A 113,285-nucleotide genomic window follows, 5' to 3' on the forward strand; every position below is an offset into this window, starting at 1 on the left:
ACACTAAGTTCTCTTTTAAACCAAATGGCTAAGGAGGACTGGCACTAAATGAACTTTTAACACATGAGTGGGGTGATTCACACAGGTGCTTTTAAACTTCTTACCCCACACACGGCTAATTCACGTCTCAACCATGGTATTTTTAAGCACTTATTACTCATTTTTGCTCACGCTGAAAGTTACTATCTTTTACCAGGATTATAACATTATTGTCCACCATTTTAGGAGCAAACACTCTCAATCACCGTCAAGTTCAACGTCTCTTAATATCTCAGGCACGAACTAGTTCTATAAAAATATACTGTGCATTGCAAGAGGATTAATTATCGTCAGCTTACCTGTAAGAAATATGATAAACGCAGGTTAGATCGGTAACACTATCTGTAGCGTGTACTTGACCTCACCCATCACTTACTGAACGCTAGCTATTTCCACTCTAGTAGCGTCAGTGACCAATCCTTGGGTGCCCTCTACTGGTGACGCTGAGTTTAACAAGAAAAATAGTCTTTTAAAAATACATCGCAACTCAGCAAATTTCACAAAAGTTTCCTTATTTTCATCACCCAGTTCATAATTTTTAAGGGGGGCACTATTTTTCTATGTCTACTAAGCTGGCAATTAACACTCAGGTCTAAAGCCTACATTAGTTTTTTATTATCACCTTCATTCATCAATAGATAAAGATCATTGTCCATATTCCCCCATATTGAACAAAGACAAAACTTTCCTTGGGGTGTACATGCTTTTTCACAGCACAGTGTTTTTTGTTTTTTTTTTGTTGTTGTTTTGTTTTTTTCAGGATAAATTGTAGCCTACCATCATAACATTTTGAGCGAAAAGATAAAATTGTAAAAATTGATTTAATATATTAAGCTGAACTGAAAAATAATGTCAATTATAATGTAATAATGTTTAATGTCTTCCTTTTGCTTTAATGGCAGCAGCATTTGAGATCCTGATCATGTTATGATTTGAGATCTATCTAAAGATTGCAATGGAAGCAGAAACACTTGACTGTCTATACATAGTCATATGATTATTGTCACAAATGTGCTTATTTAGTGACCTAGTTAAAATTATACCCCCCTCCCCCTCCCTCACACACACTAAATTTATCCAGAAACGTGCAGCTCTAATTTAACGTTTACTTGGCACATGTAAAGATAGACTCGTACACTGTTTCCAAAGTAGACTCAACCTATGCTATTTCCAAATGAATCTCCAAGTTTAAGCATTCTATGGAAGTAAAATAATGTCAAATGTTTTTGAAATAAAAAAGCCTGTTGAATTGCACTATTTGAAAAAAAAAATAGGCATTGCATTAACCATGCTTGCATTGTATTTTTAGGGCTTGCATTTTTATGGGCTGAAATTCAACATGGTTGAATATTTAGGCTGTGAATATTTCAATTAAAAACATTTCAAACACATTTTCATTATTAAAAATTCAATAATCCATATTCACCTTTCATATTTCACTTCCAAAATATTCAAACTGTTTAAAAATACAACCTGTAATATTCAAAAGGCAATTTTCGGTCCATTTTATTTCGCTTTGCAAATTCGTTTCCATAAATTCAGTGGTTCAAATTCGACAGTAAATTCAACATTGACATCCAAGAACTGCAGGAAAAGCAGTAGATTGCCGAGCATACTCTCCATCTGCTGTTAGTCAATCTCACCAGCAGGGGGTGCAAAAGCGCGTGTTGACGAAGACAGAGCAACAGTTAGAAGAGCAAGTAATTCATTCATAAAATTAAAATGATTATCTGTGTCAGTATATATGCGGAAAAGATGATAAACACACAAAAGCTGTGTTTATGTTTCATTCAATAACTTCATTGTTACTTTCCCTGTGTAGCCTACATGTTATCAGCTTTCTCTATGAACAGGATTATAATCGGTTTCCCTCAATACCTCATCATACTCACCCCGGTTTCACACCGCAAGCGTCAGCGGCGCGTATTTTTTTCGGCGTCCATGTTAATCAATGAGTGCATTCACACCGGGAGCAGGAGCAGCACGAGAGCGTCAAGCAGGAGCGTCGCGTGAATGGCAGTGCAGCGGGGGTTTCGGCATCTGGTCTATTTTTTGCTGGGCTGCTCACGCTCAATTAAAGTGAAAGCACACTTTTGATGGACGAAATATATGTGATTTAACACAAAATGTGCTCAGAATAAGCATGTCAAGAGTTTTAACAACAATGCCAATGTCTAGTGTTTTAACAATTATGCCAGAAAAGAAAATTAAGTATAACAAATATGTATTTATTTAAATTTTTTAATTATTCGTTTTGGGTGAAAGTATGGTGTATTATTATAAAAATAAAATAAAGTCAAACTAGCCACAAAATAAACTTTATTTGAGTTTATTATGTAATACACAGACACTATGCTATAGCTCTAGTAAACATGTGCATGTGGCAGATGACATAAACACAACCTGTATCAATGGATGACGAGGCTGATTGTGGAGGTCGAGAAGCACAAAGTGCTTTATGACCCAAAAAACAACACGTTCTAAAATGAATTAAAACAAACTGTTTAAATAGGCTACGTACGGCGGTAAAGTAGACTATGAACAACGATTTTAGATAAACCAAACTCTTCCAGGTATTACAAATATTCTGCAAGTTATAATGTATAAAAACAAAAATGTTGAAAGAACTTACCCATTGTTTGAAATGGTTATATTGTCTGCCGAACACGCTTTGCAGCCGCTGCTGTGACGCTGTTTGAATACGCTTCCAGTGTGAATACTCGCGGGAGTCTGCTGCTGCAGTGACGATGTAGTTGCGCGGACGCGCCGCTCGCGTGCCGCTCACGCTTGCGGTGTGAAAGAGGGGTCAAGGATTCCCCTTCCGTCGGGACAAAACGCTTAACGTAGCTTTATGGACTAATACAGTGATATAAAAGACCAAACTCGCACCTTATTGGGGAAGTAGGCTGTAGGCTACTATATAAGCGTTTTGTGATATACTGGCATAAAATCAACACTTGATCAATTAATACTAACACTTTCTCTCTTCTCTTCTATTCTATTCTCTCTCTCTCTCTCTCTATATATATACTGTAGTATGCCTACGTGTATTGCAGGGGCGGTTCTAGAGGCGGGGCCACAGGGGCCCTGGCCCCTGCTGAAATCTGATTGGCCCCTGATTGGCCCCCGTAGGGGTGGGGAAAAAATCGATTCTTAGATGCATCGCGATGCCGACGTGGACGATTCTGAATCGATTCACAAATGTCAAAAATCGATTTTCTAAAAAAATATATATTTTTTTCCTAATAACGTAATATTGACGGAACGCAAAAGGCGGAACTCTAAAGCGGACGTGCAGTGCGCGGACAGTCCGTGGCGCGCACATTACCTGCACATAACGCATGATGGCTGAGCGCCAAATCCGAACGGCACCCTCTTCATTAAAAGCTAACGTATGGAAAATTGGAAATTTCATTGTTACCCATTTAGTATTTTTTGTATGAGAGCTGCTTTCTGTATTGTTTAGTTTTCACATCAATATGCTGTAAACCGATCTGTTACGTACGTTATACTGCCCTGCAATATGTGCAATGTCAGTCACAAAAAGTTACATTTTGACTGTGCTCTCTGCAGATGTTCATTCACTTTTTTTGTAAGCTGTTTTTGATTGTGGTATACAGCAAACATTTCAAGTCATAACTCTTTATTATTTAGTTGTGAATAAGAGCAGCTGTGTAACTTTATGTTACTAATTATTCAGAATATGCATAAGTTCACAAGCATTATATGAGAGCTGCTGGTACATAATTCTATATTTTTGAACGAAAACTGTTTGTGAATTTTCTACAGAATGTTTTTTTGTCTGAAGGATTATATTGCTCATTGCACATAACAGGAGGATGTTGGTTAGAAGTCTATTATTAAATGCTAGAGATTCAGAATATGGTGAAGTTTGTATTAATTTACTACAAGTATGCTGCTAGTACAGGCACACATTTATTTTCCTGTTGGTTCATTGCAATGTTGGGATATGCTGGCAAATGTAACCTTACAGTTGACTTGCCAAATCACTTCCATTTGTTTTATTAATAAAATTAATATAAGAAGTATTGGAAGTTCGTTATGGGTCATCATAAATACTTTGCTTTAAAAGTACCAAGTAGTAAAAAAAAAAAAAAAACGTTAATAATCGATAATCGTTACCCTCTGAATCGTAATCGAATCGAATCGTGAGGTGCCTAGAGATTCCCACCCATCAATCGTCGACGAGAAGAGCAACCGGAGAATTCTTCACAACGATCACAGATGCAATTCCACCCCCAAACAATTAACAATAAATTCAGAAAGAAGTGCATTGTGTCCAGTATAAATAAATGAAAAAAATCATTAAGAACTTTACTGGCTCATAATTTTTTATTAGAGCGTTTGAAAAAGGAATGACTGCCGAAATGTATTTGCACCGTACTGAATAAATAATTTTGTGTGCTTGAATGTACCCTGTATTTGGCCCCTGAATGTAACATGTGGCCCCTTAATGGCCCCTGTTACAGATAAATCGCTTTGGATAAAAGCGTCTGCTAAATGACTAAATGTAAAATTGGCTTGAAATTGGACATTCGCACATTTAGGGACCGTCTCTAAAGTTGCATAAAACATTGGCATACACGTTTCTAACTTAAATAGCAAACTTACATTTATTTGAATAAATATCAAAAATCCAAAGGGTGCGCATTATGCCTGACACTATGCACACTTTACAGTTGGTTTTATGACTGTAAGTCGTTCTATTCAAATGCTATCGAAGTTAGAAACGTGTACCAAAGTCGTATACACTTTAGAGACGGTCCCTAAATGTGCGAATGTCCAACGTCAAGCCAACTTTATGCCAGTCTATCACTGTGAAACGCTCAGCATTACCCCTCATTTACACTGCACACGTGTGCGGTGCATTACGTCTGCGACAAGGTTTTATTCCGTCCTCCACGCGGTGCCAACTCACACCAGGAGCATTTCAGAAGCGGAGCGACTGGATGCGTGAGACCACGTGATTTGCCTGTCCGACGTGTTTTTTGTGATTTTGGGGTTTCTCCTACCAAGGATTGGCAATATAGGTGCAATACGTTTGGGAGTCTGCACAGGGTGTTTATTCTGAAATTGACAGGTTTTTTTTTTACTTTTATTTTGTATTTCCAGTGTGACTTGGATGCGCGTCTGTCCAAAATAGACTAGGCGCCTATATTTAGCGAAGCGGCGCGGAGAGCTTCTGAAACGCACCGCGTCGCGGCCGGTGTAAACACAAGCATTGACTAGAATGGGCGCGATCAGCTCCGGTAGCCGTGTCGCAGCCGTAATGCGCTGCAGACGTGTTCAGTGTAAGGGGTTAAGCTTTGCACGTTAAGTTCATATTCTGTCCATCTGCTTGCCTGCGAGTTCGGTCTTTTATATCACTGTAATTAGTCCATTAAGCTATGTTAAGCGTTTTATATGTCCAGCAGGAGAATCCTGAAGTATTGAGGGAAACCCTAATAGCCTGCATGCAGCACATCGCCGCGATATAAAGTTAAGGCAACTAAACAACCAAGAGAAATATTATGTCAACCTCAAAAATGTAACATTGGATCTGCATCGGGGAATAACATTAATCTCGTTCACGGTAGAGAAAGATGCTTGTAGGCTACACAGGAAAAGTAACCGTGAAGACACTGAATTTAACATAAAACCGCCATCATAATAATCAAATACACTTACATTGCTGTAAATGAGTTTTATGAATTAATTACTTGCTCTAACTGTTGCTGGTCTTCGTCAACAACACGCGCTTTTGCACCCCCTGCTGGTGAGCTTGACTAACAGCAGATGGAGAGTATGCTCGGGAATCTACTGCTTTTCCTGCAGTTCCTGGATGTCAATGTTGAATTTACTGTCGAATTTGAACCACTGAATTTGTGGAAGCAAATTTGCAAAGCGAAATAAAATGGACCGAAAATTGCCTGTTGAATATTACAGGTTGTATTTTTAAACAGTTTGAATATTTTGGAAGTGAAATATGAAAGGTGAATATGGATTATTGAATTTTTAATAATGAAAATGTGTTTGAAATGTTTTTAATTGAAATATTCACAGCTTAAATATGCAACCATGTTGAATTTCAGCACATAAAAATACAAGCCCTAAAAATACAATGCATTAAAATGCAAGCATGGTCAATGCAATGCCTATTTTTTTCAAGTAGTGCAATTCAACAGGCTTTTTTATTTCAAAAACATTTGACATTATTTTACTTCCATAGCATTCGCTGGATAATTATGCCCTTAAGTGTTTGTAGTGCAGTTTCTGAGATGTGTCCCTGAAGACCGGTCTAGTGTTATCCTGGTGCCAGCCAGCTTTTACAAGAATGAAGTGGGACTGATTTGGGTTTAGGTTATGTGTGAACCTATAATGTCTTCCAATTGATCCAAAATCTATTACAATACTTACTAATTCTGAAAATGTGAATTTTTTCTTCAGGGTTATGTGAAGTCAGCCAGCCATTATCACAAAATAATCCCTGACACAGCAGTTGAGACCATGATGCAAATCTTAAAGGTATTTAATTTGCTGTATGGTGTAATTTGAATTTATTTCTTTTCTGCGGTTCAGATAGGAATATATGTGAGTGTAATAAGACATATATATAACTCAGTTTAGTAAACTTGTTTAGTAAACATTTCTGCCATTTCTGACTTACCTGTGGCAAAGTTTTTGCAAAACGCAAAATACGTTGCGTTGTGCTTTGCGACATTTTCAAAGTGAAATGTCCAGTGGGTTTAGTTTTTTTTTCCGGAAAGGATTAACGTGAATATGGCTACGTTTTATTACGTTGGAGTTTGTAAGCAGGGCTTGACATTAACTTTTTTGCTAGCCAATGTGGCTAGTGGTTTTCCAAAGTTACTAGCCACACAGCATTTTTACTAGCCACATTTTTGTTGTTGTGAAATTACCTGATAAAAGTTGACTATGGCGTGCTAAAATTTACTTGAACTAGATTTACAACCCTTTTAAATGTAAAACGTACTCGGTTACCTAACGTAACCTCGGTTCTCTCTAGAAGAGGGAACGAGTATTGTGTAAGTTGCTTACGCTACAGGTAAAGTTGTCTTTTTTCGAGATCTGAAGCCAAAAATTATCCTTAATTTTGTATTTATTGTCAACGCAGTGCGACAGCCAGCAGACCATAGCAGGCTGTATAAGCGTGCTCATTGGCTGTCCTGCGGCAACTGCAGCAGCCTACCAGTGAGCCCTGCGTGACGTCACGACCAATGAGGGCGCTTTGCGCCCTCCACGCGCCTCAGCCCGCCAGAATGGGTGTGGCTAGCGTGTATAAAAGAGGGGCTCACAGGCCGAAATTCTGGTTTTCATAGACTGAAGCAAATAAGCTCGTGGCGCGACATGGCAGGTTACGCAATACTCGTTCCCTCTTCTAGAGAGAACCGAGGTTACGTTAGGTAACCGAGTACGTTCTCTTACGAGAGGTTCTCTCGTATTGCGTAAGTTGCTTACACTACGGGAACCCCTTATCAATGCCGTGCGCGCCGAGCATCCACTGCATGAGTCCCAGGGAGCCCGGGGAACATAACATGCGGGAACAGGCGGCCAGCAACGCGGGCCAACACATGTCATAAGCACTTCATAGGAATACAGAGCGGCTCTGCCGGTCTATGTATAAGCATGTGGAGAATGCGGCCAGCAGCGCGGGCCAGCACAGTACATAAGCACATCATAGGGAGAATATAGAGCAGCTTCGCCGGTCTATGTATAGAGAGTAAAAAAACCCTAGCGCAGCTGAGTGGAGAATAGGCGGCCAGCAACGCGGGCCAGCACCACTGCACAAACGCGTGATGGGGAAAATACAGAGCGGCTCCGCCGGTCTGTATAGAGAATCTCATCCCTTAGTGCAGCTCACCAGAAAAGCTAGTAGTACACGAAAGTAGTCTGCACATGAACGACTGTGCAGAACATACATATCACTTAAACAGCCTCACTAGCTCTGGGTACCAGATTTGGTTCTCCCGTCGCGGGGCTATGAGGAGCACTGAGTGGCGCGTTTCCCTGATCCTCTTGATTACCTGTGGTAACAGCGAGATCGGAGGGAAAGAATACAGCGGGCGGCTGGGCCAGGTTTGGGCCAGTGCGTCCTCGCTCTTTGAGAAAAAAAAATATCGGGCAATGAGCGTTGTCTTTTGACGCAAAAAGGTCGACTTCCGCCCTGCCGAACAGGCGCCACAGTAGCTGGACTGTCTGGGGGTGCAGGGACCATTCTCCCGGGGGAATGTTGTCTCTGGACAGTCTGTCTGGGCCGACATTCAAGTGGCCCGGCACGTGCGCGGCTCTCAGCGAGCGCAGCGAGTGATGAACCCACACGAGAAGGCGTTCTGTCAGTTTGCAGAGATTCCTGGATCTGACACCGCCCTGTTCACGTAGGACACCATGGACATGTTGTCCGAGCGGACTAGCACATGGTGGTCCCGTATATGTGGGAGGAAGCGCTTGAGCGCGTTCTCGACCGCTATCATCTTCAAACAGTTTATATGGAGGCATTTCTCCTGGTCTGACCACAGGCCAAAGACCGGTTTGCCCTTGAAAAGAGCGCCCCAACCTAAGTTGGATGCGTCCGTCGAGATAACTTTTCGGTGCGAGACGGCTCCCATTGTCACTCCCCGCTGGTACCAGCCGGCCGCTAACCAGGGTCGTTCGTTCCCGGTAAAAATAATAGTATGCATGACAACACAATAAAATAAAAAAATTTAAAAAATCGCCATCAGTTGGAAAGAAAATATTGCTTTACTTACCTCGGTAGACCTAACTGGTTTTGAAATAGCCTGTTCCTCTGCTCAGCTGGGTTGACAGCTGATCAGCTGGGTTGCTCGTGGCGAGGGGGGGAGGGACACCAGTTCGTTTTTATGACAGAGTGTTTGAAAGCATTTACTACCAGACACTAGGGGGAGCTACGTAGAGAAAAAACACTCAGACTTGCCTGGTGTCCCTTTAACGGAGATTATTAACGGAGATTATTAAGACGCATAAAAAGACGCATTATAGTGCCAGCTAGCTAGCGTGTCTTTGATTCAACTTTTTTTAATCCTTTTATTCCAGGTACCGCCATAGCCAGTGCGTTTGACGCCATGTTTACAGAATGGAGAATCCGGAAAGAAAATGTGCATGTTGTGCTTCGAGACAACGCACGAAATATGGTGAAGGCGATGGAGGAGTGTGGTGTTAAAAGCCTGGGCTGTATGGCTCATCTGGGGCAGTTAGCAGTGCACAATGCAGTACTAAGCCAGCGAAGCATTGTTGACTCTTTGGCTATAGCGAGAAAAATAGTTGGACATTTTAAAAGCTCCCCCCTTGGTACCTCTCGGCTGAGAGACATCCAGAGAGAGATGGGAATGAAGACCAAGATGCTACAACAGGACGTCCCGACGCGCTGGAACAGTACATTCCTGATGATGACAACTCTCCTGGAACAGAAGCGCGCACTGGTTATGTATGAGGCTTACCACGGACTGCCTGTATCTCTCAACGCAAACCAGTGAAGTCTCATTGAGAACATGACCACACTCCTGGCACCCTTTGAACAGTTAACGAGAGAGATTAGCTCGCATACAGCTACAGCTGCTGACGTGATCCCGTCTGTTGTGGCACTCAAGCGTTTTCTGAACAAGACAGCTGAAACCGACAGTGGGGTCAAAACGACCAAGTCTGCACTGCTTGAAGCCGTGAACAAGAGATTCGAAACCACTTTCTCCGAGCAACTCTACTACTTGGCAACAATCCTGGACCCCAGATACAAAGATCGCTACTTTGACGCAGACCTAAAGCAAGTGGCAAAAAACAAGCTAGAGAAAGAAGTGGACAAGATGACAGCGTCAGCGACGACCAGCGCCAGTGCCACAGATGGGCCTACACCAGACGCCGAAGACACTGAGCCAGAAGAAGGTGAACCACAAGAAAAGAGGATGTGTACGCCAAGTGAAGGGCATTCATTCCTGGACATGTTCAAGGAAATTCTGGAGGAAAAGGAGCAGGATGAACAGGCAACAGGTTCAACGAGGGTGCAGGTAGGCTAGGTTACTATACTATTTGAATCAGATAATCTTTTAATAGTAATTCATTCAGATTAAGTATTTCACATTTCTCTGTGTGATCAGATCATTTATTGACAGTCAAATCTCATGAAAAACTGCGGTCCATAGTTATTATTGAATTTAGGATTAGGATTCTGGGAGTAGGAGTAGGATTAGGAGTAGGTTTGCTGATGCATGCCACGGTTAACATGGGTGCATCTCAATAGTCTGTCTTTTCTCCGTCATGAGATTCTGTAATGGGTGCATCTCAATAGTCTGTCTTGTCTAAAATTTAGTAATAGGCTTGTAATGGGTCTACTGGGCTGACCAATGATGGGGTATTAGGTGCTCCCTCCAGTGGATAGATGGCGAAACAATCTTATCATTTAGCTACTACATTGAAATGACTAGGCATACTACATACTGGGACTCCAGAGTTTTGACTTCACAAGAAAAAAAGATAAGTATAGATGTATATTTATGATGTATATTTATACACTTGTCTATATTTCTTTTAGGTGCATGGTTACCTGAGTGAGCCCACCATCCCCAGAAATGTGAGCCCGCTGCAGTACTGGCAAAGCAACATGACCCGCTTCCCTGCCCTCACCCCAGTGGCACGCAAGTACCTGTCAGCTCCCTGTACAAGCGTGGAAAGTGAATGTCTCTTCTCCGCCGCTTCAAATGTTGTCAGTGAAAAGAGAAATAGGATCGTACAGAGAGAGCAGAAATGCTCCTGTTTGTTAAGCACAACATTCGTCTGCTTCAAAAGCCCGGGAAGGCCAAGGGTTAGGCCTAACCCTAAAGTACTTGGCAGTTACAGTACTTAGTTACTGTACTTACAGTTCAGAAGACTGCAAAAGCCAGTGTCTGTTCAGTCCAGTTTGTTCTGGCTCCATTTTCACATTTTACCTTTTTCAATACTTTTGGCTTTGGCCATTTAAGGCCTACTGTACTTTAAAGTTTTGAACTGTTGTACAATGTTCACAGAATACAGTGACTTGGTCTCAAGTGAGTTAGATGTTTATTGAGAATACTCAGGGTTGGCTTATTCATAGTGCGAATTCAGGACAAGCTACTTACGCAATAGGAGAGACCTCTTGAAAGGGAACGTCTCAGTTACTAACGTAACCTCGGTTCCCTGAGATGAGGGAACGAGTATTGCGTAACTTGCCGTGCTTGTGCTTTGGTCAAGGATAGCTTCAGTCGATTTAACCTAAAGAAACTTGACGTACGATGGGCATACCTGTCAACACTACCGTTTTTCCCGGGAGTCTCCCGTATTTCACACCCATCTCCCGCCCCCCTCTCGTTTTGTTATTTCTTCCGTGAATCTCCCGTTATTTGTATGGCCCAAACGTCGTTATATGAATAATCATGCTAAACCATTCAAGCCATATCTTACTTATTTGACATCGCAGCCTGACCTTGATGGAAATAAATATCCTACGCCAAAAGAAAAAGTCTCAGCTGTGCTCAGATTTGTAAACCGTAGCCTACAGTTGCTTTGGTTTTTCAATTCGTACCCGTTTCGCCCCGTGGCTCAAAAGGGACACAACAAAACTTCCGGTGGCGCAGCACTGCTTGCGACACGGGCACGGGAGAACAGGTGCATGTGGTTGTCTAAGTTTGTCTAAGTTGTCCAAGTTAAGTTCGTCAAATTCGTCAAGTCTATGTCAAGAGTGTTGAAGTGCTGCTGTGGTCTGCTGAATGAGGAAGAAGTGAACAAGAAAGAGAAGTTACGATGGGAAAGAGAGTCACCGGAGTATGGCTGCTGCTAATTACAGCCACCTTTTGCACCCGCTTACAATATGATGTCACCACACTCGCCGAAGGAAATGAGCAGACGCCGCGGGAGTACGGCAGAGACTGGCTGTTGTCCTTGAGGAGGAAAGTAACACCAGAACCGGGCTTGTTAGACCATGCTCCGGAGGAGCTGTTACGACAGCGCGGAGGTAACCGGCCGCGGAAACGAGGGAGAAGGGGCGGCATTAAACTACGCCTTCGCCAGAAGGCCATAAGGCCGCCGCTTCCGTCTATACTCTTTGGCAATGTTCGCTCCCTAAGGAATAAGATGGAGGAGTTGAGGCTTAATACAAAGGCCTGTAACGAATATCGCGAATCATGCCTAATGATTTACACAGAGACCTGGTTACAAGAGGATTTTCCAGACTCATTGGTGCAGGTACGAGGCTTCTCATGTGTGCGTATGGACAGAAACAATGACTCAGGGAAGATGAGGGGGGGGGTGGGATTTGTGTTTATATTAATGACTCTTGGTGCAATAATTATACGATAAAATACAGGGTGTGCACTCCTGATCTTGAACTTATCTGCATTAGTTTGAGACCTTTTTATTTACCTAGAGACTATGGGAACATCTTTTTATGCTCTGTATATATCCCGCCCAGTGGGAACGCATCTAAAGCAGCTTCACGTGTAGCAGACTGTGTCCATCAGCAGCTAAAGGATAAACCAGATTCCCCTATATTTGTTCTCGGAGACTTCAACCATTGTAAATTGGAGCTGTCTCTTCCTGGATTCCAGCAATATGTTAAAAACAGCACACGTAAGAATAGGACGCTAGATAAATGTTATGGCAACATTAAAGATGCATATGCTGCCAGAATTAAACCCCCCTCTCAAACTCGGATCATAACATCATCCATCTGATCCCCACCTTTAAGTGTGCCATTAAAAAAAGCAAACCCGTCTCAAAAACTGTCAGTGTGTGGCAGGATGAGAGCAAGGAGACGCTGAGTGGATGTTTTCTGGCCACAGACTGGGATGTCTTCTATCAGGACAACGATATTGACAATATTGCGGAAACAATAACGGGGTATATCCATTTTTGTGTTGATACCGTTGTGCCGAAAAAGACGATCACTATATATCCTAACAACAAAGACTATATAACACCTGAAATTAAACATCTGATTAGGAGGAAAAAGCAAGCATTCCGGAATAATGATTTGATGGAACTGAGATCAATACAAAAAGACCTGAGGGGGAAACTGAAGGCGGCGCGAGAGGAACACAGTACACGAGTTCGGGAAGCCTTTTTAACGAATAACCCAAAAAAACTGTGGGACACGGTGAAAGAAATGACTAATATGAACTCTAGTCAGAAGGAATTAAATGTGGAGAATGATTTGGATAAGGCTAATGATCTTAACATCTTTTATAAACGTTTTGATTTGAATTGTGAAACAAATGTGACCTGCTGCAAAGAGTTGTCTATGTCAATACCATGTGACCCAATAAAGGATAGAATAATAATTAACCCTAAAGATGTCACTGCAGTTTTTAAAAAGCTGAATAGGAATAAGGCTAGTGGACCTGATGGTATTTCATCTTTTATTTTGAAAACATTCTCGGATGAGCTAACTCTGGCTTGGTGCCCCTTATTTCAATTTTCTGTGGATACATGTACCATTCCCACTATCTGGAAGACATCAGTTGTCATTCCGTTGCCCAAAAAACCATGCCCACAGCAAAATGATGACTATAGACCAGTGGCGCTGACTTCTATAGTGATGAAGTCATTAGAACGTATAATGGTTGGTAAATTAAGGAGTGAGGTACAGCATCTCTTGGACCCGTACCAATTTGCCTATAATAATGGCAGGGGTACTGATGATGCTTTAATTACAACTGTACACTCCATCTTAAAGCATTTGGAAAAACCATCAGGTTATGTTCGCTTATTATTTATGGATTTTAGTTCTGCATTTAATTGTATTCTTCCGCAGACAATGTTAAGTAAACTACATCAGATGGAAGTGAACCCCTTCATTATTAAATGGTATGGTTCTTTCCTGACAGGAAGGAAGCAGCAGGTGAGAGTTAACTCCACTCTTTCTGATATGATTAACATAAGTACAGGTGCCCCTCAGGGCTGTGTAAGCTCGCCCTTACTTTTTATATTATATACAAATGAATGCAGAAATATCGATAGGAATAATTTTATTATTAAATTTTCAGATGATACGGCCATACTTAGTTTACTCTACAACAATTCAGACATTGGTATTTACACACAGGAGATAGAGGAGATGGTGAAGTGGTGCAATAAGCATAACTTGCTCCTTAATGTTAATAAAACCAAAGAAATGATTTTTGACCCTAGGTCTATAGGCGATCAAAGCCCTATTCTAATTGAAGGAGTACCAATTGAACAAGTAACAACTAACAACATCTAAATATTTAGGAATTCAATTAGATAAACATTTAAAGTGGTCACATCAAGTAGAGTATGTTTCCTCAAAAATATGTCAGCGTCTATATTTTTTAAGAAGACTAAGAGTTCATGGCGTTGACAAAGATATTATGCTATTGTTTTATAAGGCAGCTATTGAGTCTATTGTCCGATATGGTATTGTAGCTTGGTTTGGTAACCTGTCAGTTAAACTAAAAACACAGCTCCAAACAATGATTAAAAGGGCGGGAAAAATAATTGGACAAGTGCCACCGACTACTCTTAATGAGCTTTTTGAGGAGGCGGTGAGGAAACAGAGTTTAAAAATTACCAACGATCCGAATCATGTCCTTTACAGTGAGTATGAGATGATGCCCTCGGGCAGAAGGTACAGGTTACCAAACTGCAGAATGAATAGGTTTAAATTTTCATTTGTACCACTCTCTATAAAATATTGAACAACAACAAATAGGGTGTGTGGGTTAGCTGCAATGAGATAAAGAGGCTACTGACTACAGCATGTGTTAATAGAAAGTGCTAGGAATGTGGGATGTGGTGGGATGTGGTGGGATGTGGTGGGGGGGAATGTGGTGTGTAGGTAAATTATGGTAAATTATGTGTAGGTAAATCATGTTATGTGTTATGTATATTGTGTTGCATCTGTTATCTCGAATGCCCAAGAAGAATTTCTCCGTCAGGAGACAATAAAGGCTAATCAAATCAAATCAAAAATAGGGACACCCGAGAAAGCCAAAATAGAATGCAAAATTTATTAACAATATAGCTGCAAGCAGCAATACGGGGCCAAGCCCTGCAAAGCACAACAAGCAGACCAAGTATGGCGCACAGCAAGCACAGCCAGCACATCAAGTACAGCAGCGCAGCAAGCATTTAAGCACCAAGAGCAGTGCGGAGCCTGAAGAACAAAACATCAGAAATTAAATGTACATGTAAATGTACATCAAGCACATCAAGTACGGCAAGTACTGTAAGCACAGCAGCGCAGCAAGCATTTAAGCACCAACAGCAGTGCGGAGCCGGAAGAGCAAAGCATCAGAAATTAAATGTACATGTAAATGTACATCAAGCACAGCAAGTACTGTAAGCACAGCTAGTGTTGTCAAAAGACCCGGTACTTCGGTACCAAGTCGGTACTAAAAAAACGTAAACGTCACGGTACCAAGTTTTCTTAAGTACCGGTGGTACCGAGGACCCGTTCAAACCCGGTTCCTTGATGCGCATTGCACGTGGCAAGCGCGCTCATAATGTAAGAGACGCCGGCGCGACCACAACATTGCCCAACATCAAATGGCAAACGTAATGCAAGCGGAACGAAACTGCTCGTTATTGTGTGGTTGAAGGACCGTTTATCAGTTTGGACCAGTGCAGCGTGAGCCGATCGTGATCATGCGACACTGTTACTACACAGCGCTAAGAGATCCAGTAAAGAAAGCATTTGAATTCGCCACAGAAGTAATAACATCGCTGCGAGATCTAGTGAGAAACATTCACATTTCTCCGTTATTAACGGATCAAACAGCGCTGATGTGGAAACCAGGAAGAAACATTGTGCCATGAATGAACTATCCAGTGTCCACAGATCAGCAACATTCACCATGGATTTACTGTAGTAACACTAACTGCAACCATGGAAGTTTGGCAGGAATAGTAGGCATAATGCCTTCAAGTAACATTACGTCAGTTTTATTTTGACATTATGAATACAATTGATGTCCTCAAATGTTAATCTGAACTAAAATAAACCTTTGTTTATAACTACTAGTGATGTATGTCTCGAGACCGGTCTTGGTCTTGAGACCGGTCTCGAGACCACTTTTACGTGGTCTCGGTCTTGTCACGGCCTTGACGGTCTTTGGTCTTGGTCTTGTCTTGGTCTCGGACCTCTCGGTCTTGTCTAGGTCTCGCTGTCTCAGACCAACATAGTGGTCGGGGGATTTAGCAATACAATACTACAATATCCACGACGACACAACGTTCGATAATGCAACATTATTATCCGCAACGGAACGGATTGAAGCGCGCGTCCGAGTGCTGACAGTGCGGCGTGTGCTCAAGCCACACGAGAAAACACTGTATCCGCGGCCACTGATCGCAGCGGCAACGAGCACTTTGATCACTTGGTTTAAAAAACACATATCAGTAACATGATGGGTTTTAACTTCATTCAGGAGTCACTGCACACAATTGCACTGCAATTTTGGGTAACTGCACAACTACACAACTGACAGATGACTTTGAGCGCACCGCCAACGATGTGTGTGTAATTATAGCGACAAAACGACCAACTTTCGGATCCCGCACTTAAGCCTATAATTTCGTTTTTAAAAATGTAAAGTATTTAAAAGTTGCAGAATGGGTTCATTTGGAGTCTGAGACTCCGAAATCGGCAGAGATAGGCAGGCATTTGCATAGATGAATTTGTGTCTTTGATATGTGTGTGTGTGTATGTTGTGTTGTTGGTGTTAGACTAAATAAATGGTCTTTTAAATATCATCAGCATATCTCCGTTGTGTTGACTAAACATTAGGCCTAATCCAAGTTTATAATTGTGTATCTTTAATTTGATGTTATACGTTTTCATCTACACATTAATTATAATTTCAATTGGTTACATATTTCTCATTCTTTAGACAGTTGTTGGAGGAGCAAGATGGTGTTGGAGGTGTTTGATGTTTTGTCAGATGAACCAGTCAGTACCAGTCATGTCAGTCCTCAACAGTACACAAAAGTTAAGGGAGTCTCAATCCTCTAATAGTGCAGTAACAGCCGTCATGCAATTGCTACACATAGTTGATCTCACCCAATCTGCAAAAACATTTACAGTGAGCTCACAGTCACACACATGACATGGTCTGTCTCTGTATTGTTCTGCCTGTGTAGTTGAAGTAATACCATCTAATATGCATTGAATGTAAACTGCGGCTGAACCCTATGCTGCTGTTCTTGAATTCATACAAGTTATTGCTTAGCTTCAACACTAGTCTGTTTTTTTCCCCTCCAGTCTCGACTTGGTCTCGGTCTTGGTCTCGACTTGGTCTTGGTCTTGGTCTTGGTCTTGTCTTGGTCTCGATACCCTCTGGTCTTTGTAGTGTCTTGGTCTCGGTTTAGGCGGTCTTGACTACAAGTCTAATAACTACTACAATATTACATTTCATTTTTTCCAAGGAGCTGTTTTGTTTTATATGCTCCTAAGTAGTGCTGTAGCGGTGCGTCGATCACGTCGACGCGCGTCGACGTCATATTTTTTGCGTCGATGCTTCTTTATTTATTTTTTATTTATTTTTTTGTACCATTCCCGGAGGTACAGCTCGCTACACACACACCGCCCGCCGTGTTATTCTGTCATGTTTTCTCCCTTTCTTTCCAAACCGCGACAAACGCCAGTCTCCTTTCTCTGCAGAATGTGATAAATCCGCTCAACCAATCACAGCGCACCATTCCACGCATTGTAAACAGTAACGGTGGCGCTTTGAATACACCCGGCATCCTAGTTTTCCTTATCTACTTTGCACTTTTTGATCAACAAACAAACGAAAAAATTAATACATTTGACGGCATTGATGAACCTGTGGTGGATTCTGCCGTAGGGAAGAAACCTAAGCCATCGAAATCTAATCATTTACGTGAGGAGATTAACAAGATGAGGCACGCGGGAGGAAGAGAAATGCCAACTTGGACGACAGCGTCAAACTTATGTCGAATACTGACACGTTAACCCCTGGGGATCTTTTAAAAAAACTTTCAATTCTTGTACTCAAAGTCAACGAAAACCGAGCAGGACCAAGCCATTTTACAGCTGATCGCCGTCAAAAAAATTCAGAAGGTATTTCTTAGCGATGGCTGATTGAATGTAGCATATTTTAGTCCAGTACGTGCTAAATATAAGATTAGTAACTTCTTGACCGAGTTCAAAGGCTGTCATATGTGGATCAACTTACTTTGTTGTGTATTTTCAACAGTTTCAATATGAAAAATAACTTTTATATTGATTCAATGGATTAATTGTATTTTTTTTTAAAACGTGTCATGAATTTATTGCATTTTTGGGGAAAAATCTGTTTTTATAATAAATTTGGATTTGAATTATTTATGTTATTATAACCTAAAGATGCTATGTGAAAGTTTGAAACAGAAAATAGTGGTTTTCATCTTGCCACTTTCTTGGTAAAGAAAACACATTTTTTACTCAAATTAATCAAAATGGATTTATCACGTTTATACTATATTATTCAGAAGTAAACATTGTAGCTGACAGTGTGTTTATGTCAGAATGTTTATTTTTTAAACCACAACCTTCTAAGTGCTTCTTTTACTGATATATTTAACAATATCTTTTGCATTTCTCATCCAAACAACGTCAAACTTGGCACTGCACTTACTCGTGCCCAGACAGCTGTCGAGTTTGAAATCCATCGGAGTAACGGTTCGACAGAGATATGCCAATAACAGACAGGATAATTAATTCAAATTAGTCGTTAGATTAGTCGACTAATCGATAAAATAATCGCCCGACTAATCGTTTAATTAATAATCGTTTACCCCAGCCCTACTCCTAAGAAGAGTCAATTATACCTCTAGAATTGCTCAAAGTAAAAAAAAATCATACTTTATGATTTTAGTTTTAATAAAATTAAATCAAGGAAATTTCCCTGGCATTTCTTTCTTTTTGCTGTATCAAAAACGTACCGAACCGAACCGTGACACAAGTGTATCATATATATCGAACCAAACCGTGAATTTTGTGAACCATTACACCCCTAGTAATCATGTAAATTTCCTGCACCTGTCATAGACGTCCAAATGACGTCCAAAAAATTACCCAGTTCAAAGGTCCAATGTTGAACGTCAATTTGACGGATAGACGTGCAGATCATGTCTATATTGGGTCCATGACCAATTCTGGACATCTATTCGACGTCCAAACTAGGTCCACTATTTGGACGTCCAACCATGACCCAACTTGGACTTCCAAATAGTGGACCTAGTTTGGACGTCGAATAGATGTCCAGAATTGGTCATGGACCCAATATAGACATGATCTGCACGTCTATCCGACGTCCAATGTTTAGTGGGTAGTTCCATATAAGTTCATGGATAATTTGTTGTTTTGTCGTTAGTGAAAATCAATATTGACCTTGTATTTGAAAAAGGATCCTCATACTGTATAAAAACAATACTAATTCAGACTAAGTTCATTCGCATTCGGAGATTGACTATTTTTGAAACGGTGCGAACTGCGCTCTCCATGATGACGAGGAAGTATCAGCAAATAACTTATTGATTTCTAGCCCTTTGGTACCGAAATTGGTACCGAGAACCGTGGATTTTCACTGGTATTGGTACCGAATACTGACATTTTGGTACCGTGACAACACTAAGCACAGCAGTGCAGCAAGCATTTAAGCATCAACAGCAGTGCGGAGCCGGAAGAGCAAAACAGAGCTTAATTCTAATGTAGTTTATAGTTAGCCAATGTGGAGCCAGAAGAGCAAAAAGAGCAGAAATAGAATGTACATGAAGAAGAGATAGGTTCAGAAGTACTTATGGATGAAATCAAAACAAGCTGCTTTAGCGCAATGCAGAGCAAAAGATTAGAACAATGCATGAATCAACACAATTTTTATACTCATCCAACACAGGGTTCAAACCCACAACCGGAACGGCACGGGATTAGTAACACATGGTTTAGCAGACTGCGCCACTCAGAGGACGTACAATCACAAACTGCAGAGGAGAGGCTTCAGTGTAAGAATGAGCACACAAAAGCAAGTTAACCAGATTAGTTTGTAGTTTGTTAACCATAATGTAGCTTATGGCTTATGACGTGGTACATCCAATCCTGGCAAAATAGATATCCTCGTATTCGACATGACGCAAGGAATCGATAGACACCAATTTTATGATTTTGTGACAAACTGTTCACAAGTTACAGCCTCTGAACCAATTCTGGGTCGACCTTGTTAAATTTGCGACATCATAACTTTTTTTATTTCCAGTATAGCAAAAAAATCGGGGACAGTACTTCTATGCGGCTCAGTCCAAAGATCATTTGAGCAAATTTTTGACAATTTTGGACAAATTTTGAAGATATCCACATGATTCGTCATGACCCAAGGAATCGATAGACACCAAGTTTATAATTTTCTGACAAACCGTTCACAAGTTATTGGCCAAAATAGCCATTTTCCATATCTCACGACCAGTAGGTGGCACTGTTTACAACTTTTGCATGGACCCTCAGATCAAGCTTCCGATGAAGCGTACCAATTTTCGTTTCGATTCACCAAAGTTTGGCAGAGATACAGCCGCTGAACCAATTTTAGGTCGACCTTGTTAACTTTGCGACGTCATAACTTTTGATCAGAGATGAATAAAAAAAATCGGGGACAGTACTTTTATGCGGCTCGGCCCGAAGATCATTTGAGCAAATGTTGGACAATTTTGGACCAATTTTGAAGGAGGAGTAGCGAAAAAACGGAATACTGTACTTTTCAAAATGGCTACTACTGTAATGGGCGGAGTCTTAATGTATGATATTGTTTGTGATCAGCATGATGAGAGCAATCAGGTGTACTATGTCTCATTTCTGTGGATCAAAGGGTTCAAAAGTTACAGCCGTTTCAATGTTGAATTTTTGAACTGGTGGTGGTGCTATAGAGTTGGTCCTAGAGACTCCAAAATTGGTCCAATTACTTTTCATGACCATATGTACAAGTGTGCTAAATTTCATCATTTTCCTACTTACGGTTCATAGGGCTGCCATAGACTTCCATTGGCGGAAGAATAATAATAATAAGAAAACTAACAGATACAATAGGTGCCTTGCCCCTTCAGGGCTTGGCCCCTAAAAATAGAACAGAAAAAAAACTACTGTTCACGTAACTGTGAACAAATTCATAATCCGTGCACGCTTTCGCAATCGTTGTTTTGTAAATCGTTCTTTCGCAATAGTTGTTTGTAGTATTCAGTTCCTGTGAAAAATTGTGAAATAGCCTACTGTTCCAATAGGTGAAGTTACACAACAATATGCAGATTGATTAAATAACAATATTTGGATGTAATATTCAGTTCCAGTGAAAATCTGTTCCAGTTAATGGAGTATACACAGGTGATGTGTAATATTCAGTACCAGTAAACTCCACCCGCTGGAACAGTTTCTTACAGTAACTGAATATTACACAACATCACCTGTTCAGTTTTGAAAACTGTAGCCTACTCACAGATTTGTGGCCTATACCTTATTTTAGAAATCTGTTTTTCTGTATATTGATTTGTTGTGTATTGTTAAGATGAATACAACTGTCTTAACTGAATTTTTCTATGATTTGGCGATGGGGTGTGTAATGTATAGATGACATGAAACCGCATGTGGATGAACTGAAACCCCCCCAGGTCTCCCGTATTTTGGTACCCAAATGTTGACAGGTATGATGATGGGCTCAATTTATAGCCTCTGGCCACGCCCATCTTGGCGGGCTCTGACGTGTCAGGGCGCGAGTTGCCCTGATTGGACTACGCGTCTGAGCCGGCCCGTCATAGGTTCGTGCAGTTGCCGCAGCACAGCCAATGACCGTGCTCGCCGCTCAGATCTGTGTGTGCTGTGCAGCTACACTGCGTTTTTAAAAAATGGCTTCAATATTCTCGAGAAAAGGAGTTTTCCTTAATACTGAATTGTATTAAGACAATTACAATTATTCAACCCGCCAAAGTGGCTAGTTGGAGTGACTGTGTTACCCGCCACGAGCAAAATCCACCCGCATTTGGCGGGTTGGCGGGTGTTAATGTCAAGCCCTGTTTGTAAGTGTCACCACAGTTCTGAATTGAAATGTCCGGTGAGTGGCGGCAAAAGCTTAGAGTTCACCCAAAAATGAAAATGATTTACTCACCCTCAAGTCATCCTAGGTGTATATGACATTCTTCTTTCAGACGAACACAATCGGAGTTATATAAAAAAATGTCCTGGCTCTTCCAAGCTTTATAATGGCAGTGAATGGCCGTTTATTTTTTGAAGTCCATAAAAGTGCATCTATCCATCATAAAAGTGCATCCATCCATCATAAAAGTGCTCAACACGGCTCCGGGGAGTTAATAAAGGCCTTCTGAAGCGAAGCGATGCGTTTCTGTAAGAAAAATATTTATATTTACCACGTTATAAAGTAAAATTTTAGTTTCCGGCCAAACGGCCATACTACTTGCGTCTCCAATTGTATTCGTCTGAAAGAAGAATATCATATACTCCTAGGATGACTTCAGGGTGAGTAAATCATGGGCTAATTTTCATTTTTGGGTGAACTATCCCTTGAATGCTCCTTTTTAAAATACCGTACACCTACACTAAACCCTAAACCTACCTGATAATGTTTACAAAAGCAAATGTGACATAAAAACACAATCATAACAATGATATTTTAGCTTGTTTTTGAACTCTTGTCTTTGAGCTCTTTTATCGTGAATCGTCTTTCACGGGATTCATACCCGAGCTCTCCTTATCACAAATACAACTATGTACCAGTTAATCTACCGAACAAGCTGTACATCAGTAAAACCGAACATATGGAGCTGCTTAAACGTACAGTATGGCATTTTTCGCCACTAGGGGTCGCTAACCTATTTACAATAACAAAGGCGTAGATTGATGACGCAACATTTGCTAAGAATTATGGATCTTGTCATCAACGTCAAGCCCACCGATCTAATAATGTTTATGGATGACTGAATACATCAATGTTTTTATCATGACTGTGATATGAAGCAGTTCGGGACTGCTAAGAGACATCAGCTCCACACGCGAGTCCTGCGGATATAAAAGGAATATGGGCATTTCATTCTACCGAACTACACGCCGAATTACTACTCACAGGTCAGTTTATTAGACAAATTAAACTTGTGAGGTAACGCAGCGCTGTTTCACTTGGTCTAACATTACACTAGCACACTAAACTGCAATTGAATGTGTTGAAATGTATGTGTTAGTCTGTCTGTATGAGACTAGCAGTAAACTAGATCAACATTAGAATAACATACAGATCATATTCTGACATTTTATCATTGTTGAACTATAAAACATTGATTAGTTTTATGTAAATGTGCTCACCTGTTTAATAAAGTAACGTTACATGTAGGAGCGGTCGAAGTCTCGGACGTGGAGCTCTCGTTTAACGTTAGCTGTCTATGGGAGCTCTCGGCATCTCGAAAACACCGCGCTGATATTGATTCTCGTTTTAGTTCTCCTTTTTTATCCAAAGTCTGCTTGCCATGGTCCATAATGTTTGAACGAAACAACAACAGCGTGCAAATAGACATTGCAAACTACAAAGTTGTCCGCGTCAGTCGCTTTGGGTACTATCAGACGGCTCTGGTTCATAGCTCTGGTTGCCATGGCAGCATGAGCGGAAACCAGGGACAACGCGGATATGACGCCATTGGCGACGAAAAAACGGAAATAAAGAAACGGGACGTTTCTCGAATTAAAAATTTCTCCTGGTTTGAAAGTTGTTGGAAACAGTCGGGATAATGTAAGTACACAACTAAAAAAAATATATAACATAGATATAGTGATTTTTGCTATTTTTAAAGCAAAAAAGATACATATTGTGCCTTTAATGATGCAAACTCCAAAATGTATTCGTTTACAAATCTTGGTAAAAAGTGTTTTGAGGTCATAACATAACGTTAATTGTGCAAGGAGCCGCGTGAGAACATTAATATATAATATGCCCCTGTAATCATAATTGTGTGTGAAAACGATTGCTGTTTTACTACCTCTAGTGTTCATTTATGTTGGAAACTGCAGTGATATGTATGTATTGGTTGGTACGTATTTTACGTTTAGCAAAAATGTTGCCAGAGGTATTTTTCCAATGAGCCTGTGTTGATTTCTGCACATGACCTTGTTGCCAGTGTTCACAGGCAGCTGAAGCTGGTCTTTTTCTTTGTCTGTTTTTCTTTCTGGCTGTGGATTATTGCCATAGAGTGTCATTGTGAAAACACACATCCAAGTAAACAGATTCTGTTCTGTGACTTCAAGCACTAGCTTTCACTCTCTCACTGTCACACACACAAAGAAAAGAACAGCAAGTGAGAGTAATAAACTCCCTGAGTTTCTCAAGCTGTATCTGATGAACAACGATGGTGTGTGAACACCCAGCAGTCCAAATACCACCAACTGTCTTTCTCGATCCTAATACCGCATGCAGAGAACGTCCCATAGTCTTGACAGAGCATCAGAGGAAGCCCTTACCATACCTTGGTTTCAGACTAGTGTCATGTTGATTGATATCATTTAATAACATATTCAGTCCCACTGATTTTAATAAATGGCTGTTTAAACAGACATCTTTGGTAGAGATTCATCAAGGCTTTTGTAATGTGAGTATTCCATCAAAAAATGGCAAAAGAGAGAGGCAGAGACAGAGAAATTTTTGTGTATGAGGTAGATGGTAGTCATACCGATAATTCCTGTTATGAATTACTGTTTGAGCTATGTAACCTTTAAAAATTAATGTTTGTGTTATTTAAAGAAGATGAAGAAGGATAAACTGTAGCAGACCTTTTTGTTTTGTTTAGATTATTATTATTATTTTTTATTTTTTCGTTTCATTTTGTATTGTTTAGTTTTGTTCACAGTTGTACAAGGAAATTAACAGAATTCCTAACTGGATGAATGTAACAGGATGGGAATAAAACAATTAACATATAACAGGATGGAAAGAAGATCTAAAGTTAGCCATTGGTCAGTGATGGATTTAGCATAATCTTACATAAGGATGTCAAAGATAACTTAGTAAGTATTTTTAATATGTAACCCTGGATCACAAAACCAGTCACATGTTGCACTGGTATATTTGTGGCAATAGCCAACAATACATCGTATGGGTCAAAATGATCGTTTTTTCTTTTATGCCGAAAATCATTAGGATATTAAGTACAGATCATGTTCCATGAAGATATTTAGTAAATTTCATACCGTAAATATATAAAACATTTATTTTTGTGAGTGAATGCAGCACAATCGTGCACATAAATGGACAACTTTAAAGGCGATTTTCTCAATCTACTTGGTTACAAACATTCTTCCAAATATCCTAATTTGTGTTCAGCAGAACAAAGAAATGTATACAGGTTTGGAACAACTTGAGGGTGAGTAAATGATGACAGAATTTATTTTTGGGTGAACTATCCCTTTAATTGTGAAGTTCTGATAAAAGAAGTTTAACTGATATGAATCTTTAAAATGGATATGTTTAATATTTTACCCAGAATATTAATAAATGCATGGTAGGGGAACATGGGGATGATGTGTATGTTAGGAAGAAGGGTTTGGTTTTAGATTTCATCACTGCTGCTAAGTCAGCCTCGTTCACAATCAAATAAATAGTGTATAGCACCTATTTGTGAAAATGTTTCACAAGCAGTCCCTGTGTTTTGATAAAGTGTGCATGAAGGAACAACAGTGCCACCTGGTGGCCATAGAAAATAAAATGTTTGGTAGGCCTACATGACATTATAACCAAAATCAGGGATGTCGCCTTTGAAAAACATTTCAAGTTTAAAAGTTTCAGTTTTTTTCTGTAGTTAAAGCAATATGCTGTTGCTTTAAGGAACCCAGATATTAGCCAAATACACAGATCTGATGAACCTATAATTTAACCAAAAACATTTGAAATAAGAACCAATATGTCAGTTCCAAAAGCCCTATACAGTGAAAAATTATTTTATTCTTAAGGTGCTTAAGGTGCATTGAAAAACCGTAACAGTAGCCTATACATCTGACAGCAAAAACACACAGTAATCTGCCCATTCGCCTCAAGGTACAACATCAAAGAATATCATACATGTCAGGATCATTACAGTTAACTCAAACTAAAATAATAATAATTAAAAAAAAAACTCAATTACTTGAAATTAAAATAACTGAAATAAAATAAATACATTTATTTTATTTCAGCTAGTTGACAATGCAACATTTCTCATTTTTGTTTAGTTCAAATTGAAATACTAAAATAAATAAAACTAAAACTTAACTAAACTATATAGACATTTTTAATAACAAAAAATGACTACAAATTTAACACTAATTAAAATCTAATTCAAAACATTAACAAAACCTATCATATTATATCAGTGCTACTAAAATAACACATAGGCCTACATGTTACATGCCATGCTACTTTTTTGTCTGTTAGTTCACAATAGAAAACCCAATGTACTTCGTGTTCACTGTAATGTTCAATAAGATCTCAGCTGCAAATAAAGCATTTATGAAAGATTGCGCAATATATAGAACAAGATGTGAGCTTATAAATACTTTCTTTACACCTGAGACTCCAAAATCTTGTTAAACATTTGCATTTATCTAAAGCTTGCCTGCAGGCTGATCCAGACTGTAGAAACTATCAGAGAGATAATCTGATCTTCATCTGATGAGACCCCCGTACATCTCACGCCATTCTCTCTCGCTCGCTTCAATGCAGAGAAGCATCTCTCATAGTCTCAAAGCAATAAAGATTTCTGCTCACTTTTCTGTTTTAATAAGGCACATCGCCGTCGTGAAGACTCTTCAGACATTAGAGGTGGAAACAGCACATTAAATAAGGGTTTCATTGATTGCATCATTTTTATTATGAGCCACAAAAAAAGATCTTCTTTTGAGAATAAAATGCTAGTTAGTTGCCAACCCGCACCGCTTTATTCCCAGTGTCTGCGTAAATCATCTCAATGAAGCAGATATTTCTTTGGCATGAACAGCAGCCATTGGAGACGTTTTGAATGTTTGCACATGGCAGTAAAAAGAAAATGATGTGTCTCGCTGTGCTAAGGGTGGATAGAGAGGAACGTGATTAAATCAGATTTATAGACAAATCAAGCAAGTCCCACTGAGGAATTTAAAAGCGTCCTGCTGAGGGGACATTTACAGGACCGTTTCAACTACTTTCATGCCAATGACAAACTGAGGTGTAATGACTTCATTCAACTTAAAAGAACATAAAAGAACTTAGGTATCCTACTTTGTTAAATGTCTTAAAGCGTAACTCTCGCCAAAATGCAGCCTAGGGTCTTTTTGTTAATCTACCCGCGGCAAACTTTAATTTAAAAGCATAATTAGAATGGAAACGCCACTTTTAAGTGTGACCGTATTTTAGTTTTCGGTCAATTTGCCTTTTGAATGGGAGTGCTATAGGGGCACGACTATGATAGCATCAAAATCGCTATTTTTAAAACACTAAGAAGGCTCGACACAACATGAAACTTTGCTCGAAGTATCACCAGGGGCTCTACACATGAACTCGAACATTGTTTGTGTACAGAGTTTACTAAAAAGAAAGATTTCAAACTACTCGCATACACATTTTTTAGCTGAACTGTCACAGAATGAAACACACAGGATTGTGGGATATCACACATAGCCTACATCTATGCTGCCTTCAAAAATCGATTAGATAAAGGTATCTCAGGAGCAGAGGTCGCGTTAGACTCCCTCATTGTCCGTCATTTTGCTCAGGAGATGGGAAGTGAAGCTAACATTGGATTCGGACGTGTCTTGATGCCTTCCTTACCTTGGAATGCATCCTCAGAAGACAGCATATTTAAGATTTTGGACGCAGTCAGCGATTATGCTAAGGGCTGTGCCATTTCTGCAACACGCTCGAAGAGGTTGACCAATCAGAGCACATTGCACTTTTCGGAAGGAGGGGCTTCATAAAGACCAGAACTAAACAGAGCATTACTGACAGACTGGGAAGGGAAGTGCTGCAGTAATGTAAGGTATATGAAAATAAATTTGTTTTTTGAACATTCAATTCTGACAACCTATTCTAGTAGACTACAAAAACGAAATCAAGACTTTGTAATAGGGCGTAATAGGTCCTCTGTAATGTTTTTTGTCCAAACAATGGATCCAAAACTGTTTGGTCACCAATGCTCTTCAAAATATTTTCTATATTCCACAGAAGAAAGAAAGTTTTGATTGAATTGATTGATAGACTTCTTTTATTAAATGGGGTGACTTTTTTTTTTTTTTTTTACAGATCCCTATACTTTTACTTTCCCTCTCCTGCCACATTCTCGCTGGATGCTTTAGTGAATGTTAAAAGTACCCTTTTAAGCGCTTAATGAGATCCTGTGGGAATCTATAAGAGCAGAAAATTCTTCCTCACTAAAGATCTGTTTTGTTAAAATGATCATGTTTAATTCGTCCTTCCTAAAGCAGTATTTTCACAAACTGCCTTTAATTGATGGAAACTAATTAAATCTTATGGGGAAATTCTGTTGAAACAGAAAATAATCGTGGTGATTGTTATATGCAGACACAGAGATTCTCTGTGCTGGGTTTAAACAGTATTTATTCCAGTAATTGTGACACTATTTAACTGTGCATGCTCTTACAGATCCTTTCACAGCTGTTATATCACTCACAAAGAGAAGTTGCTTAACGTCTAAAATTCCTTAGCATTACAGAACTGAAAGCCTGAGGGGTGACTGTGAAAGAAAATAAACTTATTTGTAACAGTCAATATTTTAAAACAGCAAAACTGAAAAAAAAAAATCTTGATTTGTATATTTGTCTTTTTTTATATTCTTAAACAAGTTGATAAACAAAAATTGTATTATAAAACAAGACAAATGCTAATATATATATATATAGATATTATAGTATATCACTATTAGCATTTGTCTTGTTTTAAGAATATATTTATATTTATCTTTTTCTTTTTTTTCTTTTTTTGCAGAAATGAAAATATGAAGGGTTTTTTTGTGCTCTGTGCATTTATTTATTTATTTATTTATTTATTTATTTCAGTAATTGGTATGTGCTTCAGGGAGTACTGTACAGTTACTGTACTGTACTGTACAGTACAGTTTACTGTAGAAATTGAGTAATAAAAATCCCATGTAATCTAGTTCAATATTGTAAATCTAGTAAAAAAAAGACTATGCAAAAATACTCAAAATGATGTCACTCATTAACAGATGAGTTTTGTTCTGAATGTTTGTCAACAGACTGTACATTAGGGGATATGCAGGTGTGCGTGCGTGCGTGCGTGCGTGTGAGTGTGAGTGTGTACTGAGGTGAGTCAGACCTCTGGTGGTTGTGTGTATGGCTGCTGGTACTGGAAAATACACTCTGAGAGGTATAAGGCTCCTTTCATTTATATACATAATCCATGCTGCTCTAATATATGTTGTGACTGTGTTGGTATATGTGTGTGTGGAAGGTGTTTAAATATGTTTGCTGTAGATCTTGACATTCAAGCTGACATTTTGGGAATTTTTATTTTCAGTGACATTTTCTGAAAGACGTGCTGAGGGTATATATTGTGAATCTGTGCATATGGATGCTCAACATTTACATCACTAACAAAATTATTCCTGCAACATTCTGACAATGGTAAATCATCTCTAGCTACCCAAAGCCATCTCTCTTTTTTCCCCGTGCTAAAATGCTTAAACAGAGTTTTATTATTATTATTATTATTATTATTATTATTATTATTATTTTGCAAACTTTGGCAGTAGACCCAAGTTTGGTTTGGAGTTGAAAAACGTACCAAGCACAATGTTCTCTCACCATTCCTGATTTCTAACACGCACTGATATGAAAAAGCCCACACATTTACCCGCCCATAGACCCTTTCCTTGAAGAAATCAGGATAGAAGTGGTTGAAAGTGGACAAAGGAGACGGATTAAAACACCAGATGTAAACGGGTAGGCCTATGTGTCTCTCTTGTTTACTTGTGATCCGATGAACCCAAAACGCATCTTAAAGGTGCTATAAGCGATCTCGGTTGGCGTAACCTCTTGTTGATGTTTGAATTATTATCAAACAAAACGGAGGCTAGCTAGACCCTCCCTCCTCCTCATCCGCGCACTAACCCCCGAACCCCACCCCCACATCATTCTTGTCGGTTATTGGCTGGAACAGTTTGTTATGTTTCGTGCTTTTTCGTTATGTTTCGTGCTTTTAGGCCAAAAATGTTTTGGCCTAAAAAACGGGTGAGATCGCTTATAGCACCTTTAATATACCAGATGTAAACAGGGCCTTAGATTACATTTGCCATCTTTTAATGCTCACTTAAAGTTAATCATTAAAAACACTACTTATTTAATAACACTGACAAATGTAATCTCTAAATGAATATCCATTTTTCATGCTGTACATTGTAATGTTGTGAATGATACCTAAATTTACTTGTCACATTTAAAATTGATTTTAGTTTCTAGTGTTTTATTTCTCATTTATTAAGACAAAATAGTATATCATTTTAATATCTACCATTTATTAGTTATAAGCCACAACATTAAAATAATAATTGGCATTTCGGTACCAACATTTTTATATTGGTTCATCACTTGTGCAACTATAAGAAATGTCAGTGGTTTGCATCTTCTGAGAACATTGTTGCACAACAACAGTTTTGTAAGACTTGTAGGGAAGTTAATGCAGCATAAAATTGTTTTTTGCTGATGTTAAAAAATGTCAGATGACAAACAATTTCTCAACTCCATCATATGACCAGCTAACTCAACCAATCAATCACAGCTTAAAATCTGTATGACTTTTTTCCATGGGCTTCACATTGAAGTCTCATCATCTTCTCATTCGTACTTCATCATGGTCAAGCACTGCATAGTGGTTCTCCTCACGTTTCTGTCTTTGACCAAAGCAGGCGTCTGTGAGACCCTCCCTGGATCCTGCAGGATCGTGTGCGACCCTTCCTCAGATCGTTCACATGACCGGAGCAATGGGTTTGTCATCCCTCTCACCTCATCTGCAGCAGGACCTCCTGGTCCACCTGGACCTCCAGGTAAAGCAGGTCCTCCTGGACCCTCAGGTATAGGTTCCTCAAGTCAGGGAGGTGTAGCGTTCAGTGCTGCGCTGCAAGAAGCCTTCAGCAAGAACGATGTGCTAAAGTTTAACGATGTGATAACTAATCTGGGAGCCGGTTATGACTCATCGACCGGAGCTTTCACCTGTAAAACAGCAGGAGTATACTACTTCAGCTTTCACATTATGAAGTCTGGACAAAACCTACGAGTGGACTTGGTTCTTAATGACCAAACGGTGAGGTTATTTTATTAACATTATCCATTTTGCAGGGATTTTCTATCAAAGATTACCCAAGAATGATAAAATATAATAAAGGCTGCTTTATATTTTCATGCATAAAAGACTAAATAAATGAATGAATAAATAAAAAAATACATACATATGTAACATATTAAGCATTGTATAATTATAAAATACACTACTGTTGAAAAGTTTGGGGTCAGTATGATTTAAAATGTTTTTGAAATAAGTATTTTATGCTCAACCAGGCTGAATTTATTTGATAAAAATATACAGTAAAAAATAGTTACATTGTGAAATATTACTACAATTTCAAATAGCTGTTTTCTATTTTCATACATTTTAAAATGTAATTTATTCCTGTGATGGTAAAGCTGATTTTTCAGCATCATTACTCCAGTCTTCAGTGTCACATGATCCTTTAAAAATCGGATCATTTCCGGGGGGTTGTGTGTTCCAGATTGTGGCGAGTGCAGCGGCAGTGGACGTCCTGCATACAGATACTGCAAGCAACAGTGCAGTACTGCAGCTGAAAGCTGGAGACCGGGTGTATGTTCGGCTGAACAATAGTGAAGTAGGCAAGAGGGACTCACAAAGCCGCTTCAGTTCCTTCTCTGGTTACCTGCTGTATGAAATCTGAGACTAACATGATTCCTTTCTGCTTTAAACTCTTTCTGTCAGTTTAAAGGAGGCCTCTTTGCATTCAGACTCGGTGTGTTTCCTTGAATAAACTCTTTGGCAATTTGCCTGACTCAGACTTTTCATTGAATGTTGAATCAATTCTTCCATTTTCTAAGGCAGAGACCTTGGTGAGATACTTCAGGGCACTGGCACTGATATTAGGCTTGAACTTCAGGGACACTGAGGATGACACACTAAGTAACAACAGACATACGCACTCAGCAACACCACCTCAGTCACCGCGTGTTAACAGCCCTGTCTCGCACAAAGCAAAGGGCTTCAGATCAGAGAGCTGTGGGAGAAAATCCAATCCTGGACTTTTGATCTCACTTAACCTAGAGCAGAAGTGAAAGTAATACACTTAATATTTTTATATACTTTAACTGCCGAGTAAAAATTAGGTGCAATGCACTACTATGGAAGCTTGTTTCCGCCACAAAAGAAAAAAAAAGTAATTGCAATTTTTTTACTGTTTTAATATTTGCCTTTTTTTCCTCAGAATTGTGAGATATAAATTTGCAATTAAAAGGTAATTGCGACCTTTTTCCTTATATTTTACAATTCAGAGAAAAACGTCAGAATTGACAGATAGGCTATAAACTTGCAATTCAGAATTTTTTTCTCGCAATTCCATATTTGTAACTTGTAATTCTGAATTGTGAGGTATAAACATGCAATTGCGAGTTATAAGATTTAAACTCACAGTTGCAAGAATAAAAAGGCGCAATTACTTTTTTTAAAAAGTATTTTTTATTCCGTGGTGGAAACATGTTTCCATACACTACTACACCCAATCAGTGAATTGTGAACTTTCAGTTTATTCCTCAACACACAAAGCTAATAAATGGCTTCAGCATACTTGACAACACACAAGTATTTTCTTTCTTTTTTTAAAAAAAGTTGAACGCATTTGATAACATTTTAAGAACTTTATAGTATTTATATATTGAAACTGGTGGGAAGATTCATTGGGCACAGGTTTGTTATTTACAGTTCTTACGTAAAGTAACCTATCCTGTACAGGCAGTGAAACACAAATGTGGACATATATGTATGACAAAAATAAACAATAAATACAATGCACATGACACATCATAAACATTATTAAAATGATTAAAAGTCAGAATTAGTTACTTAATATTAATGCAATCATTCACATCCTCCGCACACTCATTTTACTTGATCCTCTTCTTGACTTATTTTGAATCAGTCATAAAACAATTCACTTAAGGCTCTGGAGGCTCTGACCGGATCATTGATTCTGTGAGTTGTTAACTCAGTAACAGCTTTAGCCCATTTTGCAAATAGTTAATTGCGGTTTGTTAACAGATTCAACAGTTTAATCATAAAAAATGATACGTTCAAGAACCAGACATTGCCATCACGTCTCAGAATGGGTTTCAATTTCTTCAGTTTGAAATAGTGAGGAACAGTATGTTTTTATTATACTTTATTATATTATTCTTAGTAATTTAGCAAAAGTTTCCCAAAATTAAGCAAATACAAATACTTAAGGTAGTTACATAAGTAGAAGCTACACAGTATGTTCATGTTTTTGTTTGTATAACATATTGTTTATATTTATATTCAAAATGTTATATTTAACACATTCATTTCATTGTATCATTTTTGCAATTGTAAGTCCTGTGTAACTACACTTTTGCCATCTTCGTATGTGCTGCAGTTGAAGTTTCTGTGCCGCCTTAGCAGTGTAAAGACAGCATTAGACAATAATAAAATGTAATGTAAATGTAATGTAATGAATTTTATTCAAATATTTACAAAGAACATCCCTTTAATAGATCTACAATCAGAACAACCCTCTAAATATATAGTGTTTACCACAAATAAAACAACAAAAAACCTTAAAATGTGCTGTCAGAACAAAACTGAAATATCAAAGAGCTAAAAAAAAAAAAAAAAGGTACTTCTAAGTGTAGTGTTTTTTTTGTTTTTTTTTGTTTTTTTTACCAATTCTTTAACCTACATCTTCATTCGAAGTATAAAGTGACTTACATACAACATATTTGGTTTCTTTTCTTTGAAATTCAAAATAATTGCCTAAGCAGGATGTAAAAAATAACACAAAAACTCCAGTAATACATTATGGCCTAAGGATGAGTTTAGCGTCCAGAGTTGATGTCAGGTGTCAGTGCTTTTGGAGCTGAAGAGCGCTTGAAATTCCACACGATTCCCAAAAAAAATTTATGAGCACACTTCATCATGGAATTGTCAATATAGACACAGATAATACTTCACACGACTGAGAACTGCAATTGATCGGGCAGACAATAATGTCTCTTCTGTATACTAATATTTAAACTATCCCTCCTCAGGTCTGTGAGGAAGAGGATTGCAAAGCAGAGAAAAATGTAGCCAAACAAAAGCTTATTTGCATCATTCACACACTCAAAAACTTAACAGATACACACACACACACATACTTGATAAATCCAGCAGAAATACATGTACTGCGATGGTAATTTTCTAAATCAGTATTTTTTTTCCAGTAAAAATAACTAAACATACTAAAACAAATTTACTTGAGTAGTAAAATTCTCTAAAATAGACTTAATTTAGAGAAAATATCTTATGGAGTCAAACACTCTTTTTTTTTTTTTACATAAATCTAATCATATTTTAAGGAGATTTAGACTTAATATTCAGAAAATGTTCTTAGAAAATGTTGTTTCTCACGTAAAATTCATCTTGTTTTGAGGATGTTTACATTACTGGGAAATGAGATAAAAATACAGATTAAGAACATGATTTTTTTGCAGTCTGTTTCGATGGCCCCTAGCAAACAGCAAACGGCGCTCTCTCGTCTCAGTCACCTCTTGTTTTAGATTCCGCTTTTATTTGTCGTGTAGCAGACGTCAGCCAGTGGTCTGAATTTGGGGCCGAGAGTGTTCAAAAATTCCAGTGATTCCGGTTCACCCAAGATGCTACAACATCCTACAGAGCCTGCAGGAGAGCCCGCCCCTTCATTACCATAAGTCTTCAGAAGATCGTCCGCGTACCTCCCCTCCTCCTCCCCTCCAAAGTAAGCCAGTTTCTGTCACAAAACAAGGGTCAAAATTAGGTCACATGAAAACATCTTCAGTGGGGCATGAAAGTGTAAAATATGACTTTCCTGTGTGAATGAATGTGTAAATAACATTACTTTGCTAGTCAGATTATATTACTAGGGCTGCCCCCATAATAGTCGATCAGTCGAATAGTCGACGAGGAGAGGCTTAGCTGACCAAATTTTTATTAGTTGGTTGGCCACAGAAAAAAAAAACTCCACAGGAATTGGCGAAGTCACGTAGTCCATGCAGACAGATTGTTAACATTGCTGGTCCATGTGGTAATTATGTTGAGAAGGAAATCCAAACATTTGCCTATCATGCATTGACTCCAAAGGTGGCTTATCATTTGAAACATGCAAGTAGTAGCGTGTAAGTGGCCGCTCGCTCTAACATTATATAACATATAAGGTGAATTATCCAAGTGTTTGTGTGGAGTGTAGAAGAAATTAGTACTGAGCTTACTGCATGATGCTTAAAGGGTTAGTTCACCCAAAAATAAAAATAATCCCATAATTTACTCACCCTCAAGCCATCCTAGGTGTATATGGCTTTCTTCTTTCAGCCAAACACAGTTATATTAAAAAATATTCTGGCTCTTCCAAGCTTTAAAATGGGAGTGAATGGTTGCTAGATTTTGAAGCTCAAAAAAGCGATCCATACGACTCCAGGGGGTTAGTAAAGGCCCTCTGAAGCGAAGTGATGCGAAAAATATCCATATTTATAACTTTATAAACTGTAATCATACCATTCACTCCCATTATATAGCTTGGAAGAGCCAGGATATTTTTTTATATAACTCAGATTGTGTATGGCTGAAAGAAGCAAGTCATATACACAAAGGATGGCATGAGGGTGAGTAAATTATGGGATAATTGTCATTTTTGGGTGAACTAACCCTTTAACTTAATGTCCACTTCTATCTAAAGGTGCATCCACTGCAGTCAGCATCGTCAACTTCATCTTTGCAGCCAACCCTGACTCAGAAAACGCTTGTTTATTGATACATTATTAAAATGTTTAGAGATTCTCCTTTCTGTTATTTTCTAACACATTCATAATCATCGCGGCAGGCTTTATGCATGCGCTAGATCTTAATTCATATTTTAAAGGCTCAGTAATATGGTTTAGTATTTCTCTGTAATGTAGAACAATGTTAGCAATACTACTTATAACATTCTTCCTGAAATATTTAGTCAGGGGTAGCCCTAATAATTACTAATTACTGAAAATTTCTTCATATATTATTGTTAACTTGATTAAAAATGTCATGTAAGTTAAGCTCACTCTCTCCAAGTAGCGGCCATTGGTATTCCATGTGTCGAGAGTATTCGTATTTGAGAATTTCTGGAACCCGGCGTTGCCATACAGGTTGTTATCATAGCGTCCAGATGTGTAGTACTTTTCTGTCCCAAAATCTTGAGTGGTGGTGTTGTACACGCCGCCTCCCTGGAAAAACTGCTGCCCGATATTTCCTACAGATGAAGTCACGTTTTTAATGGTGCCACTCTGGTGTGACCCGTCCATGGCATCTGTCCCAGGAATTAACATTAAAGCTCCCTCCTTCTAAAGAGAGAAAGGCATTCACACAAATATGGTTAAAGTGTCCTTGTGGTTTCTCTGATTAATTAAACCATTTAAAAGGAGGTGTTTTTCTTACCACTTCTTCGCCAGGAGCCTCAGTGTTGGATTTCAGCAGCATTCCTCCTGTTCCAGTATCATCATTGATGTACAGCTTGTCTCTCTTAGTACTGCATATGAAGATAACTAACAGACCTGAAATGGCAAAAAAACAGAGGGCAGTGAGATAAAGGGAGTCAGATCCAAAAGTCTAAGACTGCATTACAAATCTGATAATTGTTTTTTTTTTGCCTGAAGCCAAAAGTTCATCAATTTTGAAAGACAGAAAACCAAGAAATTCTGAAATCGATGATAAAATTCCAATTCAACTTTTCCAATTCAACAAAGTGTTTGTGTGTGTGTGTGAGTGTGTGAGTGTGTGTGTGTGTATGTGTGTGTGTGTGTGTGTGTGTGTGTGTGTGTGTGTGTGTGTGTGTGTGTGTGCGTGTGTGTGTGTGTGTGTGTGTTTGTGTGTACTCGTCTACCTATCTAAGTGGGAACCTTGGTGTCGTTACACACTCACCAACAGGGGAGCGCTGAGCCAAGTGGGGACCTACATGTGTGTGTGTGTTTAAGTCCTTACTCAGCAGCGCTCCTGTAGGCTGGAGCAGGAACTGCAATGGCCCATTAACACACGTCATTCACACTTCTCTATTGTTTGAATGGCTTGCTGTCCTAGAGAGGCTCTGAGACTGTAGAGCTGATGTTTAACTGGAGCTTTCAGTAACACTTTATAATAACTCCACGCTATTAATCATTAGTTAAGCATTAGTAAACAGTTAATTCATTTCTAAAGCATTAATAGACATTAATAAGCAGTTTATAAATACAGCTATAAATGCTTTATTCTTGTTTTAAAAGCATATCTATAATGTGTTTAATAATTGTATTTTCATACTTTATTAATGATCAATTTATCATTTCTAAATGAAATATAGCATTATTTACAAACCAGTTGTTTAAGAGTTGTCAGTGGTTCATAATATCACTTAGAAAGTGTAAGTAAATGATTAATAAACTATTTCAATGTACCTTCATACATCTTATTATTCAGACATATAGTAATAGTTACTTAGTGTGTTAATAAATGGTTTATTAACATGTATTTCTACTGTAATTCATGATTAATTCAGGTAGTTATAAAGCATTTAGTAGTGGTCAGTTAACTATTTTTGTGAGCTCATCTAAAGTGAGGACTAGTTATGCCTTGTAAAGCATTTATAAAGGAGATTTAAAGGCTCAGTTAAATATCTGTATGTTCTGTATCACTGTGTTGTGTTTGTTTCCTTTTTCTGTTTAGAAGATCAGTGAGCCTTTAAATCTCCTTTATAAACGTTTTTGTAATTAATAAGCTCTCATCCTGTAGCCTACCGGAAAATCACTTTTTTCCATTCCACTGTGCTACTTTATTTTTCAATGTATGACCGTTGCGCTAGAGTCTCGCGTCTTCTGCAGCATCACGTGCATGACACGACGCTCTAAAAACCCAGATAGCAGACGTACGTCTGCAAGATGTCTGTTAAAGATCACTTAATCTGGAAAGCATCTGCTGTTTACTAACATCTGATAGACATCTTTAAGATGTCAGTTTAACATACATTTTAAATCATTACATCTTAAAGACATTTTCTAAACGTCTATTTGACATCTGACAGGAAACGTCCTATAGACGTATTGCAGATGAGCAGACACTCTAAAAATACGTCTTCCAGATGTAAACACGCACATCAAATAGATGTACATGTGCTATCTGGGAACGCGGCACTCAAGTTAAAATAAGTTCAACTTTTAAAAGACGTGTGTCGAGACCTTGTGCTTTTTCCCCACTGTACCCATGTCTTTTTTCCGTTTTTCAAAGCAAAACCGCTCTCTGTGTGAACCAGCCCTAAGAAGCAGAAAGATAACGATCTCATGTGAAACTAGCCTAAACAAGATAAGCCTATACCACACATATTAGACAAGATACCACACTGAGCAGAAAACGGAAAAAACAAATAGCCCTGAATGTCTATGTCTATAGCCCAGAAATAGACGTATATTTGTCAGAGTAGAAGTATACATACTAAATGTCTGGTCTGAAGAGAACATTTGAATATGTGTATAACTATGAGTATATGATTTTAAACGATGCAATAGACAAAAAGCATAAATGGATCAATATAAGAATAATGTTTGAAAGGATTAATCATAGAAATAACCTTTAAGAATAATCAGAATAATCATATGCATATCTTTTTCTTATACACCACATTTAACAAGATTTCATTTTCATTTTATTATTACTTTTTAGTGGCATTTGTTTGGTTCTTTGTTCATCCTCAAACAATTATTTTATTTTTATTATTAAGAGGTTTTCACAAGAGTTAAATGTAAACTCCAAACATTAAACTGTGCTGAAATTAAATGTCTTTAACTGGAAGTGTTCTGTTAACTCTGCTAAACTATAATTACTAAAACTTAAACTGAAACTAAATATATAAAAACTAAATAGAAATGTGTTCACAAAATAAAAACTAAACTAAAACTAACAAAACCATTAATGAAACTAACTAAAACTAAACTGAAATTTATAGGAAATTTGAAAATGATATTAAAATAAAAATTAATTTAAAAATGCAAAACTATAATAACCTTGATTCAGACCATATATTTAGTATAGGCCTACTTCTACTCTGACAAATGTAGCCTACATCTATTTCTGGGCTAGACATGCTATTTGATTTTTCCGTTTTCTGCTCAGTGTGGTATCTAATCTAATATGTGTGGTTTAGTTTCACATGAGATGGTTATCTTACCTGGAATTAATGTACAGCTGTATTTGCATAAAGTCTAGTCATGATAGAAATATTTAATTGGCTATTTCTGCTTCTTAGGGCTGGTTCACACAGAAAGCGGTTTTGCTTGGAAAAACGGAAAAAAGACACGGGCAGTGGAATGGGAAAAAAGTGCAAGGTCTCGAGACATCTGTCATTAGTTTCGTTTAGTTTTAGTTTTTCATTTTTGTTGAAATTTCTATTTTATTTAAGTTTACGCAAATGTTTTTTGATCAATAGTTTTAGTCTTAGTTTCATTTTTCATTTGCGAAAAAAACCTTGACTCCCATAGCCTGCAATGGAACTGTGTGTGTGTGTGTATATTTAAGTTCAGTAATTTCACTTAAATGGCAATGAAAATTACCTAATAAAATTACCATTTAAGTGACATTACTGAACTTAAATATACGAGCTTGATAAAAATGACCATTCTAGAAGAAATTTTCAGATGGCACTGAGAGGCTTTCACATCTGAACTCTTCATATATATATATATAAGTTACAAAATGAAGACAGACTTCACTGCCAGTTCACTTCACTGTTCACACACACACAGTTCCATTGCAGGCTATGGGAGTCCCCTGTTCGATAGGTAGAGATCGGTTAGAGTTGCAGGTCCCCACTTGGCATGTTTTTTAAAAATAAAAAAAATGCATTTTTAAAGTTATATTAAAAAATACCTTAAAATAAAGTTTTGTATGTCATTTTTGTTTCTTCAAAATGACCAGAAACACTACTCCCCTCTTGGCCAGTGTAGAGCGATAGTCCCCTGTTAGTAATATAGACGTGTGTGTGTGTGTGTGTGTATGTATATGTATATGTGTGTATATATATATATGTGTGTGTGACACTGAAGACTGGAGTAATGATGCTGACATTCAGCATTACAATCACAGGAATAAATGACAATTTCAAATTATCAAATTATTGATAAATGCAGCCTTAAAATGAGCCCTTATTTAAAAAAAAAACATTACAAAACTCTTACCTAAAAATTGTGTCTATACATAAATATAAGTTTATGTAAATCTATGCACATATACTGCATGTATATTAAATATATCAAATAAATGTATGTAATAAATGGTGGTCATAACCAGAAGGGGGCACTCACATAACAGTAGCAACAGCAGGCTAGAGAGCACTAAGGCAAGAACGCCCAAACTGCCCAACGAGGTAGAGGCACTTCGAGCCCCACATATTCCCGCTCCATTTTCCTCCCTCTCACAGGAGCACACTCGCACATTCACGGTCTGCTCTTTCCCGAATCCCTGCAGATCCTTCACCAAGAGTGGGACAGAGTAAAGACCGTTTGGCAAGGGCACTGCCTGTTCCAGCACCACGGAGGAATCTAAATCAGAGGAGGACATGATGTCTGTGATCATTCTGCAGCATTAACGCTTTCAGTTTATCAGCCTTTGTTTGTCAAGTTATAGCAATATTGAGAAATAATAAAAAAGAAAATGCTGATAAATCAAATTCTAAATCTGTAACCCCCAGCCCCAAGAAACATCACTACCCTCTAATCCTTACCTGTTTTATCCTTCAGTTTCCACTTCCCATCATGCTCTGCTCCAAATTCGAAAATGAAGGGAGTGGAGAACGGTGGCTTGTCCTGGTCCACAGCTTCAACCAGAACTGAGCTCAGCGCATCACCCTTACTACAGATGACCAGGTCAGTACCCGGAATCACAGGCATGTTGTCATTCTCGTCTTCGATCATGATTATTACCATCCCCTTTCCTTCCTTCTTACCTGAGGAAAAAGAGATTCCAGTGAGTCCCATGTGAATTTAGGGACACATTGTCAGTATTTAACTATATGACCATGCTGTAAAGACACACACCATAGCAGACTTGATTATTTGTCTTTAAAGACATGAAACATTCTGAGAAAATGTAATCTTAATGAAAAATAAGGTAATTGCGACTTTAATTTCTCAGAATTGTGACTTTATATGTCATAATTGCGACTTACAATAATGGCTTCACACATCTCACAAATACAACTTACCATACCTATGACTTTATCTCTCACAACTGCAACCTTATTTCTCATAATAACGACAAATTTACCTCAATTGCGAATTTCTCTTAATTGTGACTTTATATCTCACAATTGTAGTCTTATTTCTTGTAACTGACAACTTTATATGCAAGGAAATGCAAGTTTATATTTCAAAATAGCAACTTTCTTACAATTATGGCTTCACATCTCACAATTATGACTAGCTGTAACTTTTTAAAGTGTCACAATGTGACAAAATCACCCTTTTTTAACAGGTATACGTACATACATGGATCATTTTTTGTGATCCGTTTCTAAAAAGCTGTGACCAGTTTCACAGCCCACCAATAAAATTAGGTCATCAAGCAGCAAGAACGCCATTAGCAACCTACAGAAAAGCAACCTGATGACGTCCAGAGATAAATGACGCATAAGAGTTCAAGAGAGACGAATGTACTCCAGCTCTTCCTGGAATCTCATTCAACATCATTCAGTGTTTAGAACATGTACTATCAGGTAGGACATGCTGATCATCAGAAAGAAAGAAATGTTACATCACACGCCAAAACCCTGACGAAAACTTCTCAGAAGCCTTGAGCTATTTCTGCCCAACCACACCCAACCAATTGGTCTTTCTCAGTCAGAGAAAACACACACCCTTATTCATAGAACAAAAGGGTACAGAGTGCACTCACAAATACACAAAGATTTCAGTTCTGCATAGGTGTGTGTTGTGCTGAATGTCCACAGATTATTAAGTTAATGGCTTAAGTCCAGACTCACTATCATCCACTGCTCTGATGGTTATGTTGTACTTGTCCTGGTGGACCAATGGTGATTCTCGGTCTATAGTGTTGGCTGTTCTCAGTTCTCCAGTGCTCTCCACCACAGTGATCCAGTTACCTGGGTCAGTCACCTTATAGTACCTTACACATAGAATAGAAAAGTGAGAAAGTACATTCAAAATGTGGCATAAAGTTTTCAAATTCATGTCTTTGGGAGCATTTACATTAGGCATGTTCTTGCTAGACAGAGCGCAACAGAATAGAAGATCAAAGACCACCTGAATGCGTATGGTGGTGCTTTAAAGATAATGATTTTGTTAGCTAAAAACAAAACCGACATCATCAGTGAACATACTTTATTCCATTGCTGTTCTTGGTCTCTGGGTCCAGAGCTTTATAGGTTCCAATGACAGTTCCATTGGGAACGTTCTCCTTGACTTTGAGATATAGAATGGTAGGGTTGAACTCTGGTCCTTCATCTTCATCTCCTACAGTGAGCTCTACTGGCACAGAGAGCCAGGCGGCATCAGTCCCAACCAGTGGAACCGCATTACGGGCAGTTATTTCCAGCTTCACCACTGGAGTTTTTTCAAAATCCAATCCCTGAAAGAGGAGCATAAGGGGAATGAGAACATTGAGAACCTACTCTACACAAAACTAACTTGTTCTCAATAGCATAAATACTGTGAAGAGCTGTCAAAAGCTCTGCCTTGAAGAGCAGAACTTGTGTTTGCCTGTCTGGTGGATGTACTTTGTATAACAAGGTGTGGTTGGACTGCACATGCATATCCAACAGACAAGCATTTTCACACACAGCCTTAAAATGGTGAGCTAACCGTGCAGAGCAGCTATAAATAAAACCAACACAACCCTGTCAGAGAGTGAACAAGAGTTCTCAAGATAATGACTATGACCCTCTGCGGAAGCTATCGCAAAACGAACTTAGCAAAGTGCAAATTCCGCAAAACTGACTCATCAAGGACATATGGGGCTTATTTCTTGCAAAAAAATGTTATTTTCAGATGCTGATAACTTTCTCTACAGACTAATATTTGAATTATTTCACCTTTACGACATACAGCAGCCCCTCGTTGGTTTTGGGGTCCGTCTCCATCCTGAATTGTCCACTCTCATTTCCTTTGGTGATCTCAAAGACGGCCGTCCAGTTGACGGTGTTCACCAAATCCTTGTCTTCCACTGGGATCCTAGTAACTAGCACATTTTCTTGGTTCTCCTTGACGTTGGCTTTGTACTATTTAAAAAAAAAAAAAATTGATTCTTTAAACAATAGATACCACACTTTACGATATACAGCCTTCCAGTCGTAGATGTTAATTATGAAAATACCTCAAAATGTTAGTTTTACAGTGCTATTCTTGTTCTGATTTGTTTAGTAGTTAACTTGTTTTCTTATATTGGTGTTTAGACAATAAAAGGGCCATACCAACTTCTCTTTAAAGGTAGGAGGGTTATCATTAACGTCTGTGAGAGTAATCACAACTGTTCCTCTGTTGAAGAGCCCATTAGGATTGCCGCCCATATCTCTGATCTCTATGTTAACAAAGACTTTGTCCTGAGCCTGAGTGGGAGGAACAAAAAACATTACCATTTACAGTACATTATTCCCAGACTGAATACATCTGAAAATACAACACAGAAAGACATTGTAGATGCAACACCAGCCCTATAACACACTAACACATGGATCTATTGAAGGATAGAAAAATACCTCTCTGTCTAAAGTGTTGGTTTTAGCAGTCAATTTTCCAGTAAAAGGTTCAATGGAGAACATGTCAGTAGCATTGAGCAGAGTAAACTTGATCAAGGTGTGTGTGGTGTTTGCCTGATCTTTATCTGTGGCATTCACTTGTCCAATAGGAGTACCTGAAAAACAGAACACAAATATACTTAAACATGCAAAAAAATCAATGTCAGTTTATTCAGGTTTGGTTCAGTATAATTTACTGCATTTCTCAGTTAGCACAAGAGTTATCTCACAAAAATCTAGCAAAGCCTGTCAAAAATGTCTGGGTCATATTTCACCCCAAAATATCATTAAAAAATGAATAAGAAATAAATTAGTAATTATAAAAAAATATATTACATATATATGAAAAAAAAATTATTCAGTATAAAGATAATGACGTTTATATTTTGGACCATTTATATATTTTGTGAAAGTTGTTTTCATTAGTTAAAATAAAATATACATTTTAGATGAAACAGTTAAACTTAAAAAACTTGGCAACTAACTGAAATAACACAGGTTTAAGTTGAACTAAAGTACTAAAATTACTTTTATCAAAATCATTTTAAAGTACTAATTTGTTTTAAAGTAGTAGTAAATTAGTGTTCGTTTCACCACCTTTAATATATACTTTACTTTTAAAGTAGTAAAGTATATATTAAAGGTGGCAAAACAAATACTACCATGATGTATAAGTACTATGGAGTGTTTATGAAAATATATTAATAAGAATATAAGAAAAATCATCTTTTTTATATTACGGTGATAAGAATTGTTATGAAAATAATGTAAAAATTTAAATGGCCCTAAAAACAGGCTTTATAAATTTCTAAAATATTAATTCTTATTTCGATCTTTTGATGTTGGTGTGATATACTGTATGGTCTGGACTTGATAGGTGAAAATGTCTCTTTACCTGCCCTGCACCGTTCTTCTACAGAGAATAAGCGACCTCCAAAAAACTCAGGGGCATTGTCATTCTTATCCTCCACATTCACAGTCATGGGCAGAAATGCATCAACTTCCCTGCCACTTAGGTCATACACACGAGCTATAAACTACAACAAGAGGGACGAGAGAAGCAGACATATTCAGTTGTACTGATGCTGTAATCATACTCCAAAACATTAGCTGCTGCACTGTTCTTTGTATAAGGCCTGGAATATAGAGCCTCACGTTGAATTGTGGGTACTGCTCACGGTCGACGGCCCTGGTCACCTTCACCATGCCGGTTGTCTTGTCCAGCAGGAATAGGCCCACAGGATCTGTCGTAACACCCTGTCCACTGATCTGATAATACACTGTGTAATTTACAGAGGAATCAGATGCAATCTGTGAAGAGACACACAGCAATGTCCAGTAAGCAAAAAAAACAAAACAAGAAGTATAACAAAAGGTCAAATTGAGATCAAGGAAGGGAGGATGAAACTGGAAGGGAGTAATAGAATGACTTAAGTAGAGATGTAGCTAATGTTACTCGGTCTCACCATCTCCAGGTCCTTTGGGAATGGAGGGCTGTCATTCTCAACAATAGAGAAAGGCAACGGTCTCCATCTTCTCTTAATGCGCTTGTGAGCCACACTGCTGGACTTCTGAGATGCCTGAAGCCAGGACATGTAGAGAAACATTACTTATGCTACTGATCCAGATCATATGGTTTATGGTTAAGAAATACAGACCGTAGTTTTACCTCATCTTTACAGGACAAGATAATGTCTACCCTCCAATCCAAGCCGCTCTCATCCTGCACCAGTACAGAAAACCGTTTTGTTGTAATCACCAAACCACGAACTGTGATAATGGTTCCATCTGTATTTACAGCGAAGTCAGGGTCGCTGGAAGTAAAGGCCACGGGCTTGGCCGCACAGCCTTTGAGGGTCACTGTGAAAAAATAAACAAAGTAACATCAGGTAATTATTCCACAGCTAAGCCTTATGTCTTTCCAAAACCATAAGTAGTTTGAATCTATTGTTGTGGGCATGTGTCTACCTATGAGTGGGCACTAAAGCTTCCAAGCTTCAAAAAGGTTGCGCCATAAAAGTATCACCATTAGTAATGGTGAAAAAATGTTTTTGTTAATTTAAATAAAGCTAAAATACAATACAATTAATATTAGTTGAAAGCAACTAACTGCAATAAAATAAGTTTAAAATAACTACTAAAAATACTTAAACTAAAACCGAAATAAAAATAAATTCAAGCGAAATAGAAACAAAAGACCTTTCATTTTCATGTGACTTTTGGGATACTTTAATGCTGCTTTGTGTCCATTTGAAGGTCACAAAGAAATTCCCACAGGTTTGGAATGACATGAGGGTGAGTAAATAATGACATAAATGTCATTTTTGGGAGCAAATTGAGAGCAATTCTTTTACCAATATCTAACCAATTAATTTAGCTACTGTTATATTATGTAGCTTAATTAACCCCATCAACTGAAGGAAAAGCTTAATCTGTAGAAAGTCAGACTAGGTCAATTCATGTCATTCGGACAAAAAGGATTAGTGAAACCAGAAAACGTACATTCTTCTTTGCCCTCAGAGATGACATAACCGGAGGGCAGTCTCTTAGGAACCTGAGCAAGCACAGGCCTCAACTCACAAGACTCAGCGCTCTGAAACAGCACCTGAGGGAAGAATTGAAAGTGAGTGAGCGGAAGAATAAAGGGGAGAATCACATTCCACAGTGCGATTGAGTCTCACGTGTACAAGGCAATTATGAAGCTTAAACCATGCCTTCCAATCCTAATACAACAGAATCATTTTAATTGTAAATGAAACTTAAGATCAAAAAAAGGAACTAGATTGCATTATACAAATATTTCAAACATTATATAGGCTACTCATTGTTGTAATAGTATACTACATACTATTCTGTATTGGAGTGATTGGTTTACACTGCAAAAAAGAAATTGTTCTTAATCAGTGTCTTATTTTCTTGTTTTACACTCTTTGTTACCACCTATGATTATTGGTTACTTGTTACATTCATGCCTAAACAGCTGCATAGTATGAAGGCATTACATGTGTGGCAAACAAGCACTGATAACCCGAAACAATCACTGGCATTAATCAAGAATGACAGGTGACTAATACAAATATAATAAGAACATAGCTAAACAATTGAGAACAAAACCAGCTTTAAGTAAACAACATCAAGTACTCTACATGCTGCTCAATTGTATTCTGTCTCATTTCATGGTGTAATGTGATGGGTTTCGGACAGATATAGGCTACATATCAGCTTTATCTTATCTTGAAATCAGCCTAACTGTCCAGTGGAACCTGTAGATCTACAGACTTGAAAATGTTGCTTTAGTAGAATGCTTAAGTGTTTACTGTGATAAGATTTACTGTGACTGTGTCTTCATGTGATTTTTTACTGATGTCAAACAAAGAGGCAATAAAAAATATGTCATTAAAACATGCAGGAAATAAAAATGTTGTTTACCACAATGTATATAACAATATCAAGAAATCACTCTTTGATTTAGTGGCATCATTAACAAAAACTAACCCACCATGGACATTGTTTCTGTTATATAAATGAGAAACATTAGATAATCGTATATCGCCTTTCTCGTTAATCAACATTAATGGTCAGTGAATTGAACAAATGAATGAATGAATGACAGCATTTACAATAGCACTGAGTCTTAAAAAGCTAATTAATTAAATGTAAATATTTTAATTGATGGATGGTACTAAGTAGACCAATTATCCCAACCATTTGGTGAAGGGGGAAAAATATGCAGATAACTAATTAGTGAGTACTTCATTATGCTACAAGAACGTTATTATTTATTTCTTTATAAATTTTCAAATAGATTTTCAGTGTTGAAAAAGACAAACATTGAATCAATGTTGATTTTTGGTCAGCTTCATTTTAGACAACTTAGACACAGGCTATGTCAATCCATCTGTTTCCTCATTCAACACTTTTTTCATATTCACATTCATGCTCCTCATTTTGGTTGATGCATTAACCTTGATTCAGTGGTGGTCTGCTCTCTGGGTAATGTTTCAACCAAATTACCATATACTACAGTTACTGACTACAATAAAACGTGATCACATGGTATTAACCACAACTGTCATGAATAAAAATGAAATTATAATGAAAGAAATATTCTAATATCAAAAGAAAGTAAAATAAAGTAAAAATGTGTAAACATGCTTAAAACTAAATATACATTTATTTGAGAATAACAATTATAATGATCAGAAAATGTATCCTTACAACAAGATATATTTTCTTCTTGTCAAAATGTTTTATATTGTTTTAAGGATACATTTTATGTTTATTTTACTTATAAAACTATTAAAATATTGACGTTTATGCAAACATTTGAAAACAAATATCAATTTTAAATAATTGTGTTTCTAAATTAATAATATTTTTTTAATAGCGTTTAGATTTGTTTAAGAAAATATGTATTTGCAGTGTAGCCTAGAAGAGCAGGGCATTGGGCAACTAACTAGCATTTTAACGGAAACTATGGTTACCAAGGTAAATCGACAAGGATACGGTAAGAATTCATGTAGGCCCACACAATACACTTATATGACCTAAAAAATAAAAGTACAAAGCAAAAAACAACTGACGACATTAACTTTCAACGCAACAAAATGCGACTTACCAAAGTAAGCAGGCAGACCGCGAACAGCACGCGCTCATACATCCTGCTGTGTGTATGTGATCTAGTGGTTGAATTTCTCTGGACTCCACCACACTGCGTGTATCTCAAAGACGAGCTCGGATAAAGTCCTCTGGGCGCGGTACGGCTCTCATGTCATTGAAGTCTTTATCATGGGTGTGGCATTGCCTCAACCTCTCACTTGATGTATCAATAGGGCTGAATGGGAGTCTTGAGTAAACTAAACTGGTCAAACTACGTTTTGTCCCTGACTTCCTTAGCTTGGGAAGCTCTGGGAGGCTTAAACTCCACCCCAAACTGCCCCTTAAAACTCCCTCTGACTTTGTGTGTGTAGGAGAGAGAGAAAGAGAGAGAGGGAGGTTATACTTTAACAGAGTAGACTTTCACCTGTTATACCATCTGACTTTCCAGACATGATTAATGCATGACACAATTAATCTCCATCATTTTGGGTGGAGTGCAGGGGGTGATTATACAGTCATCATTGCATTTACACATTCAGCAAATAAAAGAAACTTTTTTTTTTAGGTTTTGCATTTAATCACCCGTTAAGTCCTTAAAAAAAAAAAAGAGAGAGATAATAAAAAAGCAATCCCAGCTTGAAACCACTCACATGTGCACGCCTTTTTCACGTGGAGCGTGATTTATTCATTTTAAATTATTACCTTTCATGTTTTTGTGGCTCTGTGTGTCACTGCATGGCTTCAGATTTTCACTGTCTGACACTGGGAAGCATTTAGCCTTTTGTTGAGTATGGAAGTATGCAGAGTCTTTAAGGAAATAGGGGGACGAGGGGGATAAACAAGTAGAAAATTAGAACAACAAAATGACAGGATACATGCTTCCCTTCAAACAAACTCTTGAAACAATGATAAGAGAGTGACTCAGAATGAAAAAATGACTGAGAGAGACTCATGAGAGCTACAAAAACATCACAAAACACAGAAAATGTTCAAATAATGATACTATTATGTGCTTTCAATATGGTGCAATTTAACATGAGACTTAAATCCCATGTTTTTGTTGAACAAACTATAAGGTAAGTGAGATAATTATTAGGCCATACAATTAACTGGTAACACTTTACAATAAGGTTCCTTTATTAAACATTAGTAAATGTATTAACTAACATGAACTAACAATGAGCAATACATTTACTACTGTTTTTGTTAATTTTTGTTAATGTTAGTTAATAAAAATAAAGCTGTTCATTGTTTGTTCATGTTAGTTCACAGTGCATTAACTAATGTTAACAAGATTTTAATAAAGTATTAGTAAATGTTGAAATTAACATTAACAAAGATGAACAAATGCTGTATAAGTGCAGTTCATTATTAGTTAATGTTAACTAATGTAGTTAACTAATGAACCTTATTGTAAAGTGTTACCAATTAACTTAACCGAGTCGCACCTTCCAGACTTTTTCCAAAAATTTTAATCGCACAACCAGTCTGTTGAACTAAATGTCAATTAATAAAAAAATAAATAATAAATAATAATAATAATATTTTATTAAAATACCAAAAATAAAAAACAGCTGTCCCAAAATTTGCACAACCATGTTACCATATGACAAAATCACACAAATTTATATTAATATATGCATTTATTTATGTTTGTTTGTTTGTTTATTGTTTATTTATTCATCATTCATTCATTTATAATAAAGCTGCAAAATTGGCAGATCTAATATAAAGTGAATTGAAATTAATGAGCTCATATAATATTTAGTCTGGCCTTCTGAGGTTGATTATCATAATTTCTGAAGATTGAGCACCTCTTTCTCAGGTTAAGAAAAGAAAAGAAAAAAGAAAAGAAAAAAAAGAAAAGAAAAGAAAGAGTTTATGTGTAAAGCACCATTATTTGAACTTTGTTTTGAAGTGACTATTTACACAATTTTATTTTGTATAACATTTCAGGCTATATTGATAGTGTCATTTTCTAAAACTAGGCTAGACTTTCTTTGCTGAAAAACAGAAAGGGATTAGTGGTATGTGCTGAAACAAACAATGGACAAAGACAGGTAGTGTTTTTCACAGAAAGTTGTATTTCGCGTTCCTGGAGATCATTTATCGTGTTTTTAGACCCTTTTACTGGAGTGTGTGGAAGCATGACAGCCTGAAGATGAGCATGTTGCAATTGTGATGGTGTTTGTGTGAAGGGGAGGTGGAGGATGGGTCGGGTTCGGTGGAAAGGAATTTGGCAGAGTCCTGTCAATAGTGTTGAGTCTGTACTATTGTGCACGCATGCAGCCAAACAGCTCACTGAACTGTTATACTTCATTTTACTACAGGACACACAGATGTCTGACACTATCAAGAGAGAGTTTGCTGAGAGGGCGAAACCATTGACTTCTCCTATAGAGCTCATGGTGTTGACATCTTGTTAGGTGACTAAATTATGCACATGCACTGTAAGGGAATTAGAACTTATCAAAGGATAGTTAGTTCTGAATCACTAAAAAACTGTGAATGTTAAGTCATTAACTCTTAATGTCTTCAAAGGCATATTTGCCATTGTAAAGAACCGCTTTTTGTCAATAAGTAAGTGGAATTGATGTAGAAGAATTATCAATTGATACATTTTAATTATTTGTACAGTATAACCTGTCTACAAGACAATATAGCCTTCACAGCAAGCCTTCAAGGCCAAATGTGTCCTCTGAAACACATCAAGTCAAGTCACCTTAGTGCTTTATACGATACATATAACAGAATCAATGCAAACTTCAAATATGAGAACACTTACATTTCTGCTGTAAAGCAGTTCTAAAAAAAAAAAAAAAAAACTATAATGTCAGCTCAAGTCAGTCAACAGGAATTGCTTGGAGAAAATATTAAGGGAATGTTCTCAGAATGAAGACAGTATTTTTATGGGTACAACTTAAACAGCGAAGATGGATGGTTTCAGCTTTGGTTCACCAACACTGTTGACTGAATAATGTTATTGCGACACATGTCCTGAGGAGCACCCATGCCCCAGGTGAACTGCATGTTATCAGTCTCCACCCCATGATAAAATTTTATCCTTTTCCAAAATGTTGTCCTTCACTCATGCTCAAAACAGTACATGTTTTTCTCAGCGGAGATTTGTATGACAGCATGAAAATGAAATTATCATAGCAGTAGATTTTTTTTTTTTGTTTATTTGCAAACACTCAGCAAGGTGTTGCAGCAAGGATGAAATAAAGGCTGGATCTAGATGCAACAGTAGATTTGAATGAAAACTAACTCAAAATAACACACTCCAAATACAAAAACAGAGCAACCACTTAAAATAGCCGCAAATAACTATTGGACAAAGAACACTACAAACAGAGGGCTATATTTACAAATGTAGACCAATGAAGGGAAATGAGAAACAGGTGCAGTGCATTAATCAAACAGTGAATAATCTTGGTAACAAATACTAACACCGGCAATAAAGAAAAACAATAAAAAACCAACAAACAAAAACAAGTCTAAGAGAGGAGGGCGGGAGGGGGCTGAAGAGGAGGACGTGGAGCTGGCAGAAGGGACCAGGGTGGACATGACAGTGGAAGGAGCCAGGGAGTGACCCCAAACAGAGCCATCAGGATGCAGGCACATGGCAGAACTGAAGGAGGGAGAAGCCAGGGCCAATAGCCCAACCAACTGAGGTGGAGACAAGGGTGGTAGAGACCCAGGCGGAGCTGAGGAGACGAAGACCCGGGAGCGGAATGGGAGGCTCACGGGGCCGAGGAGGAGATGGGGACTTGGCAGACTGAGGCGGAGCCGGAGTGAGTGAGGACAACGGGGGTGGAGGGACCATAGGCTTAGCCAGAGGACCGGATGTCCATGGCGATGACTGACTAAGATGGAGCTGGAAGGGGTGAGGGAGCCCGGCGAAGCTTGAGAGATGACTTGCTATGATGGAGCCGAGGGAGCGTGGAGTCAAAGTGGAGCCGACGGGTCGACAGCATGAGGTGGAGTCCAGGGCTCGGAGGCCTGAGGTGGAGCTAGGGATCGAAACACCAGGGTGGAGCTGGTGAACTGGAAACCCAAGGTGGAACCACACTGCTTGGTGGAACCAACGAAGGAGCAGCCGAAGGGCCACCATAGATGGGGCCAAAGAACTGGATGGCATAGGCATGGTGAGTGGGAGTGGGAGGCATATAATGCCCTCTTTATTTCCACATGAAAGTACATTTAGTAATGTTCGATTCTATTCTACACTGTAAAACATACTTTTTTCAAAGATGTAAATAAAGCAAGGATTATTGGAGTATGTTTTTCATGAAAATACTTTTTTAGTCTTTCTGCGAACTCTGTATTTGGTGGGGTGACTGTGTAATGAAAACACCCATTTTGATAAGAAATAATAATCCTGATATTCTTGATGTGAACACGAACATTGACATGAACATTGTGTGATGGGTGATGTTGAAGCCCTGAAGCTTCTCTTGACTCTGGGTGTGCACCTGCCACACCTGCTGATGTGCAACATCTGACTGACAGATGAAAATCATATAAAGTTTTGTCATTATAGCTGAATCATGAGAAAATTTGTGTACGAATCAAGGTGGGGCAAAAATTTGAATTTAAGAAATTCCTCACTATCAGCGTAGGAGTTGTAAATTGAGATGAATGGAATTGGAATTGGAAACTCAAGAAATTCAAAGCGGAGCTTAATTGAAATTGAGGAACTTAAATTGATGCAATTCTGAATGGTGCACAAAACCAGTGTGAAAGAGAAAGACAAAAGAGAGAGAGAGAGAGAGAGAGAGAGAGAGAGAGAGAGAGAGAACCAGAGAAAGCAAGAGAAAGAGATACCAGTCACTAAACCAAGTGTGAGATGAGATGTGATAACTGTTGACTGTGAACGTACAGCTGCTATTGATACACACTGACAGAACATGTCCCAGATGCCTCCAAACCCCAAGCATGAACCACAAACCACTTTCACTCCCAGTTATTTTCAGATTCCTCCCAAATGTTGCTTTATAAAACCTTCAGTATTGTGTAGCACTCCTTTGTTTGAGGTAATGTGCTCTGCCTGCATGAGTACCGATGCATGCATGTAATTCAACACCTGTGTGGTGAGAGAGATCACTCTGTGCTCGGTTTGTTCAGTTGCTGAGCTCAGGTATGTGACGGTCTCTCTTATTTCCTTTCCCCCACTCTGCAGTCTCTCAATGTATTACAATATTTTCTGACTGAAACATGACATTTTTGGGGCGCTAAAATTTAGTTTGGGGGCATTGGAAGTCATCATCAAACGTCACTTGTACTGTACTTTGGGTGTGACATACAGTATGTCGCATATGCATGTGAGATATGCAGATGAGTAACAGGTAGATTTGTTTGATGACAGTCAGACAGTGAGTCAATGGTTTCACCCTAATCGGCCTCTCATAGTCATTTTCTGATTCTTTCTCTGTGCCTCTATACACACAAATTTAGTTTTTATAACAATTTGAATTTTTTTTTTTTTTATGTACTATTTCAATTTTATAGAACTGCAACTCATCAGAGAATCCTGAAAAAAATGTGTCACGGTTTCCACAAAAATATTAAGCGGCACAACTGTTTTCAACATTTATTATAATAAGAAATGTTTTTTGAGCAGCAAATCAGGATTAGAATGATTTCTGAAGGATCATGTGACTGAAGACTGGAGTAAATGGTTGCAATACTCCATTACAAAACAGTTATTTTAAATTGTAATAATACTTTACAATATTACAGTTTTACTGCATTTCTGATCAAATAAATGCAGCCTTGAAAAACATAAAAAAAATCCTACAGCCCCAAAACTTTTAATTGGTAGTGTCCCTTATAATGTACTGATAATATGATACTAAAATAATGCATAGGCTAAACATTAACTAAATACTAGTTGTTATTGTTATTTATGTTATAAACTTAATGACCTAATATACATAACATGAACTAACAATGAGCAATACATTTGTTACAGTATTTATTAATCTTTATTAATGTTAGTTAATATCCAGCTGTATTGTTTCTTCATGTTAGTTCACAGTGCATTACCTAATGTTAACAAATACAACCTTTGATTAATAATGTATTAGTAAATGTTGAAATAAATATTAATTAAGATTAATAAATGCTGCAGAAGTAATGTTCATTCTTAACTATCACAGTCTGTAGTAGCCTACATATAAAAATGTACACAAAATTGAATGTAGATGATTTTAAGATGGAAAATGTTTATTTTTTATGGGTTTCATCTCTTCTTCTTACAAAATGTCCTTTACAATAACATTAATTTGATAAACTTTAATTTTTTTAATTTCTATAAACATGTAAGACATTTACATAGTTACTTTCGAGATGTGTCCATTTTTTTTTTTTTTTTTTTTAAATACTGATATTAAAAACCAATAAAAAGTTAGGGGATTTTATAATTTTCTTTATGCCATGGAAAATTTTGAATTGTTTTCATACACACAAAAGATCAAATATTTTGCTTTTTATGACAAATATTGTAATAATTATAAATAATTGTTGCAAACAAAAATATGTTTTATCGGAGTTATATTAAAAAATGTCCTGGCTCTTCCAAACTTTACAATGGCAGTGATCAGCTGTATATTTATTGAAGTCCATCAAAGTGAATCCATCCATGATAAAAGTAATCCACACAGCTCTGGGGGGTTAATAAAGGCCTTCTGAAGTGAAGCGATGCGTTCGTGTAAGAAAAATATCCATATTTAAAACTTTATCGACTAAAATAACTAGCTTCCGGCAGACGGCCTACGCAAGTCGACTTACGCCGCAATAGTAACACTTGACGATGTATGATGTAGGATGTAGGAGTAGCGTAAGCTTTGACGCCTCTCGCGGTTCAAACAAACAGGGCTGGGAAACAACCTCAAGCTCCTCGGACATTTCTCTTTAAAAGTTTTCGTTTTAGACTTCTAATTCGTGACTGGTGTTTTGTTTTGCTCTATCCTCTGCACTTCCACCTTCGTCATTACGTTGTGCATCAAGGTCAAGTGTTACTCTTTCACCGTTAATCGATGCGTACGGCCGTCTGCCGGAAGCTAGTTATTTTAGTCTATTAAGTTTTAAATATGGATATTTTTCTTACACTAACGCATCGCTTCACTTCAGAAGGCCTTTATTAACCCCCAGAGACACGTGGAGCACTTTAATCATGGATGGATTCACTTTGATGGAATTCAAAACAGAAATGGCCATTCAAGGCTTGGAAGAGCCAGGACATTTTTTAATAAAATTCCGATATATTCGTCTGAAAGAAGAATGTCATTTACACCTAGGATGACTTGAGGGTGAGTAAATCATGGGGTAATTTTCATTTTTGGGTGAACTATCCTTTTAAATGCCTTTTAATCCTTTTAAATCTAATTATAAGCTTACAATAAATGTTGAGTATTATTTAAAATGTAAATTAAATGGTTATTCATAATTTCCTTCTTCTAAAAACCATGAATTGTGATGTTAAACAATTTATAATGTGCAAGCACAGAATAGTTCAAATAAATAAGTAAAATAAAAAATAAAATAAAACAGTGTGCTAATATGAACAGAACAGAAACCATGCTCTGAAAGAGCATAAAATAAATAAATAAATATTTACTGGTTATAGTCTTTCGTGAACAGAAATAGCAAGGTCTGGCTAAATCTCTGACTACGGATGGCTGAGTGCTAGGAAACGGTTGTTTATTTGAGACTAGACACGCCTACCACCTCTCTGGCCTTATCACTGAGCTCAGGTTTCAGTCCCAGCCGTTGCCATGGAGCTGTTTTCTTTTGACAGTGCTCTTAAAGCAACACAAAGAGAAAGAAGGTAAAAGAGTGCACTCATACAAGAGAGGAAAGAGGGAGGAAGAGAAAGGGAAATGGGGATTGTGGGAGACTGGGAACTGTGACATTCTAAACTTTTGGAAATATGAATTAACAGAATGCTGTTATGAGACTAACCACGAGAACATTGGCGGACGTGACAGAGCGAGACAAAGAGAATGAAAGTAATGATGTGTTGAAAAGAGAGAAGGGGAAAAAAAGAGTCGTAGGAATGTACGAGAAATGCAAGGGTGTGTCAAAGGCCAAATGATCATACATAAACACCCAGACAAACTTTCACAGCCTGCATGGAGATATCAGGGGCTCCCTTAATTGATAAACTTTTAATGTATTTTTTTTTTCTTTCTGTTTTTAAGTCACAACACCGTTATGACGTAAAACAAAAGTTAACAAAAATCTTGCACAAAAAAACAAGTCTACAACTTTACTGCATGCAAATCTTTGATAAAGAGGCAGTATAGACTATCTATTTAAAATTGGACAGATAAATAATTATATAAATATAACAATATATATATATAAAAAAAAAAAAAAGAATTACCAAGAAAGAACATCTTTATTGGATTTGTTGTGCATTGAATATGAGTGTTTATTAGCACCAACAGGTGGCACTAATCTATGTGTGGAACAGGATTGTACAACACAATCTCGTTCACATTTGCCAAATTGATGGCTAAATCATTTGAATTTCAGATCTCAGTCGTAAATTTTCGTAACTTCATACTTACTTTTTTTTAATTATTATTTTTGTACATTTTCATTCAAAATCATACAAATGAAAATGAACTAAATAAATAGCTGTTATTTTTATCATTGAAAAGCAACTTTGTTGATGTTGAAATTTTTGAAAATGTTTAAAACAATTGAATTATTTTTAAGAAAATTACTTTTGTGGTCCAGAACACTTCATTTACCACAGTGGTCACCTATGTTGAATTTCTTTGAATTACAATTCAAGAAATTCCTCTCCCATTCTTAAATTTTTAAGTACATTCAACTTGGATGTTTAAGTCATTTAAACTTAAATTACATTAAAGGGATAGTTCACCCAAAAAGGAAAATTCTGTCATCATTTACTCACCCTCAAGTTGTTCCAAACCTGTATTAGTTTCTTTGTCCTTTGTGTTCAGCAGAACAAAGAAACTCTTACAGGTTTGGAACAACTTGAGGGTGAGTAAATGATGACAGAATTTTCATTTTTGGGTGAACTATCCCTTTAAACTGACTTAAAAAATTAGTTGAATCTTGTATAACTTAAGTTGAAATTTTGAGTTTACTTAAGTCTAAAAAAAGTAACTTTTTTTTTAGAACTTTTTATTTATATTTTTCACAGAACAAAACGAAAGGAACATTATCTGAGACAAGTGATAAAATAACAAGAATAATACAGAGAAAAATAATAATAATAATAAATAAAAATATTCTGTATATATTGCTGCACCTAATATGAATGTTCACATCTCAACAAACATAATAAAAATAATAAAATATATAATGTATATAAAAAAAAAAAAAAAAATGTTTTAATTTATAGATTTAAATATTCTTTAACCATGTGCCATCTCTGATTAAAAATAAAAAGGTCAGTTTTCAATTGTAATGATGCAGTAATCTTTTCCAAACGTAACTTTTTTTTAAGAGTTAAAGCAATTTAAAAACATTAATATTTTTTTTTGCAGTGTAAATGAAAATGGATCTAATTCTTCAATTCTGAGTTTTGCTCGACCCTGTGGAAGTCATCACTGTTCTAACAGTTACATTAAACAAAATTAAACTGTTTTGCAACAAATTAAGCCAAAACTAACAAACCTCTCCTTGTTGAAGAAGAAAGACTAAAATAGTTAATGCTTCACCCTCTTCTATGAATAAGTAGACTGGTAGAGATTTTGGGAACTTGAAACCCACCCCTTAACCTAACCTAACCCTTACAAATGTATATGCGTAATACCTGGTCTCAGTGTTCACACACCCCTAAGCTTTTCCTTACCTTAGTATCACACTTAATCATAATCTTAACATGAACTCTAATTTTAACCAGATCCCTATCCTGGACTACACCAAAACTAACCCTTGAACAGTCCTCTTCTAGTGCTGGGACCATATTTAGGCCACATCCATATGTGGGGTGTGAAATATATGTTCCTCCACAACCGAAAATTAAAATAACATCTCAGCACTGCACATGAGTACATGACGAGTATGAGAGCATCGGTTAGGCGGTTGGAGCGCTGAAAACTAGGGCGTTGTCTCCTGAGCGATCACACACCTTCCCTCAAACACACCCTGTATAAGCCAGCCTGGCACTCCTAATGGCTCTCACTGATTTCATCATGAGTCATGCAATCATTGTGCACAGGCGACAAGCGTGTGCATGCAGACCTGTTACTGTTTATCATCCAAACTCAAGGGAGTTTCCTGCAGGACTGGTTTTCTGTACTCTATGTTTTTTACATTCTCCAAGAACAACATTAGACAAGAAACAAAAGACTACTTCCTGAGAATGTATCTTGAATTCTCTACAGTGGCAAAGTGCTGTTTTAAGTTTAAACTTCAGGTAAATTATGTTAGATTTGAGCTTAAAACAAGGGCAGTGTGAAAAAAAATAAATGATTCTGGATATATTCTCTAAAAAAAAGTCTTACTTTTTCTTCTCAAGTAAATGTCTTGTTTTGAGGATATTTTTTTATTATTATTATTAATATATATATATATATATATATATTTTTTTTTTTTTTTTTTTGACTGGAAAACATTGATATTATTTTTTTGTTTTTATTATTTGGCTGATAATTATTTTGCTACACAAGCTAACCCATAGATCAATGTACATTTTCACAAAGTTGATGGAGCTATTACTATTTCTGTTTTTCCAATTAACGTTAATTTCTGATATGCCTAAAGTGTTTGACCTGCAGTAAATGTCATGGAATCCCTCTTATTCTTTCCTTCTCTCTCTTTGAGTGTCTTTGTAAAGCAGATTTATGACGGCTCAGACAGCGCAGGCTTCATCTGAATGGAAGTCACATTCAGGATATTCTCTAAATGTGTGCAAATGGCAAAGAGTTGCTATTCAGACCCTCTCTGCAGGGCCCCTGTAACCACCCTCGGAAATCTTTAACCTTCATATATCCCTCTCTGTGAGACCCCAAGGCCCTTTTAACATCTCTAAAAACATACTGAATTCTAAATTTTATACTTCATGACATGATGATTTGAAATTTGTTTCATTGTATTTTTCGAATCGAGACAAAGTCAGCAAAGCGAACAGTTACTGGGAGTGAGTAAGTGAGAGACAGATTGGCAGAAAGAAAGAATAAACAGCTAAAGTGGTCTCGCCCAATCACTTCTTTCTTTTCCCAGTCTACACCTCCTTAAAGCAATCAGGCATGCCATAACTTCACCATTTCCAAAAAAGCCCTCTCTTTTCCACTGAAGTTCATTAGCTTTAACAACCAAATAAGTTCACATGCCAAAAAAAACATGATCAAACGTCTTTGTACAATTCCATGTAATTCAATAGAAAAGGATTTGCTGTTTAGTTGCGTAGTAACAAACCCTCAGACACGTTTTGGTTCAGACATTTATGACCAACTTTTAATCAGCACATGCTAAGGTGTGAGTTCAGGTGTGATTACTAATGAAGAACAGCTCAAAGAATACGGCTTCTGATCTTTAATGAAGTTAATTCCTGGCTTTTCATAAGAACCTCATCCTTATGCGAAATGATCGGTTATTTGTGATTTAAAAATGAGTGATCTCAGAATTATTTTAAGATGTATTATTTCAATTAAACAGCATAAAACTGCTGATGTCAAAACATCCGTGAGATAGTACAACGTAATATTTAAAATTGCTGTTAACAAGCATGGTGGGTCATTTGCAAAAGCAAGCCTTTTGCGTCATGAACATGTATGCACCAACTTTAATATGATGTATGTGTATTTATAAAGGCATATTAGCACATATGTTTTTACATTGCTTAAAATCACCAAAATAAGTTGAGCAATTTTCATAAGTTATACAAGATTAAGCTAATTTTTAAGTCAGTTTAGTGTAATTTAAGTTGAAATGACTTAAACATCCAAGTTGATTGTACTTGAAAATTTAAGGCAGCAACTTTTTTTACATTGTTAATATGTGTATGTACATAAATTAAATAAATAAATACAAATTTTCAGTCATTTTCTAAAAAACAATTTGGATGTTTAAGTTTTGAGGAGTTTTGAACTCCTCAAAACAAGTAAATTTCTACTATGTTGCTATTTTATTACTTTATTTTATATTTTGTTTGTTTATGTTTGTCAGTAGTTACGTGAAATAGTCAACCCTGACTTTTACCATGATTCAGTAAACAACTAATTACTGAAAACTAACTGGGGGAAAAAAGAACTAAAAAGTATAGAAATAACCACTGGATTCACTTTTCATCATGAACACTGTCAACCTACTTTTTAAAGGCCTATAGCTATTATTCCAAGTTCCGACATATGTTAAAATGCATTAATTTAGCTCAAGATTCACAATTCAAATAGCTATTTAATTTAAGACATTCTTTGTCTGATAATTTATTTTATTCATTTATTTTGTTTGAAATTAACCATGGTTTTGCTACAAAGACCATAATTTAACCATGGTATTTGTAGTAAAACTGTGTTTATTCAAATCGTAATCAATCTGCCAAAAACAATAGTTACTACACATTTACTATAATAAAACCATGGTTAATTTTCCATGTGATGTTACTCATAGGACACTGCATGAAGAGTTAAGGATGGGTCTTGTGGATATATGTTTTAATACTTCACTAAAATACTACACCCATGCCACCCTTTATGATCAATGTAAAGTAATTGTGAAAATGATATATTCCCACCCATCTCTCTCTCTCTCTCTCTCTCTCTCACACACACACACACACACACACACATATCCACACACACAAACACACCCATTTTTTGTGACGTTAGGTCCTCCTTTTAACCCGCAAGGTGAGGGTGCGGGAGAAAGTTTGAATAAGGATTTTATCTAAAGCGCCTCGGATCGACCTCATTCGCATTCTCGTTCATCAAACAGCATCGGGACGCACATCTGCCTCAGCGGGATATCAAAACTTTCCCATAAGTAGCAGCTGACAGCGGTGGATCTCAGGTGATCAGGAAATACCGTGTGTTCCTCCTCCAGCCATGGCCCGGCGTATATCGCCTGCTGTCGCTTTTATCTTTTGTTTTGGATTATCGGTAAGTTTGTCGTGTTTTTAAATATCTATCAACAGATAAGCACGTTAACAGAGGCTAGGCTACTCAAGTTTATTCTTTCTCCATTTGGAAAGTGTCGTTTTGTAAAACAATCGTAAACTGTGCGTCTCTCATAACACAAACTGGTTTTGTTTAGGCTATTTGTTTGGTAGCCTGTTTGTTTATTTATAGTATACCTTCGATATGTAAAGCAACCACATAAAGTTAATGTGAAAAAGTCACTTATTGAGCTCGTGTCTCTCTTTTAACTCTTAAAATGCCGGCGGGAAATCGACTCAATTGTCCACCCCTTTACAGAAATTTACCATGGCAACTAAATGTTATCATAACAACTAGTTTCATCTATAAGTGGTATTATTCAAAGCAGTCAATAAAATAAAGTGAACTTTGAATTTAGCCTTTGTTTTACTAAGGCAACAATTTAAGTTTATTAAATTAAACTTAATAATATTATATTATTATATTAATATTATTAAACGTAAGTTTATTTAGTGTCTTGAATTTTTTGTGATATGACATTAGGCACCATCGTAAGTGTCAATCAGTAAATAGCCTACATTTTTAATAAAATAAGAGAGATTTACATTTTTCTACATTGTTGTGGAGATCCCCAACTTAGGCTACTTATTATGGTTTTACATTAATCACCATAATGGCAACTGTAGTGTTTTGCTGGAAACTTAAATGACGGAAACCTCCACTATTTACCATTTTGTATTTTTGTAAAGGGAATTTCAGAACAGGCTCTGTCTGTAGAGACAGACAGACTACAGCAGTCAAACTGGATCTCCAAGGAATATCATGTAGTTACCCTTTCAATTTCAGGAGTGTTAAAATTCTCTCCCTCTGGCACCTTAATGTTTTGTAATTTCTCAATAAGATTTACTGAAATTCTTATGAATATGAGTTCATTTCACTGAACAACAGATGAGTAAAATGATGACTAAATGAGTGCATTCTAAAAAAAAAATTGATCTAGAATGTATCACGGCTTTTATCATGCTTTAACATGCTTTATCTTAGTTGTGTGTGGCCTGATTAAGGTGATCTTGAATTAAATGGAATGCAGTTTGCTTTTGAAAAAGTTTTTCTTAATCTTATCTTTCTTAAGGTGGGTTGAAGTAATGACTTCTGTGCAATGCTTTTTCTGCAGTTCCAAATCTTTTGATGTTTATATTACTGTCAAACCATTTCGTACGAATTTCATATTAATTATATTGTGGTTAAGTTTTCCTGTATACAGACAGGATGACCTAGTGTCAAACTATGCATGCATGCAAGTTGCAACAACAGAGTTTCGATCATTTAGAACGACTCATTTGTAATGAATCATTTACAAATCCTTCGAATGAGATCGTTCTTACCAGGAAGGGTAACAAATATTAAAAAAACAACTCCCTGTCTCCTTTCCAGTTGTGTGTGAAAAAAAAAAAAAAAAAAACTGAAAAGTTGGCAGAAGAAAATCAGTTTTCACAAATAGTTATTATGCATTTCTGTTTTCCCGCAGTATGTGTTTGAGGCTGAAGCCAGATTCCAACACTCTGGAGCCCTCCACAGGCAGAAGAGAGAATGGATCGTCCCTCCCCAAATCCTAGAAGAGAATATTGATTACACCAAGAAAGAATTCATTGCAAAAGTGAGTGAGCCTTTGTCTGCTGTCATATATGCTTGCATAAACATTACTGTATAATCAACGTACAAGCAAAGAAACTTTACAATAATGTTCCATTTGTTAACATTATGTGCTAACAATTAAAAATACTTCTAAAGAATGTATTAATCTTAGTTAATGTTAATATCAGCAATTACTAAAACATTATTTAATCAAAAACTGTGTCTGTTTGTACTATTGGTAACACTTTACAATAAGGTTTCATTTGTTAACATTAGTTAATTAATTAGTTAACATGACAATGACAACTACTTCTAAAGCATTTATGAATCTTAGTTAATGTTTATTTCAACATTTACTAATACATTATGAAATTCTAAAGTTCTGGGCTGGGTTTCCCGATAACGTTGTCTCTTAGCGCGCTACGAAGACTCTTAAGGTATAACTTAACTAAAGATATACCATTACTAGGCGTGTTCCCCGAACCATACCTTAGAAAGCTGCTTAAGATATACCTTCTTACGTGCGACGTTACCCGGTGCTGTCCGTGGTGAATCTGGTGATGGTGCTGAATTGGTTGATATCGATGGCTCGAGAATCAATTATTCTCTTGTCCAGGGGCTGTTTCACTGCGTTATGCTAGAAAGTGGTGTTCTTTATAAAAGAAGCACTTCAGAAATAGTTGAAATTACATTTATTAGGACTATTGGATATTATAAAAAATAATCGAAACTTAACCTACATATTTTAAAATTGTAACATGTATTGCTGCCACAATAACCATTTAAAAAAATGTACGTGCTTTCATCTCTTTCCCATTTTTGTTCGCTGAGGTGGAGCTGCGATGAAATATTGTTCTTGTAAATACTTTCCAGCATTTCAGTAATACAAGTTTAAATCTTACGTACGGTGCTCGGCAGTGATCAAAAAGGATTTAAACCGTGAATTTTGAATCTCTTGTAAACTCAGAGATGTGGATTCAGACGGCAATTAAATTCCCACACGACCTGTTTGTCAAAAAACAGTAGGTACTAATTTGGACATGGATTTTTACGCGGGTTGGGTGAGAAAAAACACTGATATTATGGATTCGGACGGCAATAAAATCACAGACTTACCCCTGTAAATGTTTAAAATACCGTACGAGCTCATGAGAAACAATTAGCGTCTGAATAGAACTTAACTGAAAGTAGCCTGCTTTCACTGGCCTTTAAAAGCACTCTTTTATTGAAATAAAATAATAATAATAATAATAATAATAATAATAGAATAAAATAATTAATAATATAATATATAATAATAATATAATTCAAATTCTAACAACAATCAGTGTGATTGACAATTTTATTCTTTGCATGAAAACACTTGAATTAGCCTAATTGAGCACTGTCTGGGTGTATTAAAATTTCAGAATTATTTTCATATAGACCTGCAACAGTGATAAGGTAAAGCTAAGAGTGGTCCAGACCAACCTTCCGAACGTATGACTTACAGAAGGTATACTTAACTAAGAACGTTTCGGGAAACACGTATTAACGATAAGGTACAGCTTAAAGGTAGTGTAGGTAGGATTGTTATAAAAAACTTTTTTCCAAATTTGTTTAAACTTTTTATATATATCAATGCATAATTAAAATGTAAGTACTCTGATAAAAAGAGTATAAAAATCGAGTGACTCTAGACCGTTTAATCTGTATTAAACACAGCTCATTATTTCCATTCGGGACGAAACAAAGGATTGGCTTAGGCGACTGTCACTCTCTCGCAACCATGGCAACCACCCTTTTGCCACACAGGATCTGCCCATATGCGCGCGCACCCGTTTGATTTGAGGAATTCAAGAGGCACGGAACCTAGGAATAGCAAAACAATGGCAGAGAAAGAGCAATCAAAAATTCACATTACCGGCATATGCAGTTAGCGAAGGCAAAAAAGGAAGACAGTACTAGAAAAGGTAATGAACAAAAAGTCTTTGAATAAAACGCGTCAATATCCTCGGACCCTAGTTGCACGGCCTCTTGCACGACCTCCTCTGCTTCGCCCTCGACCCCAGACCTGTCCTCGAGCTGACGATGCGGTACTTGTCTCTGGAGTGTAGTCCTCATCAGAGTCAACAATGCTTTCATCATGGAAACTCTTACATGCAGAACACCATATATGTTATGAATCTTACACGAAATTCATCTTCATCACAGTGTAAATGATGGTAATGGAAAAACGTGTATCATGCAACCTGTTTTTAGCTTTGCCTTATAGATAACTAGCTCGTTAGCGAATCAAAAAATATATATTTTAAACTTTACCAATATCAATATGCTAGCTTGATAGTGAGTGCTAAAATACATCTTATTTGTTTATCTTCATAATGATAAAGTTAGATTTTTTTTATTACATGTGATTCTGACATGATGTCACTACATGCACTGCGCTCCTTCCTCTCCGCTCGTCTCAGGTAAATAATGCGTCTTCAGCTCAGCGGTCGGCGTCGCGCGTTCATGTGTTTTGGGGGCGTGGCTTTGGAAGGAGCCCAGAAGGGAGGGGGTGGAGTGAATGGAAATAATGAGCTGTCTTTAAAACAGTCGTGAGAGGTCTACAGACACTCGATTTTTATACTTTCTTTTTCAGAGTACTTACATTTTAATTATGTTTTGATATATAAATAAAGTTTAAACAAATTTGGAAAATAAGTTTTTTTATAAAAATCCTACCTACAATACCTTTAAGGTGTAACTTAAGAACGACGTAGCTTTAAGAAGATTTCGGGAAACCCAGCCCTGTTAATATTATGTAATGGGCCTGAGCTAGCATGAACAAATAATGGACAGTTGTATTTTTGTGAACTAACGTTAACAAATATGAATAAAAACTGTAACAAATGAAAGCTCATTGTAATTTAATGTTTGTAAATGCATTAACTAATGTTAACTAATGGAACCTTAATGTATTATCTAATGTACCTGAGCTGACTATAATGAACAATTGCATTTTTTATTTTATGTTTATTTTTTACTAACGTCAAATGTTTTGCTCATTGTTAGTTAATGCATTTACAACTAATGGGATCTGATTGTAAAGTATCACCAAGAAATAAACCACAAGGCACCAGCTTTTTCACCAAGTGAAACATGAGATATTTTCTAATCTCATTTATTTGCAATTCAAATTCATGTTATGCATACAAATTACACAGAGAATTTATCATTATTTGTGAGATGTAATGTCCAAATTATAATAAATTACATCACAAATATAAGAAATGACTCTTATGTGAGAAATAAAGCCAAGATTACAACAATAAAGTCACCACATCACATGTGTGATATACATTGCAACAATATCTTAGGCATTCGATATTTGCAATGCTTCATTTCAATGTGTCAGTACACTGTGGGCTTGGTTGTTTTTTTGTTTTAAAAGATACATTTCTAATTTATCTAGATTCGCTCAGACAGGGAAGACCCCCAAATGAAAAATTTGAAGTACGAACTAAGGGGCGTCGGTGCAGACGAGGCTCCGTACAATTTATTCGTGGTGAATCCTGAAACAGGATATGTAAGAGTAACGGGAATCCTTGACAGAGAGTCCATTGCACTATACAATGTAAGTGACATGACCATGATGACAATGGTGATTGATGATGATAAAGTTGGCTTTAATATCTATTCTTATTGATAAGAGTTAGTGATCTTGAAATGCATGTCTTCACCTCCATAGCTTAAAGGGATTGCTAAATTCACAAATGGCGAAATTGCAGAGAATGACATTGGACTACGAATAAAAGTGAAGGATCAGAATGATAATCCCCCTGTTTTTGATCGGATGGATCCAGGGGCTGTATACGAACTCAGTGCAGTAGGTATGTGGCCTGCAGTTGTTCCAGCTGAAAAGAAATGTGACTTTATTTATACAATAAACATAACAGTGATTATGATCAAGGTCTGAAATTAAAATCCACCGTGGTGGGTAATACATATCAACACACTAGCCAATTGGATGGGTTATGGTTAATAAATGATCTTCTATCACTTTGCATGGCATCGCTATCCAAGCCCTTCCCCTCTAAGGATCCTCAAAAATGAGCAAAACAACATGTAAAGAGGGAAACGCCGCACAGTGCCACGTCTTTAAAAGTTGAACACATTGTTTTCTTTGGCCATATGCATGTCCATGGCACGGTGTTTCCCATCTGGTTTGCTCCGCTGGAGCCCTAGGAGACGATCAAGAGGACACTTTTACTAACCCATTCTCATTATTGCCGCATGTTCAAGACTTTTGGGCAAATAGCGCCCTAGCGTCTTTATAGCTACGTTCAGGTAAACTCAAGGCAATTATAAAAGAAGTCACAGAGAGTTCTGTCTTTATTTCTATTTTTTTATTTGAATGATATCCGCGAACAGTGATTAACTGTCATAAAGCTGAAAGCAATACAATGATTCAGAATCAGATTTAATAATAAATAGGGTATATTTAAATCTAAGCTGTGACATTGATAATCTGGTTTATCTCTGATCATTTTGTTTTGACTAATAGAAGTTCTGAATTAATTTCAAACACTGATTATGATACTTATCAAACTCTGCAAGGGGGTCATTAATTCATTTAAAATGCAATTTATTCATAAAGGGATTTTCGTTTATTAATTATTGTTCATTCATTTTAAGTCCATAGAAAAACAAAAAGGCTTCACTGCTTGTTAATATAAGGTGTGTTCAGGTTGTAAAATGTCATGTGGTGCATCTCCCCAAAGAAGTAATGATATTTATGAAATAATATTTTAAGATATTTGTTAAACTATATAGTTATATAATTTTTTTCAAGATTTAAAAAAAAAAAAACTTTTATATGATATATTTCCCTTTTTAAAATATATTTTATTTTATTTTTTACTTGATATTTTGACTACATGATGTTTATACAGTATTACAACAGTAAAAAAAGATAATAAAATAATACAAAGAGCACATTTCTAAGAACTTGCCACATGCTTTAAACTAAAATATATTTCCTTTTTATTTATCTTGGACACAGATACACCAGTGATGAAGATCAATTGCTCTGATGCTGATGAGCAAGGAAACCTAAACTCTCAAATAAAGTATGAAATTGTTGAGCAGCAACCAGGTGGGGAGATGATGTTCAAAGTTGACCATGACGGGACAATCCGTGTTAACAATCCTAAACTGGATAGAGAGGTGAGTGGTGACGATCACTGTATCGAATGTGTATGATATCCAACATGTCACATGATGTAACACACAGACTCCATGTGTTTGCACTGGCACTTCTTCATTGACAGCAGTTATGAGCTTCTTTGTGTCAGAGAAGTGTCCCAAATGTTCCACCCCAGGTGGCCTGTTATTGTTTCCATTTTTAAATGATGAATGCAGGAACAAAGACACTATGACTGGTTTTGTTGATCAGTATTGTAAATTATTCCATCTGTTTATTTACACACTGTCTCTCTCTTCAGACTATTGATCAGTATGTCCTGCTTGTCAGAGCATCTGATCTGAATGGTGCCGCAGGCGGCAATTCCGCCACAGGGACAGTCACCGTCAAGATCAATGATGTCAATGATAATGTGCCTATATTGCAAGGCCCAGTAAGAAAATATCTACACGTTCTTAACATCCAAGGTTTTAATATGTTGTTGTAGTGCTTGCAACTCACGTTTTTTTTCACTCTACATAGTCTGAGGCCAGTATCGAGGAAAATACAGCGAACGTGGAGGTGATGAGATTCAAAGCAAGTGACCTGGATCTCCAGGACACAGACAACTGGGTGGCCGATTGCCGTATTGTATCAGGCAATGAGGCTGGATACTTCAGCATTAAAACGGACCCAAAGACCAATGAGGCAATCCTGATGCTTGACAAGGTGTGCAATGTTTTTTGTTTTTTTTTTCTAGTAGGTTTGTCATGATACCAAAATGTCAGTATTCATAGCAATGTTGGTCAAATTCTCAATGCCAATTTCAATACCACATGAAAAACTCATTTGGTATTCACAAATTGAAATTGAAACAACAATTTGTAACTTTTAGGTATTTTTCAATTAAGTAAAAAAGTAACTATTTTAAGTCATTATTCAAGTAAACAGTAAAAAATAAAGTAAGGCCAGTTGCTCTATTTCATTTCACTACTGTTGTTTAATTAATAGTCTTGACATAATAGACATCAGGCTGCATTTACACTGCGAGACCCAATACACAGATCCAAAATTTTGACATACACTACGATTAACCTTTTGGGTCAGTAAGATTTTTTTAATGTTTTTTGAAGTCTCATCAGGGCTGCTTTTAAAAATACATTACAAACTGTAATATTGTGAAATAATATTACAATTTAAAATAATTGTTTTGCAATGTAATTTATTCCTGTGATGCAAAGCTGCATTTTCAGCATCGTTACTCCATTCTTCAGTACCACATGGCTCTTCAGAAATCATCCTAATATGCTGATTTACTGCTCAAGAAACATTTTTTATTATTAGAAACAGTTGTGCTGATTAATATTTTTGTGGAGTCAGTATTTTTTTTTTTAGGATTATTTAATGAAAGGAAGTTCAAAAGAGCAGCATTTATTTAAAATATTCATATTTTGTGATCAGTTATGCGTCCTTGCTGAATAAAAGCATAAACGTCTTTCAAAAATATATTACTGATCCCAGACTTTTGAATAGTAGTGTACTCTGGGGTTTTTTTTTTTCCAAAAAGGATTCTATAACCATTCACATGAAACATAATCTACTGTTTACATTAATACATTGCAAAGATGAACATTTTGCAAAAGATTCGAAAATAGTCAGACATTGAGTCAGTAATTGGTATTATCAATACAGAAGAAAGACTAGTATTGTTACCTTTTTTTAGTATCAACTTTCTTTAAAAGTACTGGTACTTTTAACATTGCTAGTTATTTAGCACTTAATGCTAGCAAGCTATTGCATGCTAACTCGTACACGCTAGCATTGAAAAGTTCTAAAGCAGATTATACTCTCAGCTCTTTGCCTGAAGAAATAATTGTATGTCCATTTTCCCTGCAGGCTGTTGATTATGAGAATGTCAAAGACTTGAACCTTGGCATCGGTGTAGTCAACAAAGCTCCGTTCCACCCCTCTGTATCTGGAGCACAATCAGGAATGAATGTCAACTTTGGGGGCAGTGGTGCAGGAGGAGGAGGAGGAGGAGGAGGAGGAGGAGGAGGAGGAGGAGGAGGAGGAGGAGGAGCAGGAGCAGGAGCAGGAGGAGGAGGTGGTGGTAGTTCTGGTGGAGGTGGTGGCAGTGGAAGTGGAGGTAGCAGTTCATGGTCATCGTCAGGCGGTAGCCTCCACAACGTGAAGATAAATGTGAAAAACCAGCCGGAAGGACCCCAGTTTTTGCCCCGAACAAAAGCCATCCCCATCTCAGAAGGCAAGACTTTTGACAGCAAAGAGATCATTGCAAAGTACCCGGCTACTGATACAGACACAGGAAAGGAAGCTACCAACGTAAAGTACGTTTACATCAAAACAGTTTTATCAAAAATGAAGAGAAATCAGCATTTAAATCAATGATAAATGAGCCTGAAATATGTTCACTTTTCCTATAGGTATATTAAAGCATCTGACCCAGATAACTGGCTGAGCATTGATGAGACTACAGGGGCCATTCGAATGAACAAGGCTCCTGACCGCGAGTCCAAGTATCTAGTTAACGGCACCTACTACGGCACCATTTACGCCGTTACTCAAGGCAAGTTCCAGGGAAAAAAGAAAACTTTTTAATCTTTGTTGTTTTATAAGGATGTGGATTTGCCAGCTGTTCTAATGTTTTAGTATTTATTCAAAAAAAGTATTTTTGAACTGTTGCCAGATGTTGCAAAAATATATGATAGTATACTTCAATAACTTATTGACAAATGACACTTCCAGTGTGGCATATTGTTTAATATAATGACCACATGATATTGCAGATACATAACATGTCCTGAAGATGGCGGCATCTTCACATTTATCAGCAATAGTTACTGAGTCAGTGATGTTTGGAAGTACTGTAACCATCTGCAAGTTATATTGTAAAATACCAATTATCGTTACTTTATATTTCATTTAATATAGCAATTTATATTCTTTTTTTTTGCTATATTTTTCTTTCTTTTTAAATGTTTTGTCCTTTTTTAAAACAGACAACAGTTGTTCTTTCTCGACAACAGTTATTTATATTTGTTTATTATTATTTGTATTATTTTTATAATGTCTATATAAAATATGAATATAAAATATAATTGTTTTTAAAAAGATGGTTTTTTTTGTCTCATAGACTTGCCTTCTAAGACGGCAACGGGTACCATTGCCATCCAGGTAGAGGATTTTAATGACCACTGCCCCACTTTGACAAGCAAAGTCCAGACACTTTGTACTGACAAGGATGCGGTCTTAGTCACTGCAGTGGATGAGGATGCACCACCCAATGGAGCTCCATTCACCTTCAATATTGTCTCAGACGGAACTAAGGGGAAATGGACAATCGAGTATTTAAATGGTACACACCATCTATTCATCTATCTATCTATCTATCTATCTATCTATCTATCTATCTAGTGTCACTTTGTCTAAATGTTTTTTTAGGTATTTAACTATTTCTAACAAATAATCTAAACTGTTTTAGGTATTTTGTGTTGTAAGAAGTCAAATATATTAAGTACTTGTCAGAGGTCTATTAATCGGGATGTTATTACTGACTCTGTGTTTGAGATCTGCTGTTCTTCTCCACATCAGATACCACTTCCATCTTCAGGACCCATGAAAAGCTGTGGCCGGGACAACAAGAGCTGACGGTGGATGTTAAGGACCAGCAGGGGTTGGGATGTCCAGAACCTCAGAAAATAGTGGTGGAAGTGTGTACCTGTACAACCCAGGGGGGTTGTGACCGAACTGGAACAGGAATGCTTAAGAAGGGGTCAAAGTTTGGAGCTGCTGGAATTGGCCTGCTCTTCCTTGGTTTGCTTTCATTACTGCGTAAGTAACCAAGTTCACAGAGAGATTATGATTTATAGTTATTATGGTGCTGAAATAAATGCTGTATTTCTCCTCTGTTACAGTCATCCCACTCCTGTTGCTGCTCTGTCAGTGTGGAGCTGCTGGGATGGCAGGAGGTTTTACAGACATGCCCTATGACACTAAAGAGCATCTCATCTCTTACCATACTGAGGGCCAGGGAGAGGACAGGGTAAGAAATTTGAACATCTTATTGAATTACATAACAGGTGTGATATGTTCAGATTTAGATTTATTTCATTCAGACATTTAAACATTTAACAAATGATGACATAAATCAACATAAAGTCTGAAATGGAATAGGCAGAAGCAAAAGCTGTTATCAGGATTGAGATGTTATTTTTGTCACAAAGCTAAATAAATCAAACCATTTTGTCTCTGACAGGATGTTCCGGTACCTGACAATGTTGATGGTCCGATGATTGGTTTTAAATCCAAAGGTGTGGGTGCTATGCCGTTTCTAGGTGGTCGAGGAACAGCAGTAGGCTACCTGGATTCCAATTCTATATCTGGTGCTCATGGCTACAATGGTATGGGTATGGGCTACATGGACTCGATTAGGAGAAACGAGGCCCTTGAAATGAGTAGAGAAGTGGCTGGAGATTTTGACGATATGGCCGTGTCAGAAATGTTCTTGAATGAATACTATTCACAGGTAATATATACCTACTGGATAATGTGTATATAAACAATTAATCTACCTGTTTATCTATCTATCTATCTATCTATCTATCTATCTATCTATCTATCTATCTATCTATCTATCTATCTATCTATCTATCTATCTATCTATCTATCTATCTGTCTGTCTGTCTGTCTGTCTGTCTAATCTATCTATGTGGATCACATATATGTATTGCTCTATGTGTGTTACAGAAAAGCCGAGGATTGGAGGATGGATTTGCTAAGAATGAACCCATGGTGTATGGTTATGAGGGGAAGGGCTCCCCTGTTGGCTCTGTCGGCTGCTGCAGCATACTCGAAGATAACAATGACCTAGAGTTTCTGAATGACCTGGGGCCAAAGTTCACCACACTCGCTGAAATATGCGGAGGTAGAAAGACTGAGGTCCCCGCTCCTCTTCCTCCCGCTCCAAAACCCGTCGTGGACCATACCGAGGTGGCATCTACAACAACCAATGTTATAAATACAGGGAATATAGCCACTAACAGAGATCTATCTACAAATTCAATGAGTATAACTTCCAACGTGGCTGCGACACCATCTTGTCTTGTGGAGAACGTGCTTGTCACAGACAACCGGCCCACAGTGATTACGAGTGTCCAGCCGGCTCCAACGTACGTGGTGCAACCGCAGCAAATGTACTACATGGTCGAGCAACAGCCCAGCACTGTACTGCTCACTGAAAGGCCCACCATGGGAGTCGGACAGAACATGTACGTGCTGAACAGCGGCCCAGTAGCCGAGGGGGTTGTAGTCCAGGGCACCAACATAGCGGCGAATACCCTGAATCGTGGTGAGAGAATGGTGCTTTTGGACAGGGGTGGTTCTGCTCAGGCTCTCAACACCGGAATGCTGCACACAAGTAATATGTCTGGATCACAATTGTTTTTGGTGGATGGGGGAGCCTCAAGCGGTCAAGTCCTTCAGGGGACACTTGCTGGATCTCAGGGCCTGTTGGTCGTGGAAGGACAAGGGGGCCAGGTGATTCAGGGGTCCCTCAAAAAAGGTGTTTCCACTCATGGTGGATCTCAAAATGTCTATTATATGGAGAATAAAGGGGGATCAGGTATGGTCCAGGGGGGTCTTCAAAGGGGCATGGTGTCCACCACAGAGTCCATTATTGGTAACGCTGGAATCGGTGGGTCATCTGTCCACATTAACCAAAATCCATCGTCGCATAAAGTTGTTGTCCAGGAGAGAAAGGTTATGACAACACAAAGTATCAAGTAACAATGCAAGGCTCATACAGTACGTGTACAGTTGTGGAAGTGTTAGAGGGTTTAGAAAGCCGTAAAAAGTCTTGAAAAGCAATTTTTTAGCTCATGCATGCAAATCATTAGAGTATCATGTTGTCAACATGTTGGGTCATGGAGAATATGCAAATGAATGCTTGAAAAACTGGTTTTAATGCCCTTGAGTTACTTCTTTGTATTTGGTGTGCATTATACATGAACCCCCCCCCCCCCCCCCCCCCTTCTTTTGTTGCATATTTGTGACATGTTACTGCATGTATGCATTCAGTGTGTGTGTGTTCTGTAAAGACTATTATTTGCCAATACTATGCAGTTGCGGTTGCCCTGAGGCCATTCCCAGTGCGGTTTATGCAAATCAGCTCAAAGCAATTTTAGTAATGAGCAGATGTACAGGAACCACCTATTAAATGCACAATAATGCATATGTGTATGAAATGAATGTTATGTAAAAGAGTCATATATTTGTAAAAAAAAAAAAAAAAAAAATGATTTCAAAACATTTGTATTTAGCTATACAATAACTGAAGCACATTTCCTTTGAGCAATAGTAGGAATTAAATGCTAAAAAATAAATATATATATACTACAGTTGCGGTGCTGGGCTTTTTCTATTGACAGCTCTGGTTTGGTACCCAAAAATGGGCAGTGGGTTACAACTTTCACAGAAATGGACTCATAGCTACAAAGTAAGTGGTTTCGACAGTGAAACATTTTTCAGGGGTCAATAAAATATATTGTAAAGCAGCATAAGGCTGTTTAGAACTTTTTTTTTAAATTGTCATTTTTATAAATGTTTGATATGTTTGACTGTAAAAGACTACCAAAATACAATAAACCGTCATTTTTATGTCATCCAGTGTAATGTTGTATCTGTCCGTGGGCAAATGTCAACCAAACCATTCCTATAGCAAAACTGAACTGTACAAGTTTGGTCTCAGAGAATTCAGTTGGCCAGTTTTGTTTCAATTGGCGAGAACAACATATGGACACAGAGACAACTTGAAATATCCACCTTTTTCTGAACAATCGTTTTAAAATATGGGTGCTGGTTTTGGGAACTGCCACTCAAAAGAACTGAAACAAATCATATCATATAATAAGGCTGTGCTACAAATATTCCTTATCTGTCAGTTTGACTGAATGAGCGAATAAAAAAATAAAAAAAGTTATCCATCAGAAAAGTAATGAATCACATGGTATTTTAATGTGACGTTGATATCAAAGAATATCTGAGGCAAGTCCACTGCGCTCAGTTCAGATAACATAACAGATACTACTCTCTTGTGGTCATCTTTTCCAAGCCATTGGAAGACTTTCTTATATCATTAATACACTGTAAACAATTCTAACCCTCCCAAATCAAAAATTTCAAGTGACCGATAACATCTAAATTTTTCAATTGGCCCAAGTGAAATTCTTGTTGCAATAGTCTGTTAACATTGGCTCAATGAGAAATAATACGTCAGACTAATTGAAAAATTTAGATGTTATCGGTCACTTGAAATTTTTGACTTGGGGATGTAATTTTTTTTTACAGTGTATGTTTTTAAGCAACTGAAAAAAGCACAAATGTCAGGGCATGTCAAAACTTCTTCAGGGCCCTAAAATACCTTTAGGGCCCAGAGGGTTAATGAACCAAATCTGGATTCGTTTTTTTACACAGGCACTTTAAAGTAATTTTATCCTCTTTTTTCATAGCCCAAAATTTTTTAAAAAGACAGAAAGCACTTTTAAATATCTATCAACATGAAAAGTTACATTTTCAACAGAACATTTATGGTCAACACAACTAGTATAGGCACACTTGTATTACTGTTGTAATGAACAGTGGACATTTTTAAAAGGTCACTTTAGTGGTCCTCATTTGGGAGTCACTTCGACCTGACCTGATCGGACACCTGAAAATGAAACTTTTCTCTAGTGAATTCCCTAGTAGTTTTAAGACAAAATTACTTACTTTTAAGTTGTGGATTTGAATGTATATTTTAGAAATTCTCAAATACTACTTTTGGTCAAGGTTTACATATATTTTTTGACATTTTGATTTGAAGTGCACAAGTTTTTACATTATTACTACAGTCAAACCTGAATACAGAGAAAGCATTTTGTTACACGTAACATTAAAATTCAATAAACATGTAACAAAAATGAATGCTTTATAACACCTTAATCCATCTGGATCTGATCTAATCTGAACCTCTCATTTCAGTCTTCTGACTCATGTTTGCTGTATGGTAATAGCCCTACCAGTTCTTTTGTGTGTGTATAATTGTGTTTGTGTGTGTGTGTTGGTGGGTGTGTCTGTTTTGCACTCTTGATGTTTTAGAATGTAACCCCTCCCTTGCTGTCCACTCTTTTACTGCATTGTGGTTGAATTTTTGCCAACTAATAGGACAACAAGAAGAGATATAAAGCAAACAGGAAGAGAACACTGAAACAATGAGAACAGAGAATACACTTCAACATAAATGTCCATTCAGAACAAAAGACACAGCACCGAGATCATGACACGTACCATTCCGATGAAGCTACGATTTTTAAAATTTCAAAATGTTAAATTTATCGGCCGAATACCGCAAGAGGGCTAGGGGTGGCCTTCATGATTTTAGCAAGTTGGTTAAAGTGGTTGAAAAACAATTGACTTTGATGAGTAAATAAATGTTTAAATAAAAATTCAATGAATTGCCAGTGGATGGTAACATAAGGAACTGCTACTTAAAGCAAACAGGTTTGAACTGATGCGAGTCATTTAAGCGAACCACATCAAAGACTGACGACATTTTAATGGCTTTTTCCTTGGTAAAAAATAATTATCTAAGGTGTGTTTCTCAATGCCATATATGTGGTTCAGTGTTCTTTATGTGATGCATGAACTGACATTACTCACGTATAGGCCACAAACAAAAAATAATTAAAAAAAAACCCTGTAGCTATTCTGAAATACAAAACATGTTATGTGGTTCCATTTTAACCCCTCCTTCTAATTCCTTAGAACTGGACTGATGCCATGTAACAACAAACGTTTTACTTTCAGTTTATTTCATTCATTATTTAATACAAACTTTCAAAACAACCAAACTTTTAAAGAACAATTCCACACGTTTCTTGTGATGTAACTTATTAAAAATAGAAAAATAATTAATGTTTTTAAAGGGCTTTATTGTGTTCTTTCTTTCCCTTTAGGCAGGAACAGACTTCCCCTCTATCATAATTACCATATCATTCCTCAACCAACACAGGGTGAAAGAGACACGTGATGAGGTTTTCATTTTGGGGCGTACCAAAATATGGTTTGAGCCTTATATATTGCAAAAGAACACTGTACATACAGTTTGAAAAGCCATTGACCACACTCTTGACATTGATAGATTTCTTTCAGTTCTTCTAGAAGATGCTCCCTCACTCTTTGTTGGCTCAGACATTGCTGCTGCTTCTCACAGCGCAGGTATGTAAAAAGAGATGGATGCAACCATTAAATGCTGTTTTTTTTCTTTTCTTATTTATTTATTTGAAAAAAATGGACCAATTGAGTATGTTGTGAAAGGTTGTCAAATGCGATGTGTGTGAATATGCTGCAGTGAAAAGCATTGTCTTAATCAGTATTTTTGGTAACACTTTGTTACATGTTACATACTAACTATAGTAATAACAATAAATTATGCATAATTACATACAACTAACCCTAAACCAAACCTTAACCCTGACCCTATAGTAAGTGCATGTTGTTAATTTATATTATTCAGTACTTAAATGTATAATTACATTGTAACTAATCTACAATTAACACCTTAAAATAAAGTGCAACAGTATTTCTGTCTTGTTTTCCAATAAATATATCTAAATAGTACCAAAACCAGATCAATTTACCTGAGATGAAAAACTGCACTGTTAATATTTAACAGAAAAGGCATAAATGCTGCTGTTAAAACTGTTAAACTAACAACGAACAGTTAACTAACATTAACAAAGGATAATAACTACTGTAACAAATGTATTGATCATTGTTAATTAATGCATTAACTAACCTAAACTAATGGGACCATTTTTTTGTAAAATGTTACCAATAATATTATGTTTTAAAAGACAAACAATACATGTAAATTTATTGTCAAATATGCTTTTTAGTTTAAGTAGAAAAGTACATAATACTGAAAATGTGTATTATATTTAACAAAGCAATTGTAAGTAAAAGGTATGAATCCCTGTATACTTTAGTATACTCTATATTTATAAGGGAAAGAAGCACTATTCTGGGCTGCGTTTCCCTAAACCTTCTTAACGCTACGTCATTCCTAAGTTACACCTTACGTTTCACACATACTCCGTGTGCAGTGCGTATGCGGTGCGTGTTGCAGTGCGTAGGCCTATGCGGTGCAGGAGCAGCACGCGCTAGTGCTTTAACATATGCTGCGTTTGCAGTGCAGTTATAAACGCAGCATCCACGGCTGTACCACAAAAACATACTCACTATTTGTATTTCAAATCCAGAAGTTATCAGCAACTTTTATTTAAAAAAAAAGTTTTGTCAGCATTGCGATTCTCTTTGTACACATATACACTCTTTAATAGACGTTTAAACAACGCACTATTCAGTGCTACTTCTATATACATTTATATAGGCTATTTAATTGCTCAAGCAAGTGGTCAAATATTTAACCATGTAGCCTAGGCTACTTATATTAAAATCGCAAACATTTTAAATTAAAATTTAAAATTGACAAAAACAGCCGACTCTCCTGCCTTTTCTTTTGCATTTAAATTTTAATACAATAAATCGTGCATGTCACAAAGAACTTGTTTCCACCTCCATGAATGAGACGAGTGTTGTTCATTATGTCGCCTTGTTGAGGTAAATTGTAGTTTTTCTCACCCAACCCGCGTAAAACTGTTTTTTGACAAACAGGTCGTGTGGTAATTTAATTGCCGTCTGAATCCACATCTTTGAGTTTACAAGTAGAGATTCAAAATCCACTGTTTAAATCCTTTTTGATCACTGCCGAGCACCATATGTAAGATTATTTATTTATTTATTTATTTATTTATTTATTTATTTAATTTTTGATATTCATCTATTTTTTTTATTATTTTTTTTCATTGCATAACACATTTGTTACAATTTGCCGAAAAAAGAAATTGATCTTGTAATACAAAAATCATTAGCCTACTGAAATGCTGGAAAGTATTTACAAGAACAATATTTCATGGCAGCTCCACCTCAGTGAACAAAAACGGGAAAGAGAAGTAAGCACGTAAACATTTGAAATGGTTATTATGGCAGCAATATATGATGATAGGCTACAATTAAAAATTGTAGGCTAGGCTATTACCTACCTATAGGCTATTATAGTTTGGATTATTTTTATAATATCCCATGAGTCCTAATAAATGCAATTTCAACTATTTCTGAAGTGCTTCTTTTATAAAGAACACCACTTTCTCACATAATGCAGTGAAACAGCCCCTGCACCACGAGATAATAATTGATAAGCACCTTCCTAAGGTATGGTTCGGGAACACGCCTAAAAATGGTATACCTTTAGTTAAGTTACACCTTAGAGTCTTCGTAGCACGCTAAGAGACAACGTTATCGGGAAACGTAGCCCTGTTTGCTCTTAATTAAATTACATTTAGTGATTTTGTGGCCTTTAGCATGCAGTATTATCAGTATATTTTACAGTAACAAACTGAAAAGGTTGGTATATTAACATAATATAAGAATTGGTATAGAAAAATGTTCACTCCGAAATCGCTATAGTATCAGCAAGTAACATATTGAATTAAACATTAAATTTTCAAGGACTTAAATTGTATACATATAAAACATACTCCGGTAATCTTTGTTTTATTTACAACTTTGAAATATATATATATATATATATATATATTTTTTTTTTTTTTTTTTTTTTTACAGTGCTTATACAGATACCAAAATGCTATTCTGTAATGACTGTAACATCACTGTTTTTTATGATTATGATTTTTATGATTAAACCATATGCCAATGAGGTAAGAAAAAAAATTCAAGCACAGCTGCAAGTCACAATATCTTAATAGAAAATAAGTTATAATATATAATAGAATAATAATAGAAAATATATGTTGTTTGAAGGATGTTATATGATGTTTGAAGGATGTTGATTAAGGATGTTGAAGGTACATTAAGGATGTACAGTTATTTTTACTGTAAACAAGACAAAACTGCTGATTAAGAAAGTCATAGGCCTACTCTTTTTTCTTTTCCTTTTTTTTTTTTACAAAATATTAATATAGCATATGATGTTCACTTGTAACTGTGTTGTTAGCATACAGAAGAGGTGAACCATCTCACATTTTACTTCTTGCATACACAAAGTTGCATTACTAAAAAAAAAACTGCACAACCGTTTATCACTGTAAAAGAACATAACAATTAAACCTAAAAACCAGGCCATCATAAAATAATAATAATAATAATAAAAAGGTATTTTAAAAAGTGTTATGAAGCAAATATTATAGTTGTTGTTATGTGTTAAGGTTTTGTTTTGTTTTTGTTTTTTTTTAGATCCTGAGCACTGGAGACTGTTGGAAAGTTCCACAGAAGCAGCGTCATAAAAGGGAATGGGTTGTACCTGTTAAAAAGCTAATGGAAAATGTGGACTACAGCAATGAGGCCTACATCAGCAGGGTAGAAACACCTTACAATACAGCAAATCTCTCCACTCGTTGCACGTACTGCATATTACAATGTCGGCTTCGATAATAATATTCAGTTATTCAAGTTATAATCAAGTTATTCAGTATTCTTACTCAGTAAATCAATTACTTTATTAAAAGATAAAACTGTCATACAGCCAGTTGTCAGCACTTTCCACGAAACGGGTATACCTTTAATACAATACCTTTATTTTTTAGTGGAAAATAAAACTATACAAACTACATTATATGACCTGTTTTATTTTCCAATCATTTTAAATTAGGCTTGTTACCAAAATTTGGGACATGTCCAGTTATTTTAAATTTTTGCTTCTTTTCAAGCAATACGCATTAAATTAATTTCATGAAACATAAAATATTACATATTTGATGTACATATTACATAAAAATATATCTAACAATAAAAAAACAGGGTTACAGTGTTGAAAATGTAGTGTAGATTAAGTTATCACTCAGGAGGGATTAGCCAACTAATGTTGGTTTGAATTTACTTGTTGAATACTTCATTTTGATAGTCCACTTTAGACATTGTACTAACTATAACTCATATGACATATGACTATCTGAGCTGTATGATGTTTTTGACACATTACAGTTCATAGTACAAAAAAGTATTTAATAAATTATGAAAACAAGGGGTTAAAGATATTAAAAAGAAATGAAAGAAATTCTTGTTTGATAATTTTTTCTTACAGTAACAGTGTTGAAGCTTGGTGAATGCAGTCAAGTTTGTTTATAAAGTTTGTGCACTAGTTTGTGAAAATTGAACTTTTACCATTAAACTTTAGAAAATGCCAAACTGATGATATGTTTTGGGTGTTACAATTTTTAGGAATCTTAAATCATGAATGATTTTAATTGTTATTGAATTGTGATTTTAAACTTTCCGGGTTTTAGTACCATTTACACTCATCTTTAGTGACAGTATTCTAACCTGCATTATTGCAATATGATCTTTCTCAGATGCGATCAGACATGGATGTGGAAATGCAGCTGCGCTACACTCTAACGGGTCCAGGAGCTGACCAGTCCCCTGTTGGTCATTTCATGGTAGACGAGCGCAAAGGGTTTGTTCGCCTCTTACGGCCTCTGGATCGTGAGGAGAGAGAATTCTACACCGTGAGGATAATGAACACACAATATTTAAGATACAAGGCGTCATATACTGACGCTTTTGAAATTTCGTCTACATTCGACGCACATGGCACCCTTTAGCGTCAATATGAGACGCAGATTATGGGTAGGTTTAGGTCTAGCCGCTTTCCGACCAAGTAGTTACAGGAACTTAGTTCTAGGAACTGTCCACTTCTAAACAGTTCTAAGAACTACTCTCCCCCAAACTCGGTTTTGCTGTTTGCGTTCGCACTGGCCAAGTGGCCATAGGAACTGGTAGTAGGGGTAAGGGAGTGACGCAAGCACGGTGACCTTTATTTTGACGGCGCGACGGACCTTTATTTTGGTGGCGCTGAGAACGCCAGAGCAAATAATGTTCGCATTCTCTGTGTTTATTAGTTAGCGATCTGTCTAACAGTACTGTTTAACATGTTATTAGATAGAACTGTTATAGAAAGTAGACAGTATATGAAAAAAAGGTTATTAGCCTATGCCGTGTGGTTGATGTCCAGTGTTGCTAGCAGATTATTATTTAAGTTATAAATGAACTATAAACGAGTTAACTTAGTAATACAGTAATATGTTTGTCATCAAATAATTTATCAATGTTTTATTATTATAGGCTATAACCTAACCTTTTACAGTTTTGGATAAAATAGGCCTACATTTTTTGCATAATTTTGGCTTAAAAATAAAGCATTCATAAATTATTTTATGATAAACATATTACTGTCTAGTGAACTAATTTATAGTTATTAACTCAAATAATAATAATTATTATTATTATAATTATTCATATTATTACATTTTAGGCTACATATTTTGTCCCAAACTTACAAAAAAATGAACAAAGCAATTCGTCAAATATCAGTCATAATACAGGTTAGAAAATAATAATAAAGTGCTAAGATTATATCACAAATAAACAAAAGATTTTGATGCACGTCATTCATATTAAATCGTATATTCCACCCATACCCGCTACAATTGACAATCAAGTATGCAGACGTATGTCAATTTGATGTATTCCACTTAATATTCAATAAAACACTATACAATAAGATTCGTTAACAACGTGTTCTTCTAAAATGAGGGCGAGTCACAAATCCGTGAGTAGCCTACAGTTTACAAACCCGTGGGAACGGATTACCAAAGGCGTGGGCACGGTTTATGAATTTGTGGGTATAGATTACAAAAACTGAAGGCATGGTTTACAAATCTGAGAGCACGGATTAGAAACTCGTGGGTACGGTTTATTAATCCGTGGGCACGATTTGTTAAACCGAGGGAACAGTTTGAGAATTCGTGAGTACGGTTTATAAACTGAGCAGACGGATTGCCAAACCGTCGCCACGGATTGTTTTTTTTCTCTCCCACAGGTGACTTCCCAGGCTCCGTAGTACGCGGCTAATATGAGACGCAGATAAATATGGGCCAGAAGGCGCCTCCTAGCGGTCTAACCCTACCCCAGACCTAAACCTACCCATAATCTGCGTCTCATATTGACGCTAAAGGCTGCCATGTGCGTCGAATGTAGACGAAATTTCAAAAGCGTCAGTATATGACGCTCTAGGATGAGAATGCGTTGCATATATATATAGTACACAGTCATGTATTATGCTTTAGACCAAGACTATAGTTGTCACAAGGGCTATCTATATCTATAACTTTCAAGGTTAAAAACTGGATTTGTACTGTATGTTGGTTTCAGATATCTACAGTAGCTCAAAACATTTTATGAAAACTAAAATAACAATATCATCAGATTTTTGCTATAGTTGTTAAAAAAGTTGCTCTTGGTTTCTGAACAAATTCCAGACAGCCTTTTCAAGTTAACAAGAAAGTTTTTTTTTTTTTTTTCATAAACAAAGTCATATCGTCATAGAAGCCTTGTTTTATTTTTATCTTGTAGCTTATTGGCACTGCATGGTTCTTAAACAACAGCATAGCTGAAGCTAATATTAAAGTAAACTTCGCCGTGGAGGACCAGAATGATAACTCACCAGTTTTCAAAAAGCCAGAACGAACCAGCGTTTATGAGGGGTGTCCAGTTGGTGAGCCTGCCATCTGCATTGACATTGTCAACCATTGTCTGATTTTCTGCAATTAAGGATGACCAATCCTTCACCTTAAATATATATATATATATATATTATTGTTGTGTTCTTTCCAGGAACCTTTGTAACACAAGTTGTGGCCAAAGATGAAGATAAGGAAAACACTCCTAACAGTCAGATAGCATACACCTTAATCAAACAAGAGCCAAATAATGGCCAGCTTTTCTTTGCTGTGAATAAAGACAATGGAACAATCTATGTGAACAACCCAACGCTTGACAGAGAGGTATTTGCTTCAGTAATACTGGTATTTATATGTGTGATTATGTGTCATTTTCTTTTGCCAAAGTGTCAAGATGGATTAATTTCCTATTCTGTTAAACAGGAATGCAGCTCTTATGTTCTTACGGTGCAAGCTGCTGACATGTATGGAGGTCCTCAAGGAAATTCTGCTACAGCTTCTGTAACTATCGACATCCTGGATGTTAATGACAATATTCCTACTTTGGAGAAGGATGAGGTGACTATATGCATTGGCTAATATAAATAGTCAGGAGGTCACAATTCTGACATTAAATAGTGTTGTTTTCTTCATACCCTTGTGAAAAAAAGAAGTGCACTTAAATTAATTGAATGTACACTTGTAGTGTACTTCAAACCTTTATAGTATATTTAAAACAAACTGTACTTGGAGATATAATATTAATACAATAAAATGCCACTTAAGCGTATTTTAAAAAAGTACACTATCATCACCATCACATTCGGCACTAACTATATTTCAAAGACAATTCATAGTTCTCATGTGACACCCTTATTTACATGCACCTGGAGGGCAAAACCAGGTTTTCCTCCATTGCCTGCCTTTTTTTTTTTTTTTTTTTTTTGGTTTGTAATAAGCACTAAAATGTTGTAAGACAGTGATATTAAAAGACCAAATTCAGCATACACCTTATCGATGATGCGTACTATGTACAAGCAAGCAGATGAAACCCAGAATATAAAACACGATGCGCAGTTTCTCGTTTTTTGTTTTGTTTTTTTTATGCTTAACCATCTAGCGCATTGCATTCATATTCTAAAATGTACTCCTTTTTCTCAAAGGTATTCCTCTTAGACTTTTCATTATTAACTTTAGTATAAGAAAATGTTTAATAATAGATGGTAATGGGAAAGAGTGTGAACTGTTTTTTCTGGTTTTATAGTTTTCAGCAAGTATTGATGAGAATGTGGCACCCATTGAGGTTTTAAGGATCCAGGCACTGGATATGGATGAAGATAGGACAGATAATTGGTTGGCCGTTTTTGAAATAGTCTCTGGAAACGAGGATGGACGTTTCACTATTGAAACTGATCCGAAGACAAATATGGGTATTTTGTACCTGAACAAGGTCAGTGCTTATTTTGTACACAGTTCTAAGAAGTTCATGTGACGGAACCAATGAGATTAAGGCTAAAATGTAGTAAGGGTGTGCTGTTTTTGTGTGATGTACACATCACATGTTATTTACATATATATTTATTACATGGTTCGTACTGAGTAACCAAATGCATTTCTTTCGGTAGCACTTCATTTTACAGTCCTGTTCCCCATGTACATACAATGTACTTATTATAGTAATTACAATAACTAGGTACTAACCCTGAACCTACCCCTAAACTTAACCTTAACCCATGTACTTACCTTATATTAGCCAGTACTTTCTTAGGTAAGTACACTGTAAGTACACGTAAGTGCACGTACTGTAAAATAAAGTGCAACCCCTTTTTTCTCTCCTTTAGCCTGTTGACTTCGAGTCAGCATCTGATATGAACCTGAACCTAGTTGTTTCAAACAAAGCTCATCCAGGAGCACCTCTAGGGAGTGGAGCAGGAGCAGCAGGTGCAGCTGGGGCTTCTGGAGCCAGTGGTCAATCTGGGGCTTCTGGAGCCAGTGGTCAATCTGGGGCTTCTGGAGCTAGTGGTCAATCTGGGGCTTCTGGAGCCAGTGGTCAATCTGGGGCTTCTGGAGCCAGTGGTCAATCTGGGGCTTCTGGAGCCAGTGGTCAATCTGGAGCTTCTGGAGCCAGTGGTCAATCTGGAGCTTCTGGAATCGGCGTTATGTATTTTGGAGGAAGCGGTAAACCGGGCTCCAGCATGTCCAAGCAAAAGCCATACTTAGTGAAGATCAGTGTGAAAAACAAACCAGAACCCCCAAAGTTCAAGCCAAAGGTCAAGCCTATATCTGTATCTGAAAACACCAAAAGTTCTATTCCAAAAGTAATTGGCACCTACACTGCTATAGAAGAAGACACAGGGAAAACAGCAGAAAAAGTCAAGTAAGTGTTCTTCAATAATTTATTGGTAAAACAACAAATCTGTAATCAAGATTGTAAAATTTTTCAACAAAATTATCTGGTTAAATATGCAGTACAGTGCCTGTCCTACACTAACTTCTAGGGGCCCTAAGCAAAACTTTGTGAAGGGGCCCCCATTGAAACGCGACAATGTCATTGGCTGGCGACAGCCTGAGACGTCACTGCTAGTGCGACTGTGGGTATAAGAGGGTGCTTGTTAGGGGTGTGCCCAAAGCCAAATACCTTATTCGGAAAGGCATGGATAATGGCTTCAAAATGAATAACAAATAATTATGCCTAATAATATTCGGCTGAGGCTGACACAGTCACTCCTCGTGTTTGCTGGATAAAAGGTAAGTCAGGGGAAAGCACGATATTATACATTAACCTCCAAAATCACTACACAATAATGAGTGTGTGAACTGAATGCAAATCAGACAGTCGTGTCCCGTCTTTGCGTGTTTCTCAGAAACCAAACAAGCTCTGACAAGAGTAGCCTAATAATCAGCTAAGATATATAGCCTGTACATTTTCTACTACTTGATATGTCTATTTAAATGTTTTAAACTTCGTATGATATGATAGGCTACATAGTTCTCTGTCTCACTCTCTCTCTGAGAGGGCATTTATGCAGGTGTATTCTTTATAGTTTGTTCAGATTTGCATTTATAAGCTTTTTATAGAGTCAGACTCCTCTTATTTGGGGTTGTGATTGTCCTAACATTACTCAGAGTTCCTCTGGAAATGTACTGTTTAATGCATTTAACATGCTTATTTAACATTGGTGGTGATTGAGGAGATTCCCCCCTTCTATGTAAAGTGATTTGAGTACCCAGAAAAGCGCTATATAAATGTAACAAATTATTATTATTATTATTATTATTATTATTATGTATTATTACTGTTTTAATTAGAACTTTTTTAATCACGACAGGCTCCTGAGTTTGGACTCGAACTCAAGTCACCCGAAGCACAATCGCATTACACTTCAAAGCATTGCCTATATGAGGCTATTGGCTCAAACAGTTAAAAGATATTTAAATAAATGTTATAATCATAATAAAAATATTATTTAATCAGTTATACAAGGCAAATTTGTTCAGTACTACGAAGAAAACAGATGGGCGGTAAAACCACAGACATAAGGGTCTTCTCAAGTAATTGTATGAACTTCCGGGTAAAGCCCTGACTTCTTCCGGTTTTATCAGTAGACAGATACAGATACGAGTAATTATGAGATTGTTACAGATACAGATGGCTATGCTGAGCACCCCTAGTGCCTGTAATATATGTCATTAACAACTTTTGTCTGAACCCGGACCCGTCCGCATCGGAGGCGGGGGTTGTAACACGGAGGCTAAAGACCGCAGTCTCTAGCGTCAGTCGCTAAAGCGCCTCTTGAGATTAGGGGAGTGAGGTTTACACACACAGCTCTCACTGGCCTACGTCTGTTACACAGGCATGGCAACGAGACACCATGGTAACATTTGTAACCTGAGACATTCCCGTTTCGAATGGGAACTCGGCAATGCACCAGAGGCTGTAGGTTACATTATTCCATACGCCCATAGCCCAAGCTGCACGCACAATGACAAGGGAAGTCCCGGCTTACATCCTTCCTGTCTTCCTTGGAGAGCTGAGTAGAAAGTCTCGGCCCACAAGCAGCTCAAGGACTTGGTATTACATATCATGAATACCTAAAGGGAATATGTCCAATGATTAATAGAATATAAATTCTGGCTTGTCACTTCTGGGGGGTGTTAAGTATCCAATCTACCTCTAAAACACCACCAGGGAGGCTAACTTTGCTAACTCAGCAGCGATGGCCTACAACCCGTTTGCACACAACACCTCCCAATAAGGAGGCCTCCAATGAGAAGAAATTTCTAGCAGGCAATAACCTTTCACACCGGATTCTATAGACGGGGATACTCTGCATAAAAATCCTCTGAGCGAAGGGGAGAACTCTAGCTCAACCTCTAACTGCTGGTGAGCAGATGCCTTAGCATGAAGTCTCTCTGGAATGAGGGTAGGCCTAACTACACTCTGTCCACAAACAGTTCACCAAGGAGGCTCACAGAGAGCCATACACACTGGAATCGCCTGTATATACAGAGCTCTAACGAGTGGAGGCTTCAGCATAATGACTCTAGAAACAAGAAAAGGCCCAAATACACTCTATGCTATGACAGATCTCTCTAGGAGGCTCAGAGAGAGCCATACAATTCTAGACATTATCCAGGCAAGGCCATGGGGAGTGGAGGCCTCAGCAGGACGACTCTCTAAAATGAGAGGAGGCCTAAAAACATGCTGGCATAAATACCATCTAGCCAAGGAGGCTCAAGAGAGCCATTCACATTGGTACCATCATCTAGACTAAGCTCTAAAGATCAGAAGGATAGCCTCATCAAGGAGGCTCTCGGAGAACAATACAACTCAAAGCAGAGCTCTGCAGAGCAGAGGCCTTAGCAGGATGGCTGTCTAGAGTGAGAGGAGACCTATAAACACTCTACCCTAAAGACAGTTTCACCAAGGAGGCTCACAGAGAGCCATATGCATTTTGTGCCGCTGTCTAGACTGAGCTCTAAGAGAGCGAAGGCCTCAGCATGATGATCCTCTAGAACGAGAGGAGGCCTAACTACACTCTACACTAAAGACAGCCTTACCAAGGAGGCTAACAAAGAGCCATACAACTTGATGTCGCAATCTAAGCTGAAGCTCTGGGGAGCGAAGGCTTCAGCGTGACCACTCTCTAGAATGAGAGGAGGCCTAGCTACACTCTACCCTAAAGACAGCTTTTGTCTGTCAGATTCACCTGAAGGTGCCTACCACAAGAAAGAAAGGGTCACAAGTCATATGTCCTCAAGTGTCAATACACTCATATTTCTGAAAACATACTTCTTGAAATGCTTGGCTGAGTATATTCCATAGTGACTGCCTTCACACGTACACAAATAAATGGATCTTGATGTCAAAAGAAATTGATGACCTGTACTACAGGCGCCCTCTTATACTCACGGTCGCACCGGTAGTGTTGTGTCGGGCTGTTGCCAACCAATGACATTGTCGCATTTAGACACATGCTTCAGACACCGTTCACACAGGAGGTGTTCCCCATAGCGTCCTAGGATGCAGTGCGAGTTCCCATTTGAAAGGGAACTACACACAGCTGAAATGATTTTCCAAATGCTTGATTTACTAATGAAACTAAAACATGATAACTATAGCTTACAAAAGCTAAAGTAAACAGACAAAAATACATTGATAATTCTCTAACTTTAGAATAATGGGAATTGTTTTTAAAGCACTTGACAGGACTCACAGGACAGCTTGCATGACTGAACAGGAATGTGTTTATTTCTTATACGTTAAACCACGCACAAAAACGTTTTGATTATTAATTTATACTGGCATAAATACGAAATACCTTAATTTTAAGTGTATCAAAATAAACTGCAAAATATAGCAGCCACACCATGTATCAAAATAAACTACTGTATTTTTGTATTTTAAAAATACTAAAAAATACTTTTACAGGGGAGCATGAAATTTCTTCGCATACCTTCCATTAATTGGCCTATTTGATCTATCCCTTCACCATTACACTGACTCAGTTGATTAAGTAAGCAATGTTTGATAGCAACAGCTTTTCTCTGCCCGAGTCATGTAATAAATCTGAAATGTACAACCAGTTAACAGATCAAATATTCACATATCCCTGTGATCATAAAGGTTAGTTTTTAAAGTAAGCAACCATTTAATGTTTAACAGTTTGCGAATGACACATAATTGTATCCTTATATAGTTAGTTGGTGTTTGGTAACGAAGGGCCTACTTTGCATCAGCAACACTGACTCAATGACAAACAAGTCATTCATAAGAAGACCAGTCATTCATACTTTATTCTTATTATTGTTCGTGCACAACCGACGAACTTAACATAAGCTGAAAGTAGCAAGCTAACGTTAACTGTGAGGCTGCTGCTCGGTATAATAGTTTTCAAGAACATTATGTAAATTGGTAAACTATTTAGCCTAGGCTACTAAAACGAACACCAAAACTTAACATGAACTGTTAAAAATAATAGCAATTTATGCAAAAAATGTATGGGAAGCTGGCAGCCAACACGTTTCTTATCTTGACCACCTTCTTCCATATGGACACATTTTCTGTTCTGATCTCAAAAGGTCTGAGCAAACTACTGAGTAGGCACCAATCAGAGGCTGCATTTTTATGATGTCATCATGTAGACTTCTTACAAAGTATTTTACAGTATTTTAAAACTACAAAAATACAAAACACTCAAGTATTTTGATACAAAATATGAAGCCATTTTCATCAATCCTATCAAATACAAATTACAAAATACTATTTTATATTTGAAATACATATTTGAAATACATGTATCATAAATACTGCCCATCCCTGAGTTGACTAATACGGAACCAGGGGCCTGAGATCTGGACTGGAGTTTTTTTTTTGTTTTTTTTTTACAAATTTATTGGTTTGTCAAGACTAAATACGAATTTAAAATGTTACAAAAATACATACCCACTTCATTCTTGGCACATTCTCTTTTTTTCTGCTCCGGACAGATAGCTTCGTTTGGAAGCCATAGCCATATGTCAAGAAGCATATGTCATTATCTGCCACACTGCATGATGTCCAAAACAGTTATTAAATAAATATAAATAATACATTTCTACATGACTCCGCTAAAGTTGAATCCACATTTGTGTTTGTTATAAAAATATGTTTACATTATATAGTGATATGCTACTTAAATAATATTTGAGAGAAAGGGGGCCCCCTGATGGTTTGGGGGCTCTAAGCGTAGTTTGCGAATAGGGAGGACTGGCACTGATTACACTCAATCAGGTTTGTTAAGAAGCATTATTACACCTTGGTTTTACAAAATGTGATAAACTATTCCTGTAATAAACCCCAAATGTAGCAATCAGGTAATGTACCATGTTTGTTTATAGATATGCAAAGGCATATGACCCTGACAACTGGATTTCTATTAACGTGGACACTGCTGAGATCAAACTCAACAAGTTACCAGATCGTGAGTCTCCATATGTGGTAAATGGGACCTACTATGCCAAGATCCTCTGCATTACAGATGGTTAGTAGGAACAAAGAGTCAGTACATTATGTTGGGAACCTTTACATTAGCAGTCAAATATTTGGACACACCTACTTTTTTTTATTGTTATCGACAATTTAGAGTACAGTCGTCACACTTTACACTCTGTTTAATTTCTCTCAACCAACTTCATGAAGTGTGTCCTGGGTGATTTTTAAACACTAGTATATATTAAAAGAAGATTTAAGAAGGTAAATTGCAACATGTTTTGTGTTTGTTATACATTTTAGAGCTGCACCCTCAGACGTCTACAGGGACTATAGCCTTGCAGGTGGAGGACCTTAATGATAACTGCCCCAAACTCATTGATAATGTGCAGACTGTCTGCAGTGATACTAGAGTAGTGAATGTCACAGCAGAAGACAATGATTCATATCCCAACGGAGCTCCACTGAAGTTCAATTTGATACAAGAGAAGACAAAGGGCAAATGGAACGTGCAGGGAATAAATGGTAATACCAAACAGAACTACCAATCAATCTCTGTTTTTCGATAATAATATCTTATGAAACATATTCAGATATTCATGTAAATGTCTAATGTAATTTATAGAAACATATAAAGTAGATAATGATTTTTCTTGTTCACTTTTGAGTTGAAAGTAACCTCATAGTCAGGTCTCTAACTTTTTCTCACCTCTTCAGATGTAAGTGCTTCACTGCTCACTGAAGATGACTTATGGCCTGGCTTTTACGAAGTCACCATGGAGATCAGTGACATGCAAGGACGGGCCTGCCCCATTGAGCAAGTCCTCCATTTAGAAGTTTGTACCTGCTCTGAAGGCATGGTTTGTGGTGCAAAAATGGCAGCAGTACGCACTGCATCAGCCACTCTTGGAGCGTCAGGAATTAGTTTCCTGATTCTAGGATTCCTCTGTCTAATCTGTGAGCATGGTTTACTTTGCTATGGTCTACTACTGTAAATATAAAGTTTAGTTAACTGTAAAGTTGGCAGGCTAATGGTCTGGATCAAATTATCTGTGGTAACATTGTAAAATAGTGTTTGTGTTTCTGTCTCTGTATTTTTAGTGGTGCTCATGGTCTTAATAAAATGTGAATGTGGGAGTGTTGGAATAGGTTTTATTGACATGCCATTTGAAACCAAGCAACACCTTACCTCCTATAGCACAGAGGGAAAAGGAGAAGACAAGGTAAAAAAAAAAAAAATTACCTTCATGATGTCACACAGCTCATAATTTCTGTATTATGTGATCATTTCTTTTGTTTCTCTTCCAGGATGTTCTTCTGATGAGCACCCCGCCAAACCTCAACAATGGTGGAATGGTGGAAGCTATAAACTATAAAACCCCAATGGATGACATTCATGTACAGCAATCAAACCAACTAGCCTATAAGAGTTCTAAAATGGTAGGAATGATGCAGGAGAGTGCATTTGGAGGCTTTTACTGTGATACTGACGGAGCAGATATGGAAAACTCTGCCAGATGTCAAGAAGAGCATAATGTGTTGTTGGATGCATTTCTAAAAGAATACTTCACGCAAGTATGTTATTGTTATTATTATTATTATTATTATTATTATGTGTTGTATGGAGGCATTTTTTAATACATAAAGGGATAGTTATCTAAAAATGTTTAATTTTTTCACTCTCATGTTGCTCCAAAATGTGTATGACTTTCTTTTTTCTGTGGAAGATATGTTTAAGAATGTTTAAACTGTTTCCGTCTGTATAATGAAAGTAAATGGAGTCCAAAAACACAGGATCCCACTGACTTTCATTCCACAGAAGAAAAAGATTTGGAACAACATGAAGATATTTTATGAACACCTCATTCGATTACATTTAAAATGATATTTTCTTTCACTCTTTTGCAGAAATCTACGTATATAGAAAACTGTGATTCTCCAGAGGAAGGATTGAAGAAGTATGATTATGAGGGTGAAGGATCTGTTGCCGGTTCTGTTGACAGCTGCAGCTACGACGAGTTCAATGATGACCTGGAGTTCTTAAACAACATGAGTTTAAAGTTCAACACCTTGGCTAAGGTTTGTGGATTTGGAGAGACTCAATCTATGTCTCAGGCTGACCCAAATGTTATTGTAAATACTGTAGAGACAACACCAACCACAACTGCATTTACTGGAGTATCTTCCAATCACATGACCAACACTGTCCAAACCAGTCCTGTGGAGATAACTGTCAAGTCACCACTTGTCCAAACCGCACCTAGTCATGAGATGGTCGTACAGCAGCCTATGTACTTCGTATTAGACCAGCCAATGCAAAGCAATGTTTTGTTGTCTGAGGATCGTCTTGGGCAAGGTTTTTACATAAATAATGGCACTCCAGAAGCTGACATGCTTCTGACTCAAGGTAATGGCCATGCACTTGCACATTTAGGTAGTGGACAGCAGGGCATCATTGGTGATTCTGTCTTGTACTCTCAAATTGGACCTCAAAATCCAGTCATGTTTAATGAATGTTTTGGTGAAGTTAATCCTATGATAATCCAGAACCTTCCACCAACTTCAAACTTTGTAATGATGCAACAGCAACAACTAGATGGAACTGGTTCGCTGCAGATGGTTAAAGCACCTGTGGGATCGGTTGTATCAGGAGAGAGCGGGCAGGGTAGGGTAACTCTTATGGATGGTTCAGTCAATGGAAGTAGGGTATTAGTCAGTGGTCTTGGTCCAAATCATCCCATGAGCCCTCAACCAATTTACCAAGTGAGTTCTCAGGAGTTGAGTGGACCAATACATATGAAACAAAGAATAATTGATGGCTCCGTTTCCAGTGGACCAGTACATATGAACCAAAGAGTAATTGATGGCTCCGTTTCCAGTGGACCAATACATATGAACCAAAGAGTAATTGATGGCTCCGTTTCCAGTGCACAGAATGATGGACAAGGGACAGTAACAATTCTAGAGAGTCGTGTCAATGGAGGTAATGTTTTAGTAGGAGGCTCTGGAACTCTAGTGAGCATGCCTCAAATTGCAAATGGCCAAGTAAACAGCCAGCTATTATCCAGTGCTCCTTTCTCAAGTGCTTCAAACATATCAGGAGAAGGTGTAGCGAGCAGACTGTTGGTTAGTGGTCCTACTATTGCTGAGGGTCATGTCAATGGGGGTAACTTATTGGTTACAGGACCAGGCCAGTATCCTGTGTCTATGAGTGCAGGTACTACAAGCCTAGTGAGCTTGCCTCACGTTTCTACTGGACAGGTAAATAACAGTCAGCTATTATTAAGTGGTCCCTTCTCAAATGTTCAGAACATTGTATCAGGGGAAAGTGGACAGAGTAGACCATTGGTTAATGGTCCCTCTATTCTAGATATTCCCATTCAGCGTCCACTTGCCAGGAGTCCAGAAGCACTTAGTCCTGTAGGATTGCCTCAGGTAGCAAATAGACAGTTATTCCGCTCTACAGTGTCCAGAGTTCTGACTTAATTGGTTATGACACGATCCACAAGATCCAAAGGACATGTAACAAAATGGGCACCTGAATGTTTAGGAGTGATCAATTCCCAATTTTAATACCATTAAATACCATCATTCTCACGGTGGAATTGCTCACAGAGAAACAGAGAAACTATTTTAGGCATCAGATGAATTAGAAGTACTCAATATTAAAATGACAACACGTGGTCATAAGCATTTTTGAGAATTCAACATTTTTGCAGTGTGTTTTGAACATGTTTAAAGGCCAATAATGTTAATAAATAATGTTTTACAAAGGGATAAGGTATTTTACAGAGTAGATTTTAAAGGACAGGTTAGCACATTAGACATTTTTTAAAGCAATTAATAACTTGATTAACAATAATGAAATAATGTATTATGTAACAATTTCTTACTGTATGTCTGATTATGTAGCATTTAAATGTATTGTAAAGGTTTTATTTTCATAAACTGAATAATTAAATCATTTGAATCACTGGAATATGAATATTTATGTTGATTGATGTAAAATTGTTGATTATTATTAGTCAGTCAGTTCAGACAGTGACATGATTCCATGATTTCATAGCCTAATTGCATTACTATAAACAGAGGGCAGTCAAAGTTATGTCCTATGGAAATCATACCACAGATACTGTTGTATTTTAAAATAATTGTTTCTCTTGGGATTTTTGTTGGTGAAACTACGACTGTGGTTTAATAGATTGTGATAATGAACAGTGAGGTTAAGTTGTTTGCAAGATGGCCATTCATTGTTTTTAAACACAATGTTGTCTTGAGCATGTTAATAATGTATCTTATTTTTCAGTAGCTTGAAAAAACTGCCCTTAACCATGAATTCCAATCATTACTGAATGTTTAATGTAGGTCTACATTATAACTATTCAAGTTTATTGGTATAGCACCTTTCACAATGCATATTGTTTCCTATTATGTGTGTTTTGCATTGGATATGCATTTGGAAGCTGTTACCTCTATTGTTACTACTGCACCAATATAAAAGCAATGAATAAATATATATATATACATATATGGCTAGAGTTATATTTTGTGATTCACACCATCTAGTGGCATGAAACTGTATTGATGTTTTTACCACACTGGTCGGGTGTTTCCTTCTGGTTTATACTTTTCCTGGGGCAGACTGCATTTGGGTGAAAGGTGTAGCACATGAACTTGTAGTGCAGGTGAATTATCAAAGTTCATTGAAGTATTGCCAGTCTGTTTAGTGGAACCAAAACCTATTTAGACTCTTAAGCTACATTCACGAGTTCCTTTGCCGATATAATCTTTAAGCTTATAAGGTTAAGCGTATTTGGCTTGTTGTCCGCAGTGGAGTGGAGGGACTCGAGGAAGCAGCTTCAACTCTAGCTTAGATATACCCCCAGTTGGACTACTTATGCTGGGATGATGAGTATGGTAGGTGGAGTTGGGGAGGTGGAGGGATGAAAAAACAGCTGATGCCAGAGCAACGTGAACGGCTGCTTATATGCTTTGGCAGTTTTTTGAAAGATTAGATGGGTTCACTCCTCCCGAAATTACGTTGTGAACTTCTCTTATATTAAAATATCAAGCCAAGTCCAATTTGTTTAAAAGAAATAGAGCGCAAGCCAATTTCAAGCAAAACATTTCACAAAAAGTGGTTTGTCAGATTTCAAATGATAAAACAATGCTCAATACTAAAGTATGGTGTCACTTTGTGATACTTTTTTTTTTTTTTTTTACATTTGTAAATGTTTGTAGAATGTGAAGAACTACACTTGTGGTTACTCTGCTATGTAAGCTTGAGGAGAACTGACTTCATCCAGCCACTAAAAATCACCTTGCTTAAAAGTCATAGAAAAATGCCTCAAAAAACTCAGAAACATTTGGTTTGATATCTTGCTATCAATGCCTTGAAATTCCTTTTTTGGGAGACCATTACATGTTTCACAACCTCACATTCAGCACTGTATCTCATAGTCACTGTATCTTTTTACAGTTTAAATATGTTGAATTAGCTTCTTTCATACACAATGTGAATAACCGTGAAGGCTGGACGAGAGAGAGAGGTTGTAGGGGGCTCCACATCAGAAAACTCTCACGCTTGGGTGTGTACAAGAGAAAGTTCTGTTTCAGATGCCCCACCCAAAAAGTGATCAGTAACCTGCCCAACCCCCCATGACCTCCCCCCCCCCTCAAATCCTCTACACAAGCATAGCTCTGATCAACAGCTCAGGACTGAAAGAGAAGAAGGACAGGAGAAGATACGAGAAACAAGGACAGACCACTTACATCTGATCTACAACGGTCATGTCTCCCATTTGGCTTGGACGAATATGTTTGGTCCTGCTGCTATGCAGGATTGTGGTGAGTGACACTGAACCAACTGGTGTTTTGGCATCAAATACATTGAATACTCTCAAAAAAAAAAATTTTTATTTTATTTTATTTTATTTTACTCATTTAAACAAATGTAATTATTACAGATAATGTTCTTTTAAAAGTGCATTATCTTTGCATGAAACATGAAACTGTTTCCAATATATATATATATATATATATATATATATATATATATATATATATATATATATATATATATATATATATTTCAAAGCTTTTGTATGAGATTGATGGATAGATTTTTTCTGATCAGTTCTTAAAAGACAAGTCATACATTGATATATTCCTTTATATATAAGTAGCAATTACATTATCATAGTAAAATGAAAAAAATCATGATAGTCACTAATTGTTGTGGCCTATAATTGTCATCTTAACCACTGGTAGCGAGAGGTAACTACCACTTATCACGGTTAATATAAAAAAATGCCTGTGGGGAGCATAGTCTCAAGTTTAAACTTGCACTTTTTGCTACAGCAGATTCTTACGATAGACAAAGAGTGAGAGGCATTGCTGTCACCTCAGCAAGTATGTGTTCTAGTTCAGTTTACTGTAAAGAGGACAGATTTACAGTACATATGTGTATGTATGTGTGTGTGTTTGTGTTGATATATATATAAACATATATATATATATATATATATATATATATATATATATAGGCTATATATATATATATATATATATTGCCATGGCCAGTAATACATAATTCACAAAAAGCATTTACAAGCCTGGAGATCAATGCTTTCACAGAATGCACACTAGTGCTCCAATAGTCCATAATACATTGTTGTTAGTATTCACACACTTGAAAATAGCATTTGGATCTATTTTTATTAACATTAGTTGCCAACCATACACATTTGAAATAGATCAAATTGACATGACTTGTGATGAAATAGTCACTAAAATGTATAAAGAAAAAATTGAATATTGGGATTAGAGGTAGTTATTCTTTATACTTAATGACCAGACAGTTTTAGTCTAGTGCAGATAAATAATACGTTTTTCATTTATGTAAAAAATAAATAATACTGAATGTATGGTAAACAAAGTAATGTCAGTGCATTGGATATGTACTTCATACATTCTGAAAAAATATAAAAATCTTTAGACATCAAGAGCCAACAGCAGATCTAATCGAAGGAAACGAGAGTGGATTCTTCCACCAACAAGACTGTATGAGAATGTTGACTACACAAAAGAGGAGTATGTGGCAAAAGTAAGTATTTTACATTCTTTTTTCTTCTTCTCTTTTTTTTCTGTACACAACCCAAAGACATATTTTGCTTGCATTGGGTGTTGTTTGAGATCTGGTTCTACTGGTTCTTAAAGCTTTCAAGCTGTTTCAAGCTGCCCTATACATACCACTCAGTATATCCTTCTGAGTCCCAGTAAAACAAAAGCTGAAAGCATTTTTTTTTATTATTATTATTTTAGTTATATTTTTTTATATTTGCATACACTTGAATTAAAAGTGCATTCATGCAGGGCCATCGCCAGAACATAAACCCCCGGTTTCACAGAACTCCATTCTTGTTGATGTTGTTGGTCAAAGCCGCGTAAGGCGTTTTGCTTGATAAAAACTGTTGCATGTCACCAACAAAATTAGATTTTGAGATTGTATGCATTATGCAATGTGCGGCTGGACAAAGGAATCACATATGACACAAACCTACAGTACTGTTCACTCTATGACTTGTAGCTTATTATTTATATCTATACATTACACAAACAAATTTCATTTTGTAATTTTAATAAACATTTCTTTATTTATTAGTAATAATTATTGAGGTACCTATGAAAGGTTTAGGCACTAAATGTTTTTAATAGTTATAAATATAATTAAGTTCTGTTGTTGGTAATTAGTGCATTAAATATAAATGTTCTGTTAAAAGATAATAATTTAAAAATAACCATTGTAGAGATAATTGTGTGTGTGAACTTTGCAACTGAATTGTTACAGTATCATTGCTTAAAGCTTGATGGCCAGATCAATGCATTTAAGATACTTTGTTCTCATTAGTAAATTTGTTGCATGATATTGCAAACCAAATGTCCTCTCTTTATCAATGGACCTGCATGTATACATATATCTGCAGAGCATGAAATGGTATTGCAGTCTTTTCCTCCCTGTCCTATATCCGAGTGAAACTTCTCAAAACAAGAAGAAATGTTGCGCGGATTGGTTACCAACCCAGACAGCAACATTTTGTCGGCCCAGATCCGGCCAGATCGAGCCAAGGACCCTCATATCTTCCAATAATAAGACAATCTCTGGCTGCGCAGACCGAATGACATCAAACTACCGCAAGAACTGTAAGAGAGCAGACAGCTCCGTATGCTTTCGAATCACTCTCTCGGTACTTTGATGTCATACATTGATCGGTCTGCGCAGCGCCACTTCAAGACTGCTTTAGAGTCCAATTTTTTATGCACTTCCTTCGCTAACTTCCCTCCGTCACGGATGTATGTCATTGCCTACATTTCACGAGTGCCCACTACTGGTGTAATCCTTGCAATGTGTTTAAATGGAACACTAAGCCCTAATCAATTGGAATCCGATATAAAGCTGTATTGTTTTATAGTTTTTTTTTGTTTTTTGTTTTTTTTACTGCATAGGCCTGCATGTATGCTTGTGCTGTTTTTATATAAACAAGTAGCCTATTAAATATGTATATATTTTTCCGGAACCTTTTTACAGAAGGTAAAAGTCGGCGTAATCTTATAGCCTACTGACATTGTCCGTAATGATTAGGCCTACTGAGATGGACGGGACTAAAATCACTGAGAAGCTCTGGAAATAATTACTTTACCCCACCACTCCACGTTAAACTAGTCCTGTCTGAATAGGGCTAAAAATTGGAGTTAAACGCACCCCTAGTTTCAGGTTGTCCTGCCATCGCGCCATTAAACACGTCATGAGAGAAGATGACGCTGCAAGAGGGAGGGGAAGTTATTTTGATTAAAGGTTATGAGAGCACATGAATATATAATACTTTTTTTTTAAAAGATGTGCAAAAATAAATAATTTTTAATAAATACAGCAATGTTGTCTATTTTGATTTTTGCTAATGTGACCTTTTTTTACAGTCACACATTTTAATACTCAGTATTCATGATCTTGATCTTTTTTTTTTTTTTTAGATCCGGTCTGATAAAGATATTAACTGGCAGATGGTGGAATATAGACTAACAGGTCATGGTGCTGACAAGGCACCATATAATTTGTTTGTAATCAATCCTGAGAATGGCTTTGTTAGGGTCACCGGTCTGCTGGACAGAGAAAAAACATCCTTATACAATGTGAGTTGTGCCCCAGGTTTGGATAATTCATTTCATGAAATGATGATTGACATAATGACTGCAATATGAGTCCTTAAAAAACACATATTTTCTTATCTTTTCTCTTATATAGCTGACTGGCATAGCAAGATTTCGTAACGGATCAATAGCTGAAGAAAACATTGAGCTGAAGATTAAAGTTGAGGATAAGAATGATAACACACCCATAATCAAATTACAAAGGGGATCTGTGAAGGAAAGCAGCAAGATTGGTGGGTTGTGTTAATTTCTTACCACATCATTCTTACTTTTTACCTAATCAACTGTAGCAGTTTCCCAACTTTCTTAACTACACACAACTTTCTCTGTTCTACAGGCTAAAAGATTATAAATTAAAAACATAATATTTTATACATAGGTTAGCTTAAAATAGCACACTTTTTGATGATGTTTATAGGTTACTGCTTCAATAATAACTGTTTTAAGTGAGTCTCATTGTGTTTTAACATTATCATACACCCCCCTAAATACTTAACATAAATGACACTTTTTTTTGTCAACGATCTTATGAAACTACAGGAACACCTGTCATGCAGATAACAGCTACTGATGCGGACGAGCCAGGCACTATCAATTCCAAGATCGCATACAGTATAATAAATCAAACACCAGCGGAATCCAAATATATGTTCTCCATTGATAAAGCAACCGGGAAAGTCTATGTGAAGGAGAAAACCCTGGATCGAGAGGTAACTGATATGAAAACTGGCACTGCATAACATTGAAACTGCATGATCATTTAAATTCAGGTTTTTGGCCAATTCTCTTTTACAGAGACACGACACATATACTTTAATAGTTCAGGGAGTTGATATGAATGGAGCTCCATCTGGCAACACAGGAACAGGCACTGTGCAAATTCATATTTTGGACATAAACGACAATGTTCCCACTCTTGAGAAAGAAAACGTAAGATCTTAAAATAACCTTGCTTGCAAGCTGTGAAAGTGAGAATGGCACATAAATGTTTGTTTTTTGTTGTGCTATAGTATCAGTCAGTGTCTTTCCTCTGTTAGTATTCAGGCAGTGTTGATGAAGGTGTGACTGATGTGGTTGTCATGAGAATTAAAGCCCTGGACAAAGATCTGGAATTCACTGATAACTGGCTGGCAGTGTTTGATATTCATAAAGGAAATGAAGATGATCTCTTCACTATTGAAACAGACCCTAAAACGAATGAGGGAATTCTAAAACTTGTCAAGGTAAATGATTTTTCTTTTCTTTTCATATTATACGATTTGTTGTGGGATCAATGACTTGACACTCGGTTGTTTTGTGCTAGCTCTTAATTCATCGAAAAATACATTACAAATGCAATTCATACTCAATACACCTCTTCTGATAATAATGCTGATATTATAAATAATGATTATTATTATGGTATTATTATGATTATTATTAGGTTAAAACTTGTCTATATATATATATATATATATATATATATATATATATCTTAAAAAAGTTACCATCACATATCTAAGGAAAATATGTTATTAAATGTTCTTGATGGTTATACCACGTAATTTTCAGAGTCATTAAATTGAACCTTTTCTTCAAATTTGTGTACAAGTTTTTCAAAACCATTTTCAAGTGTTTTAAGAACTTGGCACATACATTTTAAACTAGATTTTAACAAGATTGTTATTTTTCTTGTATGTCATCAGCGTTGAGATATATCATATTTATATCCTTTTTTTCTTGTCCATGTCTACATCTGAAGCCTGTTGATTTTGAAAAGATCAAAGAATTGGACCTCAGCTTGGTTATATCAAATGTTGCTCCTTTTATAAACGGAAGTGCTTTAGAGCTGGACGTTAATCTGGACAGGGATGGAGTAAGACCTGGAGCGGGCATGGGAGCAGGAGCAGGAGCAGGTGCAGGTGCAGGTGCAGGTGCAGGTGCAGGTGCAGGGGCCGGGATGGGAACAGGATTGGGAGTGGGGTTAGATGTGGGAGTAGGTGCTGGACTGGATGCTGGACTGGATGCTGGACTGGATGCAGGACTGGATGCAGGAGTGGATTTGGGTGCTGGATTGGATGTAGATGCTGGACTGGATTCTGGATTGGGTCTGGGTGCTGGAGTGGACGTCGGAGTGGATGCAGGTGGTAATACTGGACTTAAACCTGATGGTAAGCCTGGAGTTAAGCCTGGAGCCAAACCTGGCCCCTCACCTGGTGTCAAGCCTGGATCTAAACCAGGAACAAAACCTGGCACTAAACCTTCTGGCAAACCTGGATCTGAGCCTGATAAAAAACCAGCTGGGAAAGGTTACCCAGTTAAGATCAGTGTAAACAACCTACCTGATGGCCCTAGCTTCTCACCTTCTTTAAAAGACTTCCCAGTGTCAGAAGATCCAGAAAATGAAGATTTCCCAATAGTGCTGGGCACCTTCGCTGCTTTGGATGGTGATACTGGAGAACCAGCTGAAAATGTGAGGTGAGCTTTGATACCAAGTTCACAAAGTAATGAACTGTATTATAAAGTATACAGCTAGTTGTTATATTAATATATAATTATATGAATGCTTTAATATTACTTTTTAATATTGAATTATAGTCATTGATTAGATTTGTAAATAATGATATATATAATCGATTTCTATCATTGTTATTATTGATGCATATTACCAAATGCAGTATCGTTGTTTATATGGGGGCCAATAATCTTTGATCAACTATGTTCATGTCATTGTTTTGATCATTAATTGAATACCCAGGTATGCTAAAGGTCATGATCCTGATAACTGGTTAACCGTTGATGAGGAAACTGCTGAGATTAAACTGACGAAGGTTCCTGATCGAGAATCAAAGTTTTTGGTAAATGGAACGTACTTCGCAAAGATTATCTGCATGACTCAAGGCAAGCATCTTTTTTCATAGGTTATTTGCATAGGATATTTTTTCAAAGAGTTAGGATAAGGGTTAGCCTACTGAGGTCAAAAAAAAAATGCTGAAATGATTTTGACCTCCAACCTTGTCAGAAAACCAAGTATTTATGTCCAAAAAAGCAGAGAACCTGTTAAACTACTTTCGAAAGAATGTCGGAAAGTGTTCGGACTGCAAGTCCAGAATGAGTGGGTTTGTAATACTGAAGGCTGTTAAATGGGTATTTTTCTTTCAACATTTTTAGATGTGCCATCTAAGACAGCTACTGGGACAATAGCATTAAAGGTGGAGGACTCAAATGACCACTGCCCCACACTGACCAGCACCTATCATCAAACTTGCGATAATAATAAAGTGATAAATGTCACGGCTTTCGATGAGGACGCTGATCCAAACGGTGCACCTTACCAGTTTGTTCTGATAGAAGAGGAGAGTGTGGGAAAATGGGAGATGGTGCCTATAAACGGTAAAGACAAAGCAGGTTTAGTTACTTAAAACACACTAGACGAGACAAACTCGAATGCAATTTATACGAGTTACCAGAGTGTAATTATCTCTTGTTTGTAGGAACAACTGTGAGCTTTCATGCACAGGAGGCTTTGTGGCAAGGCATCTATGAGCTGACAGTGAAGATCTCTGATGCTCAGGGTCTGTCCTGTCCAGACAGCCAAAAGTTTGAGGTAGAAGTGTGCACCTGTGAGAAAAAGGGCTCATGTGGGCCGAGGCTAGCCGCACAACGTGGCTTCCCGTTGAAAATAGGAGCACCAGCCATTGGCTTGTTCCTCAGCGGCGCAGCTTTGCTCCTGTGTGAGTTATCCGTGCACTGTGCGCAACACATTTGTACAGCTTGTCATTCTTATAGAGATTATAATACAAATTCTGTGTTGCTTGCATTTTCAGTGGTACCTTTCTTACTGATCTTCTGTCAGTGTGGGACCGTGAGCAAGTTCACAGATTTGCCCTTTGACGCTAAAGAACATCTTATTTCATATCACACTGAAGGCATAGGGGAGGACAAGGTAAGAAAAGGCAATTAACTCAGATGCAAATGTAAAATTAGAACTTGAGTTTATATCATAAAACACAGTTTACAACATGTGGACATGATTTTGTATATAGGAGGTTCCTCTTCTCAGCAGCCCTGTTGCTACAATAGACCAAAAACAACTGTTCCAGGAAGTCAAGGTTTCCAACACTGTATCCACAATGGCCTTTCAAGCTAGTGTTGCTAATGACAGCAGAAAGTTCAACCATGAAATAAACGATGGGTTTACAGAAACTGACAGCAGGTTTCGGTACCGGAAAAACACCCTTTCAAAGGCCAACCAGCGCAACAGTGATCTCTATTCTGCATCATTCGTACATGAAAAACAGGACATTTATGCGGATATGGCAGTGGGAGATGAATTCCTGAATGAATACTTCTCTCAGGTATGAAGTTATATCTGTTTGTAGCATCTTATTCAAATTTAAATTAATGTAATAACAATTGTGATCATGATTTCGCTGCATGACTATTCTGTGGAAAAATGTTATATTTGACTAGGGCTGTCAAGCTTCAAAGTGGCATCATACATCATAAAAGTATCATAAAAATGGTCCATATGACTATATTCTATGTATTATTATTTACTTAGCATCTTGACATCCGTCCTAGCTCTTCTTGGCATGTTTATGAATGAAGTAGCAATGTCCGTGTAACAGAGTTCGTTGATAAGGGAAGAAGGAGGCAGGAAGCGACAAACGATCAAACACGAAACTTTCATCACAAAATAAACAAACAAAACGAAAGTAAAGCAATAGTCCAGGTCTGGTCCTCTCTCGTCGCTCCTCCTTTTATGCTTCCGAAGCTCCTCCATGAGAAACTCAAAAACAGTGCAGATCAATCGCTCCACCGACCTCACCCCGTTCTTACAGTCCTGCTTGCCACAGTCCGATTCATGACCGAATCATACTTTTGAGTAAAACCTTTTCAATAAATCAGTTGACCCAATTGACCAAGCAAGTCGGAATAATTAATTCTTAGTTGGTTTTAAGTCAACTCACTGAATCAGTGATTTCATGGCAGCATTTGGCTCGGAAGGTTATCACACAAATTCATCACACAAATCTGTCGCGTGACTTTGAAAAACTTGGAATATAAGTTATTTTAACCATTTTTGTAACAATTTTATAGCGCTTTTGCAATCTTTTTGCAGTTTGACAACCCCAGCCTCATTTACTTATATTATATTGAAAAGAGTGGCCAAGATATTCTTCAAACATTCACTTTTTGTGTTTGGAATGACATAAGGGTAAATAAATGATGGCAGAATTTTCTTTTCTTTATTGCAGAAAGCAAGCTGTGCTGCAGCGAACCCTGCCCCGACAGACGGTCTTCTGGATTACAAGTACGAGGGTCAAGGCACCCCTGCTGGCTCTGTTGGATGTTGCAGCCTCCTTGAGTCTGACGATGACCTGGAGTTCCTTAACAATCTGGGGTCAAAGTTCCTTACATTAGCGAATATATGCCATCCTCCAAAGCCTTGCTTACCCCCTCCCAAAACTGAGCAAGTAGTCAAATCAGATGAAACCAGCTACAACAGCGAGAGCACTGTCAGCACTAGCACCATCCAGGTTACCAAAAAGACTCAACCTCCACAACAGGTACAACAAAGCTCCGTTACCAGAGTTGAGACGGTTAATAAATCAGCCATGCTTCCAAGTGCCAAAGCAAGCCAGACACTATTCGTGCAACAGCAGCCTGTATTCTACCTGGTGGAGCAGCAAATGCCAAACACAATTTTTGTTGAGAGTCCCACTCAGGGTTTGTATGTAATAGATGGCAACCATGGGACGGAAGGTTTGATACTCCAAGGCAGAAACATTTCACAGGCGACTCTGAGCCAAGGACAACAGGCAATGTATGTGATAAATGGAGCCCCTGTAGCTGCTCATCAGCCGATTCAGTTGCAAACGGAAGTACAGGAGCATGAGGCAGTGCTTGGATTTAGCCCAGTCTCATCTCCCATCGGAGCGCCTGGAGGTGTACTGCTAATGGAGACCCATTTTCATGAGAAAGCAGTGCAAAGGGAAACCGGAAGACCACCATTGTTGCTTGCTGATGTTCCAGCACTGGCCAAAAAAACATAAAAAGAAAACAACATCTGAGCCGCTAGGTACTAAAGTAGTGGAGGCCAAACTAAAAGATACTGCGTCATCTAAATAGATATAAGGGACATCCAATAACACAAGCATCCTATGACAGAGTCCAAAATTAAGCCCCATTCGAGAAAAATTGGTCAAGTTGGAGTAGATTTCACAAAGATAGATAGATAGATAGATAGATAGATAGATAGATAGATAGATAGATAGATAGATAGATAGATAGATAGATAGATAGATAGATAGATAGATAGATAGATAGATAGATAGATAGATAGATAGATAGATAGATAGATAGATAGATAGATAGAATGTCAGAAGTAGTCATCAAGAGCGTGACTCCAAAGCAATGGAATTTTGTAATGGAATTTCATTTTATAAAAGATTAGATCACTTAGATCAAGTGACATTTAACCCTGAAGCAAAATGCTGCTTCTGACTGAGAAAATGGACAGAGTCATGCATGTAAAATGAGAACAAGCTTGAGAAGCACAACTTGAAAATCCAGCCGCTTTGTCTTCAGCTGAAGCTATTTTTTATATATATATATATAATAAAAAAGAAATTCCTCACTTAAAGATCATTTCTTGCACTGTTCAGTCCGTCAGAGAGAAGGGTGTGTCTATGCAGAGACACACCCTGCATAGTCTAGCATAGACACACCCTGCATAGACACACCCTGAGGTTCATCAGCATTCACATTAACAGACGTGCATGTGGCCAGATGTTCTGACAGTTGATGGAGGAATCGTTTGAGGGACAGTGAACCGTAAAGAACACTATGTGTGTGAGCTAAGTGTTACAGATGGAGATGGCCTGTGGGAAGAAACTGTAAAGCATATAGGAAAAGTAAGAAATCCTCAACAAAATTTTAACACATGCTCACCCAGGATGTGAGGGTTTGAAATTCGACTTTTCCAGATAACAAAAATATGTTTTAAGAATGTGTTGCTAACATTTTTCATTGGGTTATGAACATTTTTATTTTTGAATGTACTCTGACATTTTTTTTATATATATATTCTTGGTTTTGCAAACATTAAGGAAATGTTCGATTAGATTATTCTTCAAACATTATGTGAACGTAACTTTTGAATGTTCTCTGTAATTCTCTATTTTATTTTATTTTACCATCAATAAAATAGCAAGGGTCCAACAACTTTGTAAAATTAAGGGGTGGAGGGTAAATAACGCAGGAAAAATAATAAACTTTCTCTTTTTTATCAACTTTCAAAATGTAGCCTATGTTTGTACACAGTGACTCATCTGTTTTCTCGTTTAATTTCATACTAATAATAGTAGTGATTCTGGTGATTATCCAGTGGTGATTTTTTTACTCTATGAATGAATGAAAATCTTTTATTATTGGGATTTCCAACAATAGTCTATTAATAAAGTCCTTTAATGCTTCAGTTCTGCGGCATCTTGTTTTTCAATTGTTACCGTTGTGAGTCATGTGTTGTTAACTTGACAGCATTCCCATTAAGCCCGAGGAGCTTTTCCAAAAACAAATTTAATTTTCTCTTTTCACGCTATCTGCTGAAACCTGCCTAACCAGCAGTTTCAAAATACAGTCATAAACCTGCAACTAGAGTTCTCATGCCACAGGGTATGAGCTGAAGAATTAGAATGACAACTTTCAGCAAACATTAAACTGTCACTTATGATTTAAGACTAGGCCTACAAAGCATCCAGCATGCTTTGCCCAATTCAAACTGGATCGTGTGAATCACAATGATCTCATTTTGTATAAAGAAGTATTGAGAAAAAAATTGGCAGTCCAGAAGCATCCTGTTCTTTCAAAGTAAGTTGGCACTTATTCCTGACGCAAACACTTTTTTAACTTAAATGACTTCCAAATATATATATATATATATATATATATATATATATATATATATATATATATATATATATATATATAAAATGTGTATCTTTTAAAATGAATATAGACTATGTATCTTTTTTCTGCTTTGAAACAATCTGTATTGTATAAAGCGCTATAGAAATTAAAAAATAAAATAACGCTGGAAAGTAAATTACATAGCCCTATAGGTCCTCATATGTCACGGTGGAAAGTCTTATTCATCTTAGTGAACTGATTAAATAATGTTCCTCTCTCTCATGTTGCGTTGGAAAGTTCAGTTCATTCTAGTGAATCGATTCATTTTAAACCGTGGTCTATCTCATGTGTAGCATTGGAAAATATGATCCATATGTAGCACTGGAAGGTTCGATTTAGTGTACCGCTTCGGATAGTTCATGTAAATTAACAGGTTCAAAATAATTATTCACCTATATATTGAACCCTCTGCACATACTATCAACTTGTCGAAATGTCGATGTTTTTGTTGTGTTTAGTATGAATTTACATGTTGAAGTTTGGAATTGTCATACTAATTAAGTGAATTCAAAACTTGCAAATTTTATTACACATCATTATTAGCTTGTTTGGCAGGCTATACAGTTTCAAAGCAGCTCCCTAACTCATTGACAAAAATAATCTATTACCATATCCAGATTTCATCAGTGCAATCAAGTTGCACTTTCTGTGCATGAGACCAACAAGCCAGCATTTCGCAGACCTAATACAAGACCTAACCCTAATACAAAGGTACCAATTAGATTTGTTTTTTTTACCTGTTTCCTTCCCCATGTTTGTTTCCTTTTCCTTGCTGTGCCTAAATTTGTTTTAAAGAACAATGCGATTGACTTCTGTATGACCCAACCACGGGCCAGTTGTGAATTTGTTATGAATCTGCTCTCAAGCAAAGGAATTCTGCTGTTCTCCACTGATAGATTCAATGCCTTGAGCAATACAGCTACTCATGAAAATATGTGAAAAACAAGTGTGCACTCGCCTCTCAAGGGGTATCTGTACACTTTTCTTTGAACTGTCAATAATAGCTCAGACGCTCAAATTTGTGCTGCCCAGAAATATTTCACCAGTGAGCCTGAACTAAGGTCCTTAGAAAGTAAACAGACAATGAATCAGATCTCATACAGAATGGAGGAACTTTGGGAATTAGCATTCATGAAATGCACAAATTCCAAGGACAGTGGTGCTGTTTAATAGATATGGGCTGATGCCCTTGATTGTTTCCACTGGATTAACCAAATTGTATGGAGTTACTCATTCCCTGTTTATTTACTGTGTCAACAGGGCGCCTCAGACACCCCCTCGGGTCACCTGATGACAGGGTCGGCAACTGTATAAAGGGCATTTTGGGTGCTATCTCCCACAGTTGTGCTCTTAACATGGCTAAAGCAGTGATTTGTGTGCTTCTCCCATCTCTGTTTGCCTTCTGTAGATGTGCTCCAGTGGTAAGTTCAATTGCTTGTGTCTATAGAATGTCCACATTTTTGGGTTTTTTAATTAGCACTCAGATAACATTTTAGTATCATTAAAGTGACCAGTTCAGTGCTAAGAGAGAGTGAAATTGTATGCAGTCTTACATATGTTTTATGTCACGTATCATATATTATATGGAGTTCTAATCCTAACACTTAAAAATAAAGGACCTTTAACATCCATTAAATCTTTCCGATTTACCAAGTGAAAAAAAAAAGAAAAATTAGATTAATAAGATGTTCTTCATATGAAGAGAAAAATTTTACTTTTAAAAACTAAAAGGTTTTTTGGGGGGAACCAAAAAATTGTTCTTCTATGATATCGCTGTTTCCCCCCCTTTTGGAACTCTTAATTTTAAGAGTCTACATAACTGGTATTTATTTATTAGTAAAATGTCTCATAGTATCTGACAGTTGCTACATGAGAGGTCACAACCATCTGTGGCAGCCATAGGCTCTGTTTCAGCTAAATGTGCTGGTTTAAGCTCTTGAGAATAAGAAAGACAAGCCAATCAAAAACGGGCGGGTCTGCTGACGTCTTTGGAAGGCGTAATTTTGGAAAGAGGCTGTGAAGTGAAATTACTGAAATTTACAGCACCTTTAAGTTATATTTAACTTGGCATTGCATCAAAATCTATGAAATGTACATGAAAGATAAAATGTCTCCTTAGGTGGCCCCTGGGTGAGACAAGGTACTTTCTGTTGTTGGACAGGCTAACATAAAGATCGCAAGGTTATCTGCACTCTGCCATAGTGCTGCAGTACAATCTATACCTGGAAAACACACATATACACGACTGTACGTCCAGGTGGTCACTGACCCAACAAACGGCTCTGAGCTGATACATCGACTTCCATTACATTTTACATGTATTCATTTAGCAGACGCTTTTATCCAAAGCGACTTACAAATGAATACAACAAGTGGTTCATCTTAAGACAAGATCATTAAAGTAACGATCAACTGAAGCACTAAAATCTGTTTTCAGGCCTAAAACCAGAACAAAAAAGACTAAGCACCGTGCTTAGACAGAAAAACTAACAGGCATTTGAATGCATATTGATTGTGAGCCGCTTTGAATGTGTTCCAGGGTTTTCATGGTGGTTCAGATGCTCACTGCCCCCTGACGGTAAAGATCCTGGATGCCGTGAAGGGGATTCCCGCTGGAAATATAGCTCTGGGTGTGTATCGCCAAGATCAAATGGGGACATGGGAAAAGATTGCCAGTGGGTAAGATCACACTAACCATCATGCTCTATATTATACTAATTCTAGTACATAATATTTTTTCTACTATATATAATATAATTTAATCAATCATTTTAAATATTTCATCTGACCTAGTTAGAACCCAGCGGACAGATGACTGAAACTTTTCACGAATGTGATTGCTATTCATAGTAATTTTTAATAGGAATGTTGCTTCTATTTGAGCTCAGTTTGACTTCAGCAATGTCCTTTTTGACATTCACATTTTACATTTATACATTTAGCAAGGCGCTTTTATGCAAAGCAACTTACAAATGAGGAACTCAAGAAGTGCTAGCAATACAACATTTCAAACATGTGTAAAGAAAAGATGTAAAGAGTGTGAAAATATATACATTTTGATCCCTTTTTTAATTCAAATAATTCCAGTGTTGGCAAAGTTAGTGCATTTTGTCTTCGTAGGAAAGTTTTGCCTGCTCTATTCACTCTGCTCAACATTTTCATTTGAGTCACATCCGCATGGTTCCTCTTGCCTGTTGCTGTCATTATCGTTATTAAGCTCTTCCTCTTACACAGGAAAGTGGATATGACTGGTGAGGTGCACAACTTGATCACTGAGCAGGAGTTCACTCCTGGTGTGTATCGGGTGGAGTTTGACACTAAAGCCTACTGGAAGGAAGAGGGTCGCACACCATTCCATCAGATGGCTGATGTAAGTAGGGCTGTATGACACTTCTACATTCATGAGTTTTTATTGGTTGCTAAGTGATAGGATATTGTTGTATCAAGGCACCATTAGGATACATTAGGACGACTTGGGATTACTCTATATCTTTTTTTTATTATCCTTTTTAAGAGCTACCTACATTTGCATACACTCTTGCAGCAAATATGTTTAAATGAATACCCTGAATGATTGTCTTGGATGTGAACCAACAGCTATATTAACTGTGGGGAGGTAAATATTTAAGAACCTATATCTTGTTTTCTATAGACACACAGTATGGACCAGTTGTAGATAAGAGGACAGAGCATTCAAGGACAACACATGCATGCACGCACAGACATGCAGAGCACACAGACACTGACATAAAGAGTCTACGCACGTGTAAAGACCCCTTTGTCTTTCAGGTGTGTTCGTGTTGGAAGGTGTTTCTCAGTGGCTCTTATGTGTTTTTGCAGGTGGTGTTTGAGGCTCATGCGGAGGGGCATCGGCATTACACTCTGGCTCTTCTTCTGAGCCCCTTCTCGTACACCACAACAGCTGTGGTCGTCAAAGCACATGAGTGACATCACACAGAAAGTTGGTCCACATCAACTTAAACAGAGAAATTACTTTACATCCAGGGTCCAAGATTAACACCTTTTGTAATGCCAGGTTGAGAAATATTACAAGCAATTAAACTACATTTTTTAAAATTACTTTTTTTTTTTTTTTCCTGTAACAGTTGGATTACCATTTCGATTCCTGACGTCTTAGCTTGCATATTTGTGAATATAATTTTGTAAATTAAATTTGTGCACACCAATTGCATCATCTAGAGTCTGGCAATTATTCAATTCAATTTAAACCATGCATTATGTTGCAGTCTCTTTAGTCAAGTTTATTTGTATAGCACTTTTCACAATACACATCGGTTCAACGCGGTTTTGCAGAAAGTCGTACTGTTGTGTCAATAATGCCTTGGTATTGTATACCATAGAGCAAATTTTAGGGCAGGCGATATGATTATGTAAAACGATCACACAACGGATCCTCTGTATTTAAGATCTAGTTATATTGTATTTATAGT

The 113,285-nt window shown here is 37.1% G+C and overlaps 6 protein-coding genes across 9 annotated transcripts; 5 read left to right on the forward strand and 1 right to left on the reverse strand.

The window, feature by feature from the left end:
- The first annotated feature begins 30,814 nt into the window (after positions 1–30,814).
- Positions 30,815–32,114, forward strand: c1ql1 (complement C1q like 1). The gene is made up of 2 exons (XM_084091313.1): positions 30,815–31,364; positions 31,831–32,114. Exons 1-2 carry the CDS (start codon positions 30,855–30,857, stop codon positions 32,008–32,010), a joined length of 690 nt encoding a protein of 229 aa, XP_083947439.1. The 5' UTR covers positions 30,815–30,854; the 3' UTR covers positions 32,011–32,114.
- Positions 32,115–34,424: 2,310 nt separating this feature from the next.
- dsc2l (desmocollin 2 like) lies at positions 34,425–49,089 on the reverse strand. Its single transcript, XM_084090171.1, has 16 exons — positions 48,731–49,089; positions 46,615–46,717; positions 45,782–45,972; positions 45,579–45,692; positions 45,268–45,423; positions 45,008–45,149; positions 44,074–44,228; positions 43,789–43,923; positions 43,411–43,596; positions 42,700–42,947; positions 42,343–42,485; positions 41,086–41,307; positions 40,667–40,903; positions 36,780–36,895; positions 36,407–36,685; positions 34,425–35,106 (listed from the first exon to the last, which is right to left on the reverse strand). Exons 1-16 carry the CDS (start codon positions 48,770–48,772, stop codon positions 34,894–34,896), a joined length of 2,682 nt encoding a protein of 893 aa, XP_083946297.1. The 5' UTR covers positions 48,773–49,089; the 3' UTR covers positions 34,425–34,893.
- A 12,406-nt stretch (positions 49,090–61,495) lies between these two features.
- dsg2.1 (desmoglein 2, tandem duplicate 1) lies at positions 61,496–75,251 on the forward strand. The gene is made up of 14 exons (XM_084090808.1): positions 61,496–61,796; positions 63,322–63,450; positions 66,865–67,026; positions 67,141–67,282; positions 68,455–68,618; positions 68,897–69,028; positions 69,118–69,303; positions 70,471–70,919; positions 71,016–71,158; positions 71,726–71,947; positions 72,184–72,423; positions 72,507–72,634; positions 72,848–73,117; positions 73,339–75,251. The coding sequence occupies exons 1-14, from the start codon at positions 61,743–61,745 to the stop codon at positions 74,374–74,376; spliced, it is 3,459 nt and encodes a 1,152-aa protein (XP_083946934.1). The 5' UTR covers positions 61,496–61,742; the 3' UTR covers positions 74,377–75,251.
- Positions 75,252–77,728: 2,477 nt separating this feature from the next.
- On the forward strand, positions 77,729–96,199 carry dsg2.2 (desmoglein 2, tandem duplicate 2). The gene is made up of 14 exons (XM_084090807.1): positions 77,729–77,844; positions 80,941–81,063; positions 82,056–82,211; positions 84,118–84,259; positions 84,379–84,548; positions 84,648–84,782; positions 85,468–85,653; positions 86,045–86,580; positions 91,584–91,726; positions 91,978–92,199; positions 92,392–92,631; positions 92,776–92,897; positions 92,983–93,249; positions 93,583–96,199. Exons 1-14 carry the CDS (start codon positions 77,791–77,793, stop codon positions 95,158–95,160), a joined length of 4,074 nt encoding a protein of 1,357 aa, XP_083946933.1. The 5' UTR covers positions 77,729–77,790; the 3' UTR covers positions 95,161–96,199.
- Positions 96,200–97,464: 1,265 nt separating this feature from the next.
- Positions 97,465–107,043, forward strand: LOC311068390 (desmoglein-2.1; the record flags this gene model as incomplete). The annotated part of the gene is made up of 14 exons (XM_084090809.1): positions 97,465–97,521; positions 98,672–98,779; positions 100,705–100,863; positions 100,976–101,114; positions 101,422–101,591; positions 101,677–101,811; positions 101,919–102,104; positions 102,623–103,338; positions 103,619–103,761; positions 104,032–104,253; positions 104,355–104,594; positions 104,688–104,806; positions 104,907–105,218; positions 106,122–107,043. The coding sequence occupies 14 exons, from the start codon at positions 97,465–97,467 to the stop codon at positions 106,917–106,919; spliced, it is 3,504 nt and encodes a 1,167-aa protein (XP_083946935.1). The 3' UTR covers positions 106,920–107,043.
- Positions 107,044–107,653: 610 nt separating this feature from the next.
- On the forward strand, positions 107,654–113,026 carry ttr (transthyretin (prealbumin, amyloidosis type I)). 4 transcript variants are annotated; one of them, XM_084091064.1, is made up of 6 exons: positions 107,663–107,780; positions 109,452–109,545; positions 110,095–110,255; positions 111,374–111,513; positions 112,069–112,204; positions 112,675–113,026. In XM_084091064.1, exons 3-6 carry the CDS (start codon positions 110,190–110,192, stop codon positions 112,780–112,782), a joined length of 450 nt encoding a protein of 149 aa, XP_083947190.1. In that variant the 5' UTR covers positions 107,663–107,780; positions 109,452–109,545; positions 110,095–110,189; the 3' UTR covers positions 112,783–113,026. The 4 variants fall into 4 exon arrangements, with proteins under 4 accessions (XP_083947191.1, XP_083947190.1, XP_083947188.1 ...); XM_084091062.1 differs by lacking the exon at positions 107,663–107,780 and adding an exon at positions 108,536–108,735; XM_084091065.1 differs by lacking the exon at positions 109,452–109,545 and having other exon boundaries at positions 107,654–107,780.
- The last annotated feature ends 259 nt before the right edge of the window (positions 113,027–113,285 follow it).

Source organism: Abramis brama (assembly GCF_963993115.1).
Source record: "Abramis brama genome assembly, chromosome: 18".
NCBI classification, from domain to species: Eukaryota; Metazoa; Chordata; class Actinopteri; order Cypriniformes; family Leuciscidae; genus Abramis; species Abramis brama.

What these genes read in the sequence shown, in the direction of transcription:
- dsc2l (XM_084090171.1), bottom strand. Translation starts at nt 48,772, where the DNA reads ATGTATGAGCGCGTGCTGTTCGCGGTCTGCCTGCTTACTTTG. An exon ending in TCCCAAAGGACCTGGAGATG is followed by an intron (nt 45,424 to 45,578) that starts GTGAGACCGAGT and finishes GTCTCTTCACAG; the next exon opens with ATTGCATCTGATTCCTCTGT. An exon ending in GGCTGCTGTATGTCGTAAAG is followed by an intron (nt 42,948 to 43,410) that starts GTGAAATAATTC and finishes CTCCTCTTTCAG; the next exon opens with GGATTGGATTTTGAAAAAAC.
- dsg2.2 (XM_084090807.1), top strand. Translation starts at nt 77,791, where the DNA reads ATGCTCCCTCACTCTTTGTTGGCTCAGACATTGCTGCTGCTTCTCACA. An exon ending in ACCCAACGCTTGACAGAGAG is followed by an intron (nt 84,549 to 84,647) that starts GTATTTGCTTCA and finishes TCTGTTAAACAG; the next exon opens with GAATGCAGCTCTTATGTTCT. An exon ending in AAAACAGCAGAAAAAGTCAA is followed by an intron (nt 86,581 to 91,583) that starts GTAAGTGTTCTT and finishes GTTTGTTTATAG; the next exon opens with ATATGCAAAGGCATATGACC.
- c1ql1 (XM_084091313.1), top strand. Translation starts at nt 30,855, where the DNA reads ATGACTTTTTTCCATGGGCTTCACATTGAAGTCTCATCATCTTCTCAT. An exon ending in TGGTTCTTAATGACCAAACG is followed by an intron (nt 31,365 to 31,830) that starts GTGAGGTTATTT and finishes TGTGTGTTCCAG; the next exon opens with ATTGTGGCGAGTGCAGCGGC.
- ttr (XM_084091065.1), top strand. Translation starts at nt 110,190, where the DNA reads ATGGCTAAAGCAGTGATTTGTGTGCTTCTCCCATCTCTGTTTGCCTTC. An exon ending in TCTGTAGATGTGCTCCAGTG is followed by an intron (nt 110,256 to 111,373) that starts GTAAGTTCAATT and finishes AATGTGTTCCAG; the next exon opens with GGTTTTCATGGTGGTTCAGA. An exon ending in CATTCCATCAGATGGCTGAT is followed by an intron (nt 112,205 to 112,674) that starts GTAAGTAGGGCT and finishes GTGTTTTTGCAG; the next exon opens with GTGGTGTTTGAGGCTCATGC.
- dsg2.1 (XM_084090808.1), top strand. Translation starts at nt 61,743, where the DNA reads ATGGCCCGGCGTATATCGCCTGCTGTCGCTTTTATCTTTTGTTTTGGA. An exon ending in TCTTTTGTTTTGGATTATCG is followed by an intron (nt 61,797 to 63,321) that starts GTAAGTTTGTCG and finishes GTTTTCCCGCAG; the next exon opens with TATGTGTTTGAGGCTGAAGC. An exon ending in AAGGAAGCTACCAACGTAAA is followed by an intron (nt 70,920 to 71,015) that starts GTACGTTTACAT and finishes CTTTTCCTATAG; the next exon opens with GTATATTAAAGCATCTGACC.